Below are 144,179 nucleotides of genomic sequence, written 5' to 3'. Positions count from 1 at the left end.
AAGAAAGTGAGTCAAACGGAACGTTATGGATTATATAGCTTTCTTTTAAACTTTTTTCCTTTTTTTAAAAGCTGGATTTGAGATTTTTTAAACTCTCCTTTGTTTTTTTTATTCTTTTTGAGGATATTTTTTACTGCTTTTCTTTTTTAAGAAGGAAGAAAGAAGAAACAAGATCTTTTGTTTTTTTTAAAAAAATGGCTTCAAAGAGACAAGTAGCTTCTACAGTTCCAAAGGTGGCTTCTTCTCCTGCGATTCTACCAGCTCAACAACCTAAAGCTACACCACCACCTTCTCCTCCTTTGCCAACAATAACGGTACAAGATATGAAAGATATAATAGGAAATGCTGTATCTCAAATTAGAGGGGAAATGAAGGAGCTTTTGGAGCAGAACAATACTATTCTGAGGCAAGACATAGTTATGGCATTAACAGGACTTGCTTCTGTGGTTGAGAAGCTAGACTCTAAAGTGGAAGAGGTCGCAGACAAGGTTGACATTCTGGAAGACAAGTTTGAAGGCATGGAAAAAAAGATGGAAATTTCACAAGATGATATTGTTATGTCTCAGTATAGGGAAATGGAATATGCTTTAAGAATTAGGGGGCTGAAAGAGGACATGCAGCAGGACCTGACAGAGATTGTGGTAAATGACCTTGCTGTTATTTTGAATAGAAATAAAGAAGAGATATTTAGAGAAGTGGAAAAAATTTACAGAATTAACTCCTGGGTCGCAAAACAAAAAAATTTACCAAGAGATGTGGTGATTTATTTTGCAAAGAGATCTCTGCGTAATGAAATCATACAAGCTTTCTATAATAAGAGACTCCAGATTGCTGCTCAAGATGTTATTATTTTAAAGGAGATCCCATCTAAAATTTTAAGAAAGAGAAAAGACTTTGCTTTTTTAGCTAATGAGCTTAAAAAAAGAATGATGCCATTTAGATGGGAGATTCCGATGGGTATTGTCCTGAGCCATGCGGGGACGCGTTATAGACTTAACACAGTTACTAAAGCAAAGGAGTTTTACAGTTCAGTCCTGGGAGCAGGCTCACCATCATCTATGATGCAGAAAGGTTTGGATGATAAAGAGGCGGAACAGCAGTCTGAAGGATTAGGTGTGATGGTTGCTGGAAAGCTACAGGCGGAGTGGTCGCGACAAACAGAGATCAAAGAGCAAAGAATGACCCGTGCAGCACATAGACGTAAAGAAAAGGAACAACAGAAGAAAGAAGTTAAAGAATCTCTTCAAGAAATTGTTTCACTGCCGGTGGGAGGAGCAAGACCCAAGAGTTCTGCAGCACATTCTTCAATGGCAGATCTTCAAGCAGTCTTCTCCAGGCTTCTGGTTAAGGGAGATGGTAAAGCTCCTGACCTGGAATGCTAATGGCCTTAATTCCCCTCAAAAGAGAAAGAAAATCTTTCATTACTTAAAGCAACACAATAATGATATTATTTGTTTGCAGGAAACACATATTACACTTAAAGATCAAAAATATCTAGTTAATGCTTGTTTGGGATCTCATTTTGTATCTTCTGCTCCTGGGAAAAAAGGGGGAGTAGTTATTTATGTTAAGCAAAACCTATCAACCTGTTTGGTAGAATCTGATCTTTAAGGGAGATATGTTATGATTGAAATTGCCTTATATGGCAAGAAAGTACTTATAGTGGGATTGTACACACCAAATCAACAATATAGACTGCTACATCAGAAATTAACTTTGTTGGACTACAGATCTGTTATATTAATGGGAGACTGGAATGGTGTGTTAGATACTCAAAGAGATAAAAAAGGATCTTCTACTTCTTTCAAACAGGCTAAATTACCTAAAGCCTTCTTTGAGTTGAAAGAGGACTGGGAGCTGAGAGATTATTGGTGTGAATGCAATCAGGAGGAGAGAGATTTCACCTTCTTTTCAGATAGACACCAATCTTTTTCAAGAATTGACTTCTTCTTGATTACAACTGATTTATTTTTCAGGGTAAAGAACGTTAAAATTTTTCCTAGGACATTGACGGATCATAGTCCAGTTTGGATGGAGTTGGTCGATGAAAAAGAGGAGAGAAGATCGTGGAGGATGAATGAAAACTTATTCAGACAAGAAAAGAATGTCCAAAAATTAAAGGAGCATTTAAAGGATTATTTTGTTTTAAATATGCATAAGGGAACTTCAATGTCTATGGTATGGGATGCAGGTAAAGCCTTTATGCGAGGGATTTTGATACAAATGAATAATACTCATAGACAGAAGCAGATTCAGAAACGTAAGGAATTGGAAAATGAGATTAAATTAAAAGAAAAAACTTTGATTTTAAATCCTACAGATGAGAAGGTTAAAGAATCTATAAAGTTGCTTAAATCACAATTTAATATGCTGATGGCTGATCAAACTGCAATTAATCTATTGTATATGAAACAAAATACATTTTGTAATGCTAACAAACCAGGGAGATGGTTGGCATATCAATTGAGAAAGAAACAGAGACAGAGAATTATAGATAAAATAAATTATAATGGTAAATTGGTATATCAGAAGGAGTTGATTAAGAAATCTTTTTTAGATTATTATCAAAAATTATATAAGAGTACTAAAGTACAGGTTTTAGATATAGATAATTACTTAAATGAAGCCAACTTCCCTAAATTAACAGAAGATCAGAAACAAGAAATTAATGGTTTGATTACTAATGAGGAAATTGAGATGGTGATTAAAGAATTAAAATTAGGTAAAGCACCGGGTACGGATGGCCTGACATCTATTTATTATAAAACTTTGACACAAGAGATGGTTCAACCTTTAAGAGAACTTTTTAATAATATATTACAGGGTTCAGAGATTCCCCCGTCATGGGGTAGAGCCTTTATATCTTTAATTCCAAAAGAAGATCAAGACCTTACTTTACCAAAGAATTATAGACCTATATCTCTTTTAAATGTAGATTATAAGATTTTTGCGAAAATTTTAGCCAATAGGCTCATGAGGGTTTTGCATCATGTCATACACACAGACCAAACAGGTTTTATAACTGGAAGGTATATGAAGAATAATGTTAGACAAATCATTAATTTATTAGAATATTTAGATAAAAATAATCAAGTTTCCGCAGGATTGATATTTTTAGATGCTGAAAAAGCTTTTGATCAATTGAATTGGCAATTTATGTTAAGACTAATTGAGAAAATGAATTTTGGAGGAAAAATTTTACAAGCTCTTGGTGTTATTTATCAAAAACAAACGGCACAACTTATAGTTAATGGGGGTTTGTCAGAGGTTTTTACAATAGAAAGAGGGACTAGACAGGGATGTCCATTGTCACCACTGCTGTTTGTTTTAACTTTGGAAATATTGCTGATTAAAATCCGAGAATCACAGCAAATAAAAGGAATAGAAGTCCTAAAAAAGAATAAAATAAAGAATATAAATTAAGAGCTTTTGCAGCTGACTTGGTCGTTACCCTATCACAACCTATTCATTCTGTAGTAGAGTTATTACAATTGATACATCAATATGGACGGGTTTCAGGTTTTAAAATTAACAATAATAAGACTAAAATATTACCTAAAAATATGACCAATCTTGATAAGCAGACTTTGGTTAATTTGACAGATTTTGAGGTTGTTGATAAGGTAAAATATTTGGGGGTTACTTTATCTGTCTCTAATGCAAAATTGTATAAAAATAATTATGAAAAGCTGTGGGTCAAGATACAAAGAGATTTGAAAAATTGGGAGAAGTTGCAATTATCTCTTCTGGGAAGAATTGCGGTGATTAAAATGAATGTTCTGCCAAAGTTTCTTTTTCTATTTCAAATGATACCTATCTTAAAGAACGAGGTTAATTTAAATGAATGGCAGAAAGGTATTAACAAATTTATTTGGGCAGGGAAAAAGCCAAGAGTAAAATTTAAAATTATGCAAGATACTCGGGACAGAGGTGGACTCAAGGTACCGAACTTGAAATTGTATTATGATGCTGTGGCTTTAACATTAATTAGTGATTGGGTTAATTTAACAAATGCAGAAATACTCCTCTTGGAGGGTTGGGATTTACTTTTTGGATGGCATGCCTATTTAATTTTTAATAAAAAGATTGATAGGGTTTTTAAATCTCATATCATAAGGATTTCTTTACTTCGGGTTTGGAGGAAATATTATAGAACTGATTCTAAAATTCCATTATGGGCCATGCCATGGCATGCGATAGAGGGGATAAGGAGAGGAGTTAAGATGGATAGTGTTTCTTATGCACAATTACTTAGATGGGATGGTAAAAATTGGCAGTTAAAATCTTTGGAAGATTTAGCACAAGAAAATATTATATATTCATGGTTTCAGTATAGACAAATTGTGGATAGGTGGAAGGTAGATTGCAATGTGGGTTTGCTTAGAGAAGATGAGAATTTTTTTAAACAAGTAAAAGATCAAAGACGAACTCATATTAAGAGAATTTATGGGGTGTTAATAGAATTGGATTCAGAAGCAGAATTAGTTAAAGAATGTATGATTAAATGGGCACAAAATTTTGGTGAACCAGTTTTATTAGATACTTGGGAAACTATTTGGGTGAGAAATGTTAAATTTACACAAGCCCAGAATTTAAGGGAGAATTTTTATAAAATGTTTTACAGATGGCACCTTGATCCACAAAAAATGTCTCGTATGTATCCTGACTTACAGCCTAAATGTTGGAGATGTGGATGTTTGGATGCTACTTATTATCATATTTGGTGGTCGTGTAAAAATATAAAAGCCTTTTGGATTAAGATATGGTGGAATATTCAAAGAATTTTTAGAAGGAGGGTAAAATTTACCCCACAATTGTTTTTGTTAGGTATCGTTATTGATTGTGATATTAAGGAGACTACACTGATGTTAAATTTAATTACAGCCGCAAGGTTGTTAGTAGGGCAATGTTGGAAGAAGGAATCTTTGTCTACTTTGCAAGAGTGGTTTCTTAAAGTTTCTTATTTGGCGGAAATAGCAAAGATTTCGGCTTTTTTGAAGGATCAATCGCAAGAGAAGTATGTTGTGGTATGGAAAAAATGGATAGATTTTATACAACATAAGTTAGATATAAAAAAATATTATTTAGTTTTTTAACAATTTATATTTAAAATGGAATATTTTGGGGGTTTTTTCCTTCCTTTTTTTTGTTCTTCTTTTTTCCCTTTTTTCATTCTTTTCTTTTTTAAACATTTATCTTTTGTATTCATGTTTCTTTTATATATATACTATTGTTAATCATTTTATAATTTTTCTAATTAATGTATTTAGATTTTTAACTAATGTTAGATTTATTTATGGTTTAGATCTTTTTTTAAGATTTTTTGATGAAATTCTAATTAAGCCTATATCCAGCTCTGAGAAGGTCGGGGGAGGGAATGGGAGGGTTGGGGAGGTTGGGGGGAAGATTGTTTTGTTTTTTTTTGTAAAATTGTCAAAAATTTAATAAAAATTATCTTTGAAAAAAAAAGTAACAAATTGAAGTCCCACCCCCATAAAGTAGTCATAAATCATATTCTCCAATTAGCCAGGAGCGCGGGCTCTCTCCCCAGCTCCTCAGCCCGCCAAAACATTATCAGTTTGTGTCCTTAAGTTCCCACAGAGCTGCATTGTTATTTTGGCTAGCTGAGCTCAAGTATTCACCCAATCCCCCCTTCCACACTTAATTTCTAAACAGAAGAAAAAGCATGTTAAAAGCAAAGTAAAAATGGCTGCAATTTGCATCAGTTGTCAGAGAAGGAACATCCAATGTTATAGCATTGACAGTAGGTTTTAACAGATGGCTGGCTATTATTTCTTTTTCTGATTTTGTTTACCAACTTTTTAAAAAAAATAATAAGCAATTTTGTATTTTATCTGCATTTCCTCATGATTCTTGGAGTGCCTAAAATTAGGGGACTAGGCATGGAATATATTTTTTTTAAAAAAATCAAGGATTTGCAAGCCCTCAACAGCAATTTGTACGTGCCAAATGTTTTGCTACCTGAAAATATATATATACCAGCTAATCTCCAAATTCACATAATAAAGGGTGTCAGAGAAGCAAAGACTAATGCAGACTAAAGCTATTAACACCATGGAAATCAAATGTGCCTGAACCAAGGACATGTTTTAAGGACATGTGACCTTTGAAGAAGAAAAGGAACATAGTTGTCATTGTAGTTGTTTTCTGAATTTACTTTGATCCCTTCAATTTAAGCTGCCTTAAAATGCTAATCTCTCAGCAAGCAGTTCTGGCATCCAAGAACCTTCAGACTTAAGAATATATAAACAAAATCTCAAATGTGAAATTTACAAAACCAATAATCGGTGAAGCTTGAATCATACCCACATGTTACCATGAGTATTACATAGCCATGTGGGGCTCATGGAATAAGCAGGCAGGGGAGGAGTGGGGAGAATCTCACTGAAATGTTTACTTGGTTTCTTAATCAAATTCCCAGATCACATGTTGGCATGTATGCTTTTTTATTTTCCCAACCTGATCCACTTCTTACTTGTTAGGGGATGCTCTGATATTCTGCTTATTTGACACACGGGATGAGTTTGGATGATATTTGTGAGTTTCATTATTTAAAATATGACTCTTCTGCTCATCCTTTTTGTTTCTAAAATCCTTTTGGGATGATGTACCTCATTGAAATGAATTCTTCAGGGAGGAAAAGAGTAGTTAATGTGCCCATCAAGTGCATTTTTTGTACTTATAGTAACTTTAAAGAAGCAGGCAAAAGCAAGAATAAGCCTGATAAGAACAAGTAATGAACTCTTGCTAACAATATAACTGATGTTATTGGTTTTGTCTTGCCTATTACTGGATATGCAATTTCAGAAAGTATGTGAGGTAAAATCATACCATAATGTTCTTATAACTAGAAAGGAAGGGATTTTAACATACATTAGATCAAAGTTAAAATTCAGAGTTGCCTTTTACTGCCTATCTTCAGAAGACTCCAATAGAGATTTATTTTGAGTGAAATTTATTTAGTTGAATCTCAAAATATGCTTTAGAAATTGAATTGTTAAATAGAACAATTCAAACAGAATGATCTAGATAAGCAATACATGTACATAAAATTTTTTTGCATAGTTGATTCAGTTATCAGAATGAAATTGATTCACTTTAGTAATTTGGCTCAAACATCAGAGAAAAAGTCAAAACTGACATCTTTTTCCAGATTTTGTTGGTTGTACAAGACTAACAGTTCCCATTGTTTTGTGCATCTGGCTAGAATAGTCCATTGACTCTTGCACTTTGAAATCTGCACCTATTCTGCAGACACAAAGATTTTTATAAGGAACACTGTACATTTGTTGGCAGGAGAGGGAAATATGGGGACCAAAAGGTGACCTCTGGGAACTAGACTTCCATAACAACTCAAACTCATACTTTCACTATATATCCAAATGCTATAAAATTCAAATCCAAAGACAATCAGGTGCCTTTTTGTAGAGCTGAAAGCTTCTATTCTCAGGTCATGCATGAGTCTGTGGGTAAGAGAATCTTTTAACATTGACAATCAGTGGAGTGACAAAATTTGCTGTCAAATTGCCCTCATATCCATATGCTGACAATGCTGTAATCTTGCCTCCCTTCCTGCCACTAGCATGAATGCGTTACTGCCAATCTGAAATCCTAGAAATCAGCCATGCAAAATCGTAAGGTGTTTGTATTGATCAAGTGGCACATTAACCATCCTCATGCTGGGAAGATCAATAATTATCAAATTGACCAGCTCAAGGCTTTCAAATATCTTGGCATCTTCAGTACTTCCTTGCACCTTCATCCTCCAAGATTCTCTCTTCAAACCTTTTGTTGTCAGCCCGAGCAGCCCCTAATAAAACGATTAAATATTCAATCCATAAGGACAACAGCTATGTTCCTGCAGCTATTATTTTTTAAAGCCATAGTATTAAGTGTTTTGCTGTATGGCAAAAAAAAAAATATGATTCTTCCAGTTGAAGCACTGGCTTAAACAAATTTGGGGAAGCAGAATAGAATAGAATATAGAATGAGAACAGAATATGAGAATAATAACTTTATTGTCACTTTGAATGTACACTAATCGGCATACATTAAAATGAAATTTCATTGCATTCAGCTCTCAAAAGGTCACCACCTCCGATATACACTATATAAATACGACAAAAATAAATAAATAAATACAGAATTATGCATATACCCACATATATTATATGACACAGAGAAACAACAGTCTAGTTCAGGTTATGTATACATGTGCATGGCGAGAAAAATGAATCTAAAGAGTTTACCAGATGGATGAAATAGGGAACAAAGCTATTACAGAATCGGGTAGTCCTGCTAGAAATACTTCTAAACCTCCTCCCAGAGGGGAACAACAGAAACAGACCGCAAAGTGGGTGTGTGGGGTCTCTAACAATGCTTTGAACTCTAAGCACATAGTGCTTATTAGCAGCATCCTGAATACCAGGAAGCCAGCTTCCTACCAATCTTCTCGGCTGTCCTTACCAATCTCTGTATGGATTTTCTATCTGAGGCACTGCTGCCACCAAACCAGACAGGGATGCAGTTCGTTAAAATGCTTTCAATCGTGCCTCTGTAAAAAGTGGCCAGGACAGAAGGAGAAAGATGTGCTCTTTGACAGAAGGAGAAAGATGTGCTCTTTGAAATGCAGACACTGGTTTGCACGCTTTTCTGAGGGTGACATGTGGAGAGACCAATTCAGATTGTTAGTTATCTACACCCCCAGATACTTGATAGTGTTGACCACCTCTACAGCTGCATCCTTGACACTGAGAGGAGTATGACTATGCCGGCTCTTTCTAAAATCTACAATGATCTCCTTTGTTTTATCAACATTTACAATTAGGTTACTTTTATTGCACCAGTCCACCAGAGTCTTCACCTCTTCCCTATAAGCATCTGGATAGGGACCTTGGAAGTCCTCTAATCAAGCCCCCTGCTCAAGCAGAAGAACCTATGCCATTTTGGACAAGCCTCTTCTTAAAAACCTCTAGTGATGGAGTGCCCATGATTTCTGAAGGCAAGGTTAATTGTCCTCACTGTTAGAAACGTTCTGTTTAATTCCAGGTTGCTTCTCCCCTTGATTACTTTTCATCCATTGTTTCTTGTCCTGCCCTCTGGTGCTTTGGAAAATAATTTGACCCCCCTCTTCTTGAGGGCAGCCCCTCAAATACTGGAATACTGCTATCATGTCACCCCTAATTCTTCTTATATTTAGACTAGCCAGACCCAGGTCCTGCAGCCGTTCTTCATATGTTTTTGTCTCCAGGCCTTTACTAAGTAAATCATTAGTATCCAATCTGGGTCAGTCAGTGTGAGCAGAGGTTTAATCTTCTGAGCTTTCGGACTCGTTCTGGTGCCCATCTTCAGGGAACTTCTCTCTCACGAGAATGTCCTGCAAGAGAAACTCTGCTGGAGAGAAGTTCCCCGAGGATGGACCCCAGCACGAGTCCGAAAACTTGGAAGACTAAACCTCTGGTCCTGGTGACCGATCCAGATTGGATCCTTCAACATTATCCTGGGACAGGTATATTTGCCTTCATTCATAAATAAAACTATTTCTAGACTAATTCTAAATTGTTCAGAAACTGCTTTTCTTGAAAGAAATAAATAATGGATGACTTGGCTCTTTGTGGACTTATTCTCTTTCCCCCACCCCCTCCCTAGGCTGTACCCATGCTAGGCTTGGATAAAGTCTGATAGAACTCAAGCAGAGAATTTTAGACCTTGATTTACAAAGAGACAGAACTAACATTTCTCCTCTTAATGGTATTCCTTACTATTGATGTATCTGCTCAGACTCTGAAATGGAGAAAGTAGTGCAAATGCTTCTAAAATGTCCTATCTACCATTTTTGCAGGACAGAATTAATTTCCCTTCTAATTAGAAATGATTGAAACCACCCTCAAATGGCAATAGTGCACTACCTATTAAACAACCAGGAACAGGAATTTATGACATGGTAGCCAAATTTTATAACATCACTGGTCAATCAAACATTTCTGGACCCGATTGCTTTTTCTAGACATATCTTGGATGGCCACGAACAGAGGTTTTGTTTGTTTGTTTTAACTGCATTTAGTGTGATGCCTTTTTAAATTTTGTATGTTTGCTCTATAATCATATTTTAATAAACTAAAGAGATTTATTTTTTAACACTACTTCTCAGGCTGCAAATTATTGGATAGCATCAACCTCTTTTCCTAGTCTTTTTAAACTTTAGCTTAACCAAGTACAGAGAGCTAGAGACAGAAGAACTATGGTCAAACTTTCAACTCAGAAATTTAGGGCATAAGCACAGGTGCTAATTTCACACATTGCATTAAACTACAGGTGGTTTTAACCAGAGTTGTCAGAATAACCCATCATGAATCATGATTTATTAGCCACTATTTCTGGATTAACATATCATGCTAAATGAATCCAGCTGTTTTTTTTTTTTTTTTGGCTGTAGAAATGCTGTACAATAGATTTAAAAACATGGCTTTTAGGCTGGGTCATCACTGATTTTAATTATTAAATCAATTAAAAATATTATGTCCCTTGTACTTTGTGCTAGAAACTTTCATTAAACCAAGTTATACCAGGAATGTTTTGCTTTCATTGCAAAAAAGAAGCACAAAAATCAGTTTCTGGAGAGGCAGCAAAAGGATCTGATTTTCATCTTTGGTGAATAATGCACTTTTTTTCATCTCTTTATGTGTATGTATGGGTATAAACAGACTTCTGGTAGAGATCGAGAAACTACCTAACAAATGTCCCTTAATGGTTACTTGGCATGCTTGCAGGAAAATGTTCACAAAAGGCAATTAGTAAGATTGTGCAAAAGGTCAGTTTGGAGATTAGATTTGCAAGCAATTTGATTGAATTTCTGAATTGATTTTCCAATCCTGAATCAGAAAATCAAATCAAATGGTTGAATTAGATGCCTCCACATTAATCTGAATGTTTCATATATTCAGAAATAGAAAACAAAATTGTTTTCAAAATCAATTCAAATCAAGAAACCACTGTTTTTCTGAAACAAAATAACTCAATAAATATTTAGCCTGATGAACATATAACAATTGCCTCAACAGATGGAAGCAGTTACAGACTTTGTTTGGACTTAGAATTAAACAAGTTAAACTGGGTAGGCGACCTTCAGGGTAATATAGGGTTGTAGGCTACACTAGGAAATGGTGTAGAAAAGCCAGAGGGAAACCTCTTCTGCACTGTTGCCATTGTAGCGTCACCCCCTCAGAGGCCACCAAAGTCCAGGCCCTCCCAGCCCCACTCCCCTCTGTCGCGCTCTGCGGCTACCCTCTCAAGGTGTTAATAAAGTGTCTTTTCCAGTGGGAGCTCACGTGAAGTGAGGAGGTGGCAGATTCTCATCATCAAGGAACAAAGATGACCAGCCCGTAGCCCTGATAGTCAATGCATGGCAGTGTTTAACAGCCCCAGGCAGTCTTAGCAACAATAGTCAATGATTTTACAGTGACCGTTTGGAAACAAGGGGGTGGAGGAAACCCCGGCTCCAGGCAGCAATGGAAACACAAATGAGGTAGTCAGCGCTCTGCAGTAACAGCTTGTCCCACAAGGGCAACTCCCCACACTGTCTATAACAGGCATGTCAAACTCGCGACGTCACGTGACGTTGCACAACGTATCAGAGCTTTTTCGCCATTGCCGGCAATGGGGTGGGCGAAACTGGCCCAGGGGCCGGCAGCTCGACACCCTGGTCTATAACTTGCACAAGTAGCAGTAATTAAAGTTTGGATGGCTGCTGGTCTCCAAAGCAACAGTGACCAGCTTCTCCTTCTCTTCTGTCGTCGCTCGCAGTCTCAGGTCTCATCGATGTCAAAACCCCTCCCCCCTTTCCTTTATTGTTAAAATCTGAATTTAGCAACCCCAGCAACTTTCTCTCTCCTCACTCTCTCTTTCTTGCTTCCGCTTCAGGATATCCCCCCTGTGAAAGAAAGCAAAAAAAAATTGCACCTTTTCACACTCTCTCACTTTCTCCTTCCCACTCCTTCAAAGAAAGGGATCAGTTAAAACCTCAAATCCCTCTTCGGCTTCACCTGGTCTCTCCCTGACAACAGCAACAGCCACCGCCCCCACCCCGCTTTTCTTCCTTTTTCTTTCCTTCTGCCTGATCCACGCCAGACACGCCCCAAACCGGTAGCAGCTGTCCGAGCTTCCCTCTCCTCAGGAAGGCTCCCGAAAAGCCTTTCAACTAGCCCTGCTACACCATGAAAATTGTTTTTATGCGTCCATGAATTCTCCAGAAGCTGAGCTTAAATGAGGAAAGCTTCATCTACCACTTTGCCTAAATTTCCAGTTGATTTAACTAAAGTCCAATGTCTAACTTCCTTTCTGATTCTGTAATTGGTTTATTTGCAAATACCAGGAAACAAGAAGAGACAAGAAGCTCTCAAGTTTTTACCACTTAGTAAGTCCTTAACACAGAGATGTCAAACTGCTGACCTGTGGGTTGGATGTGTCATGCCAAAACCACACCCACCCCATTGCAGGCAATGGAAAAAAAGTTGCGATACATCATGGCACGTCACGTGACATTGTGAGTTTGACACCCCTGCCTTAACATAATCCTAACTATTAGTAAGGAGGAAAGTTCTTGCCTTGTCTTTATTTTATACATGCATTTAATCTGACAACTGTGGGATAAATTTTGGACACCAGCCACAGTCTACAATCTTGCCATTTGTATTTTGCTGTGCCTCAATGTGTGCAGTGTGTGATTTACAAATGAAGACTAGCAAGGTTTATAATGATCATCCCTTGCCCATTTGATGTAACAGACCTCTATTTTTATATATGTTGCATCCCTTGTGTATATGTCTCTATGTGCCCTGGTTGAATTTGTACACGATTCTAAATACATCCTTAGCTTTAGAAGGATCAGCCATGGAAGACTCTGGATCATATTCTTTCACCACCTCCTTTGACACGAGGAGGTGTTGAAAGCCCTGCTTCTATTTTTGATGAGCTGCAGCTCATCATGACATCCAAAAATGTGCTTTATCTAAACTATTGTTAAAGCAGTCTTGTTTCAAGGAATCATGATGTTGCCTGAGGTTAGGACTCTGATATTGGATAAGTTGATCTCTTGTACCAATCCAGAATTTTAATCATCTTCTATTGAACAGGCCAGAGTGTCCTGTTTTGTATGTATTATTTTATATTGTATATTATATATATATCATTAACCCATAACCCATCGGTGTCTTCAACATTACATTTTGCCAATTAATCTGATGCATCATGTCCCTGGCTGAAAGTTGTTCAAAAAATAGGAACATGGTAAGGGAGAAAGACACAAGTAGGAGGCGAATGAGAGGTGGGGAATGACAACACGTGCACGATGATGTAATTTGTGTTGATGAGATTGCACAAGTGCTACAACTTATGTAACTGCAAGATTATTTCATTGCATGCATGGCATCATTGTGGTTTGCTGCAAATACTATGAGAAACAGACTCCCAGCGCAAGCAATGAGCTGCCTTAGAGTCCACTAATTACCTTGGTCCTTGGATTCCCATCTTGAACTGGTCTTCTCATCCAATCCCTTGGGATCATTCCCTCCTGGAGGAGCATAAGAGAGCAGGATGGCAGAGGGGTGCTACATCTGGCGGAGGTAAGTCTACTCAGAGTGGTCTGGTGCTGGAAATTAAGATTGAGTCATGCTAACAGTGTGCAACTATTGTTAGGCTATGGGTGTGTTGCAACTAGACTGCATTTTAACTCATTAGGAAATGTTCTTAGAAATTCCAATCCTTTCCTGGCTGTGATTATGAACACTGCCTTGCTCCATGAATTGTGGCTACTGATGCTGATTTTCTTTCCTTTGAACCATATGCTTTCTTTTAATCTGGTCTGCCCTAGGAATATGGTGAGGCTTCAGAGACAAAGGGCCAAGTCTTCTATCATCGGTGGTGGAAAAATGTAATGAAGTCTGAAAGTTTTGAAATTATGTGCATTCATTCAGAAGATTTAAAAAATTAATATAGAACTTTTCTTTTGGGACTGAAAAAAGTTGTGGAACTTGATTTACATAAATGATAACTGTGGCAAGATTATTATACGGATAGAAATGGAAAGATCTGACATATCCATAATGGAGGAATGGCTGGTGAAGATGATGGAACTTGCAGAGATGGTCAAACTGACACCCTTGATTAGAGAAAAGACATTATCTAAGTTTACAGTTGACTGGAATGCTTTGTAGACTTTTTATGTGAAATAGAAAAAACATTAACTTATATGCAACTTATGATTTTGGTTATTACAAAAACAGATTATAGAAAAAATAAAAATCATGATATAACCATGGAGTAAGAGATAAATTTATATTTGTAATTGTTGTACAGAAAATTAGAAGTTACTTCTTCATACTTCCTTTTTTTCTTTTCTGCACTTTTGGCTTTGTTCCTTCTCTTTCCTTACTTTTCTTCTTTATTTTATATATTATTTAATATATAATATTAAATATATTAGTTATATTTATTTATAACTTTTTAATAAAGTTATATAAAAAAGAAAACAAGGTCTCAGCCAATGCAGAAAAGCACCATCCTTAATAATTCAGGTTGTTTACTTGTGTTTAAATTATGCCTCCCTGGCTGTGAGCTATCATGGATAGAAGTTCTTAGCCACAAAGGAAAATAAAACACAGCAATGACAAATGAACAGCAATACAATCTGCAATCCCATTCAAACATGGAAAGAAATAAGAAATTGTTCAAATCTTGGCTCAAATTTCAAACACTTGCATAATTTTATTTTTACTCTTATTTATATCCTCTTTCTCTTGGAACTATTCAGAGCTGTTTCCAATAAAAACCAAAAATGCAATTACAATAAAACAATATCTGCAATATAACAAATGCAGCTCCAGCAAAATAAAAGTAGCTACCATAAAAACATTTTTAAACTGCATAGTTTTAATATTGTGAATATTATCTCAAAATATATACCGGTATTTGAGACTTCAAGTTAAATGTTCAGCTGAAAAGGCCTCATTGTTTGTTCCTGTCCTGAACTTTCTTGCTGCTGAAATACACTGATCAAGGAAAATTCCAGCAGAATGTTTAAAACTGGTCAAAATCAGTTCTGAGTAAACTTGCTTCTGTTTAGCCTTTCTCATATAACTGCCTAATAGTTAAGTATTTCCAAGAACAAATAGTCCAGTGTAGGAAAAAAATTGATTTACTGGGAACAAGACATCTACATGCAAGCACACATCCAGGACGCCATCGTCATTTCCTCTGCCCAAATGCCATGTACTACTAAATATGGTGGGCGTTGTAATTCAGAAGCCTTTCAAGCTCTGCATGAGCTGCTCCAATCATTTCCCACTTTGAGCTTGAAGCCAGACTATGGCAACCAAGACATGTTTTGAACTCAAAAGAGTGTTTAGAGTTCGAAACTTGTTGAATTTACATATTTTGCATCCTCAACCTGTAGAGTGCCAGGGCGGAGAAAGTTGCTGCATAAAGATCTCCTGTGCAAAATCTCGTTTTTTTCCAGTGTCCCTCTGTGCAAATCATAAAGGAGGCCAATTGAAACAGAACATGCACACTGATTTCTCCTCACTTCCAAGGGGCCAGGTGGGGTGAGTGTGTGTGTGCTGGCAAAAGGATATCAAATTCAGCGTAACTAAGAGAAATCAAGTGATGCTGATGTGATATTGCCACTGACTGCCAGTAATATAATGGCTAATGTTAATAGCTTAATTAATCAAGTAATTGAGCATAGACAAGGCTGAATTATTCAGCACTCAGTGTAAAACAAGCCAGCACTGATTTTTCCTTCCTTCCTTCTTCTCACCTCACCCCACTCAAAAATAAACCAGAGCTTTATTTATAGACTGCTCATTATGATAAGTGTATAACTTAGTCTGCGCTATCTTTAATCAATCATCTAGAAAATTGAATAAACAATGGTTGAGTACATACCATATCCAAATGGGTCTTGTATACCCCATACACCCTTGCTCTTCAGACAAAAACCAGAAAACCTGCACAGCCACCTGTTTTTTTTCCTTCCCTCCCATCATAAGAAAGCCTTCCTCCTCCTTATATCCCTAAAAACCTGAATGTACAATATAAGAGATGTTTTCTTTTTTCCATCTTTAATCCCTAATTTACTGATTGAGGTTCTTTTTTCTTTGTTAGATTTATATTTTGCTCATCCTGCAGGAATTCAAGGTGACATACATAGCACCTCCTTTTTGTATTTTGCTCCATAAGATAACCCTGAAAGATGGATGGGACTAGAGAGAGTGACTGGCCTGGAAATCACCCATTCAGCTTCTTTAGCTGTAAATAGAGGTAAACCCAAAGGTGCTTTTCAAAAGGCAGCTGGATTGCATTGGGTTTTTTTTCCTTGAAAACATTTTGCTTCTCGTCCAAGAAGCTTCTTCAGCTTTGACTAAGTGGTCATTCTAGGCTTTTTCCTTGAAAATGTTTGCTTCTCATTCAAGGAGCTTCTTCTGTTCTGACTGTTCAGTCAGAAGGGAAGAAGCTTCTTATATGAGAAGCAAAATGTTTTCAAAGAAAAAAACCCCAAGAAAGGCCAATTGCCTTTTGAAAAGCATCTTTGGGACAACCATCACCTGGATGGTTGAGAATCTTCCTAGATATATGGAGGTGAACCTAGGTCTCCTCGCTTCTAGTTCAATATATTAACTATAAGGGCTGAGCTAATGGTTTCATCCAGGATAATAACTGAGAACTACTTTATGGTGCTTGTTGGGAATAATTTGCCCAAAAATGTCTTCTGCAGAGCCATTCTATCTGATACCATTTCTCTCAGGGAAGGAAATGTCATGTGAGCTTTCTTTTTAAAAATGTCACCATCCTCAATGCATTCTGAAGTGGTACAGTCAAGTGAAAGGATGATATATAAGAATGGCTGTGTATTTAAATGGGCATTACAAAAGAGCCTTACAGAGAAATAAATTTTACAGAAAGTAATTAACAGTCCTAAGAGTCAGCTGGCAATAGCTGGACTACCATATATTGTACATATAATTCAACATACAAAATGAAGCTTGGTAGATAGCACCTAATTATGCCTCTTTATTTATTTGTTTCTCCCTCTTGTATTTAATTACTGCTGCCTTATGCAGAAACTGAAGCAGATGTTGAGGTCTTGTAAATTGGCTTTTGACAGGCATGAGAAAAATGGCTGTAAGCTTGGCTGTAATTTAAGTGGAAATGTTTCGATTGCCCAGCTGTACTAGCCTGGGGAACGTGAGGCCTCAGGCCTCACTTGTGACCACTTCTCAGATATTTGATAAAAAACAAACAATGTAAGGATCTGCCATGCTAAGCAATGACCAAGAATACATCACACACATGTGCTGGCAAACATCAAGTAATATGAGATTTAGTACTAATACTACATAGTCATTGCTTAATACTTAACTTACTTGTGTAATATATTGGCAAAGATGCTCACAGTTATGCAGTCCGATATGTACTGCAGTAAGGCGTGCTGGATTGAGTGTCAGCAGCCTTGAACTGGTCCTTCACATCTCTTTACTTCAATATCACAAGTAGTTGTCATGTACTTTTTGTTATCTGCCTACCTGCCTACCTACCTGTCTGTCTGTCTATATCAGTGGTTCTCAACCTGTGGGTCGGGACCCCATTTGGGGTCGAACGACCATTTCACGGGGGTCGCCAAACAACACAATCTGCCATTTTTTCCCCCTTTTCCTTAGCTGTGCTACTCCCTTTTATTCTATTGGCTTTTGAAAGCCAATAGAATAGACTCTCTTGAATAGAGTCTAATTCTATTGGCTTTCAAAAGCCAATAGGAATTGTCCAGGCTGTCTCTGCCCTGCTGCATTCTGCAAACGGTGCTGCACCAGTTGAGTAGTCCTCAACTTACAACCGGTTGAGTAGTCCTCGACTTACGACCGGTTGGGGGTCACGGCATTAAAAAGGTTGAGAACCACTGTTCTATATCTATCCTTCTCCTTCTCTTTTTCCTTCTCCTTCTCGTTCTTTCTCTTCTTCTTCTCCTTCTCCTTCTCCTTCTCCTTCTCCTTCTCCTTCTCCTTCTCCTTCTCCTTCTCCTTCTCCTTCTCCTTCTTCTTCTTCTTCTTCTTCTTCTTCTTCTTCTTCTTCTTCTCATCATCATCATCATCATCATTATTAGTATCATTATTACTATCTATCATCTATCTATCCTACTGCGTAGTTGTTTGAAGGTCGCTCAGGAAATGCATAAAAAATGGAATGCAGTGATCAGAACCATTTCAGGCAGTTAAAAGAGGTCCAGACCATCCCACCCTCCCAAATGGTAGTCATCCAATATGAGCCAGTTCTCTAAACAAGCAATGGTTTTCATATGCATTGGATTAATACTAGGAGGACTAGGAGGCATGAGAAGAATATCAAACTGGGACTGGCAAACCCTTTTCAGAAGATATAAAACTGGATGGAAACTGTAGGACTTCAAAGCTACCACACAGAACAGGATAACAGGCACTGTGGGACTTCTTGATTGTGCAGGAACTAAAACATAACCTATTCAACTAGATTTTGAGTTGGTTATGCATAGGATAATTGGCAATTAAAATGACCTAGGAAAGAAGAAAACTATAAGAAAAGAAATAATGAAAGAAATAAGAGTGATGAGAAATGATTGTTTACAATTTGATGCACCTCCAAAAACAAGTAAAGAGCAATGGTAGATGTATTGGAGGTAGAAGTATTTCTGAAATTGTCTGAGAGAGGGAATTTACTGATTAGTGAAGCATTATATATATAACAATATATAACAGTGTATCTAAGTGAGGAAATATATAATAGAGATCAGCAAATCCTAGCAAACCACCTACATCCAATTAGAAAGAGAGTTAAAGAACTTGTGCTACACTGGAACATCAAGTTCTCTTTTTTGAGTTTGGAAAGATATTTCCTGTATAATAAAAGGGAAAAATACAACTCCACTGGTTGTGCAAAACTAATGGCATGGTTCTAGATCACGGGTGTCAAACTCGCTGCATCATGTGATGTGTCATGACGTGTCATGACTTTTTTTGCATTGCCAGAGCTCCATATGATGCAACCGGCCCATGGGCCGGCAGTTTGACAACGCTGTTCTAGATCTTAGTTGATATATGGAAAAGCTATATTTCTGTCAGCACTTTTTGAAAAAAGTGACCTGAATTTGCCTATTCTTTTTAAATGATCCCATTAATAAATATTCCTCCAAATTTTTTCTTGAGTCTTTTCAGATATGTAACTATGCTTCTTTTTAGATCAGCACTCACTTGAGCTCCAAGAATCATTAAAAAAACTTAGAATAATGACACAATAAAAGCATGGACTGAACATTGTGACCTGTTGTAGGTGGCAATCAAATAAACATCTCAGTGCTGATCATCTGTTAATATTCAGTGTATTTCTGATGCTCAGTAATGAGTACCCTTGCTATTGCAGCAGAAAGCAGCATCGGCCACCTCCAAGAAGGAGGCCACCTCAGACCAACGAAAACCCAAAATATGCCTGACAAACATACAAATTATGGGGCAGTAGGGGAGCGGGGTAACCCACCCCAAAAACTATTCAACAAAGAAGGACCATGCTCTGTCCCAACTAATTAGAATGGAAAGCTAAAAAAAGAAACGGAATGGCATGATTGGAACACTGAAAACAGGAGCATTCCACACCATTCATTTTGTTGCAGTTCTCATGATGGACTCACATGGAATGATCTGATGCTTTGTATCAGACTGGTCTCGCGTTTTTCTGGTGGACGATTGGTGGAGAGAAGGAGGAGAAGGTTTCTTTTGGATAAGGAGGAGGAACAGGCTGCCTGGAAGATCTTTGACTGGAAGAATTGTGTTTCATTATGTAAGACAATGTATAATTAATTAGAAAGCTGAACTGTGGTTGGATTTCGAGCAAGTACACTTTGCATTTTTTATGGATGTGTCCAAGCTATCAAACATGACATTCTGCCTAATGCCAACTCTGCTTAGGCTGATTTCTTGTATCTGTAGAAGGTATTTGGCAGAATGGGAGAAAGAAAAGGAGCATTATTTTTGTGTTAGTAAGGGAAGTGGAGAAAGATCTGCCAAAAGGGATTACTTATTTGAACAGTTTCATATTGTGCATAGAAAACCGCATTAATTTCCAGAGGGGAAAGAAAATGAAGCAGAAAAATTACTTCCATTAAGAATACAAGATTGGTGGTGGAAGGCTTTTTTTTTTCTTTACTAGCTTTGCCTTGTATTACCAGAGCCTAAAGGGAGCATCACATATGTTGCATGCTTTTTTGTGCAGAATTGCTACAATAGCCCACAGAGTTTAGCTATGCAAAAGATGGCATGGTTTCCTGAAACCAGACTTCTTTACCCAACCTTGAAGATGTGCATCCAATGTTGTAGCCAGATTTGCATCTACTTTTGCTCTTTATTCCAATGAATTCATTCCTGGTGAAAGCAATTTTTGAATGAATACTGGTAATTCTTCAACTTACAACCACAATTGAGCCCAAAATTTCCATGGCTAAGCAAGGTAATTGTTAAGTGAGCTTCGCCCCATTTTATGACCTTTCTTGTCACAGTTGTTAAGTGAATCACTGTAGTGCTTAAGTTAGTTACATGGTTGTTAAGTGAATCTGGCTTCCCTATTGACTTTGCTTGTCAGAAGGTCACAAAATATGATCCCGGGACACTGCAACTATCATAAATTCATGGCATTTGCCAAGCATCCAGGTTTTGATCACATGACCATGGGGATGTTGCAGCAGTTATATGTGTAGAAAACAAGTCCTAAGTCACTTTTTTCAGTGCTGTTGTAACTTAGAATGGTCACTAAACAAATGGCTGTCAGTCAAGGACTACCTATATCCTTTCTGACCTGCAGATAAAGCAGCTTGCTCTTAAGGGAGAGCGCACAATGCTTATAAGAACACAAAACAAATGTTTCTAGTTTCAACCAAACTTCAGCTAACCAAATCTCTGATTTGTAGCTGATATCCCTGGAAATTTACAAAGAGAGCATAAAGGCAATACCTTTGGATTTGTTTCTCTCCAGCTTGCAATGTTTGGAGGTCTAAATCCTTTCTCCTTTCTTGGAGGAAGCTAACTCCTACTCAGAAATGCATGCCTCAGTGGCTTGTTCACTGCTTCTCAAAAGAGTCTTCTTTCAGAGACGAAAAGCTGTAGGAGTCCAAGCACAGAAGCACCCTTTTACCATTGTCAGGCATGAATGCTGCAAGGGAGGCTTTAAGAGGAATAGTGAAAAATTATTCAATAGTAGCAAAAGTAAAGGAATGACCATGAGTGCATGGAACGCTTCTCTAGAAATTCTCTCTAACCCAAATGCCTCCAAATATGTCGTAAATGCAATTTCCAGAATTCTCAGCCAGTGTGAACGTTTGTCTGAGTTCCCTAAGTTGTAGATTTCTTCAAGCCTGACAAGGTTGCACTGAAAGATGCTTTAAGTAGCTTTCCTTTAGCCATAAAGAATCATTGTGGTTTAGCAGATCACTGGACTCTAACCTTCCTACGTAATAGTGTCCTTTTTTTGCCACAATTGGAATAGAACAGCGGTCCCCAACCCCAAGTCTGTGGACCAGCACTGAGCTGTGGCATGCCAGAAACCAGGCCACACAAACAAGCAAAGCCCCACCCACAGGATGCAGGCAGTACGCGAAACCACGCCCACTCCGGTCCGCAGAAAAACCTCTCTCCATGGAACCAATCCCTGCTGCCCAAAAGGTTGGGGGCTGCTGGAAAAGAAGATCTTGGAATCCAAGATCTGGCATAGTGGAGAAACCTAGGCCATATAAGAAGCATGAAAACAGGTTGCTTTCATGCCACAGCATTGCCTAAGTAAGTCCAGGGCTTTTTTTGTCATAGAACACCGAGAATGGAGTTCTGGCACCTTTTTTGGATGGAACCTTGTAGGGTAGGCAAGGCAGGTTGTATGACATGTGTGAGTTCCAGCACCTTTTTTTTTTTTTTTTTTTTTTTTACAAAAAAAGCACTGAGTAAGCCTATTTGCAAAAAGAAGGGTTTTCTACTGGCAGTCCTTCAGTTCATCCAGTTACTGTACATTGACTAGATTGGCTCTCTGGTGCTTCTTACAGAAATCCTTCTTAGTCTTGTCTAAAGATATTAGAGACTGAAACCTGGTCCCATTACTGCAAGCATAGCATGCTTGCTGGCCTGACTAAGCCCTCACTGGAGGGCTTAGAGCCAAAAGCAGTTAGAAGAGGTGAGCAGGAGCAAAGGGACAGTCAAGAAATTCCACGTGCTTCTGAGATGAAGGCTCTCCTGTCTTTCTTTCTCTTGCTTACAATGCATAGATTTACAGATGGAGAAGAATTACCATTACCATTAATGAATCAGGGACTTTCCTCAAGCTGGTAAAATAGCGTAATAATTTCTTAGATAAATTCATCATCGAATTAGCATTGTGCTTAATCAGCATCTGTCCACAGTCCTCTTTTGAGTTTGATGATATTATATTCTTTCTGTGACACCATTTGGATTTCACCACTTAGTGTATTTATTCATCTTTCAGAACGGCATGTTGAGATAGATGAAAGTTAACAGCAAAGGGTGTTTGGAATGGAATATTCTTTATACCTGAAGTCTAAAACTGAGGCAGCATTCAAACTGTAGCAAATACACACATGCATATGTAATATCTGTCCCTGTTCCCCAAAATAGGGAATTTTATCTTTTTTTGAAGAGTCCTAAAGTAGGCGTGAGTTTAAATGGACTCCAGAAGATGGTAGAGGACAGGAAGACCTGGAGGAACTTTGTCCATGGGGTTGCGATGGGTTGGACATGACTTTGCAACTAACAACAACAAAATCATATCTTTCTTATTTTCCTGCTCTCTGAATTTGCTGGAGGGTTGTTGGCAGGGCTAATGGGAAAACTGAGTTATCTGATTGACAGTTGTTACTTAGGGCAAAGGTGCGACACACAAGCCCCTCCAGATGTTTCTGAATAACTTCTAGCACCCTCCAGCAGTGTTTGAAAGGTCACAGGATTTCCATTTCTGCCTTAGGCTCATATTAAAACAAAAAGTCCCTGTGCCTGGAACATTGAGGAAAGCTAAGATGAATGTAAAGTTTATAAGCCATTAAAGATACCAATGCTGAATTTCTATGTGTTTACAATTATGATTAGTGCTTAAAAGCTCTTGGTTTTTTTAATGTCAAATTTTCTAATTTCCTCTCTCCCCACCAATAGAATTGGAGAATTGACTATATGTGCTATAGTAAAGTAATGGCAAGTATGGCAGGATGCATTGAAGCTACTTTGTCTAATCCCAAATGCAAACTCGCACATGTGATGCGATACCCAGAAAAATATGGCATACTCCATTTAATCCTCCAGGGAAAGAAAATGAAGTTCAGGCAGAAGAAGAACATCATGGCTTCAAAATCTAAGGGACTGGATTGGACAAAACTTAGCAGTACTTTTTCATGCAGCTGCTGATAAAAACAGGATCACCAACATGATCGTCAACACCTGATAACGGATATGGCACAAGAAGAAGAAGAAATGCAAACTAGATATTTGAGTAACCTGGTCCTAGATATCCATCTTGGATGAACAATAATTTTGTTTCATAACATGTACAATTATTTCATTTCACCTTAATAGCTAACATTAGCTTACTCTGAATTTAGAGAAAACATGAATTCCAAGGAAGATCAGAATTAATCAGTGTAGTCCAGCGGTTCTCAACCTTTGTGTGACGGCGACCCCCGTCACACGGACGTGCCGCCCCATGCATGGCGCCGCCCCCATGCACAGCGCCGCCCCCATGCGCAGCGTGCATGCACGGCGCCGCCCCCTGAGGGGGAAAAATGTTGGATCGCGTTGTTTGGCGACCCCCGTAAAATGGTCATTCAACCCCAAATGGGGTCGTGATCCATAGGTTGAGAACCGCTGGTGTAGTCTGTCATTAAAGCAGGGAGGAGTGGAGGAATCTTACCTAAGTGAAAACCCTCTTCATATTTGTCTTTCTGGTGGTGTTGGGTGATGTACTTGATGATGTTGTGCTGGAATGAAAAATATATTGTTGGTTGTGTAAATTGCCACATTTCCCTCTTTATTACTGCCATTAAGGTATATATGTTTTCCCTTTGTTTTATATTGGGAGAAAAGACCTATTTTTATACACCTCCATTTCATCTGAGGACTGAAATAGAAGGGATTATCCCCGAGTTGTCCTGAGTTAGGATGAACTATTTTTGAAGCTCCAGATCCGGTCCCTAAAATAGGCCAGAGAGGTTCTTCATAGCATTAGGCAAAATATTACCTAATCTTTTTTAAAAAAAATATATTTTATTGGTTTTATAGTTTTAAAAAAAGTGTTTAAGACACACCGTGGTGTTTGGGTAAACAAAGATTCCAATATAAAATCACACAATAACAGCTCAACTTAATACATTCGCTATCATCTCTCTATTTCCCTCAAGTAACATAGTAAATTTAATAGATTTCATTTCTATCCTAAATTTCTATTACTACTAAACCTGTTTATTAAAACTTTAAATCAATTTCAATTACCATAATCAGATAGTATTTTATATCAACATATTATCACTTCAAATACCTCTTGCAAATATATTCAAGTTCTTAATCCCTCTCATCCCTTTTTTATCATCAATCTTATTTATTTCTTCTTCCAATAATAACTAGTTTAGCTAAAAAAAACTATATTATCATATCTTATCATATTATTATACACAAACATCTCTTAAGTAATTAAACATTACACATGTATATAGTTATAGTTTTCTTACTTCTAAATCTAAATCATTATCCTTAACCTTTCAGCCAATAAGTCCATTTTTGTTACTTATAGTAGTCTTTGACTTAATTCATTTCCATTCATTAAAGAAACCAAATTCTATCAAATTAATTATCATACCATATCAAAACGTATTATTATACACAAAAATCTCCTAATTAATTAAGCATTTCAAAATTCCAGTCTAAATCAATCTATTATTCCAAGGAATGCATTCTTAGTCTCTATAAAGCCAAGTTTCTTTTTTCACTCCACATTTAACTTTCATATTTCCATATCAAATTTCCATAAAACAAAAAAGTCATCAAACTAAATTAAACACACATAAATATAATTATAGATTTCTTACTTCTAAATCTAAATCATTATCCTTAAAACAATCCATAGAACCAACATTGCCTTTTAATCCATTAAACAGTTTTTACTAATTTAAACATGCATGAATATAATTACATTTTTCCGTTCTAGATCATTATCCTTAAAGCAATCCATGAAGTCAACATAGCCTTTTACTCCATTAAAGATTTTTAATTTGTTTTTCAATCTAATTCTGGGTTTCTTTCTATGCCACACAGGCTTCCATAAAAACACTTCTCTTTCAACCAATAAGTCCATTCTCAGTGCTTGTAATAATCTTTGAGCAAATGTACGTCCGTTTCTCTGCAGTAAACATCTTTTTTCTCTTTCAATCAATAGATCCTGCCTTCTGCTTCTTTTAAACCACACTTACATTCACATTTTCTCTATACTTGTCAGGCACAAACAACCAGATCCACACACAAAGACTTCAATTAACTACTTTATTGCTCATGTCAATTTCATAGGAATCTTCCCAGAATGGGCCAGACTTAATGAGATCCAACAACATTCTAGTATGTGTGTGTGTGTGGGGGGGGGATTGGACTTTGCCCTCTTATGCCTATGTAACAATTCCAGACTAAATCCCTGCTTGACTCCTCCCCTGGTGGGCCAGTCTCTCTCTGACAATACTTTACTGAACATGTGAAGATAATGTAACTATCATGGTTGCTATGCATTGACTTTCCTTTTGAGATCGGTGTATATGAGGATTAGAAAAGGACCAGTCACCAACTCCAACTTCCTCCACTGGTTCCATTGTCAAGAATTGAAAGCAAACCATGATTATAATAAATCAACAAATTTCTTAAGATCTTGATATGGATAGGGCACATTAAAAGTTAGAAAAATCGACATCTCTGACAATTTGAGTCATCCAAAGAAATGGAAGACTTTAATTTTATCTCCCAAGTTTAGCCTTTTGCCCATAGTTTTAGCTGCTGGAACATGATTTAAACACCATCCATACATCATGCGACTCTCTTCTAATCAAATAGTTAAGTACAGCTATTATCCTTGGTTCTGCAAGTAACTGCAAGCATAAATGTTTTTGGTTTATTTTTTTTTTTTTTTTTTTTTTTTTTTTTTATTAAAAGTTTTATAAATTTTACAAAAAAAAACAAGAACAATACAGAACAAAAAACAACATATACAAAAGAAAAAAAAATTAAACAATACATATAAAAAAAACCCCCACCCCACACCCCTCCCAAAAACCCTCCCTTCCCCCCCCCTGAGCTTCCCAGAGCAGAATATAGGCTTAAGAAATAATAAAAAAAAAAAATAAAAATTAAATTAAAAACTTTATATTTATATATATAAAAAAGATATCTATAATATATATAAAAATAAAACTTATGAAAAAGCTATATAATATTTTTGTATACCCAATCTAAATTGTATAAATTTTATCCATTTGTCCCAGATAGCAAAAAACTTCTCTTGCGTTTGTTGCTTTAAGAAAGCCGAAATCTTTGCCATTTCTGCCAGATAAGCTACTTTAAAAAACCATTCCTGCAATGTAGGCAAAGATTCCTTCTTCCAATATTGTCCAATTAACAGCCTCGCGGCTGTGATCAAGTTTAACATCAATACAACCTCCTTTGTATCACAATCTGTAACAATACCTAACAAAAATAATTGCGGAGTAAATTTTACCCTCCTTCTAAAAATTCTCTGGATATTCCACCATATTTTGATCCAAAATGCTTTTATCTCTCTACATGACCACCAAATATGATAATAGGAAGCCTCCTTATAACCACATCTCCAACATTTAGGTTGCACGTCAGGGTACATGTAAGACATTTTTTGTGGATCAAGGTGCCATCTATAAAACATTTTATAAAAATTCTCCCTTAGATTCTGTGCTTGAGTAAATTTGACATTTCTCACCCAAATAGTTTCCCAGGTGTCCAATGAAACTGGCTCACCAAAGTTCTGCGCCCATCTAATCATACAATCTTTAATTAGTTCCGTTTCTGAGTCCAATTCAACTAAAACCCCATAAATTCTCTTAATGTGGGTTTGTCTTTGATCCCTCAGTTGCTTAATAAGATTTTCATCTTCTCTAAGAAAACCCACCTTACAATCCATCTTCCATCTATCTAGTAGTTGCCTATATTGGAACCAAGAATAAGTAAAATTTTCTTGTGCTAATTCTTCCCGTGATTTTAATTGCCAGTTTTGTCCATCCCATTTAAGTAACTGTCTGTAAGACACCATATCCATTTTAACCCCTCTTTTTATTCCTTCTATCGCATGCCAAGGTATAGCCCATAATGGTACTTTAAAATCACTTTTATAATATTTTCTCCAAATCCTAAGTAAAGAAATTCTTAAAATATGAGATTTAAAAGCCCAATCTATTTTTTTATTAAATATTAAATAGGCATGCCACCCATAAAGTAAATCCCATCCCTCTAGATAAAGTATCTCAGAATTTGTCAAATTTACCCAGTCACTAATTAATGTTAAAACCACCGCATCATAATATAATTTCAAATTTGGTACCTTGAGTCCGCCCCTCTCACGGAAGTCTTGCATAATTTTGAACTTAACCCTTGGTTTTTTCCCTGCCCAAATAAATTTATTGAGACCCTTCTGCCACTCATTTAAATTAATCTCATTTTTCAAAATTGGTAACATTTGAAACAAAAAAAGAAACTTGGGTAGAATATTCATTTTTATCACTGCAATTCTTCCCATGAGGGATAATTGCAGCTTTTCCCAATTCTTCAAGTCTTTCTGTACCCCGACCCACAACCTTTCATAATTATTTTTAAATAGTTTTGCATTAGAAACAGACAGCATCACCCCCAAATATTTTACCTTATTAACAATCTCAAAACCCGTCGAGTTAACCAAAATCTGCTTCTCCTGACTCAACAAATTTTTAGGTAAAATTTTAGTCTTATTTACATTAATCTTAAAACCCGAGACCAAACCATAATGGTGAATCAACTGTAATAAGTTTACTACAGAATAATCAGGTTGCGACAAAGTAACAACCAAGTCATCCGCAAAAGCTCTCAACTTATATTCTTTTTTATTAACATATATTCCTTTAATTTCCTGAGACTCTCGAATTTTAATCAATAATATTTCCAATGTTAAAACAAACAACAATGGCGATAAAGGACACCCCTGTCTAGTACCTTTCTCTATTGTGAAAACCTCCGACAAACCTCCATTAACAATAAGTTGTGCTGTTTGTTTTTGATATATTACCTTAAGGGCTTGTAATATGTTTTCACCAAAATTCATTTCTTCCATTACTCTTAGCATAAAATGCCAATTCAGTTGGTCAAATGCTTTTTCAGCATCTAAAAATATGAGCCCTGCAGGAACTTGGTTGTTCTTATCTAAGTATTCTAATAAGTTAATAATTTGTCTAACATTGTTTTTCATATACCTTCCTGTTATAAACCCTGATTGATCTTTATGCACAAGATGATGCACCACCCTCATAAGCCTATTTACCAAAATTTTTACAAATATCTTATAATCCACGTTTAAAAGAGATATAGGCCTATAGTTTTTTGGTAAAGTAAGATCTTGATCCTCCTTTGGAATCAATGATATAAAAGCACTACGCCATGAAGGAGGAATCTCTAAACCCTGTAAGATACCATTAAAAAGATCATTTAATGGTTGAATCATCTCCTCCATTAAAGCTTTATAATAAACAGCTGTTAACCCATCCGTACCCGGTGCTTTCCCTAATTTCAATTGTTGAATTGCTGAGGCGATTTCCTCCTTAGTAATTAAACCATTAATTTCATATTTCTGATCCTCAGTCAGTTTAGGAAAACTTGCCTCAGCTAAATATTTATTTATATCTAACAGTTGTACATTAGTAGATTTGTATAGGTTTTGATAATAATCCAAAAAAGATTTTTTAATTAATTCCTTCTGAGAAACTAGTTTACCCTTATAATTTATTTTCTCTATTATTCTCAGTCTCTGTTTCTTTCTTAATTGATAAGCCAACCATCTCCCCGGCTTATTAGCATTACAAAATGTATTTTGTTTCATAAATAATAAATTGGTTGCAGCTTGATCTGCTATCAACATATTAAATTGTGACCTTAATAACTTTACAGATTCTTTAGTACTTTCATCAGAAGGATTTAGAATCAAAGCCCTTTCTTTTAGTTTAATTTCATCTTCAAGTTCTCTACGTTTCTGAGTCTGATTTCGCTTATAAAAATTATTCATTTTTATCAAAACACCGCGCATAAATGCTTTACCTGCATCCCATACCATTGACATTGAAGTCCCCTTATACATATTCAAAGCAAAATAGTCCTTTAAACACTCCTTTAGTTTTTGAACATTCTTCTCTTGTCTAAACAAATTTTCATTAACTCTCCAGGATCTTCTTTCCTCTTTCTCTTGAATCAACTCCATCCAAACTGGACTATGATCCGTCAGTGATCTAGGAAAAATCTTTACATTCTTTACTTTATTATACAAATCCGTGGTAATCAAGAAAAAGTCAATTCTTGAAAAAGATTGGTGTCTATCAGAAAAAAAAGTAAAGTCTCTCTCCTCTTGATTACGTTCCCGCCAGTAATCCCTTAATTCCCAGTCTTCTTTCATGTCAAAAAAGGCTTTAGGTAGCCTTGCTTGTTTAAGAAAAGGAGAGGAACCTTTCTTATCCCTTAGTGTATCTAAGACACCATTGGTTTATTATTATTGAAATCATTACCATATATTAATGCCACTCTACAGAGTAATACAACCCCTGGTTATATAACCAAAACAGTACTATCAAGAGAAAAAAAGAAGGATCAGCAGGCTTGGAAGAATCTGATGGTTGGTAAAATGAAAAAAACAACCCTCTAAAAATATCTTATCAGTGGGCAGATGTCTGCATTAAAAAAAATCTAATTAAGATTGAGCATGCTTAATACATGCTGAATATTGATTGACTATCAAAAATGGAAAACTCTAGGAAAGGAATGCAATGTGGACACAGGGTCAACTCTTTTCTTTTTTTGTCATTTCATTCACAAAGCTTCATTTTAATTTGTGCACATGTATATAATTTCCATTAATATGAGTGTTAAATTTATATTATTATTTTTTGTATTTCTTGCTGTGGCTTCTAGTTCTTAGAAATTAATCAATACAAGAAAAGTAATTGAATGCTTACTTCTTTTAACCATCTATGGTTAAATTGACAATTGAAATTGAAAATTGACAACTGCGTGGTAGACCAAAATTCAACAGGAATCAGTACTCAAAAAATGTTCTGTCAGAAGCCAGCACAAACAAAGGACCAATCAGGAACCAGCACCACAAAAATGACCAACCAGAATTGGTACAAAGAACCAATCAGAGATCAGCCCTTACCAACTTGCACCAATCTGAAATCAGCTCAGCTAAAGACCAATCAGACGTCAGATCACCTGGCTATAAGGGCAGGAACCCAGTCAGTTCCTGCTCAGTTCCCTTTGGTTCATATAGTAGACCATCTTGCCTCTGAAGATGCCAGCCATAGTTGCCAGTAAAATGTCAAAAAATCTGCTTTTCTCTGCACAAAACCCTGAAATTCAACATTCTCAAGAGATACTGTCCGTAAAAATCTGTACCAATACAAGACAGAACTTCTTATTACATCCTCTGTCTCCAAAATGGAGAAAACTTTTTTTATCCAGGTTTCAACTTCATGTTTCTTTGCTTTTTTGCCATTGTTTCTGTATATTGTGATTTATAGCTCCACCTTTTCAAATACTCATTACTAATCTAAGAATAGGTGGAGATCCCTGCTGAGTATATTAGAAACCAAACTATTATTTTGTAAGAATGAGAAATTCAAGTTGTTCTTCACATTAAATATATAAAAAATTTGACCTAAAGCATAGGCATTTGTCTACTTCGGAAAGCTTATAAAGATTTAATAAGTCATTATTGTTGTTATTTTACTACAGGGCCTTGTCATCCTTTACAAAGCAGAGATCAATAACTTATCTTCATCTGCAGAGCTGTACCTTGCTAGTCCATAGATTCTCATAAAATTTAGTTGCACTAACATCCACACTCCTAGTCTCACCTTGAAGGCCAGGTTTCCTAAATCTCAGGCCCGCCCCTCCTCACCAATCAACATGCTGGCTGGGAACAATGGGAATTGTGGTTCACTACCTTTGGAACTATATGGAGGAGGCTATAATAGGAAGTTGAGAGGGAAACTGTCCATCTGCACATTTAGCATGGGTATTATGAGATGGGGGAGAAGACCAAGTTTGAGCAAGAAGCTACCTGTTACTTGTGAAGCTCTTGTGCCCCCAAATCTAACCTGCCTGTGTTTGTTCTGTCTCTTGTTAGTTCTGCCTTCATGCTGAGATTCTGATTGCATGCAGTGGCAGAAAGACACATTTGCTGAGTTGGATTCTAGGGTTAATTAAGGCTGACAAGAAGATTAGCATTTTCTCTCCTTCTGGGCTTTAATATGGCTGAAGCTTACTTCTTTTCTAATGGTGCTTTTAACCTGTAAAAGTCTGAGTAACTATAGCTTTAGTAAACTGACTGGTACTTTTGTGAAGAGGTCTTTGGAAGAATATGTTTGGGGCAATATTCCCTTAGAAATCTCCTCCCTTCTATATTACTGCAGGGGCTCTTGATGCTCTCTGAGCTTGCTTGTTTCCTTGCAAACTTTTCATTACCCAAACTAAGTAACATCATCAGTGCTAGTAAGGAGTGCTGTTTGCTGTCAGTTTATATTCTGGTATCTTGCCTGTCTGTGGGTGGGGGTGGTTTACTAATGGCTGGGCTGTTGATCCAGCTGTTTACTAATGGCTCTTTGGCAGCTTCTTGATTGGGGCATTGCTTGCTTGATTGTTGGTCTGAAGTTGACCTTGGAGCTAATCTATGCTGATCTGAGTACTGATTACTGGTGGAGAAGTGATGGAGTCTTTTTCTCTTTGGGGCAGGTTGATTGTCTCTTTGGCATAGTCTATAGAATTGTTAATGTCTATGTGTCTATTGGTGGCTGATTTGTCAGAGTGCCAGACTTCTAGAAATTCCCTGGCATTTTTGAATTTGGCCTGGTCTAGGATTGTCACATTTTCCCAACTATGGTTAAATCTGTCTTTATGTTGTGAAATTAAAGAATTTTCATCATGGCTTTTGACTGCTGGTTGATGTTCGTGGATGCGTTCTGCCAGTCTTCTGCCTGTTTGTCCTACACAGTGATTGTTGCAGTCCTTACATTGTATGTTATAGATGTTTTTTCTTCTTCTGGGGTTGTTGGGTTTTTTGGTTTGCTTAGGATGTTTTGAAGGGCTTTAGTTGGCTTGTGTACTATGCTGATTCCATGTTGTTGTGCAGGTCTATTTGCCGTTGCTTGGCAATGTAATTCTTTTTAGGGTCTCTGTTGGTTGTGCTGCATTGAGTTGAGTGGTCAGGGACTTTTTGATAGAGTTGCATGGATATCCATTTTGTTGGAATGTGTTATATAGATGTTCCATTTCCTTTTTCTGCTGTTCTGGGTTGCTGCAGTGTGTTTGGGCTTGTTTAAATAAAGTCCTTACACAGCTTTTCTTGTGGGAGGCTGGGTTGTTTACTACAGGTGTTTTGAATTCTGATTATTGTTATCCATAAGACTGGTCAAACTTATCTGAAAAGTACCAGGTTACCTATTACAGGTAAGTAGGGTGTGTGTGTGTGTGTGTGTGTGTGCCTTCGAGTCAGTGCTGACTTCTGAGAATTGTCTAGAAAATCCCTACTATTTTAAATTTCTTGATGCAAAAATGACAGACTGGCACATTCCTGAAATCATGGATATGACACTGAGGCTGGAACTGTGACCAGGTAAAGAATCCAGTCAGAAGAACTTCTCCAGATAAGGGAAAGCTGAAGAGATTGCCCACATGACTCCAGATAGCTGATAGCTGCTTCTTATAAGAAAGCCTTTAAGATCCAAAGGGACTCTGTAGTCATCTAACAAATGGTTCTAGTACAACTTGCTACAGTCAAGTTGTTGTGGTCAATTCGCCACAGCCAACTTGCTACAGGACAACTTACCATGGCCAACTCACTGTTGGACAATTCAACACTATATCAATTGTTTCATTCTGTTACTTTTATTATTGGTGACAATGCATTCATCAAAATTATTATAACTCTTGTATTTCTGGACTGACTTTCTTTATTTTATTGTTATTGGCCATGGTTCCATTAAAATAATTTAACCTTTGTATTTGTTGAATTGTCCTGCTGAGAGTTGTTCCATGGAAAGTTGGCCATGGTGAATTGTCCTATTCCACTCACAAATACAGTGCCAGAAGCCAAAGAAGGAAGATCAAGCTTGCAGCCTTAACAAAGCCTTTAATGGACACTGGGTTTAACTTACTCCACTTTCTAAATCACTTTGGATTGTAACTATTTAAAAGCCAAAGGAGATCTTCAAAGTAGCAGTTTAATTGGACCACTGATGAGTGTCCCTAGAGCCCGCAATATGATTAGCAAAGAAGGAAAAGGGAAAGTTACAAGAATTTAAAAATTAACCTACAACAAAAAGCAAGTAGAGTTTGGATTATAAAAGTTTTTAAATGGGAAAGGGACCTGTAGTTTTTTATGGACTTTGTTTACTCCAAGTTTCTTTGAATTAAATTAACAGTATGCATCTCCATGGGAAAGACTTGTATTTGGGTTTTTTGAGGAAAATGACTGATGCACCTTGTTAAATAAAAAAGACAAAGTATTGTTGTAAAAGAGCAGAGACCATGTTGAGAGTAGAAACACAGAGAGCTTAAGGGACTGTTGTGAAAATATGGAGGTTACTGAATTCTGAAAAAGGAGGACAAAAAGTTTACTCTTCTATGATGTTTCTTCATTTTGGACTATGAATTAAAATAGAGAAAGATGGCTACTACTATAAAAGCAGCTAAAGAAGGAAGGAAGGATCATTGACTGACTAATCTGCTGGCTTAACATCTGTAATTTTACAGAGCTGTCTGAAGAAATGGGAAAAACTATTAGAACCTTAACAGCTGCTAAGCGCCTAAGACCAAGACTAGAATTCATAGTCTCCCAGTTTCTAGGCTGGTGCTTTAACTATTACACCAAAGCGGCTCTGTTTGTTTACTCAATGATATTATTAAAGTAAAGAAAACCTACAGGATGTTCTTTGTCTCAAGGTCATGACACCGATTGGATATAACATATTTAACCCAATCCCATCAAGAAAAAAGCTGCTAATCAACCCTAGATGTCTATGGAGATTCTCAATCAACCAGGTCATGGCTGTCCCAAAGAGGTTTTTTTCAAAAGGCAACTGGACATCGTTTTTCCTTGAAGATGTTTCACCTCTCATCCAAGAAGCACCTTTTGAAAAAAGTACCTTGGGGATAATCAACCCTAGAGTGAACAGTTAGCTTAACCCTAACCTCAGTCCTAATTTTATATGGATTCAAATCAATATTCACTAAAATGAATGATTTTAGTTAATACTGATTTGAATGCAACAGAACCCAAGACTTCAGTGTATTTTCGAAGCAAACCCTATTTTGTACATAATGAAATAAACAAAAGCCTAGTTGTAACTCATAACTTCTTCCTTTAATTGATATATAAGAAGCTGGGGATGCATAGCCCATTGCAGGGATAATTCTCCAATGGAAGATGGGAAGATGGGACCACACACTTTTTGGCCCCTTCATCATTGCATTCAAAAACACCAGATTCTACATGTCAAAATTTGTTTTTTAAAAAGACAGTTTTTTAAAAAATAAATTCTTTGACATGTTATGGAACAAGAACTGGTAGAATAAAACGTAGAAGAAAACATCTACCAGAACTAAAACAGCTCTGACCCAGAAGATACATCACAGTTTTTAAAATATCCTGATTCAAAGAAGATAGTAGACCAAGATACAGTTTGCTATTTATTGATTCAGAAAGTTGTTTTGCTAAGCTGAGGAGATGGGTTTAATCTAGTGGGCATATCTCTTGCATGATTTTTGACCCAGACTAACATGGTTTTCTTTTGCTTGACACATTCTAGATGGGCTGGAATGGCAATTGCCTGCCCTAATCCAGAAGGGCAGCAAACGGATGTACTATTAGTCAGTCTTGAAAGCATCCATTTGGCTGGAGCTGGCATCTGTCTCATTGGCAAATAGCATTTTAGAATTTTAACCAAAGGAATGATTGCAAGAAAGACAAGAGAAGAGAAGGAAATGATAGGAATACAAGACTAGAAGTAACAGAGAAAATAGTTCTCCATTGCAGCTTTCAGGAAAATTCTAGATGGCTCTGTGCCTAAACTGTCCATCCATCAGTCTGGCATCCTCAAGTGGAGGTTTTATTACCATATTACAGTGATGAAGAACTTGTGAATTTTGCCTTTTACTGTTGTCAGTCTAGTGTAATTCAGCCCCATGGAAGAGTTCAGCACAGTGTTGTCTCATCCTAGGATGAATTTGTTTTCTCATGGCAAATACAAGCCTTTTGTGACTGACTGACTGACTGACTGACGATCAGAATTTACTTAGCTTCAAGTTACAATGATGTCCAGGAAAAATGCAGAAAGATGACAAGGAGACCATGAAATAATGTACAGGGCTAAGGAGAGCTCTTAAGGCCATGGTGTAAAGCTAAAAAAAAAAAAGATTATGAAATTCTCCAATAGTTCTAAAATCTATAGCAGGGATATAGACAATCAGGCAATTGAATAAGCTAAATACTTTAAGTATGCAGAGTTTTTTCAATCACCCAAAGGAAAACTGCCTAGCTAAATCTCATTTCTTCTTTTGTCCAACAGAGCTCAACAATGATTCTAATATTCTGCTAGATTCTGGGAGAAAATTATATTGCATCAGTAATTTAAGGTGTTTGCAGCCAAAACAATAACTCAGTGCCTTATTTGAGAACAAATAAGCTCCTTTTTCAGCTTCAGTACCTATGAAAAAGTATGACAAAGCTCCCAAGAACAAAAGCTGAAAACTGGCAATAACATTACTATAAACTGTACATTTGCAGGCTGTGCCCTGAACACCTGTTAAATCCTGGTCTAGATGAGCCAAAGAGACAATTCAAGGACAGATTGGGAATGTAGGATTAGAAGTGAGCCAAAATTCGAATTTCATATCTATTTGAGAAAGTCCAAGATGCTATTCTGTGAAGACTTACCTACATTAAATAAGGAGTCTTTTCAATCTAACAAATGTTATTAAGCCACATAAGCTTTTGTGAATGACAGTGCACTTCATTAGATGCCATGGAGTGCTAACTTGATTTAAGATTTAAATTAGATTGAGTTGGTAAGGAAGGGGAGGGAGTTAGGGTGATTATGCAGATTCAGTGTGAGACATGTTATAACAATTTAGTTGTAATGTGTTAAAGTCCCATTGTGTTTGCTAAAACCTTCTGAGATAGCTCTGCATTTTTGAAGTATGTAAGGTCAGCAATTGAACAGTTATGCCAATGAATGTTTTTGTCCAAATCCCAGGAGACCGAAACGTTCTGTGGTTACTTAATATTTTTGTTTTAGTCATGATGCCAAGTGTTTCCATTAATTCTTTTTCACAAAGTCAAACTCTTTTGTCCTACATAGAACTCCTTTCTGGAAGATCATGACATATATAATATTGGAGGAAGAGCACGTGAAGATACCTCCACTATTGTATAAATTGATTGAGACCTAAGATTGTAATGTTGATGTAAATGTGGGAGACAAAGTAGACCTAATTTTGGCCTAGTGGTTAAGGCACCAGGCTAGAAACCAGGAGACCATGAGTTTTAGTCCTGCCTTAGGCAAATGCCAGCAGGGTGACCTTGGCACTATTCATTTTCCTTCAGCCCAGCTCATTTCACAAGGTTGTTGCTGTAGGAAACTAAGAGGAGGAAGGAGGAGGAAGTATCTTTGCCACCTTGAGTTATTTATAAAAATAATACAGATGGGATAAAAATAAATAAAAATGAAGTTGGACTTGTGACAGGGCATGCCACTCATTTCAAGACAATTTTCTGTTATTTCTGATTGCTTTGTGAGATTCTGCTTTATACACTGATGATTGTCCATATGCAAGTATGGGCTAGTCACCTGAGAACTACAATGTCCTTGGTCAAAATGAATTATAGCTTATTAATAATATACTTGAGTGGTTTGAGCTGTGAACTGTAGATGACTATCTGTAAGGGAATGCATGGATAACCTTGAAGAAAGGGGACTTTCAGACTTGCCTTAATGAAACCTTACAATAAAGTAGGCTTAGCTCATCTAGTCATGTATTCCTATCTGATTTACTAAGGAGGGCTGACATCAATCTTGCAGGTCTTTAAGTACAAACTTCCAGTTCTCCACTTTTAACTGCTTTGCTCCATTAGGGTGCATCCTTCTTTAGTTTTTTCCTTTGGCGGTTAAGGGACTGTGGGCTCCTATCCCTCTTGTCTGATTGTTTCCTATCTCTTCTCCCCTTTCTTCAAGGTCACCCATGCACTCCATTACTTGGCTGCTGGTGTTCTCTTGTTCTGTTATTGTGATCTATCTTTTAATAAATCCTCCCTGGGGATTGATTTGGCTTTATTGATTTGTCTATTGATCTTACTAGGTGGATAGTTCAACCTTCAGAATGCCTGGTTTAATTCCATCAGTTGAGCATCTTTATCAAGTGGGTCAGAATAAATGTAGTAAACATTAGATTATCTAGCATAGAGCCTGGCTATAGACAATAGACTTGATGGTAAGTTCTGGGTAGAAACTGGTAGGAAACATGTAGGTATGCAGGGCAATTTGTAGATTTCCTATTTAATGTGATGTTTATATGTTCAGTTTTATTGCAGGTAGACTGAGGCTGATGGGAGTAGAAGTTTTGAGATCTTGATGAAATTTGAAAAGAGATTCTTTTCTATATATCCAAATGATGATGTTCTCCCACATCACCCCAATTTAAATCCTACATTGGTTTAACATTTTATACATCTGATGAAGTGAGCTGCAATGCATAAAAATCCATTCCTTTTAATAGCAATAGCAATAGCACTTAGACTTACATACCAATTTACAGTGCTTTTACGGCAGGGGTCCCCAATCCCTGGTCCATGGACTGGTACTGGACCGCAGCATGCCAGCAACTGGTCCGCACAAACAAGCAAAGCCCCATCCATGGGATGCAGGCAGCACACAAAACCATACACACTCTAGTCCATGGAAAAACCTTTCTCCACCGAACTTGTCCCTGGTGCCCAAAAGGTTGGGGACCTCTGCTTTACAGCCCTCTCTAAGCAGTCTTCAGAGTCAGCATATTGCCCCCAACAATCTGGGTCTCATTTTACTGACCTCAGAAGGATACATTGAGCCAGTCAAGATCGAACTGCTGGGAGTTGGGAGAGTTAGCCTGCAATACTGCATTCTAACCACTGCACCGCTAGACTAAAATATGTTAGTTTGAAAAAATGCTACCAGATTCCTTCTGATTTTTGGCTACCATAGATTAACACCACTCCCCCCTTATAATGTTCCTTATAAGAAGTTATCTATATTAAATATCATTGGGTCTTCTCCAGAGCATATTTTCATGTCCTCTCAACCCTCAGCATTTGAAACATACAGAGGTGCCTGTACAATGCAGGTTTTATGTTGATATTCAGTTAAAGTTATTCTCGTGCCTAAGATCAAAAATGCTTGAGTAGCTGAATGAATTCCACATTTATTAATTTTTAACAGACAGAACCCCAAAGGTCACATGTATGGTAGCTCTAGGAGGGTTGGAATAATGCATACACTTCTCAGACTTGTATTACATATAATTTATGGATGTATGAACAATTTTCCAACTTAGTGTACTCTAGATGTGATGGACTATAGCTCATATTATTGCCTTTGACACTGCCAAATGCTATTTCCATAATCCTCAGCAAGCATGAACAATGAGTCAATTTGCTTCAAGCAACCCCTCTTCCCCACCCAGCCCATTTCTGCAACTAGGAGCCAGCTACAGAGGGAGGAAACAGCTTGAATCTGGGGTACTGTGAAGTAAGTAAGGGAGAGCAGATGAGGTTTCAAGCCAGGTTTCTTCTCCTGAACCACAGGTTCTTTTACTTGAGAAGTAAATATATCTCAGACTCAACATACTGTATTAGCAATAAACATTGCAGATCCGACCCCTAATTCTCAGCATTGCATGCCCTTTTGTAGTGTCTTCCTAAGTTGGCTAAGTTCAGGCTCTGCCATCTGTGATCTCAACAGCAGCTTGCACAGCCATGCTCCTGGGAGACTGCATCTCTACTTAGTGCAGATCCCATGTCTATTCAGATGCCAGGGATGTGGCATTTCCACTTGGCTCTGTCAGTTTGTAATGTGTAAGTGTTGCTTTCTGTTGAGTGTAATTAAGAAGCATGGTGCCTTTATAAACATTAGTCATGTCATTTATAATGTGGCAGGAGGTGGCCTGCCTATTTTGACTTGCTCTTTGCCCATATTATAGACTCAAAAAATGAGAGCTTAGAGAAGATGACTGACAGTGACCTATCTCTATTGTTTCAGTATTTTGTCAGTTAACATCTTTCAGTGACAGCAACGATGGCAAATAGTCTGGTCTCTCATAGCTCCAGCTGGCTCCCCCCCCCCAGTCCTTTGCTATAAACAATTACTCTTATTAGGAAGAAGAAAAAGCTTTATCACGCTGTTTTTTTTCTCCCTTCCTTTTCTTTAAATTATCTACAGCAGAGGTCCAGAAACCCGCTGAATCTTCCTTGCAAAGTTTTTCTTTGTAGTTCTCCCATTTGCTGATATTGGCCCAAAATGTCCAAATCATCAGTGCAATGAAGGTGGAAAATAAAGTCATTGTTTTTAGACTGAGGAAAGTTGGGGCGATATGATTCACATACATTTTTTCCTCCATAGAAATGCTGTTCTGATCAGAAATGCAATGTGACATTATCTCTTACTACTGTACTAAACTAAATTTCTTCACCAAAGAGCAGAGCTATTTTAGCAATGCCAGATTCAAGACCCGATGCTCTGGGAAAACATATGCCTGTTTTATTCAGAGTTTAAATCTAGTTAAGTTACCATCTAAAAACTGTATTAGAAATCTCACCTCAGCTTTATATTAGCTCTAGATCCAACTAATGTGAGGCTGATATTGTTGAGAGCTAAGAGTTCAGGCAGCCCCTTCCTATTGACATTTTATACACATTTTACAGTTTTCAAATCGTGTTTTCTAAATGAGTATTTTTATTACCCTTCTAGGAAAAGCAGGAGGGGATGTAAACAAAAATGTTGATCTTAACCTTCCTGTGGAAAAAAAATAGGCTTCAGAAGGTCAATGAGGCTCAAATAGATGCTTTGTTTTGGTTATGAATATTTATTTAGCTGTACTTATAAGCCATGTAGTCTAGACAATTAAGGCATTAAAGTATATAAAATCCCCGCATGAAACAAGTAAGAAAAAAAAAAAGAAAGAAAACTGCTGGCATCCATTAAGAGCAACAATCTGTGAATTAAATAGCCTCTAAAAGTCTTTGTCTTCTGAACAACAGAAGGGAATAGAGTTAATCTAAATTACACCTGAGTCAGTGTTGTACAAAATCGAAATGCTGCGTTCCACTTAAAAACATTTTCCTCCAGTTTTGATATTTAAATTCCTGTTTGGCTGCAGGAAATTAAAAAATTGAATTCAGAAACAGAAGGAAATATAGCTCCCAAGCAGATACTTATGATGACTATATTTTTCTACTCTGGATTTTTTAATCACCAGATTCACTTTTTGTCAGCTATTTTCTGAGATTACCTGCAGTTTCTTGCTGCCATTGGCTCTGCGCTTTCAAGATTAGTCACCCAAACTCATTTGACATTATGACGACCCCAGTAAATGTAAGGAATAGCCTCTCACATTATCTCCTCCCTAGTTGACAAGGTTTGAGAGAACTGGAGCATGCAGGGACATGCTGTTTATGCTCTGCAGATTGGTTTGTCTTATCTCATTTCATTAGCTGCTCCCCTCAGGGGTTCAGGTGAGCAGCTCTTTTCCTTGGTCTCTCTAGTTCCCTTTTAAATATAGGGATAAAGAGCCTTAAAAAAGCTGCTAACCACACAGTTTCAGAAAGATAATTTTCCTGCCTAGTGATGGGACTTCCAGAAACAGGTCTCATCCTCTTGATTGAAGTTCTCTAGATGTTGGGTGTAGGTTTTTTGTCCCTATTGATACTTTCTTGAAGGGGAGAAGCTTTTTACCCCCAGTGAAAAATGACTGACAACAAATAGGGGCTATAACAGTGGAAGAAGCAAAGGAGAGATTGTCAGTCATGAGGGAAAAACAGAATAAAAGATAAGATAAAACTCTTTTAATTCCAGCTACAGCTATATGGAAGCTTCCTACACACATACTCCCAAAGATTTGAGGATGGAAACAGGGGCAAGGGGTATTGTACTCCTTCTTTGTGTGTTCAGTATATCTGAAGAAGAAAACAAGTGTGAAAGAACATTCACATTTCACTCACAGTCTTGTCCAGTGGATGCATTCTTTTTAAATTAGAAGCCAGATCTTCTCTAGCTCACCATAGTCCAAAATATCTTCCAGATAACCCTCAGTAGAGCAATGTTAATACTGCATGAAAACATTGAGACCTTGCTGTTTCTTCAAACAATTCCCAGCATCCTTCATCATTGACCTTGCTAGTTAGGGCCTTGATTCACCAATCTCTGGATGACCACAGGTCCCCACTACTGGTGTAAAGATTCTATTGCACCCTTCAGTTTAACCATGTTAATTTTTCATTTTGTGTTGCCTTATCCTGCTTGTGTTACCTGATCCCTCTTTCTCTAAACATTTTGGCCATTTGCTCAGCCTCTAAGGAGCAATAAAATTAAGGACTAGGGAAAATATTCTATCTTTGATCATAGAGCCAGTGTATAACCAACATCCACAATTGGGGAGACCAAATCCATCTTGACCATTTTCCCCATTATTTCTGGGGGGGGGGGAATTGAAACTTTTCTTCACTAGGATTGAAATTAGGTCATATTTTCTCTGCCACATTTTTGCTTTTTGTGCTTTTTAAAACCCCAAAGTCAGTGCTTAAATGAAGTTTTGTTTGTTTTATTGCCATTGGTTTTCTGAAGAATATATCCTATGTGATGTATTAGGTTGAAATTAATTTTTGTTTTCAAGTGTTTGTTTCTTTAGGGCAATGAATCCACAATAGATTTGCAACAGGAGTACCTTTGCAGTTCTCTAAGAATTCTGGGCTCTTTAACAGGCCAATCCAGCTGCCTCATCCAGATATCATTATGATTTTCCAGGTGTATAACTTTTCTAAGCTTAACCAAAAACTTTTGTTCCTCCCCCTACAAATGAAATTCAATCCAGAAAGGAAAAGATGGCATGACTAACCAATATTTTTTTAATTGGTAGCAGTCCCCAATCTTTTTTTTAGTGGTGGGCATGTCTAGAATGCTATGGTGGACCAAAGGGGGGAAAAAAAGCGAGAAGGCAGATCACTAAACTTGCTTCTTGGTATCACCAACTTAGCCCTGAGTATTATGTTCAGCATTTTTCAAAGAACTCCTAGTGACACATAGCTAAAGTGTACTTTTTGTGGGGTTGCTGCTGGTGATAATAATTTTTTCAATGCTGTCTCTCGACTTTTAAAGAGGCCTTATGATTTTGGCTATGCTGTTGGAAAGCCATTCATTCATGCTCCAACACTGGAAGTTTTTAATAAGAGACTAGACAACCATTTATTTGAAATGGTATATAGTTTCCTTCCTGAACAGGGGTTTGACTAGAAGACCTCCAAGGTCCCTTCCCTTCCAATTCTGTTATGAGCCCTGGTGGCGCAGTGGTTAGAATGCAGTACTGCAGTCTACTTCTGCTGACTGCCTGCTGACTGCAGTTTGGCAGTTTGATTCTCACCAGCTCAAGGTTGACTCAGCCTTCCATCCTTCTGAGGTTGGTAAAATGAGGACCCAGATTGTTGGGAGCAATGTGCTGACTCTATAAACCACTTAGAGAGGGATGTAAAGCACTGTGAAGCAGTATATAAGTCTAAGTGCTATTGCTAAGTGCTATCTATTATTCTGTTATCTATTCTGTTACCTGTTATTCTGTTATTCTCCATTTCCACTGTGACCACATCATTGTTCGGACTGTCTCTTTCAAGGTAATGCTCAAGTGACAGACACAGAAACTTTCCAAATACGGTTGTTCAGAGGCAGATGCACACATGATCAAAACTGATTTTTGAGAAGGCCCCAACATATTAGATTAAAATCTCTCACCCTCTTCTGGCATGAGTGAACAGTGTATTTCTAGCCCATCAGGAGACACAGTCTTTGGAATGAAACCTACAACCCTGTTCTCAAATTTTCTGCAATCCTGGATCATTAAATAAAAGTTCACTAAGTGTAAAGATGACTCAATTAAATAACCCTTTCAGTCATCTGTAAGAACATGGGAGTGCAGCTCTTAAAGCAAATAAGACAAGGAACATTGGATATGCTTTCTCATCACCTCCATTTTAAAGGCCTTTTAAAATTAACTTTTATTCCAAAATTCATTCTACTAAATATTTACTAGGTGAATTATGTTATGTATCCCATGCCATAATAAGAACTCTTCTTATCAATTTAGACCATGCACTTAGTACTGTGGCATAGAGATGAGTGAATTGCAGTGCAATTAAGTTCTATTTTTAAATACTAATTCTTCTGACCCAGGTCGCCTAAGCAGAGGCCGGAATGGGACTTTTAGTCGTCTTTCAAAGATTACACAGAATTCTAATGTAGAGTTCTCATTTCCCCTAGAGGTCTTCATCCAAGTCCTAACAGATATGGTTCTGCTTAACCTCTGGACCAAACAAGGTCAGTCAGGTGCTGCCACCTGCTGAAATCTGTGTGTCATAAGCACCCTAATATAAACAATGGTAAGCAGAATATTGCAATTTAATATGGAAACATTGAATGTCCCTTATCTAAATCAGTTATGAAGATGTTGAAGATGTCTAAGACAGAACCTTGAGGTACCCTACTGATTGCTTCCCTCCAAATAGATGTAGTTCCATTGAGGAATACCACTGAGTGTGGTTGGTCAGCCAGTGGTAAATTCATCTTGTGATGGTGCTGTCTGTTAAGTCCTTCGAGCGTGGGTGAATGATGAAGACTCATTGTGCAGTTAACAGCTCTTTATTCGTTTAACAGCAACACCCCAACAACACAAACGGCATGCAGGCCTCTCTCTTATCTGACCAGAGACCCGGACAGAATGGCAACAAGTAGCGGAGCGTTTTCGTACCCTGCGCATGCGCGCAAGGCTGGCGCCGCTCTGTCTGGTCCCAGGCAGCTTTTGGAATGCCCGGGACCAATGCAACGTCCCAAGCCTGCTTTTGCAGGCTCAGGACACAACACTGTCTATACCACATTGTTCTATCTTATCAAGAAGTAGGCTGTGGTCTGCTTTGTCAAATGCCTTACTGAAGTCTAAGAAAACTATGTCTACAGAATTTCCCCTAACTACTAATTTAGTCACTTTGTCAAAGAAGGCAATAAGGTTTATCCGGCATGATCTGTTTTTGACAAACCCTTGCTGGCTTCTATTAATTATCTTTTTTTCATTTCTAGTGTTAACAGATATATTATTGATTATCTTTTCCAGGATCTTCCCAAGTATTGATGTCAGGCTGATTGGTCTGTAGTTTCCTGGATCCACTTTTCCCCCTTTTTGTAGGTTGGAACCACATCAGCTCTTTTCCAGTCTTCTGGTAGTTCCCGACTGCTCCAGGATCTTTGAAAGATAGTTTAGTGGTTTCAATATCATGTCTATCAGCTCTGTCAGAACTCTGGGAGTTCAAAAGGTCCTGGTGATTTGAACTTGTCTAAAGTAAATAGGTGTTCTCTTACCATTGTTTTCTTTTTCTTTTTCTGGGGAAAGATCATAAATTGGACTTTTATAATCTTATTTTTTAGAGTTTCCCAAACATCTAGAGTGATTTTTTTCCTTTAGGATTGTAATCAATGGAATCCTTCCTAAACTCTTAGTTTGTTGAAGTCAGCTGTCTTAAAATCTAAGACAGTAGTTTGACTTTGTTCAATTACTTGTCCGGTATTATGTTGAATTCCAGTATGACATGGTCATTCTCCCTAAATATCATTTCATCTCTGGTAGGAAGAATTAAGTCCAGTATAGCTGATGCTCTAGTTCCCTCCTCTTTGGACTTTTTATTTGGCTGGCTGAGAGGTTACGTATTTGATCTAGTGCAGGGGTGTCAAACTCACAATGTCACATGACATGTCACGACGCATCATGACTTTTTTGCCATTGTCGGCAATGGGGTGATGCGGTTTCGCTATGATGCATCCAGCCCGTGGGCCGGCAGTTTGACACCTCTGATCTAATAGAAACTCTGGTCTGCTGGGTAGTGACAATTCCTGTCATTAAAAAATACAGCAATAGGATGATGTGATGATGTGGCTCCTTCAGAATCTGAGATGGACAACAAGCAAGCTAAGTTTGGCTATTGTGAAGATATTGAAAAATAAGGACTGACCCTGAATATAAAGCTAGCAGGCCCACAGAATCAATGTCCACATCTCACTAGTGCAGTGGTTCTCAACCTTTTTAATGCCGCAACCCCCAACCGGTCGTAAGTCGAGGACTACTCAACTGGTCATAAGTCGAGGACTATTCAACTGGTGCATCACTGTTTGCAGAATGGGACTTTTGGCGGGCTCAGCAGATGGACAATTCCTATTGGCTTTTGAAAGCCAATAGAATTAGATTCTATTCAAGAGAGTCTATTCTATTGGCTTTCAAAAGCCAATAGAATAAAAGGGAGTAGCACAGCTAAGGAAAAGGGGGGAAAAATGGCGGACTGCGTTGTTTGGCGACCTCCGTGAAATGGTCATTCGACCCCAAATGGGGTCCCGACCCACAGGTTGAGAACCACTGCATTAGTGTGAGGACCTCTCAACCTACTGTGCCTGCACAATTCAGGCAGACTGACAAGCAATCCTTTAAGCACTTTGGTTCCAACACTATCAAAACACTTTGAACTGAGCATTGAAAGAGATCAAGAATGAGTATAGCTCCATTTGAAATACTAATTGTGCTTGGCTACAGTTAGCAGACCTGTAACTCAGCTTTTTGTACTTCCTATATAATCCTCCAAAGAAGTCTGTGGGTTGCATATTAGAAGAGTAAAAGTAAATGTGACAAAAAGGTCTCTATACAGCAGGAGAGCTATGCCATGCAATGTCTGTAAACTAGGTGACAATTGAGGGATACTTTCAGGACTTTGACTCTGCAATTATGTAATGTGTTATCTGTAAGTGAGCTAGAGGAATGCATCCCAATTGCCAAGGAAAAACTGCAGAAAAAGCCTTCACGGGAGAAATGACCCATGACTTCAAACTATTTACAAGGAGGTTTAGACATCAGGGATATAGGATGTTAATGAATAGTAGAAATAGATATCATTAGTTGGTCTATCCACTACTGTCAAGGTAGCAGCAGCAGCTATTGTTTTAAAAGAATGCAGGTAATTGTTTTAAATAGTGTCTACTGATGAGAATAACATATGATTTGATCCTAAAATCTTATTTGCACAAGTCTGTCAAGGGCACAATGGTCTCCAAAAATGAAGCTGTGTGAAGATAGCTCCATCATGTGGTCAATGAATCACTATATGGGCCCAGTGACTTTCACAGTCACATAAAGAGAAACAAAGCAGGGATTGCATGTGCCTGTCTGCGAATACTTAAATATACACAGCAAACTTTATGGTGTTTTTACACAAATGGCCAGTATAGCACAATTATCTCTTGCATGTTGACTCTATACCTGAGGAAGGAATGAATAGCTAGACATGTTACCTCCATCATCTTCCCTCTCATCACTCTCTATATGTAGAATATAACTGTTTTCTTCAGGCTCTCTTTCAATTTTCCAAATTCTGGAAATCCATGATTATAACTTGGAGATAAACTGTGATAGAAAAAAAAGTGATCCCTTTTCATTTGCAGAAGGTACCAAGAATGATTATGAGATGAAATAAGTACACTGGTCCCCATTTTCTCTGCTCATGCTTAAAGATTAAGATGCTTCCATCTGCCATTGATATCTTTCTTCACTGGAAGTAATCTAGAACTATCTTTACTTCTGCTGACCTGAAATGGTGAACAAGGAGTTAAAATGCCTCACTCTATGTCAGCTGTCCCCAACCTTTATGGCTTGGTGGCCTGGCAGGGGTGGGTGGGGAAAAGAAGAGATAGTTCCCTGTGAGTGACGGGTAGGAGCTTTGTGTGCAAGGGCAAGTGACTGCTGCTAGATGAGGGGAGCTTCACGCTTGAGGGCAGTGGTTGTTGCTGGAGCAAGGGGAGCTTCACATAAGGAAATCTTCATGTGCTTCCATGTGCTTATCCGCTGCTTGTGTGGCCTAGTTCCAAACAGGCTGCGGCTCAGTAATGGGCCACAACCTGGGGGTTGGGGACTGCTGCTCTATGCTGTCCAGGCTCTAAAGCAACTGCCGTCCTCCATCTCTCGACAGAAAAGAGAAAGGAAAAAAAATGAGAGAAAAATGCAATAGCCTGACAATTTGTACACCTCCTTGTCCTGCACCAAAAGAAAGGGAAAAACTCTTGATCAGTTTCATATATGCCTTCATTTGGGCTCTTCAGAGGGCTGGTGGATGAAGTGAGGCAAGAGTTTTTTCCTAAGGGGGAAAGGGAGTCCCAACCAACCAACTAAACAGCCACCAATCAATTAAGTCAACCAAGTTGGATTGAAAATGAATCAGATCAATTCTCCAACACTATTGATGTCCTGGAAGCACAGATGCCCTGGGGCTATTTTCAAATTGGCAGATTCCTTACTGGATGTTACATGTAACAGGAATGGCTGAATAGGGCTTATATCAGTCCTGCGTCCATTAATGTCACTTAAGAAAAACTGTAATAATATGTGAAAGAAGCTTGTGAGGCCAGAAGAATAAGTCTCATTAGCTGCAATAAACGAGAGATATGTCTTCCTGAAGTGACAGTTCTGGCCCACCATAAAAATAAACAGAACTACTCTTCTCTGATCTAATAAAACAGCAAACCTAGTTCAAAATGTGATCTGATGAATAAGGTGAATTGTTAAAAGCACTGCAAACTATTCTTTCTTAAAATTAGGATTATCTGCATGGTAATTAACCACTTACTATTATTCTTGCAATTAGATTAGCCTATAATTCTTAAAAATGAAGACTTTTGTTTTTATCCCTTTTTAAAAAATGCTATTGGGGTACAGTGGCCAGGGATGAGTTCTCATAGACAGGAAGTATAAACAAATGGTTAGGAGATTATCACATGTCATAGACTGTAGATTTCTTCAATGCAAGAACCTTCCAAGGTGGCTTTAAACCGACTAAACAGCATGGCCATCAGACAGATTTCTGAGAGCTGAAATTCATGCAGCTGGATGGTGCCCAATCTTCTACTTCAAGGAGGGAGATGTGCCAAGGCATTTGTCTCCCCAAAACCTTTTGGAACAGTCATATCTTAGCAGCTTTTCTAAACACACTTGTGCTGACTTGACCTGGAATGGAGCACTAGTACCAAAGAGAGGGGCAGCTACAAAAAAAGGCATACTGTAGTCTAAACCTAGGTAGCTATCATTCCAGATTTACACAAACTGGAATTTGGAATCATGGAGATTTGAAGTTTCAGTTTTCACCAAGTGTACATTTCTGTTGGCCTGCTCTGGGGTCTGCCTCTGATTAAGCATCTTATCCATCTGGGTTTCATCACAACTCTTTGAAAGCTAAAATGAGGGCTGGCTCATTCCCAGAGCTCACAGGTTTATCCAGTGCTTTTTTTCTAAAAAAGGTGCCGGAACTCACACATGTCATACAACCTGCCTTGCCTACCCTACAAGGTACCATCCAAAAAAGGTGCCGGAATTCCGTTCTGGGCATTCTATGAGAAAAAAAGCCCTGGGTTTATCTATTCTCAAAGAGACTGGGAGTTTCATTTGACTTTGGCTTGATTTCAATTTATGATAATATCTAACTTATCACATTATTATCATTACTAATAATGTCTTAAACTTCTTTCAAAACTGAGATACAGTGTGATGTAGTAGTGGTTAGGATGTGGACTAGGAATCAGAAAATCTGGTTTTCATTTATCTTGGCCCAGAAGCTCTCTGATTGACTTTGGGCTAATCACTGTCTCTAAGTCCAACTTATCTCACAGGGTTATTAGTGTGTGTGTGGGGAAATCTCTGAATGAATAGCAGAATACAGTTTCATAAATAAACAAATCTAAAGACTTTAGCTCCCTCTATATACCTCTGATACAATTAATCCTCTCTAGTTCATTGCAGTATCAAACAGATTCACTGGTATTTTTCCCAAACATGCATCAGGAATCTGCCTTCCTATAATTTAAATTATTTCATGTCAGGCATTCTAAGATGACAACCAAATTTTGATTTCTTGTGTATAATGCAAGGGTGCCCTTGAAGGGATATGTGTGTAAAAAAAGTGAAGGTGGTGTCCTTGACTGCTAGATCCAATCCTCAGTCCTTGTTAACATTAAGATGGCATGTGCAATGCATGTAGAAAAGGGAAAAGGCTTTGGCTAAAAGGTCACACCCACCATATTGTCTTTTTTGACCACTCTACAGTTACCTCGGATTTGATGCCATGAATGTTGAAGAGTCATAAAAGAAATTATGGGGGAATCCAAGAAGAGCAAAAACAAAGATACCTATAAATGACTACGTCCTAGAAGATCAGAATTATGAGAATTATATGAGAGATTCTTGTAATAAGCATTTTCCCTTAAATGGAGAACTCCATAATGGAGTTCTCAATTTCAGCTTGAGCCTGGAAAGGTGAAGATCGTTAGAGTTTGTTCAATAGCCTGCATAGTTATTTCCAAGAACTGACAAGATAAAATGCTATCTTTTGGTATGTCTAATAAATAGATTATTGTCAGCCTCTTCCTTTGAGTAAATCTGCATTTTACAGATGCTTTGTGAGGAAACAAATATCATACAGACAATGCCCCTATGCCAGTGATGGCGAACCTTTTAGAGACTGAGTGCCCAAACTGCAACCCAAAACCCACTTATGCATCATTGAGTGCTGGGTGGGTGTGGCCCATTGGGTGGGTGTGGCCCATTGGGTGGGCATGGCTGCAGTGGTAATGGCAGACTGGGTGGGACTAAAATGTTCAATCAATCAATTCCAACTTTGCAAGAACTTTTTTTTTCCCCGCGAGAAGTTGAAATTGACTGATTGGACCTTTTTTTTTTTTTTTTGCACATGGCGGTGGAGGCCTAAAGCAAAAAGGTTATAAAACCCAACTGAAGGCCTAGGACTGGGGCGATGGCACGTGTGTCCACAGAGAGGGCTCTGAGTGCCACCTCTGGCACCCGTGCCATAGGTTCGCTACCACTGCCCTATGCTAAAGATAATTAAATAGAGAACAAATCTGACAATAGGTGGCACTGGAAAGCCTTTTACTGCAGAGTTTTGCTAGTGATTCCCAAATCTGAAAGGTTGCTTTCAGAACATCAACCAAACTGAAAACCTCCATGGGAGCATTTGGAACAGAAAAGTTGTTGGAGATAAAATGAATTAGGACTTGAAACTGCTCCAAATCCTCCCTCCTCAGGCAATTATTTTTCTTTTCATACAGGAGCATGCATTATATTTTAATACATAAAGAAATGTGTTGCCATTTCTTATTTTAAGTGAGTGGGTTTGTTATAAATCAAGATTATTGTAAGATGGGCAACATGGAGCGTTGGCCCCCAAAGCCTTTTTCCTGATTGCATTAGCCCTCTGCAATTCAGATCTTTGACAGACAACTATTCCTTGGCAGAGAAAGGCTTGGCTGAGTTGAGTCTCAGAAGGAGAAAATGGAAAAGTAAATGACAGAGAGAAATGAGGGCGATTCAAAAAGAAGAAAGGCATGTCAGAAAAAAACAAGATTGTAGAGGGAGTTACCAACTTTTGCTTGCTTTATGCCTTCTATATTTAAGGAAATATGACTCTTGACAAAGAAAAGATTTCCATCCCTGGCTAGTTTGAGTGCAGTTTTGAATGCTATTCTTGTTGTAACTATTCCCCTGGTGAAGAGATTTTTCTTCAGGATTGAGACATTGGAATAAATATATGAAAGAGTCCCAATATGGTATCTGTCATATAAAAACATCTAAAACTTAGAATTACATATTTTAAATGTTTTTATGAAATTCAACTATAAACTGCCTGAAGTCGTGGGAAATGGATGGTACATAAAAATGTTTTAAATAAACAAGAGCAGATCTATCTGAACTGAGACAAAATAGCAGAATCACATGCCAGACTTTGTTGGCAAGGTAACGTTTAGATCAGTGGTTCTTAACCTGGGCGATATTGCCCCCCAGGGGGTGATTTCGTTTTTCAAGGGGGTGAAGGAACAAAAAGGGGGCGATATGGGGACGATGGAGTGAGAAGTTTTGGGGACACTTTTGAGATATTTTCGTACAGTGAATCGCTGTATATCTGTCGTACAAAAACATCAGATGATCGCTATTAGTGGATTGAATTGTGTTTTCAAATGTTCCTCCAGCTAGCTTCAGTACAGACCACCGTACATATGTGAATATGCATCGCTTATCTTTATGTATGTTGCGCAGCAGCCTCTATCCATACAGTGGCACGCCATTGGCCAGAATATGGGAGATATGGGGAAAAGACTGGAAATAAATTATTTGCATCGATATGTCTTGCTGACAATTTTAAAGAAAACAAAAAAAGTGTTTGTATAAATTGAAGAAGTATTTCCTATATTGTGATTGAGATGTTATGTTGGGGGAGGGGGGCGATGACAACTTCCTCATTGGCTCAAGGGGGCGATTCGTTCAAAAAAGGTTAAGAACCACTGGTTTAGATGATAAATCCATATAGTAATAGAATGTCAGAGATGTAATAATAATAATAATAATAATAATAGTAGTAGTAGTAGTAGTAGTAGTAATAGTAGTAGTAGTAGTAGTAGTAGTAGTAGTAAAGTTGGAAGGGACCTTGGAGGTCATCTAGTCCAACCCCCTGCTCAGGCAGGAAACCCTACACCATTTCGGACAAATGGATGTCCAGTCTCTACTTAAAAACTTCCAGTGTTGGAGCATTTACTGCTTCTGGAGGCAGGCTGTTCCACTGATTAATTGTTCTCACTGTCAGGAAGTTTCTCCTTAGTTCTAAGGTTGCTTCTCTCCTGTAAGGGATAAGGAAGACCAATTATCTGCTCACTGTAAGAATATTCCAAAGATGCTTTTACACAAGAAAACTGGACTTTCTTGTTTTTCTTTTAAGACGTTTTGCTTCTCATCCAAGAAGCTTCTTAAGCTCTGACTGGATGGTGGGGAATGGAAAGAGTTATACTCTTTGCAGACAGCTGGTCATTTGCATTATTTTAGAGAGTCATTCCCCTTTCTGGATTACTGCCTTGTTGTGGCGAAGGGGCTTGCGTAACTCAATGAAGCTATAAGCTATGCCGTGCAGGGCCACCCAAGATGGACAGGTCATAGCAGAGAGTTCTGACAAAATGTGATCCACTGGAGAAGGAAATGGCAAACCACTCCAGTATCTTTGCCATGAAAACCCCATGGACAGTACTAAAAGGAAAAAAGTTATGACACTGGAAGATGAACCCCTCAGGTCGGAAGGTGTCCAATATGCTACTGGGGAAGAGCAGAGGGCTAGTACTAGTAGCGCCAGAAAGAATGAAGCGACTGGGCCAAAGCCGAAAGGACGCTCAGCTGTGGATATATCTGGTGGTGAAAGGAAAGTCCGATGCTGTAAAGATTTTTTCTCCATAGGAACCTGGAATGTAAGATCCATGAATCAAGGCAAGCTAGACGTAGTCAAAAAAGAGATGACAAGACTGAACATTGACATCTTAGGAATCAGCGAACTAAAATGGACAGGAATGGGTGAATTTAACTCAGATGACCATCAGGTATACTACTGTGGGCAAGAATCCCTCAGAAGAAATGGAGTAGCCTTCATAGTCAATAAAAGAATAGGAAAAGCAATACTGGGATACAATCCCCAAAATGACAGAATGATCTCAATTCGAATCCAAGGCAAACCATTCAATATCACAATAATCCAAATCTATGCCCCAACCACTGGTGCTGAAGAGGATGAAATTGACCGGTTCTATGAAGCCCTACAGCACCTTATAGAATTAACACCAAAAATGATGTCCTTATCATCATGGGGGATTGGAATGCTAAGGTAGGAAGCCAAAAGATAACCGGAATAACAGGCAAGTTTGGCCTTGGAGTACAAAATGAAGCAGGGCACAGGCTAATAGAATTTTGTCAAGAGAATACGATGGTCATAACAAACACTCTTTTCCAACAAACCCGGCTCTACACATGGACATCACCAGACGGTCAACATAGAAATCAGATTGACTATGTGCTCTGCAGCCAAAGATGGAGAAGCTCTATATAGTCAGTAAAAACAAGACCAGGAGCTGACTGTGGCTCAGATCATGAGCTTCTCGTTGCAAAATTTAGGCTTAAATTGAAAAAAGTAGGGAAAAGCACTAGGCCACTCAGGTATGAACTAAATCATATTCCTGATGAATATACAGTAGAGGTGACAAATAGATTTAAGGAATTAGATCTGATAGACAGAGTGCCTGAAGAACTATGGATGGAAGTTCGCAACATTGTACAAGAGGTAGCAACTAAAACCATCCCAAAGAAAAAGAAATGCAAGAAAGCAAAATGGCTGTCTGAGGAAGCTTTGCAAATAGCTGAGGAAAGAAGGGAAGCGAAAGGCAAAGGAGAAAGAGAAAGATACACCCAATTGAATGCAGAATTCCAGAGAATAGCTAGAAGAGATAAGAATGCCTTCTTAAATGAACAGTGCAAAGAAATAGAAGAAAACAACAGAATAGGGAGGACCAGAGATCTCTTCAAGAAAATTGGAGATATGAAGGGAACGTTTCATGCAAAGATGGGCATGATAAAGGACCAAAATGGCAGGGACCTAACAGAGGCAGAAGAGATTAAGAAGAGATGGCAAAACTACACAGAAGAACTATACAAGAATGAGCTTAACATCCCAGATAACCACAATGAGATGGTCACTGACCTCGAACCAGACATCCTAGAATGTGAAGTGAAATGGGCCTTAGAAAATCTGAGCAACAACAAAGCTAGTGGAGGTGACAGTATTCCAGCTGAGCTATTCAAAATCTTAAAAGACGATGCAGTAAAAGTGCTACACTCAATTTGCCAGCAAATTTGGAAAACTCAACAGTGGCCACAGGATTGGAAAAGGTCAGTTTACATTCCAATTCCAAAGAAAGGCAATGCCAAAGAATGTTCAAACTATCGCACCATTGCACTCATTTCACATGCTAGTAAAGTTATGCTTAAAATCCTACAAGCTAGACTCCAGCAGTATGTGGATCGAGAACTACCAGAAGTACAGGCAGGATTTCGAAGAGGCAGAGGAACTAGAGATCAAATTGCCAACATACGCTGGATCATGGAGAAAGCTAGGGAGTTCCAGAAAAACATCTACTTCTGCTTCATTGACTATGCTAAAGCCTTTGATTGTGTGGATCACAACAAATTGTGGCAAGTTCTTAAAGAGATGGGAGTACCAGACCATCTTATTTGTCTCTTGAGAAACCTATATGCGGGTCAAGAAGCAACAGTGAGAACTGGACACGGAACCACTGATTGGTTCAAAATTGGAAAAGGAGTCCGGCAAGGCTGTATACTGTCGCCCTGCCTATTTAACTTATATGCAGAGCACATCATGAGAAAGGCAGGGCTAGATGAATCAAAAGTTGGAATTAAGATTGCCGGGAGAAATATCAACAACCTAAGATATGCAGATGATACCACTCTAATGGCAGAAAGTGAAGAGGAACTAAAGAGCCTCTTGATGCGGGTGAAGAAGGAGAGTGCAAAAGTTGGCTTGAAACTCAACATTAAGAAAACCAAAATCATGGCATCCGGCCCTCTCAATTCCTGGCAAATAGATGGGGAAGAAATGGAGGTAGTGACAGATTTTATTTTTCTGGGCTCCAAGATCACCTCAGATGGGGACTGCAGCCAAGAAATTAAAAGACGCTTGCTCCTGGGGAGGAAAGCTATGGCAAATCTAAACAGCATACTAAAAAGCAGAGACATCACCCTGCCAACAAAAGTGCGTATAGTCCAGGCCATGGTTTTCCCAGTTGCAATGTATGGCTGTGAAAGTTGGACCATAAGAAAGGCTGAGCGGAAAAGAATTGAGGCCTTTGAACTATGGTGCTGGAGAAAACTCCTGCAAGTCCCTTGGACTGCAAGGCATTCAAACAGTCAGTCCTAGAAGAGATCAACCCCGACTGCTCTTTAGAAGGCCAGATCCTGAAGCTGAAACTTAAATACTTTGGCCACCTAATGAGAAGGAAGGAGTCACTGGAGAAGGGCCTAATGCTGGGAAAGATTGAGGGCAATAGAAGAAGGGGACGACAGAGAATGAGATGGCTGGATGGAGTCATTGAAGCAGTAGGTGTGAACTTAAATGGACTCCAGAAGATGGTAGAGGACAGGAAGACCTGGAGGAACATTGTCCATGGGGTCGCGATGGGTCGGACACGACTTCGCAATTAACAACAACAACAAAGAGAGTCATTAAAGCTATATGGAGGCTTATCTGAGTTTAACGACTAGCTAAAAGAATGCAAATGAACAACTGTCTGTAGGAATATAAATCTTTCCATTCCCCACCATCCAGTCAGAGCTGAAGAAGCTTCTTGGATAAGAAGCAAAATATTTTCAAAGAAAAACAAGAAAGTCCAGTTGCCTCGTGTAAAAGCATTTTTGGGATAACTATGACCTGGATGACTGAGAATCTCCATAGACACTGTAAGAATAAATGAGCATCCACAGATGGCTAGCCTTTATATAACTTAAAGGGAAGCCCATCATTTCTCTAGATGATTGATCCTATTGTCAAATTGCTCCTATTTTTAGGAATGAATCTGTTCACCAGAAAGCCATAAATATTATACACTGTATTTACTCTAAGACTAACATGGTGAATACCAATTAAATTTAGGCATTTGTATGGGTATGAAGAGTGTTGAGTTGGCAGGAAATTTTAAGTACTGCAAAAAGATGAAGCCTACCTAGGAATCAAATCCTCATAAGCCTGTAAATGGTAAGATAGATCTGGTAGTCCTAACCTTACAGTTATCAATCAATCTTCTTGAAAGGACTCTATTAAACAAGTCTCTGGGGTAGCATTGTATGAGCCATAGGGCCCTTCTCTGAATTTGGAAGGGAACCTCCAACCTTGGAGATGAAACAGACATCAGACTCTCCTTCAAAATCTTCGCTACACTTCAGTGCAGAACTTTCTGACTGTAGAGAAGCTCCAAAGATGGTGGACAGAGGAGTCACTCAGTATAAAAGCCTTCAGATCCTTTAGATCATCACTATATGAAGAACAAACACAAATTAAAACAATAAATCAGGAAAGACAATGCACCCTGCTTCTTTTTATTACTGCCCCCTCGTTGACAGGGCATTTGGAATCAGCAAAGCACTCTATTGTCAGACACATTATTTTAGATACACACTCCAAGCTTTGAAAATAGCATTTCCCCCCCCCCCCATACCATTACTACCTCTTCTGCTTTCTTTTAAAGGCTTTCAGTCATAATTTTTTTAAATCTAAAGTTAATGGAAGATGAACCCTGTGGTTTCTGAGAGTACACGTGACCAAAATCTGAAAGGGTACAATTTTTCTGTTCCCAATATACATTATAAACTATGAATTATGAATGATAAAGAATCACAATATGAAATAGCATTTAAAGACATATTTTTGCTAGTTGGGTTCTTTTTTTAGTGTTTTTAACTGAAATACACAAAACAGAATATTTTGTTAATGAAAACAACTGAGTCTATTAAATATTCAAAATTCTCATTTTTTTAGTTTAATGTATTTTACTGGAAGTTTTGACAATGTGCAAGTGATTCTAGAGGGTCTAAATGAAATAAATATTTCCAGGATATACATTGTTCTTACTTCAGAAAAGTAAAGAATAGGAAGAGCATATACAGTAATGAATATGTAAATGAAAGCAATGGTTGTTCTTCCTCCTTGCTTTAACCAGACCCATCCTTCTTTTCCCACATTATTCCTTTCCTCCTTGTACCCCTGGTTTTCAAAATCATTGTTATTTGAACTATATTTGACATGCAAGACATTTATGCCCTTTGTAGATTAGGTCAAAAAAAAAAAGAATTATCAGGAATATTGATCCTAGAATATTCTGATAGTATGGTTGTCAGAGAATAGAGCCCCAGGATTAATTTAATATTGGAGAAAGAAAATTCTCCAGTGAAACCAGTATTTCTTCCCTGTGCCCCCATGCATTTCTTCTTGGATAGGAATAGTCTTAACAAAATGGCAGGATGTAGAGGAAAGATTTTTTTCCCCACAGAGTTTGGCTATTGAGAAATTCCTCTTCATCTTCTTCCACATGTGTGACATGGCAGAGTCAACTGTTTTTACACGGAACGTCATTCAACAGTGAAATGCAAGAATTTCCAATCCATCTTTGCTTCATCATTCACATACATTCAGTGCCAAGGAAAACCTGCTGGCTTAAGAGAAGACACAGTAGATAACTGTATGGGGTGCAGAGTGTTGCTCTATGTTCTGTCCATTTGCTGTTGACTGCTCAAACACTGGGATCCATATGTTCCTCTTGGGTAGAACTTTGGCCAACCAAAGGCTCTGACAGATGGGCAGGATAGTGGAAGATGAGGTATCACATGGTGGGTTCTGATTCCTAGAAGGGAAAAACAAAACCCAGTTACATATATATGACTGAAGGTAATTCTCAATAATTTTCACATTTTGTTTTAATGGTCTCATTTTTCAGACTTTTTTCCTAGCTCATATATTTATTAATGTGTGATATAGGCATTCTGAATTATAATTTAGCACCTCTTTACAGCTTTAGTTTTGTTTTATCACCCTTATATCTGCAATGGAGTCCCACATTAACATCCAGTTATTATTTTTTCACTTTTAGACATTGATATTCAGAAATACTCTTTTCATCCTGGCTTATGCATAGAATAGAAAAACTACTTCCTGGGGATGTCTTCTCAGTTTCTGTGTTAATGAAACAATATTACAGTATTGTCATCATCATCATCATCATCATCATCATCATCATCACCATCATTACCGCCAACCAATTATTTATTTTTTAACAGTAGATTTGCTTTAATTTAATAGCATTTTATGATTGTCTAGGAATTGACATTCACCAATTAATTTAATTAACAAATGAACTGAAAGAAATGCCAACATATGACATATGCCTATCATTTTCTATGTTTTCGGTGATGTGAGACCTCTGCTTACTGCTAAAAGCTATGTAAAGGCGATAACGAATGAATGAAAGAATGAATAGCTCTCTGTCTGATATAAGTTATTTCATGCTATGAGGCAGCCTGAGTTTTTTTCAAATATCACTTTTGGAGTGCTCTGTTAAATAAGGAAAGGGTTAATCATAATTTAATAAAGCATTTCACTTGCAAACTTTTTCAAGTGAAGCAGAATTTACAGAACTTTCTAATCAGAATTAGGGAGAATGGACAAACAGTTCCCTCTAGGATGATCAATTTTATATATCTCTTTGGGGCCAGGAGTGTCGTGTAGTTGTGTCCAGTGGTGGGATTCAGCCAGTTCGCATCACTTTGGCAGAACCAGTAACTAATTTTTTTGTTGCCCAGGCCCAGAATGGACTTCCAGAAGCAGCATCCACACAGAGAACCGGTTGTTCACATATTTGAATCCCACCACTGGTTGTGTCCCTCAACAAACAGCATCAGAGTTTGTAATAAAAACCTCGTATAATAAAGAGGAATAGCTTATGAAAAATGGAACTACTCCACAAATGCTGTGCACCAGTTGTGATTTGGAGCAAATCTAAAAAAAAAATCATAGAGAAAATGAAACAAGAACAAAAAGTGGAAAAATAAAAAAATCATTTTTTCAAAGTTCAGATTTGAAACTACTCTTTATAAATAAATAAATATAAACAGATTCTGTCTCTGCCTCAGTGAACTACCAAATGTACAGGTATGAAAAACCAAATATATAGGTATAATATAGGGGGTATCTTGCTCAATAGTAGTAACTCTGAGAGGGATTTCGAAGTCCTAGTGGACAATCACTTAAATATGAGCCAGCAGTGTGCTGCAGCAGCCAAAAAAGCCAATACAGTGCTGGGCTGCATTAACAGAGGGATAGAATCAAGATCACGTGAAGTATTAATACCACTTTACAATGCCTTGGTAAGGCCACACTTGGAATACTGCGTCTAGTTTTGGTCACCACGATGTAAAAAAGATGCTGAGACTCTAGAAAGAATACAGAGAAGAGCAACAAAGATGATTAGGGGACTGGAGGCTAAAACATATAAGGAACGGTTGCTGGAATTGGGTACGTCTAGTTTAACAAAGAGAAGGATGAGGGGTGACATGATAGCAGTGTTCCAATATCTCAGGGGCTGCCACAAAGAAGAGGGGGTCAAGCTATTCTCCAAAGCACCTGAAGGCAGGACAAGAAGCAACGGATGGAAACTAATCAAGGAGAGAAGTAACCTAGAACTAAGCAGAAACTTCCTGACAGTTAGAACAATTAACCAATGGAACAACCTGCCTCCAGAAGCGGTGAATGCTCCAACACTGGAAGTTTTTAAGAAGAGACTGGACAGCCATTTGTCCGAAATGGTGTAGGCTTTCCTGCCTGAGCATGGGGTTGGACTAGATAACTTCCAAGGTCCCTTCCAACTTTTATTATTATTATTAGAATATCCAGAAGAATAACAAAAACTGATGACCATTATCCATTTTTAATGATGGGTTATTTTCAAAAGTTTCACATGGAGCAAGTGGGTTTATTGCTATGCCTGCTTAGAGATATGAAAAGAAACAACTATAAATCAATCTGATCAAATAATTCAGTCTGTAGCTAAGCCACATATTAGCTGTTTATTGTTTGAAAAAAATCTTTAAAGATTTCTTTAAATGAAAACTTATTTCACTGAAATGTCATGTTCTCACAAAATACTTTTCTTCCTTTGCACCTAGCTTTTTAAGGAGATCATTAGGGCAAACATGTTCTTTTGCTAAAAGCAACGTGAGATACTTTCCAGCACTTGATCTCTGGCACAGAGATTTTTTTTCCTCCCTTTTGCAATCAGTTTCTATTTCATACCTTGGAAATTTTCAAAAACCACAGAGGGCTTTTCATTAAAATGAATCATGAATGTGAATCTTTAGTTGAGTTTTAAGTAAGGTCTCTTTCAGGGCTCGTATGCAACAGATATATTGGAAAAGTTTATATCTGTACTCTCTGAATGTTTTAAAAGCATTTAGGCATACTCACTTCTGTATTTTTGCCTGAGAGATACTTACACAGAAGGATCATGTAAATTTAACATCTTTATAAAGTACCTGTGCATATGATTGTCATGATTTGCACAGACAACATTTTGGAAACTACACAGTTGTGCTTATTCTGCATTGATATATTTTACCATTAGTCTTACTTCCTCATAATTTGGTTACCCCCCCCTCCACTCCCCACCCCCAAATGTCTCCAACATCTACACAGAGATTAGTTGGAGAACTCTAGTTATATTTCCACTAGTAGGTTTGGCTCACACTGTGGTAGCCAGCAGTAGGATCTTCTCATTAAGTTATGGAAATTTCTCTCCAAGCCTACTTGCCTGATTCCTCACAGTCTTCTTTCAGAAAAGAACCCATCCAGGCTGTTGTTGAGATGAAAATTACTACTCCAGGCCCAGGCATTACATTTTCCTATTACATTTTCCTATTATTTATTTCATTTTTCTCTACTTAAAATGAACTCAGTTTTAATAAAGCAAAGTTTTACATTTAGGCAGGAAAAATCAAAGCTATAAGTACAGATTAGGTGAGACCGGGCTCAAAAACAGTAACTGTGAGAGGTACCTTGGAGCCCTAGTGGACAATCACTTGACTATGAGCCAGCAATGTGCAGCAGCAGCCAAAAAAGCTAATACAATCCTGGGTTGTATAAACAGAGGCATAGAATCAAGATCACACAAAGTATTAGTACCGCTTTATAAAACCTTAGTGCAGGGGTGTCAAATTGCTGGCCCACAGGCCGGACACATGATAGCAAAACCATACCCACCCCATTGCCGGCAATGGCAAAAAAGTTGTGATACGTCGTGACATGTGATATGACATTGCGAATTTGACACCCCTGCCCTAGTGAGACCACACCTGGAATACTGCAACCAATTTTGGTCACCATACTACAAAAAAGACGTTGAGACCTTGGAAAAAGTTCAGAGAAGAACATCTAAGATGATCCAAGGCCTGGAGACTAAAACATATGAAGACCAGCTGTGGGTTTGGCTAGTCTAAAGAAAAGAAGAAATAGGGGTGACATGATAGCAGTATTCCAGTATTTGAGAGGCTGCCACAAAGAAGAGGGGGTCAAATTATTCTCCAAAGCACCAGAGGGCAGGGCAAGAAACAATGATTGGAAACTGATCAAAGAGAGAAGCAACCGGGAATTAAGGAGCAAGTTCCTAACAGTGAGGACAATTAACTAGTGGAACAGCTTGCCTCCAGAAATCATGGATGCTCCATCACTGAAGGTTTTTAAGAAGAGACTGGACAGTCACTTGTCTGAGATGGTATAGGTTCTCCTGCTTGAGTGGGGGGCTGGACTAGAAGACCTCCAAGGTCACCTCCAGCTCTCTTCTATTCTAAGAGAAGATTCTATTCTAAGAGAAGATTTCTAGTTATTATTTTGCTGGTTTAATTTCAGACTCCTTCCTCCCCTTTTTGTGTAAACTACTATGGCTCCTTTGGGAAATATAGTATGTTAATAAACCTTAACAGTCTATCTCTGCTTTTATTAAGCCATTAAACATGATTGATAATACTAATGACAGAACTCTTTCCATCTTCAGAATGAGAATCCTTTCCCTACTAAAATCAATTTAAGACATGCTTATTCACTATAGGACTTTATATCTGAGCCTCGTTCTCAGCTTTTGTGGTACATCATTGTCTCTTGACAGCAGATCTAGTGTCTCTAATTTTTTCCCCTTCTGTTCAATCATGTCTGATTCTCAGAGATTACCTGGACAATTCTCTGCAGTTTTCTTGGCAAGGTTTTTCAGAAATGGTTTGCCATTGCTTCTTTCCTAGGGCTGAGAGAGAGTGACTGGACAAAGGTCATCCATCTGGCTTTATATCTATATCTCTATACCTATATCACAGACATATATTATGAAATAATATCACATGAAATACTCAGCTAACATTGAAGCTGATACAGCAGGGATGTCAAACTCAATTTCATTGAGGGCCGCATCAGCATTGCGGTTGCCCTTGGGGGGCCAGGTGGGTGCAGCCTACTGGGTGGGTGTGGATGGAGTGGGTGTAGCCTACTGGGTGGGCATGGCCAGCTCATCAAGGGTGCCTGTGGGGCTGGGCAGGAGTGGGACAGATTTGAGGGTCTCTGGCAGAAGGGGGTGGGACTGGGGCAAATGCCAAGGCATGGTCCATTTCTTCATTCCTCACAAAGGGTGACACCTCCCCAGCATGCACCTAGGGGGCGGGGTCGATGTGGCAGGGGCTGGTTCCTCACTGTTTCTAGACGGCCTTGTGGAGCTACGACTGAATGTGTTTCAGCATAGATGGCCACCACAAAATTGTACATTGGCTCCAGGGCCAAGGCAGTGGGGGACATTCCCTCACTGTTTCCAGGATGTCTTCATGGGCCACATGAAACCACTTCGTGGGCTGCATCCGGCCCCCAGGCCTTTTGTTTGACATGTCTGTGATACAGGAACAAAACAGTCAAATTGCAGGAATCACTTGAGATTCGGTGTTTAGCTTCAGTTGGCTTCTTTTTCACATCAGGTTTAAATTGTACATTGTTGTGAGTTTGAGCACTATCCTTGTGCTATTGATGGGGTTCCCTGATGTGAAGCAGAATAAATCAATGCTCTTTCTCTTCAGGCAAACAGCTTGAATCAAAGTCAAAACAGAGGGCTATCCAAAGCTGGATGTAAACTAAACTCTCAAGAAGTTCCTTTTGAGCCTTGGACCTTTTGAAATGTGAAGAATATTTCCCAAAAGAAAACTAATGATCTGGGGAACAGACCTAAGCCGGACTCAGGAATGAGAGTTACAAGCTTGTCAAGCAGCTGGTCATGTTCAAAAGTTCCACTTTTGTTCATGATGGTCTCATTTTTTTTATGCAAAAGCTATCCCTCAGCCATTACTGCTATCCTGTTGCTTTTACATCTCTGTGATGAATGTGGTCAAAAGGTTGCTACTGACTGTGACATGGATATGATGAGGTCAAGTGCACTTGTACAAAAATCTAACTTTCAAGGCTGAAATGGTGGTAAATTATTTACTACATTTGCTATTTTTTTAAACGAGCTGCCAGAAAGTATATCCCTCAAAAACAGCTGCTGATAGCAGTACAGTCTTAAGTCTCCCTTCCCCACAATGGCAGGGATTTTATTTGCATGAGATCTCGTGCAAAGCTATAACTGCCTCGTGTGGAACCAGCACAACAATTGTATCTGGCTTTTAGCAGCAAGGTGACCTCTGCTTTTTAAGTCCTGTGACACTGTCAATAAAACTGAAACAGAACAGAAACAGCATGTTACCAGCGGAAGAGTGTTGTGGGATGGTATGCAGAGGTGATTCTGACCTTATTTTGTTAAACCCTGCCCAGGTTTTCCAGGCTTTCAGCAAATAACATCTTGATTAAATTTTGAATAACTGAATTTTCAGGTGTAACTCAGGCTCCACCATTGTTATGAATAAGATCCAGAAGCAATTCGTAGCTTGCATTATTGGGATTCTTTGCAGAGATTGAATGCTAATTGTATTTTGGATTTGCTAAAAGGAGATTGCACCAAAATGTGGCAGATAAGATAAAATAAGATAACATAGCCTTTATTGTCTTTTTTTCCCCCCTGAGCACACTGGCCCACATTATGAAATTCTGTTGCCTGCTCTCAAAAGGAAGTATATATCTACCCACACACATACATAACACACATATACATGCTATATACATGCATATACATACACATTTTTTTTAAAAAAAGTAGCTAATGAAACATTCTGAGATGGCTTTTAAGCAGCCTAGCAAGACCACATGAGTTGGTGAAAGGACTGAAGAAGAACACTGATAGTCCAAAAAGTGCTTTTCCAAAAGGCAACTGGGTTTTCTTGGGTTTTTCCTCAAAAACATTTCATTTCTCATCCAAGAAGCTTCTTCGATTCAGAACTGAAGAAGCTTTCTTGGATGAGAAGCAAAATGCCTTCAAGTTAAAAACCAAGAGAACCCAGTTGCCTTTTGGAAAAGCACCCTTGGGACAACCATGACCTGGATGATTGAAACTCTCCATACACAAAAACACTGATATTGTGCAACAACAACCGTAAAAGAAGTAGGAAGCAGAAATGTCTAGAAACTAGAAATGTCAAAGAAGAGTTTCCTTATCATAGCAATGCATCTGATCCAAACAAACATGCAGACCTACTCTTTCTGAAAGGAGACTTCAAGGGATGGGGAATATATCAAAAGAGAAAGCAGGATGGTCACTCAGTTACAAGCCATCTTGTTCTATAGTATCCTGAATAAAATAAAGAAAATAACAAAAATTAACTTTGACAATGTGACATTGTGATATTCTTTCAGTACTTCTCATTCAACAGAAAAAGAATAGAAAATTTGGGGAGACGTAGTTCCTTGTCAAACAGCTAATTATTTATCATTTGCTTTCCCAAACCCTTATTTCCAAGATTTATTAGTCTGGATTTCTGAGATCCTTTTTAGGGATGAACTGTTATATCTTCGTTCTTTGGGCATTGAATGAGGCAAAGTGTTGAAACAGCAACAAGTTTATTAACTCAGAACAGAAGCAGCCCTAAAGGCTGCTGCATAGCTATGTATACAGTTAGCTTCTAGATGGCAACCAATAGGTTTAAAGTAACAGTTTCCCACCCCAAACCTCGTTATCAGCTTGGAGTCAGCCAATCTGGCTTTCAGTAATAGCAACTGTTAAACAATACAGCAATGTAGGTCAGACATTAAGGAAGTGATTTAAAACAGTTATGGCCAGTACATTACAAACGGTATTTACTATGTGGTAGAAGAAAGAAGGGACATTTGAAATTTGAAATGAAAAAAAAAAATCAGAAAGATTGATCCCCCTCACTTGCAAAACTGTCATATTTCTAATTAGGGAAATAATGAAATAGTAAGATTTGGTGCATTCTAAATTATAAATCATTCATGCTCTTACAGATGTCCTCCCACGCCATCCCTTAACAACAGAGGGGAAGAACCTTCTATCTAAATTTGCTGTTTGCATTATAGAGCATTTTCTCTTCTAATGTAGAATATCTGACCTTCTTTTCATATGATCAGTGTTTTTTCATATTTTAGTTCTTTCATCATGAGTCAGAAGGGAACTGAAAATTCATTGGCTTTGTCTGAGTCACATTTTTGAATATTGTACTTTCTGGAAATGAAAAATAAAAGAACTCAGTTCTGGAAGGGGAGAAAATGCTGTTAAATACAGATAGTCAGAGTAGCCCTTGAATTTGATGGTAGTTGAATTAAACAAAATGGATATTCAAAAATTATTTATCAATTTCTGTTGAGGACAAAATAACATTACACTAATGTCTAAAACATTTTACATTCATGCAAATTCTCAGGCCTTCTAAAAGCCCATTTGGCTTCAGATACAACTGGTTCATCATTCCTTCCTTATAAGACACCTTCTACGCACACTTTAAGACATGCATTAATACCATCTATATAATATTTACTGCTTGTCAAAAATGTGTGTGTATCCTGAGCATAAATATAGTATAAACAACCAATAGTAGATAATAAAATATAAGTCATGTTGTAAACTTAAAATACGAGCTCAGTGTAAATGGATACTTATATCTTATAAGAAACCAGAAGCTACAGGTGATCTGCACCCAGGTGGAACCAAGGGAATCTTTGCTACAGAAGAATAAATGGATGCAGGTAGTTCCCGAGTTAAGAATGTTTGACTTTCAGATAACCCCTACTTATGAAAAAGCTGCCTATTACCAAAAAATTTCAGATGGCGTTCTTTTTCCTTAAGCTGATGAACCACTGAAGCCATATAATGTTTTTATGTACTGTTAAAGCCACACATTTTTCAGGAAGGCCGAAATCTTTGCCATTTCCACCAAATAAGAAACTTTAAAAAGCCACTCTTGCAAAGTAGGCAAAGATTCCTTCTTCCAACATTGTGCTACTAACAACCTTGCAGCTGTAATTAAGTTTAACATCAATGTAATATCTTTAGTATCACAATCAGTAACAATACCTAATAAAAACAATTGTGGGGTAAATTTTACCCTTCTTCTAAAAATTCTTTGAATATTCCACCATATCTTAATCCCAAAAACTTTTATATTTTTACACGACCACCAGATATGATAGTATGTAGCATCCAAACATCCGCATCTCCAACATTTAGGCTGTAGATCGGGATACATACGAGACATTCACAAGAGAAGTATGTTGTGGTATGGAGGAAATGGATAGACTTTATACAACATAAGATGGATATTAAAAAATATTATTTAGCTTTTTAATAATTTATATTGAAAAGTTAACTTTCTTGAAAAGCCAATTTTTTTTCTTTCTTATTTTTTTTCTTCTTTCCCTTTTTCTATTTTTTTTCTTTTTTTGTTTTTGTACTTATCTTTTTTTATATATATTTTACTCTTAATTATTTTATAATTTGTTTAAGTAATGTATCTAGATTTACTTATATTTTATATTTTTCTTAAGACTTTTTGAAGAAATTTTAATTAAGCCTATATCCAGCTCTGGGATAGTCGGGGGAGAGAGGGTGAGGGTTGGGGAGGGATGGGGAAAATTGTTTTGTTTTTGTTATTGTAAAATCTTAAAAATTTTCAATAAAAAAAAAGCCACACATTTTTAATGTACAGCTTATTTTCAGCAGTTCATTGTTGAAAGTACGAATTCCAACTTACCTACAAATTTGAGCTAAAGGCAGAATTAGGAATAAAAGTCATTCTTATCTCATGTCTGTCTATGTCTGACCTGAAACAGGGAATTGTTGATGTATGTTGTTTGTTTTTGGTTGAACTAAATCCTTTTTGACTGAGGACTTTCAATCGATTTGTCACATTATCTTAAGTTGTTTAATTTAGGATGGTATACTTCTCTAAACTTCTATAAACCCTCCACTATCAGATCTTGTGTCTGTTGGTCTTGCAAAGTTATGGTCTAGTACTTAATATGCCCTAAAGCCAATGTTTTCAAAGTAGCTAACTTATTTTGTTTATAATTTTTCTTTTGAGCCAAATAAAGAAAAACAAGGATCATCATACTGTTGCCCATATGGAGACAGTAATTAATAAATATATTACAGAGAGACTAATGTGGCCTGTCAGATATAAGGACCTGGAAAAAAATGGAAGATTACTGCATTCTAAAATGTGACTTCCCAGATACTCACCTGAGGGACCCTAGATTTTCCCCAGAAGAAAAATCTAAACTGTGTCCTTCTGTTCTCAGTGGATTTTGTAAGAGTTATGTCACAGTGACCACTCTTACTGGCCTGTCTGCAGTTTAAGGAAAAGGCCCAGAGCTGAAAAGGTTAAAATAAGAATGGGAGAAAGTGGGATGGAGGGGAGAGAATGAGGGAGAACATTTGTCAGTGATATAGAATAATAGTAGTTTTAGGATATATTTGCTCATATAACCTTCAGGCTATTATTACTGTACTTCAGCTGCCCAATGACAAACTTGGTTCCATGAGCTCTGGTCTATGTCATTCAGTTCCAGACTCAAGATGAACAAGTGAGGAAAATCAAAATTACAGATCAGAGCAGAACCGGTAATATAGTTATATCTGTAGGAAAAGTGAGCTTATTACTCCTCATTTCTGACAGGCCAAAGCAGCAATCTAAATATTGCCTTCAGGGTCAGTCTGAACATATAAGCCTCAGACCCTGTCCTGTATAATCTAGTTGGGTAGGGGGATTAAAAGTGTGCAGCCTGAATAAGAGGAAAGGGGTTTTGCCCTCCAATTGCTATGCATCAACTATCTTTTTCTGAGAACATTTTGCAGCTCCACTACTGGAGAAAAATCACAAAATACAAAGACCTGCAAATAGCAGCAGAATGACCATGGTAGAGGAAAGCAAAGATCACCATTTATTGTAACCAATAGTGATATGCACGTTGGGTGTATCTCCAAAACATCTGGAACAACACTTGAACACCATTGGCATTGAAAAAAAATCAAAATCAATCAATTGCTAAAGGCAGCTTTACTTGTAGGAGCTTACATCCTACAATGACATTTTTAACATCCTCAGAAAATGACATCTGCTTATCCTAGGTCCTCGGGAAGAGCTTGATAATGTGGATAAAAATGCCAGATCCTGTCTAAACTCCTGGCTGACTGTGCAACCAACCATCATCATCATCATCACCATCATCATCATCATCATCATCATCATCCAAACACTTATAGCAAGACTTGGGACTGGATATCAAGTCCTGGGTGGAGTAGTTAGAGAAACTGGGTATGTTTAGTTTGGAGAAGTAAAACTAACCATTTTTACTTTTCCAAACGAAGAGTTTAGTTTGGGGAAGAGAGAGCATGTTTCATATATCAAAAAAGCCATACTCTCTGTTGTCTTGAAAGGGATGACCAGAACCAAGGGGTTGAACCTGTGGGGAAGTAGATTCAGGTTATATATGATAGCTGTCAACCAGTGGAAAAAGCTGCCTCTTGAAATGTATGTTCCTTCACTGTAGGTTTTCAAAAATATGTGGAACAGCTTATGAAATGCTTTAGCAGATCCTGCATTGTTCAAGAAATTGAACTAGATGACTCCCAACTTTATAATTCAATGAAAACAATAGATGTGAAATTGGAGGACATGAAGCTTTGAAAATTAAGTCAAATTACAGACTTGGTTTGCTGCTAAAAATGCAAATTATCATACTCAACTTCATACTACTTCAACTTCATTTTGTTTCTGAAAATTAAATATGAATATGCCTTTGGAATAAAAAAAATTTCCCATTTCCATTGTTATTTCTTTAGAAATTTCTATGGTTATTTCAATATTATCCATGTAAATCCTAGAATAACTGTTATGTCCCGAGCCTTGCAAACGGGCTCGGGGCGTTTGCAGGCAGTCCCGGGCAGGTGCAAGCTGCCCGGGACCAGACAGGCTGTCGCCAGCGCCGTGTGCATGCGCGGGTGCTGGCGCAGGAAAAGTAACACATTGACCCTGGAATTGCCTATATAAGAGGCTGGGAGCTTTTGGGTGTTGCTGAAGCCTTCACCTGTAAGTTGAACACAGAATAAAAGGAAACTTGAGAACTACAACTGCTTCTCGTGTCTGCTTTTCGCCAAGGACTCAACACTGGCGATGAAGGTGGGATGCCTTACATCGTCTGGAAAGGAAGAGGTGTAAGCTTACCCAAGTGAGTCCTGAGCAGCGGAACGGAGTTGACTCGGCAGCTACCCACCAATCCAGTGCGCATTCAGGGGTAGGCTGGCTGATAGACCCGTCTCCTGAAGATGGCAAAAATCGGACGGCTTTCGGAGTTCGACGTCTCACATCCAGAGCGGTGGGAGTCCTACGTAGCCAGGCTGGAAAACTACCTCAAGGTGAACCAAGTGAGGGAAGATAGCTTGAAGGCTGCCACCCTGCTGTGTGTCTGTGGTCAAGACGCCTTCGAAATCGCGGAGAACCTCGCAGCACCTGTCCCATTAGAGTCTGTCAACTACGCAGATCTAAAGAAGCTACTGAAGGAGCACTTCCAGCCTAAGATGTCCGTCATCGCATGGCGCCACACTTTCGAGCAGAGGGATCAACGATCCGGAGAATCGGCCAAAGAATACATCGCCGCATTAAGAAAGGCCGCCAAGCACTGCGAGTTCAAGGACCTCGAAGAACGACTGAGGGATCGATTTGTGTGCGGGCTAAGGCATCGAGAGCTACAACAGAGGCTTTTCGCCAAAGAGGACTTGTCTTTCCAAGATGCCTTGAGAGAGGTCACCGCAGAAGAAGCAGCAGGCGGCGCCATCAAGAACATGCGGCCGATCAGGAACAGTCCAGATGTTGCATCCGTGCACCAAGAAGAAGTCCGAGGGAACTCCGAGGAGGATCCGGACGAGGAAGTCGACCGTCTTCACCCCACGAAGGAAGAGAACCAAAAAGAAAGCTCTTCAGCTTCCCTCAAGTGCATCGGCTGTGGAGGTCGCCACAGGAGAGCCGACTGCAAGTTCCGCGCCGTGACTTGCCAGGCGTGCGGGAAACAAGGACATATTGCAGCTGTGTGCCTGGGCCGACGAAAGGTACAACCTCAGGAAGAACTGCACCTGAAAGGTACCAGGGTCCCTAGCCAGAATAGGGTAGGTTTTTGCGCTTCGCGAAGAAGCATCTTTAGGACAGGCACACACAAGCCCATTAAGAAAAAGCTGTCACTCAAGGTGAAGCTACAAGGGGTTCCATTAACCATGGAACTAGACACGGGGTCTGCACTTTCAATCACCTCCTTGCCTACTTTTAGGAAGATTTGTTCCGGCAGTGGAACTCAGGCCAAGTTAAGGCCTTCTGACATTGTGCTAACAGATTTTCAGAATTCGAGAGTGTGTGTTAAGGGGGAGGCCACCCTTACCGTACAGTATAAGAATTTTGAAGGTCCACTAGACCTATTAGTAGTAGGGGGTGAACGAACGAGTCTCATAGGACTTGATTGGTTTGAAGCCTTGGGGATTCACGTCACGGGGCTCAACAGCTTACAAACACTCGACCTACAGGAAGTCTGCAAAGAATTTGCAGATGTCTTCAGCCCCCAGCTGGGCACATTCAAGGGACCCCGTGTCCTTAAAACTAGACCCCACTGTCACTCCCAGTAGAATTAAAGCAAGAAGGGTCCCTTTTGCTTTAAAGAGTAAAATTGACACTGAATTAGACAAACTGATTCAACAGGGAATCCTAGAACCGGTTGATTCCAGTCCTTGGGAGACCCCCATTGTCACGCCTCTAAAGGCAAATGGGGACATTCGCATTTGTGCTGACTACAAATGCACTCTGAATAAGGCATTGCAGCAACATGCCTATCCTGTTCCTGTGGTCAGTCATATTCTGGCCTCCCTCAAGGGGGGCGCGTTTTTGCAAAGCTTGACCTAGCTCAAGCGTATCAACAGCTGCCTGTTGATGATGATGCTGCTATAGCTCAGACTATTGTGACCCACAGAGGGGCCTTTAAGGTAAAAAGGCTACAGTTCGGAGTGAATGTCACTCCTGGGATTTTCCAAAGCGTAATGGAAAACACACTACGGGGCATACCGGGGGTTTGCCCCTACTTTGATGATGTCTTAATTGCAGGGGACTCCACACACATTCTAGCTGAAAGGCTAAGGGCTGTTCTGTTAAGGTTCAGGAAAACAGGCCTCAAGCTCAAAAAAGACAAATGCAAAATTGGGGTGCCTTCTACTGAATTTCTGGGGTTCAAAATTGATGCTGCTGGGATTCATCCTGCTGAATCCAAACTAACTGCCATTTTAGAAGCACCTAGGCCAAAGTCTACTTCAGGCCTTTCTGGGCCTCCTGAATTTCTACAATTCCTTTCTTCCACATAAAGCTAATGCAGCTGAGCCTCTTCACAGGCTGTTAGACAAACAAGCAGTGTGGCAGTGGTCACCAACACATGAGGCTAGTTTCAATGAGGTCAAGGCCTTATTCACTTCTAACAGTGTACTTGCACACTTCAATGAGTCCCTTCCTGTGTGCATCACTTGTGATGCTTCCCCTTACGGGGTAGGAGCCGTCCTGAGCCACCTCAGGTCTGATGGAACTCAGGTTCCTGTTGCATATTACTCCCGAACATTGTCTTCTGCCGAGCGCAACTACGCTCAGATAGACAGGGAGGCCTTGGCTGTTGTTGCTGGAATTAAAAAATTCCATGATTTTTTATATGGCAGGCATTTCACGGTCTTCACTGACCATAAGCCTCTGCTGGGACTGTTTACCACACGTAAACAAACGCCCCAAATCATTTCCCCTAGAATGCTCAGGTGGTCTATTTTTCTGTCTGCATATGATTTTTCATTACTCCACAAGCCTGGGAAAGAGATGGGCCATGCTGATGGCCTCAGTAGACTGCCCCTGCCGGTAGTAGAAGCTGACCCTGCGCCAGCTGTCAACATTCTTTCCATCCAAGCCTTGCCCGAGTCCCCTCTGAATGCCAGGGATGTCGCCGCTGAAACAGGCACAGATCACACACTTTCACGTGTCCTTTCTTGGGTTTTGTCTGGATGGTCAGAGCACTGCCCTAGTCCTGAGTTTCAGAGTTTCTGGTCCAAAAGGAACGCGTTTTCCACTTCTCAGGGTTGTCTGCTTTGGGGAAACAGAGTTGTCATTCCCGCCTCAATGAGGACTAGGACCTTAGATTCCCTCCATGAGGGTCATCCTGGCATTGTTCGCATGAAGGCCCTTGCGCGCAGCCACTTGTGATGGCCTGGGTTAGATAAGGACATTGAGGCTAAGGTACATGCATGCCACCTGTGCCAGCGCTCTCGCCCAGAGATGTCCCAAGCTCCTGTGCATAGATGGGAGGATACACAGTCCCCATGGTCTAGGGTGCACATTGACTACACTGGGCCCTTTCAGGGCCAGTTCTTCTTGGTCCTCGTTGACAGTCATTCAAAATGGCTTGAGGTTGTACCTGTTTCATCCACCACCGCTGCAAAGACTATTCAAGTACTGAGGGGGATTTTTGCTGCACACGGGCTCCCAGATGTCATCGTGTCTGACAACGGCCCTCAATTTACTTCCTCCGAATTCCAAGCTTTCTTACAGGCTAACATGATTCGTCATGCCACGTCTGCACCCTTCCACCCGTCCACCAACTGTATGGCTGAACGCATGGTCCGCATCACAAAGGACGCCTTGAAAAGACTCACCTATGGGGACTGGCATCACAGGTTGGCTGACTTTCTCCTTTCTTACCGAACCACACCGTCCACTTCTACAGGGAGAAGCCCAGCTGAACTTCGCTGGGGGCGCAAACTTACTACGAAGCTTGACCGGTTGCACCCGGACAGACTGCCTTCATCTTCCTCACATCCTAGGGCACCCAGACAACTACTTGTGGGTGCCCCGGTTTGGGCTCGCAATTACGGGCCTGGTCATACATGGGTCCCCGCTTCTATTTCCAGGGTCACAGGTCCTCTATCCTACGAGGTAGCCCTGGACAACGATCGTGTCCTGCGTCGGCACATCGACCAACTCCGCCCTAGGCGGGATCTTCCAGATGAGACTCCTGGGCCTTTTCCAGGGGGGGAGGGGGACCCTTTAGAGCAAAGGGAGGGGCACGAGCTGCTGCCCACCTCCAATGATGGAGCCACAAATGGCCCATTCCATGATTCTGCGAGAGCCCCAAACAGGAATTCTAAGAGCCTACCCAACTACCAGGCACTCACGCCTACTCCAGCCAGGGAGTCACCCCGGGGGTACAATCACTATTCACCTGCACAGCACAGTACTCCAGTCAGGGAGGATACCCGGGAGCATCCCAATAAATCATACCCCGCAAGAGAGCTGGCACATAAGTCCCAGAGTTGGCCTGACCTTACCCCAAGTCCTACAGGGGGTCAACCTTACAGGGAGGTGGTCGAGGAACCAAGTCCCGACCGCAACACCTCTAGCCCAAATCAGGGAGCAACTGAGTTTTGGGAAGGTACAGAAACCCACACGAGCCCGGACACAGAACAGGGTTTGGGGAATGGACAGCCTCCTGACAGGTCTTGGACGGACCTAGGAGGTCCTACAGAGACGCCCAGCAGTGGCTATCACTTCAAGGGGCCCGAGGGCCTACAGCTAGGCAGGTCAACCAGGTCACAAAGTGACAGAAGCCCTGGCTTGACGAGCCCGGTGGGCGAGCAAGCAGGCCAGGCATTGGGGCACAGTCCTTGGAAGGCACCAAGGCAAGATAAGGAGAACAGGCTCACATCTCCCTTCAGTCAGGGAACACCTGTCAGAAACCCAGAGCTGAGAAGGTCACAGAGAGCAAGGAAATCTCCTAAGTACTTAGAGGATTACATAACATTGCTGGCTAAACAAAAGCCAGTAAACAGTAGGAGCACTGGGGAGTAGAACATTGCATTAAGAAATGATTGTATGGTGGTAGTAGTTTTAGCCCGGGGGTAAGGGGTGTTATGTCCCGAGCCTTGCAAACGGGCTCGGGGCGTTTGCAGGCAGTCCCGGGCAGGTGCAAGCTGCCCGGGACCAGACAGGCTGTCACCAGCGCCGTGCGCATGCGCGGGTGCTGGCGCGGGAAAAGTAACACATTGACCCGGGAATTGCCTATATAAGAGGCTGGGAGCTTTTGGGCGTTGCTGAAGCCTTCACCTGTAAGTTGAACACAGAATAAAAGGAAACTTGAGAACTACAACTGCTTCTCGTGTCTGCTTTTCGCCAAGGACTCAACAATAACCATTTATGGATTGCTAAAAAACAACTCTCAAGAAGTATGAAGCCTTCACAAAGAGGGCAGAAGAAAAAAAATGATTGGTATAAAATGGATTCATGACAATTTATATGTGTAAATGTACATTTTTGAAGTGATTGTGAATCATGAAATAGAAACATGTTATACCTTGTTGTTCAGCAAACTGCCCAATGATTCATGAGACTGTTGCTTCGTAGGCCACCCAGATGTTAAGTTTGGTTAGCTATCTTCAAGAATCTAGATTAAAATAGGATATCCCTTCAAAGACACATGGTCTTCAAACAAATGCTTTTCCTATTTGATGGAGGCCTATTCTCTGTAAAGGAGAAGAAGAAGTCTCCCTCCTAATCCATGATGGGGAGCATAATTGATTATGGTAATTTTTAGCACTGGATCAGGGAATAATGATTGGCATACTTATGACATCCATTGTTTATTATATTCATTCCATTCATTAGGCTTCCTTGTGAGAATGCACAGCTTATGTGAACTTAAAAGCCCTCCAAAACTAACATGCCCTTTTGACTTCTAACATTTGACAAAATTTGCAAGCAAAATTCTTGTTGCAGGGATAAAGCCAGCCAAGTTTCAGACAAAATAGTTTTGGTCTTAGGCTTCTTTCTATGCTACTTCTGTTTTGTTTTAAAGAAAAGTGCCTATAATTTTAGGGAGGGAGTGGCAAAACTTCATGGCATCAGTAGTTTCTTGCATGGCAATAAAGTTTAATGTCAGACATTGAATTAGAAGAATATTTACACAAAATGATTCTTTATGGTTTTAGGGTGTCATTTTACAAATCTTTAATTATTGGTATGATTTGCTGGAATAAATGAACACGATTATTTTTTTAAAAAATAATGTTATCTAATTTGAATCAATGTTGAGGCAAGAGACATGGGAAAGGAGACAATATTTCCTACATAACTAAACCACAATACCCCCCCCCAAAAAAAAACTTCAAAAACTGTATCCCAGATAACAGAAATGATATATTAACCTATAGAACAGGCAGAGAAAATGTGGTTCATAGCCAAAATATACCCAGGCATTTTCTTCTGCATGTATCAGTTCCTTTTTACAAAATGCAATTGTTTATTTATTTATTTTTAAAAAAGACAATTTGGCATGCTGCAAAGTGCCAGCCTTCAGCACTGTCTTTATTTAGAAGAATGCCTCTTGATTCCATGAACTCCCTGAAGCAAACCCAGCTATTTGCCTTCTAGTAACTGTTTAGTCACCTCCAACATGGCAGCCATTTTATGTATGGTTAGAGCTGGGGTTAATCGCAAACACTCCCCCCTAACAATAACTGACATTTTGTGAAATAACAAAATTCATGCTCTCAAAACTCCAAATATTGTAACCAAACTGAAAACTCAAATGAGTATTTGAGGAAGAAATAGAAGACTTAAACATTTCCCATCAATTCTGAAATTTAAAGATGTCTCTGAATCTCTTCCGGGAAAGAACTTTTCCAAAGTTTACTTACCAAAAAGGAACAGTTGTATATGAGAAGCAGTGAACCCATTCTCCCATGCTTGTATGGACTCCTAAAATACACAAGCCTGACATACCTCTCTGTCCAATTATATCATTACCAGGGATCCCTATCTAGAACATTTTGAAAGAATTGACAAAAAAGCTTGGCCACCTCACACTGGGAAGCAAATATTCCATCAACTCCCCCCTACAGTGCCTTCAAAGAATCAACGATATGACAATAAATGAAGATGAAATCATGGTCTCATTTTATGCCATAGTCCTTTTTTTAGTTCCATAGACCTAGAATTAGCTAGCCCAATACACGAAGAATGACCCACCCAGACTCAAAGATTTTATCAACCTCTGCCTAACCACATACTTTCAATTTGATGGAGAAACCTTTCAACAAATCAAAGGTGTACACCGACAACAGCTATATAATGTGCAAAAGAGACAACCAACAAGCCAAAAAGGGAGCAAAAAGGTCAAAACACCTGCCCACCAGCAATCAACACCCAGATAAGAATAAATTAACACTAAGATTAACATCAGACTAATAATCAAAAAGCAAACTTTACTCAAATATTAACAGACTAATAATCAAAAAGACAAACTATAAACAGGCCACCCCCCACTCCAGCACCAAGACTACTCCCACCAATACCGACAGGACACATCACTAGAGTATAAGTTGACAACAAACCCTTCTCCCAACTGTTATGGAGAAAGTTAGTGATCCAGGTCATGGTTGTTCCAAAGGTGTTTTTTTTCAAGAGGCAACTAGACTTTCTTTGTTTTTTTCTTGAAGACATTTTGCTTCTCATCCAAGAGAACTGAAGAAACTTCTGGGATGAGAAACGAAATGTCTTCAAGGGAAAACAAAAAAAGTCCAGTTGCCTCTTTTTTTTTTTTTTTTTAAATCACCTTTGGGACCTTCTCCCTATTAGCACTGATGATGTCACCTAGCTTAGGCAATGAAATGTCTGCAAGAAAACAATCAAGCTGAGAGAGCACCAAAGACCCCTCATTTAAACCATGAGCTACAAACATTCTCCTTTATTGAAAAGAGCTTTTCATTAATTTCTGAAAAGCACTGCCAATGAAAAAGCCCCAGAGAGGAGCTTTGCTCAAGATATTTCCCTCAGGATTTAATGGAAATGAGGAAACAGAAATGACTGTACAGTATACCTCCCAGCTACATAAAAATGGAGCAACACCTGACTCTTCCAATGAAAATCTCTCCAAAATTCTCTTCTTCTTTGAAATAATTCCTAAAGCAAATCCTCTTTCATATACAACTGAACAGCATTTAGCTAAAAAAAAAAAAGTAAATAATTTTTCTTCCTTGAATTTAAATAATCTGTGCTAATAAACAGTATGATTCTAATGAGGTATTTATTGAACTAAGATGCTCTAGAAAGTGAACTAGAATAATGCAGATCAAAGATCAAAATCTTTAACAATAGCAGGGACTGTTATCAAAGGCATTAAGAATCTACATTCCCATAAAGTTCTGGCAATGACAGGAATGATCAATCCAGTCTTGCATTGGACACTATTGCTTCCAGTCCTCTATATCATCTGGCTGTTTCTCTGGACATTATATAGGGATAAAGTGTAAAAATTTGAGGGAAGGGGAATAGAAGATGATGTGGAATTTGAATTCCTTTGTTTTTATTGAATGGCAAGGAAAGATTTCAAAAAGCATAGACCAGTGATGGCAAACCTTTTAGAAACCAAGTACTCAACTGCAATCTCAAACCCATTTATTTATCACAAAGTGCAGGGCTGCATCAGTATTGTGTGCCCTCAGAGGGAGCAGGGGGCATGGCCCAGTAGGTGGGCATGGTTTTGGTGGTCACAGCAGACATGGGCATGGCTGGGGTGGGCCATCTCGATGTTGCTTGTGGGGGGACACCGGTGGGGGACGGGCAGGGTTGGGGGAGATCCAGGGGGTCTCTGGTGAAGGGGAGGTGGGTAGGAAGCTCGTCCTATGGGATGAGGCAGGGGGCAGGGCAGGCATGCCATTGCTGCAGGGCAAGGCAAGGCGAGGCAGGGGCCGGGGTGGCTGCTGCCTGACACCATCGGTCCCTGGACACAGAGGCCAGCAAGCGCATGGGAGCTGATGGTGGTCATAGCAGCCACAGCCTGCCAGCTCCTCGATCAGTGCCAATACCATGCCAGTCCTCCAACAGTAGGCGGAGCAAGGGAGGGGGGAGGCACGTGATGCAGATCGCTAGATGCGCCCACTCCATCCCATCTGTTTTTGTTTGTGGTTGGAGAGCAGGTCACTGCTGGTCTTCTCCTTGGCCCCCTCACAGATCTTGCCCTTGGCCTGCATGTGGAGTCTGTTCTCCTTGCGCACCCAACGCACCTTGGGCCTGCCTTGGGCCGCCACCGCCAGCAGCTCACACAGGTCCATTAGGCTGCCATCACCGCCTGGAGCAGCAGCCCTGCCGAGCACAAATGAGGCGAAGTGGCTGGATAGCAAGCTTGAGTAGAGGTGGTAGAGCATGCCCATGCCCAACAAGCCAAAGATCACCCCGAGCGGGGAAAGCTGTATCCCCATTGGTGCCATGGCCCCCAGTCCCACTAGGATTGTGTGCCTCCCCCCATTTTTGCTGGTCATGAGTGGCCATGATGCTGATGGGGATCTGGCTTTCCCTGTTTGGGGTGGCCTTTGGCTTGCTGGGAATGGGCGTGGGCATGTTCTACCACCTCTACTTGAGCTTGCTGGCTTCTTCATCTCCTTTGTGCTGGGTGGGGCTGCTGCTCTGGGTGGTGGTGGCCTAATGGATCTGCACAATCTGCTGGAGGTTGCAGCGCACGTGCCATAGGTTCGCCACCACTGGCATAGATTATAGGGAAGCTTTTTTTCCTGAAATCTCCACTCTTAAAACCAAAATAGCATTAGCCCTTAGACTTATATACCACTTCACAGTGATTCACAGCCCTCTCAAAGTGGTTTACAGAGTCAGTGTATTACCCCCAACAATCTGGGTGCTCATTTTACTGACCTCGGAATGATGGAAGTCTGAGCCAATCTTGAGCCGGTGAGAATCAAACTCCCAGCAGCCAACAGTCAGCAGAAGTAGCTGCAATACTGTATTCTAACCAGTGTGCCACCACGGCTTAGAAATGACAGGATTTCTGCTCTAGACTGTTGGATTTTTGGTACAGGTCCATATTTCAATACTAAAACACTGTATAAGAGTAATCCCTAAAGCTAGCAGAGGCACAAAAAGAACCCAGTTAGTTGTACTTACATCCATCTATAATGACACATTTTATTTTAGTCCATAATTGAGCCATTCTGAATGCAGCATACTTCCCATTTCTATCAGCTATAAGTATGCTTGAGTTCATTCCATATCTATATAATAAAAGCCCAGCTGCTCTTTGTTTGGATATGTACCGCTTTAGTTCTCTTTTTGTAAAATGGATCTGTGAAAGAAAGATAACAGCATTGTGTCCAAATTGTCGGAGACATTATTTTTAAGAGAAAAATACAACAAAATGTTAGCTAGATGTTTACCCTTGACATGTGAAGTTTTTTATATGTCAAAGATAATTCGCTGCAGTGGTGAATGGTTGAACCATTCTGTAAAGACCAGCCAGCTCTATGGTAACCTGAATCTGGTGCCTGGAGCAAAAGATTGAGCATAGATGTCCCTTCCACAATGTTTCAGGTTTTCCCTTATCACAGCTTCTTTTAGATAAAAACAATACACCGAATAACTGGCTAAAGCAAAGCAAGCATCCCAACACAGCCAGGTTTTGTGCTGCAAATGTTTTTAGGACTGATTATTGTGTAAAGCAACATTCTGGACCCATTCTGACAGTTAGAACCCAAAGCATCTGCAGAAGATGAGAAGTATATTTTGGCCTCTCTATTTAAGATCAAGCAGCAGAATCAACTTTTTCTTGACATTTCCTGAAATCTAAAAAGTGCTAGCTGCCAACTGGAAAGCTTCTATACAGTGAAGTTGTAATATTCTGATCAAGTAGTATCTGTTTGAAGGATCTGAAATTCCTAAATGTTTCTGGGAAGTGACATGCAGCATTTCTCTTTTTCTGGACTTTTAGAAAGGCAATCTGTCTAGAATCAAAATAAACAGAACTGCCTATGTTGTTCTCAGATGCTTATTTAATTAGGAGACTAAGACTTGAAATACTTCACTTTCTCTTTTTAATTAATCACTTTAGGAGGTTTCCTCTTTTTTAAAAAAATAACTTACAAAATAGTTTTGAAAATGGACTGAAAAAAAAACCAGAATGAATTTTATGAGAGATATGCATTTTTTCCGCTTATGAAATAAAAGGCCAAGATTTTGAAACATAGCTAACAAGAAACTGAGCTAGTAGTTTCAGGCAGCTGTGAAAAAAGTTGTGTGAGAAAATATAAAACTTGGAAAACAATTGTTCCACTTTATTCTGCCCTGGGCAGAATAATTTGGGCCAGTGTTTCTCAACCTTGGCAGCTTTCAATTTGGTGGACCACAACTCCCAGAATTCCCCATCCAACAACAGCCTGGGGGCCATACTGTAAGAAGGATAGAGAAAAAATAGAACAGATTCAGAGTATCTATAAAGGAATGTCAGAGGACTATGTAGAGACCTGAAGAAACTGGGAGTGATCAGGCTCAAAGAGAGAATACTCACAGAGGATATAATAACTTTTTTTTTCATATACAAAAGGAGGCCAAGTTCTTTTATCTGTTATTTCAACATGTAGGATAAGGACTCATTGTTTTCAGTTACAGAAAGGGAAGTTCTTACTGAATACTCCTAGTGGAAGGAGTGGTTAAATAAGGGAACCAGTCACCCATTACCGTGGTGGAATTCTCTTCACTGGAAGTGTTTCTGGAGGGGCTGGATAGTAATTGATTGGAATGCTTTAATCTGAGTTCTGCACTGGGTTGAGGTGAGGAGAAAGTCAGATGGTCTAGAAAACAACTAGCAAATAGGAAAGCCTGGTGGTGCTGGAGGCTTTAATTGCTCCTGGTGGAGCAATTAAAGGAGGCTAGCCAGGGAACCATAAAGTTTGTGACAGCTCTTGAGCAACAACTGTGGAAAAAAAGAGCACGGCCCCAGAACTGGAAAAAGTTGGTTTATTTCCCAATTCCTAGAGAGGGAGATTTAAAGGAACATACGGCCATCTAGCTAATATAGATATGTAAGAGAAACAGCAAGAGAATATTAAAAATAGCTTCACTTTTTACAGACAATTTCAAAACTTTTGATAATATTTATCGTTCAGGGCTTTGGAAGTCTCTCAAAGCAGTAGATAACCACAACATCTGAGTTTTTTTTAGAAGAAATATATACAATAACCAGAAAGCCACAGTGACCCACAGGGTAGGGAAACCAATTTCCCTACCTTGTCACTACCCTTGCATGGAGGCTGTAGGGACCTGGAATGGGGGGGGGGGGGACAACAGAATTTGAATGAACTATGGCAAGACCGAATGGCTTGGGGTGTGTGGAACCTCAGATCTGGGTTTTTGTCATCCTTAATTCTGGATGGGATTGCATTAGGGACTCAGACCCACTTTGTAACTTAGGGGGTTCTCCTGGAATCATGTCTCCTGCTCAAAGAGCAGGTGGCAGATGTAATTGGGAGAGCTTTTGCACAGCTCTGATTTGTTCATTAGATGCAACCTTTCCTGCATCATTGACTCCCTGCGCTCAGTTACTCAAGTTCTAGTCACCTCTTGTCTGGACTATTGCAGTGCGCTCTACATAGAGCTACCCTTGAAATCCATTCAGAAGCTTCAACTGGTGCAAAGTGTAGCAGTGAGACCAGTCTTTGGGGCCCCTAACATGACCCATATTACACCTCTGCTCCATGAAATTCAGTGGCTACTGGTCTGCTTCTGAGTGCAGTTCAAGGTGTTGGTTATGACCTTTAAACCCTTAATGACATAGGTCCAGGTTACCTGATGAACTATTTTGTCCAGTGGTGGGATTCAAATATGTGAACAACCGGTTCTCTGTGTGGATGCCACTTTCAGAAGTCCATTCTGGGCCTGGGCAACAAAAAATTAACTACTGGTTCTACCAAAATGGTGCGAACTGGCTGAATCCCACCACTGACTTTATCCCACTAGGACAAGTCTGGCCTACTTATGCCAGCAGATTGGTCCAACTACAGATCCCATTGGTCAAAGAACTCTGACTTCTGGGAATCCAGAAGAAGATCCTTTTCTGCCACAGTGCCTGCCCTTTGGAATATACTCCTTTCTAGGTAGGTTCTGCCTCCACCATCCTATCCTTCCACAGGAGCCTGAAGATCTGGCTCTGCCAGTTGGCCTGGGGACCAAATGAAGGTAGAGGCGGATTGAAGGCAGATTTCCCCTCCCTCCTCTTTTGCTCTTTGCTCTCCACCCTTCCATCTTTTTGCTATCGTATTGCTGTATTCTTGTTTTCATCTTCATTGTTTATTTTATTATCCCATTATTTTATTTTTGTTTTGTTTTTGATAATCTAATAACACAAGAATGGTTTACCATTGGAAAAGGAGTCAGATAGGACTGCTATACTTGTATAACTTGTTCAATTTCTACACTGAATATATCATTTCGGCTTTTGGTCCAGAAGAGGAAAAATCAGTGAAAACAATATCAAAATCTGAGATCGGTAGACACCACTACATTGGTTGCAGAAACTGAGAGTGACTTAACAGCAATTATTCTAAAAACGAAAACAAGCAAAACTAGGAGAGTGAAAAGGCAGAGCTTTCCTTGAATGTTAAAAAATACTGGTGGAAAAAGTGAGCAATTTAAGACGAGAAAGGAGACAATAGAAATAGTGGATAATTACCAGATTAAACTGGAGGAACAATACTGGAGGAAATCATGTAGAAGATGGCAGAATTTCTGAGATGCAGCCCTCATGGACAGCTTACTTCTTTGGTCAGCTTGCCTGGCAATGGGAGGTGTTCTAGGTTTAGGCAATTTACAACTGCCCAAGGACAAATCTAGCTGAACAGGTTGGAGTTTATAGGTCACGCTGCTTTCCCCAAGGCTGCCAAAGGGTTGCAATTCCTTCTGACCCGGGGGCCATTAAACAGGATGCAGAAGTTTCCTTCTGCCTCTAATGCAAATCTCAATACTTATTTAGCCTTTCAGAGAGTATTACCTTTTTATGGTCTCTTTGATTAGAGGCTTTGCCCTCCCATTCATCGTATGTGTCTCTAGATGTTTGTTTTCATATAGGTTTGTCATCAGATGGCAGGACTTGTCTCTCATCTCATGTGATAGAGAAGTTTCTCTGGCATCTGGCCTTATTCGCCGACATTTGAGCAACCTCTGATAAGCTGTCCGGAAGTCCCTATTCAGTGCAGCATACAAAATGGGGTTCAGAGCCGAGTTGGCATAACCCAGCCATAGGACAACAGTCATTAGTCGGTCACATACTGCACCCATCACACCTCGGTATGTGAACACAGTAAAATAGGGAAACCAGCATACAATGAAGGCGCTCATCACAGCTGCAAGGGTCACAGTGGCTTTGTGTTCTTTCACTGTGGGCAATATAGTTTTGTCAGTCTTGCAGCAAGTGCTGTGGTTGATCCTCTTAGCTTGTTCCCTGGCTATTTTAAATATCCGGTAGTAGGTAGTGCACATGATAATTAAGGGGAAGTAGAAAGTTAGCAAGCCATCCACCAAAACGTATGAAGTATTGACCTCCAGTTTGCACTCTTGCTTCCCATTCATTTGGATCTGGTTCTGGATAGTCATGTCTTTGGTATTCCATCCCAAACTGATGGGTAAGAAAGAAACCATAAGGGACACTACCCAGATCAGGATCAAAGCTACAATGACTCGTAAAGGAGTGACCACAGTGCTGTAGTGGAGGGGTGCCGTAATAGCATAATAGCGATCGAGACTAATGACGAATAGATTGAGAATGGAAGCGGTGCATAGCATGACATCCAAACTAACATAGACATTGCAGAAAGTAACGTTCAGGAGCCATTCATGGGAGGAAATCTCATAAATGGCTGAAAAGGGTAAAACCAGTAGGCCTAGTAGTAGGTCTGTAAAGGCCAGTGAGACAATGAAACAATTAGTTAGGCTGCGAAGCCGTCGATTGAGATAGACAGCCAAACATACCATCACATTACCACACACAGTCACAACAATGAGAACTGTGAGAACAGCTCCAATCAGCACCTTTTCCAAAAGGCAGAGAGAACCATCTGTAACGTTTGTGGAATTCATGCTGACTTCACAAAGTAGTATCACTTTTCGTCCATGCAGATTCCTGTGACAGCTGTCACACAAATACTTAGGAAGGATGCTAGTCCAACTATCTTCTTTCACCCATCTCACAATTGGTTCCCAGGTTCTAATCAATGAGATAGTATCAGGAAGACAGCTGGCTCTGAGCAATTGGGTAACAATCAGATGCCTTCTCCCATTACGTAGCTATGAGTACAGTGAAATAAACTGGATCCTGTTCATTTTTCCCCAGAGGAATCTTTGCTTGGTTAATAATTACAAAAAAAAAAAAAAAGGGCTAGAACATTCATTAATAATGTTCTTAAAAATGCATGACAATTTTTGGGAGAATAGTAGTTGATCATTATTTATCAGTCCATGATGGGGAAATGAAATCTCCACATTTAGCAGCAGTATACATCTGAGATCAAGTTACACAGAAGGACTGTCATTTTTACACACTGATTTGTAGATTTCCTGGAAGTATTTGTTTGGCTTCTATTTAATCTGGTTGCAGTAAAGCGCCTTTCTTTCTTCAGTTTCCTTTGGTTTGGGCTGCAGCCTCTTGTTTTTCATCACTCTTCATCACTCATTTCTTCTTTTCAGTGAGGTGGTTAATGTATGTTGCTTGAAGTTTTAGCAACCAAATATTGCTTCATACATCACATCAAAGAAGAGCTGGAAAAGTCCTGGAATTTTTTTTTTTTTTTAGTAATGTTTCTATTTAAAATTCTTCCAAGGTAAGTAGGAGCAGTTGAAGAGTAGGAGGACATATTTCATGCCTTTCCTTGGTAGAACCTGAAAGGAAGAATTAAGAATTAAGTCCTGTATAAAAGACATAAATCTGCCATATAATAGGTAGTTACATCTGTACAGAGGTGTAAATGTATATACATGTATATAATAATGTACCAAAACTATCTGCTGAGTCTGGCAGAATTCTTTCTTTTTCAGGATATTAAGAGAAACATATTTTTAAGCAGAGAAATTTAGGCGCCTCAGAGATGATTTAACTAAGTATGCCAGAGACTGAACACATGCGAAGTAGAAGATCTTTCCTAAATGACCTAAGATAGGCATTTATTTTATGGATATCTGGATAATTATTTACAGGAATTTCAATTGTTCCCTTAAAAACCCAAGCCACAACAGAACTACTATCATTACTACTACTACTACTACTATTACTACTACTACTTCTACTACTACTACTACACATAAATGCACAAACTAATAGTTTACCCAGGTATCACTGTATGGTTTGAGAGACACTATATCACTGCAATTACTAAAAAGACCTAGCATGGAGCTGGTGAGGTTAAAGGCAACAGTTAACTCATCACTGGAAAGAAACAGGAGAAGAGATGGAAAAAACAGAATTCAAGGTTTTCATTATTAAGCATGTGAAAATATAAATGCTTCTTTTTAGTCAGGACCAAATTTGCAGGGTAGGTAGATACTTATGAAGGAAAAAAAAGATGACAGTCTTCACAGAATCAGTGCAAAGATCTTGTACTTCTGGCTTAATATTTCTGTTTTTCTCTAGTGGGGAATGAAATTTCCAGAAACACTAGATTATTGGAAACAGATGTAGGCTGCCAAATTTCATAGAAGACACACACACATACACACACACAAACCTACAATAGGTTTCTTCCTAAATTCCATAGAAATCTGTGTTTTTGAGCTATAGTCCTTTAAGTTGAATGAAGTTCATATGAAAACTACACGTTTATGAAAAGTGTATATGACATTTCACAGAAATCATTGTTAGGGTTTGAAGCAGCATGCTTTTAAAACCATACATTTACACATATATGACTTTTTTGCTTTTTCCCCCTGACTGAATATGTTGCAACATGAAATAGAAAGTATCTTATCATGAAAAATATTCATAATTCAACAGGAAGTTGCAAGGAATAATGAACAACCTTTCTGATTATTGTGGAATTTGATGGCAAGGACAAGACATTATCTTGGTAGTAGTGCCATTAAAAAAAAAAAAAAGCAACAAAGCCAACCACTTATCTAGAAAACTCACAAACATTCCCATGGAATTACTATAATGAAAGACAGAAGACAAAAACTCCTTTTAGATGTTCTTATATCTGGAACAATGAATGCTCAAATAATCTTGTTCTCTGCAGGCATTGTATGTTCACTGTGGCTTTTTGCAGGGAAAAAGCCTACAATGTGCTGTATATAGGTAGGATTCCACATGAGCCAAGAAACCGATAATGCATAATACAGTGTTCTGACTTGACAGAAGCCGTAGATTTTTTACCCCTGCAGATGATCAAGCTGAATTTGTGAAGACTGCACGGAGCCAATATCACAAGAACACCAGTGATGGATGGAATTATCTGAAGTGCTCTTATTTTAAGCACTCCTGTTAGAATAATGTCTGAATTGGCCTAATGAGATGAAGAAAGCATTAGAACTAAGCTTATCTTTTCCAAGATCTTCTCTTCCAAGAGATATTTGGGCTTGCCTGTAGGCCCATGTTAGCCAATAAATACCCTACTCCCTTCTAATCTCCCCACTAGAATGGTTTACATAAATTGGGTCAGTTTTTCTCCATTTTTGTGGTGCAGCTCTCATGGTGCAATAACCTGCAGCATGTTAGGGTTCTGACGTCTACCTTTAAGAAATAGGAATTCAAAGATAAATGTGAAAAAAAGGAGAGGGAGGGAGAGAGGGAGGGAGGGAGAGAGAGAGAGAGAGAGAGAGAGAGAGAGAGAGAGAGAGAGAGAGAGAGAGAGAGAACTACGAGGGCAATTTGGAAATAAACCTCTGTTTGAGCATGTGTGAGAAATAGGCTGGGATAGCAACGCCCGTCCTATGGTGCATGCGCAGTAGTTCAGTAGGCAGTGAGAAGTGGAAGGAGAAGGTTGTGTTGCAGTTGACTTGTCCACTAGATCAATTTAAAATGAAACAGTTTTTTAAATGAAATGCGTCGTACCTCTTCGATGATGACAATGTGCTTCACGATGCTTCATTCCCAGGTGGGATATTTTTTTGCAGAAGGAATTTCAAACCTTGTAAGACGTTATGACAAGTGCCTCAATTTGAATGGCGATTAGGTCAAAAAGTAATGTAATGTAGTTTTCTAATGTGTATTATACAAGTTTTGTATCCGTGAGTGTCTCTCATTGATAACCAAACGGAGGTTTATTTCCAAATTGCCCTTTTATCATCAGAAGAATGGAGCAAATTTTATGTTGAGTTATTAAATCAACACAAGAATTGATAAGAACCATCTTAGAAATATATATTTATTATTATAATAAATCCCAGGAAGGAAGGATGGAAGATTTTTTTTAACTCTCTTCCTCTGACCTCAGTTACCTCAGCAATGTGGATGGAATAACTTGTGCTAAGAAGGGATTGAAAAAAAATTTCATTGAGGTTTAATGGCTGGCCAATGAGCTAAGTCAATCCTTTTCAAATGAGCTGTACCTTTGCAATGCATTTTTATACTGATGTATATTTTCCATCCCTGTGGATTGGTTGCTGTATCAGCATATTTGTTGATAAGATGTTATAGATTAGAGAATCGAGGACATGTTATCATTGTGTTGCCTTGCTTTACTGTCTGACTGTAACCTTGAAGAACATTTCTTACTCTTCAACAGTACTGTTCAGGGCTTTGGTTCAAGGTTCTAGGTCTCCATTCCATCCCTATCTCCTTCTGTTCTTCCTTTTTCATTTCTCCAAGGCTCAGTATGCAGTCAGTGTTGCCCTGTTACTAGTACCATTGCTACTACATATGATCTATGTAAAAATCCTTCCTTCCTTCCTTCCTTCCTTCCTTCCTTCCTTCCTTCCTTCCTTCCTTCCTTCCTTCCTTCCTTCCTTCCTCCCTCCCTCCCTCCCTCCCTCCCTCCCTCCCTCATTTTAAAGAGATAATATTTATATAGCTACAATATTAGTCCAAAATTAATGGTTAACCCCACTCCATGTTTCAGAAGCCTTCAGAACTCGTCTACAAACAATTAATTTGTTTCAGTATCTACCAAAGCTAGAAACATTTTGACATGCATCATTTAGGTTGCTATTAGTGATTGCTATAGTTAATATAAGATCTCAAAGCTAGTTTTCTTGTTTGACAGAGTGAGATTCCCCCCCCCCCGAAAAATAAGGATCAATTGACAGCTTCACATAAAACAGGTTTTAAGGTTGCTAAACCTTATACTTAGTTTAACAAATGATAATGGTATAACCCAAGCAAATACGTCTCATTATGGTTTATATAAAGGCTAAGAATGCCTGGCTGGCTATAGTGCCCAAATATTTTTTTTAGCTTAAACTAATCTGGATTTCTGCAAACACAGCCACTCTAATGGCAGCTTCCCTGAGATGTTTAAATAAAACAACGCTTTGTTTAGCTCTTGAGCAGGTAAGGTGAGGGGAAATCATGCAGCAGAAAGCAGGGTTGGTGGAGAAGCTTCCCAAATAGGAGGTGTTGTCATTTCTTTGGTTGGCTTGCCTGTCTGTCCTGCTTCTGAGTTGTAGTAAAGCTGGCTCCTGCTCTTTTGCCCTTCTAATTGGGCTGCTGGCCATGTTGTCAAAGTCAAGAAATATCACCATTTGAATCGATCAATTAATTAATTAATTCCATGTAAGGAATATCAAATCCCAAATGGCCTGGAAGCATTGTATCTTCCAAATTGTTCTTGTCCTCATCTCCTCCCAACTTCACTAATTTGGAAAAAGCCAGGTGAAAACTAACACACAACCAAAACTAGGACATTGTATGTGACACGGAAATACAAAAATAATTGCATTATAAGAGCTGAAAGTTACTTTCTTTTTGTGCCTTCAAGTCAGTGCTGATTCCTGGCAACTGCCTAAACATGTCCCTGCATTTTTTATGGCAAGATATCAGAAGTGGTTTGCCTTTGTCTCCTTCCTAGCGCTGAGTGACAGTAACTGGCCCAAGGTCACCTAGTTGATTTGATACCTAAGACTCACGGTTTACTGGTTTTTATAGCCTGTTGCTTAATCACTACATCAAACTGACACCAAACTGAAAGCCAGTTTGCTGTTGCAGAAATGTTCCTTTATTAAAATATAATAGTATCCGATCCAATCAAATATTCTAGAAATCTTCCAAGACTGTTTGCGTGATAAAAACAGTTGAAATTGGCATCATAAACTGCAGGTGAAAGTTGAGAAATTTTGCCTTTCCTTTTCAGAATACAATTAAATTCCAGTCTAACTCAGAAACTGATCTTTCTGTGCTGTTTGTCCAAGCCTCTAATAACAACATGAATGTGCGATAAAAAGGCTGAATTTTCTTTCTCTCTTTCTCATTCTCTCCTTTCTTTCTCTCTCTCTCTCCTTTCTTTCTCTATCTTCTTTCTCTCTGTCTCTCTGTTTCTGTCTATCTCTCTCTCTCTCTTTCAGCCACCCATCTTATGTCGAACTCTGAGTAGCTCCCAATCAACAATTAAAACAGCTTCAATAAATACAAGTCTATTAAAAACTATAAATGTTAAAAACCTGGCAACAAAATGCTTTCTTTTTGGCATTTCAGAGGAGAAAGTACCCTGCTGGTTTTGAATTATAATTAATGTATTGTGTTAGGAGGCTGTCAAATATATTGTTAAGGACAGACTGTATTTGAAAATCAAGGTTCCATCCTCTTTTGGCAGAGGTAAAGAGATGCCTCTCTTGATTGACACTTAGGCATGAAATTTTTCAAGCAAAAAGATGGTAGTGAATGGCAACTTGGAGTATTTATTGTTTTCTTTCACCATTAATTTTTATAAAGTTAGCCACATTGCTTGAGGGTAAGGCCACAGAAGTAGTTTGCAAGTTTTTTTTCTTCTGCTGAGTGTGTGTGTGTGTGTGTGTGTGTGTGTGTGTGTGTGTGTGTATGTGTTGTTGACCCGGACTGTGGGGGTCAGGTAGAGATCGTGAGCAGCAAACTGCCCCTCCAAAGCCTGCATGCCTCTTCTCTCTACATGATCTTATCCATTCACATTGCCATGGTGATGTGGGAAACTACCCCAGGCTAGTACATGACCTCACCTGGTTCACATGATATCAGTTAGCTTACATCAACAGGATGCTGCAGAAAACTGCCTTCTGGCTGGTGCCTCCTGGCTGGTATATTCTTAAGTATTGGTAAGAGTTTCACCAATAAAAATGCTGTTGCTATGCTGTTGCCATGTTACCTTATGCTACTTGGAAAACTGTATAAAAATCAATAAACACTGAGAGGGAGAAGTTCTTCTTTGCACCCTGCAATGACTGGTCTCTGATTCCATCACCGGACTTAGGGGACAGTATGAATTGTGAATACGTACAGATAGCCCCACTATCTCTGGCCACTTGCAGAACCATGAATGAAAGGTCATAAAAGGACAGCAAAGGAAATACCCAATATCCTAACCCACCCAGGAATATATGGTGTCTTAGGGAAACACCTAAACCACCCAAAAGGGAACACATGACGTCTTGGGGGAACACCCAAAAGGGAACATTTTTAGCTACTTCTGCTTTCTTCCTTCTTATCTGCAGTGTGCCAGCCTTAAAGGGCGAAGTCTTTATCTTACGTGTGTCAGCTTTGCTGGGTGAATTGCCTTTGTAATCAAAGAAGGTATAAAAATAAGGCTTTTCTGATATTTGGGGCTTTTTCTCTTTTTAGAGAAGCCCGTCTTTGTTCAGCTGAATAAAAACGTAAAGCTTACAGAATAACTTCTGGTTTCCTGCATTTTTTTATCAAGCAAAACCTCAGAACCTGCACAGCAGTGTGTTCTTCAAGTCACTATTGATTTCTAACAACTGCTTGGACTAGTCCTTGCGGTTTTCTTGGCAAGATTTTGGAAGTAGTTTGCCACTACCTATTTCCCAGGGCTGAAAGAGAGTGACTGGCCAAAGATCACACATCTGACTTTCATGCCTAAAGTGGGACTAGACATCATCATCACTTGGTTTCTACCTTGATGTCTTGATCATTATACCAAAATGGCTCACCTGCTTTTTTTTAGCTTATCTATTATCTAATGCACATATCATCTAATTACTATGATGTAGACTTGACTTTGAATTGGAAAGCAAAAGACTAAGTACCATTTTTCCAATGTTCAGCTGAAGTGCTATTCATCCATCCTTGAATGGGCAGAAAACTGTGAATTTGCTGTCCCTCTAGCCCAGTGTTTCTCAACCTTGACAATTGTAAGGCATGTGGACTTCAATTCCCAGAATTCCACAGCCAGCAATGCTGGCTGTGGAATTCTGGGAGTTGAAGTCCACATGCCTTAAAATTGTCAAGGTTGAGAAATACTGCTCTAGCCGATGTCCTTCCTACCTTTTTGGCCTCTCTACCCACTCACTACAGGAACTTGACTTTTCTTCTGCATAATAGGTGATAAAGCCTAAGAGATTTTATATCTCTTGAAGCTGTATTTCAAAGGTGTTAGAGTAAGAGGGTGGGGAGATACATTTAGAGTTGTACAAACTCAAAAGATTGATTACATTTATATCACTCATGGGTTGGGAGTGAGATGAAGGCAATTCCATGGGGACCCTGATGAAAAAAAAGGTTGCCAGGGCATGTTTGTGCCATACCTATAGAAAAGCAAGGAAAGTCCTAATTCTTGAGACACTGGAATGATATATAATTTCAACAGCCATGCTCATCAAACCCTACATTTAGCATATTCACTCAGAGATCCTGTCCCTCTTGGACTGAAACTGAATATATTGCATCATATTTGTATTCTAAAAATGATCTTCCTCATCCTCCTCTTAGTCCAAGAAGGAGAATGAAAAATAGTAATCTTTTTTTTCTGACAATGACATAATTTCCTAAATCCAGATTGGCCATTCTGAAGTGAAAACATTCTCTTTTTTTTCATTGTATTAAATGTTTAAAGAAGCAAATTTCCAGGAATGGGGGGAAGAAATGTTCTTGCCATCCAGGAAACTCTGTCAGGTTTCCTGCTCAGTTGAGTAAGTTGTTTTTCTCCTTCTTCAGAAAAACTACAAACTTTGCTATTTTTAGAGCTTTGTCTGTAATAATTTGAGGAACCAGATGATCCTTATATGCACCAATGGCATATGCATCCTGAAAGAACTCAAAAAAGTCAAGATGATGCCTACAGTTGTGATCGAATCCACCCATTTTCATGCTTGGGCATAGCCACCAACTTGACTTTTTTTGATATCCCTATATGAATGTTCTTGACCAACAGTTCAACATTGCAAAGCTCTTCATATACAATATGTACAACTTGTATATATATATATATATAATAGATGAACATAGTTCATAAAAATAGCATGCAGAACTTGTGTAGGCCAATAAATGCTTTTCCATGTTGCATTGGGAAAAAGGAAAAGACTGTTTTTTGAGCAATTTTTTTTCAAAGATTGTAGCCTAAAATATCTTGAAATTATCTTTCGTATAGGGAGATTATATTCTTTTTACAAAACTATTATATACCTTTTATAAATGAGTGATTATCTAGTGAGACCTGTAAGGTAAATTGAAATATTTTGAAGATGTACCAGTAGAGATCCTATTTTACAAACCATTTAGGAGTGTCTAAAGAAATAGAGGAGTTAATAATGCAATATCCATTAGATTAGTTTGCTGATCTATTATATCACTAAACCAAATAAAAATGTATTTATAAAAATAAATGGAATGAACTGTGCAATAATCAGGTTATCTTTGGATGAAGCTTTTGCACCAGTTCAAAACAGGCTCCAGACCTGGCTGATTAGATGCTATTCGCTTGTGTTGAGAGCCAATTACATTTTTCTCCTCCCTTTACTCTTTTATTCGATACAAGTACAAATCTGGAATTGTCAAATGTAGACAGCTCATTCTCCAGTTGGCAGGAAATGTCCTACCTTCTTGCCTCTTGGTTCAAACAAATCCCTCAGTTTAAAGTAGTGATTTGGGGAAAAAAATAAAGCAAAGCAAAAATAATCAGGCAAATATTTTGGACACTAGCTAATCCCATGCCAGGGAGAGGGCAAAACAGACAATAGACCTATTTTCATTTGCATCGAACCATGGTACAAACTGTCACATACCTGTGAGATGGTTGGCATATAAATTTAATAAATAAAATAACTGTTCCTATGATATTCATCTCACCCTCACCCAATACTATAGATGACTGTAAGTTACCCTTAGCTGTTCCAGTATTAAAGCAACTTTCTTCCTTAAGCAGTCAATAGACAGGTACAGTTTTACCAATGCACAATCTGATCTGCTTAGCAAGCATTAGTGTCCTATCAGGAGACATCCAAGGAGTGGGATCTGTCTGGCATGTCACCTCCTCTCTTCTGAGCCAAACTCTTATGGATCAGCGCAAGTAAACCAGCTAACCAGTGGTGATATTGATAGTAAGGTTTTAGTGAAGCAGGTATGGGTGCAGGTGTTATTCTCTGCCCTGTCCTGATCTGTCAGCACTTGTTTGGGATGCTTTTGCATGTAGGTTTTTGCACATAGATGAGGTGTGCTAAATCTGTAATCAGAAAAGCTCAAGCTGTCCTAAAAGATGGTGTGAAGCAGCAGAAAGCAAACCAGTTTGAACAATATCCTTAGCCTGTCATTTGTTTGGGTTATCAGCTATTTGTGCTGATCCAGGCAGTTAAAAAGCTTCCCCTTCCTCTCGGATTGCTACCTCTCCAGTTTGGGCAGCTGATCCCTGGACTAGGAGATTTGGCCAGGGACATAAGAGTCAAGTTCTGACAGATAGTTAGGCCCACAGGTCTAGACATTTGTCATGATCATTACCAATGACTAGTGATGACTAGTGACACGGGGAATGGGCAGCCTTCTTTACCTTGGAAATGAGCACTTTCCTTCACCAACTGCAAGCCAGATAGAGGCAATTGGGATTTATGCTGGTTTTCTATTGGTTTACAAATGGAGAAGAACATTTTAACAGAGCCATGGAAAAGAACTCAATTTTACCCTTGCAAGCGTCCTCTGGGCCATTGTACTTGAGAAAGTTGCAAGAATCTGCAAATAAATATTGCAGTCTGGATTAATTCTGCAGCTGCATTTAAAAATGCAACTTGAAAGAGGTTCTGTATTACTTAGGAATTCTTTCTCTTTCCATTTGCTAGAGCAGCGTGCAACCAACCTTAATGAATTTGGAAATTTGGTTGCAAAGCTGCCAATATCATATATGTCAGACCCAGCGTGAGACCTACCTGCGTGTGGAAGATGCACGGTACCCGAATCTCCGTACAGCGCTCTAAGCAGCCCTGTGGGAGCCGAGCACCGGCGACGTGAATGAACTGCTGCCGGCGCTTACACAGTGACGAACGGCCCATATGACTAATTACCATGCCGACGGAGAGGACGGGATAGACCGGCATTATGCAAGATGGACATATAAATATAGGACGCTGGGTCTGACAAGTGGTGGTTGCTGGGAAGGGGGCGGGGTGGAGACGCGGTACAGGTGGGGGCTGTAATCTACGGGGATAATCAGGGTGATTGGGGCGTACACAGTGGGTGTGGTGATCGGGTTATTTAGGACGCAGGGCAGGGGTGTGTCCCAGAGCTGGTTTTGTTTTCAACGGAGAAATAAACCTTTGCTGACTACCGCAACGTACCTGGTGGATCGTTTGTTTCGCGCGCCGGCAGGACGTTCTTATAGTAAACCAGCTCTCACACTTCTCGCCCTTCGCGCGGACGGCTGGTGCTGCGGAGCTATGGCCGAGGGTACACAGGAGGTGGACCCGATTATTGGCGAGGAGCCTACAGAGGCCGACGAGCAGTTGGAGAGCCCGGACGCTGGAGTTGAGGGGGAGGAGCAGCCGGCGGTGCGCCCGAAAGAGAGGGGACGTGGCCCTGCGGCTGTGGATCCAGGAACCAGACGGCGCAAGCCTACGCTAGCAGAAGGCGAATGGTGGCTCGGTTCAGCCACAGGTCTCCCAGAGGATGGTAGGGGGCGGCGGCTGGCACCCAGTTTCGCCGGCTGGAGGGAACGCCGAATGACCGGGGATGACGAAGAGGACTGGAGCTGCTCCACAGCTCCAGGGCAATATACGTTAGAGGTCCTTAGGGAACAGTTCGGGGAGCGTATCTACCCAACTACCATACGCAGCCCTGTTAAGGATAGCACCCCGTATGTGCCCCGCTTTCAAATGGCAAGCCCGGAGTTTAAATTACCGCCAGGGGGTCGTTTCACACTACGGGACCCGATGGCAAGGCAAACCGGAACCGAGCGGCCACGGTATGGACTGGACATACGGGGGGTGCGGCCTTCACCAGAGGGTCCGGACGGGGATGGGGCGGACTCCCTGGGAGCGGGATCCCGTCCTATGGCGCATCCAGGGATGGGCCCATATGGCGGTCAGGTGCCGGTTCCATGGCCTCAGCAGGTGATGTGGAATCCTCCACCCATTTCCCTCACGTTCGATGGGGATCCGGACCGTCTGGCGGTATTCCTTAGCCATGTACTGAACCATCTGGACCGTTATACAACCCTGTATTCGTCCAACTGGGCAATGGTGGTAGCTGTCACGGCGAGTTTGCAAGGAGAGGCCGCTGCTTGGGCCGCAGACCTATATAGCGACCAAGCCAGGGAGCTGGCCGATGTAGGCCTTTTCCTCGATGCACTGAAAACGAGGTTTGAGGACCCAACACGCCAACTACGGGCTGAGGCCCAGTTAGTGGGATTGCAGCAAAAGGGTAGACCAGTACAGGAATACATTCGCGAGTTCCAAAAGGTGGCAGGGAAACTCAGGTCATGGCCAGACAGCTTGCTAATCCACCACTTCCGCACTGGCCTGGATACCACCATCCGTCAAGCATGTATAGTCAGGGAGGTGGTGGGGCGTCTAGCCGACTGGTATAGGGCAGCGGTAGAGTTGGATGTCGGGTTGAGGGATCATCCCGGAAGGCGGGAGGATAGGCCCCGCCGAAGTCAGGATCAGCCCGTGAGTGGTACCACGCAGACCCTACCGGGAACGGTACGTTCGAGGCCTACCTTCAGATGCTTCCGCTGTAACCGGCCGGGTCATCGAGCCGCGGAGTGTGGAATACCCAAGCTAACAGGTACACCTACGGCGATTGGGACACCGGGGATCACGCCGAAGAGACCAGCAGAGAAATCACGGGTTGCCTACCAACTGGGACAGTCGCAGGTCCAGCAGAAACCCGATGAGGCGTCCCCTATATTGCAGGAGTACGAGGAGGAAGAGCCGGTGGAGGATCCAATGGTGAGTGAACCCATAGTCCCCTTCACCATCCCGATTACATTAACAAGCCCGGTTACGGGTGAGTCGATGCCCCTTTCGGCATTACTGGACACAGGGTGCACAAGGTGCCTAATCAGTAAGGGAGTGGTGCAACAGATGCGTATCAGAGTGGCCCGGCTAAAATCCCCGATTCGTTTTGAACAAGTGGATGGCTCTCTGTTGGGGGGGGGTTCCGACTACATTGGTGACGGAACCTGTTAGAATGGATATAGGGGGTCATTGGGAACTTATACGCTTCATAGTTGTTCCCACTATGTCCGAGTCTGTCATTCTGGGGTTAGCGTGGATGGATAAGTGGACACCAACGATCTGGTGGGCGGAGGGATCCAGACACCTAAGGCTAGCAGTGGGTCCTCAACCGCGGCCGCCGGATGACCAGACTAGGGGTAAGGAGTTAAACTCCTCAAAACCGGTACAGGAGAAGGGCGAGGTTCGATATCCACGGGTATATGAAGACCTCGCGGCTGTGTTCAGCGAACGAGAGTGTGACTGTTTGCCGCCTCACCGACGGACAGATTGTGCAATCGAACTCGCTCCTGGGGCCAAGCTGCCTAAACCCAGAATGTACCCTATGACGTTTGCAGAATTGCAAGAATTGAGAAAGTACATTGATAAGAACTTGGCTAGGGGCTTTATAGAGCCAGCACGTTCGAGGATAGCAGCCCCAGTCATATTCCAGGGGAAAAAGGACGGGGGATTGCGATTGTGTGTAGACTTCCGTGGCCTGAACGCTGTGTGCATAGACCAGGTTTATCCCCTGCCACTTATGAAAGACCTACTTACCCATTTGGCAGCTGGGAAAATCTTTACAAAACTAGACCTCCGTGAGGCATACTATAGGGTACGCATCAAGGAAGAGGACGAGTGGAAAACAGCGTTCAACTGTCCCCTGGGTAGCTACCAATTCAAGGTGATGCCTTTCGGATTACAAGGAGCGCCGGCTGTATTTATGCAACTGATCAACGAAGTGTTGCATGACCATCTATATAGAGGTGTCCTTGTATATCTGGATGACATACTGATCTACTCACAGACGTTGGAAGAGCATGTGCAATTAATACGGACAGTACTGCGAAAATTACTGGATGCCAATTTATACTGTAAATTGTCGAAGTGCGAGTTTCACAAGACTCGGATTGATTATTTAGGGTTCAGAGTCTCCGCTACAGGGATAGAAATGGATCCTAGTAAAGTTCGCAGTGTTTTAGAATGGCAGGCCCCAAGGACCCGGCGTCAACTGCAGAGATTCTTGGGGTTTGCCAATTTCTACCGACAGTTCATCCCCTCGTTCGCCGACGTGGCCCTACCATTAACCCAACTGTTACGCACCAAACCCACGACTGGCAAACCTCACCCTAAACAAGCATTAGATTGGACTGTGGACTGTCAACAGGCCTTTGAGTCGCTAAAACGACTATTTGCAAAGGAACCAGTGTTATTACACCCCGACCCGAGTAGACCATATGTGATGCAAGCCGATGCCAGTGATGTGGCCGTCGGAGCACTTTTGATGCAACGTAACGGACAGGGCGACTTGCAACCGTGCGCATACACCTCCAAAAAATTTACCGACCCAGAGCGACGGTGGGCGGTGTGGGAGAAGGAGGCATTCGCAATAAAATGGGCATTATCCACCTGGCGCCACTTATTGGAAGGTGCACAGCACCCCTTCGAGGTGTGGACGGACCACCGGAACCTAATGGTCCTCCAGACACCGAGGAAATTGGCGCCAAAACACGTTCGATGGGCACAGTATTTTCAGCGTTTCAGATTTAGCCTGAAGGTAGTACCCGGAGGGAAGAACTTCTTAGCAGATGCGCTCTCACGACTACCACAATATGATAGTAAAAAGGAACAGGTGATTCAAACTATTATGCCAATATGTAGTATGGTTCCCGCGCAGACGGAGGGATGTGCAAAAGTGGTAACGTTGGAGGAGGAATTGCAGTCAGTATTGTTGACCGATCCCTGGTTGCAGGCGAATCCCGGATTGTTAACCCATCGTGATGGATTGGCCTGGTATCGGAATAGGTTATACATCCCCTCGGAATTGCGTCATCGGGTATTTCACCAATGTCACGACTCCAAGGTGGCAGGTCATTTTGGATTTGTAAAGACGCTCCACCTGGCGAGACGCCGGTTCTGGTGGCCTAGCCTACGGAAGGATATTGAGCGGTATGTCAAGGAATGCCATATTTGTGCACAAGCTAAAGTGGTACCGAAGAGACCGATGGGACTGTTACAATCGGTGTCTAACCCAGTTCGGCCCTGGCAGGACATCGGGATGGATTTCCTCGTTGAGTTACCAAACGTCAGGGGTTACACGGTCATATGGACGGTTGTTGATTTGTTCTCGAAACAAGCACACTTTGTCCCCTGCAAGGGGTTGCCGTCTGCGAGGAAGTTAGCAAAACTGTTCGTGCAACATATTTATCGATTACATGGGGCGCCCCGTCGAATTATTTCCGACCGGGGCGTCCAGTTCACAGCCCAGTTCTGGCGTCAATTCCTTGCGAGCATTGGAACCACACAAGGACTGAGTTCCGCATACCATCCTTGTACCAATGGGGCGGCGGAACGGGCTAACGCAGCGATTTCACGATATCTGCGATCGTATGTATCTTACCAGCAGTCGGATTGGATAGATTTCGTGCCGTTCGCAGAGTTAGCGTATAACAACGCAGTACATAAAAGCACCGGGTTGACCCCATTTCAAGTAGTTTACGGCTACGACCCAGTTACGCTGCCTGGGGGCGAGGCGCCGGGAGACGTGAACCTACAGCCTGGAGACTGGATGGCCCGTGCAGGCCAGGTGTGGGGTACAGTAAAAAAGGCCTTACAGCAAGCGGAAAGGATAGCGAAAGAGCAGGCTGACAAGGGTCGTAGACTACCAATGCAACTAAGAGTGGGTGATCGGGTGTACCTATCAACCAAATATATTAAGTTACAGGTACCATGCAAGAAGCTAGCGCCAAAATATATTGGGCCCTTCCGCATAGTACGCATCATCAACCCTGTTACGGTGCAGCTTCAGTTGCCGGAATTGCTTGGTAAGATACACCCAGTGTTCCATGTGAGTTTGTTGAAGCCGGTAGAGGGGGACACCCACAACAAACCTCCCCCAGGACCCATTGCCCCGGGAAGGTATGAGGTACAAGACATACTAGATTCTCGGTGGCGGAGGGGCACCCTGTATTACCTGGTGTTATGGAAGGGATACCCCTTATCTGAGGCATCCTGGGTACGGGAGGAGGATGTTTTCGCCCCTGCCCTCACCCGTCGATATCACAGGATGTGGCCACACAAGCTAAGGGGCTAGGGGATGGGTGATACGCCCACGATGGCTAGATAATGGATGTAATTGTTCATGTTCCATTTCAGGGGGCTCTATGGTAAGGGGGAGCCGAATGTCAGACCCAGCGTGAGACCTACCTGCGTGTGGAAGATGCACGGTATCCGAATCTCCGTACAGCGCTCTAAGCAGCCCTGTGGGAGCCGAGCACCGGCGACGTGAATGAACTGCTGCCGGCGCTTACACAGTGACGAACGGCCCATATGACTAATTACCATGCCGACGGAGAGGACGGGATAGACCGGCATTATGCAAGATGGACATATAAATATAGGACGCTGGGTCTGACAAGTGGTGGTTGCTGGGAAGGGGGCGGGGTGGAGACGCGGTACAGGTGGGGGCTGTAATCTACGGGGATAATCAGGGTGATTGGGGCGTACACAGTGGGTGTGGTGATCGGGTTATTTAGGACGCAGGGCAGGGGTGTGTCCCAGAGCTGGTTTTGTTTTCAACGGAGAAATAAACCTTTGTTGACTACCGCAACGTACCTGGTGGATCGTTTGTTTCGCGCGCCGGCAGGACGTTCTTATAATATCATGACCCCCTTCAGATGCTTTTAAGTGCAATGAAGTGATGGCACTAAGTAGTTTGAGTGTTTCCCTTTTAAAAATAAACCATATTCTCTTGCACATTTTCCTTGTACAGCAGCATGTTTGTGGGTGGAAAAGAGCTGAGTTGAAAATGTATTTATTTATTTTCATGGGAGTTTGAGATTAAGATTGTTTTTGTTTCTCCAGAAACTGCAGGAAGATGAGAGGTTGGGATAATTCTGGAATGGCATAGTGAATTGATCAATTGGAGGTATGGGGCACCAATTGGCAGATGGCATATTCGTCTTTCCTGAACATCTGCAATGAAAATCACTTGAGGTAATTTTCAAACTGTTTTAGGCTGATTTTAGTGAAAGAAACAGTAATGTGGAAGAACCCAGAGTAAAACTTCTTGTGACCCATTCATAATGTTCTGCACTGGATGGAATGCAATTAGATTACATGTATAAATTAACAGACCTATTAACTGGTGAAGTGATTGAAAGTAAGCCAAATGAATGGAGTGGATTATTTATATTTAATCCTACTTAAACTCATTAATGAAATGTACTAGAGATGATGAGTTATTGTTTGTTAAATGAATACATTCATTACATTCATTTAAGCGGCTTGCTGCTGATGGATAATTAAGTGAAAGTATTATGATGAATGGAAAGCATTGAGACTAATTTGAATGGGCATTGAAGAAAAAAAATAGGAAATCTATTAAGACCATTAGGAAATTTAACAATTAATACTTTGGTGGGAAATCAAGCTACAAAAAATAAAACAAGCAATGCTATCGGTAAAAATGCATTTCTTGTGAATATCAAAAAAGAAAGGAAATGAAAGAGGTGGAAATCTTCTACATATAGTTCCAGAAACTTCTGATTGGAATTTAAATCACATAATGATAGGATTCAAGAGAAAATTTCAGAAGAAAATTCAGCAGAAAAATTAATGTAGTAAGGAGTTCTCCACTCTTCAGGAAACCCCACTTTTGGGGATGAATTCATGAAAAACAAGAATGATCAGTTACAGAATCAGTTAGAATCATGGGAGAGATGTTAGATGATTGATTTACAAAAACAAAAAACCTACAATCATATTTTGGAATGTTCCTGTTAGAAATGGAGTAATAGAAATGAAGATGAAGATGTCTAGGACATTTGAACTAGACTGTTGTCTCTAGAAGGTTATATAAATACAAGAAATGGAAGACACAAGAAATAGTAGTATTTCTTTATGCCTATTGCCTAAGAACTCATTTGCAATCATCTTGTGAAATGGCCACACGTTATAAACTTTTATTAATCTCCCAAAACATTTCACAAAATTTGGGATGATTTCTTTTAATCACACAAGAGTTGGAGGCTATTAGGTGCCCAATGGTGTCTGAAAAGTTTGTTGATTATTGATTTTATTTTATTTTTTTCCCTATTACTTACAACCAAAGGGAAGCTTGATCAAGAACAGAACCATCTTGAAAGAGAATGAAGAGATGAAAGGGCTTTCCATCATGATATCTCCTGCCAGCCATAGCCAAGGTGGTACTGCCCAAATGTACCTTCATCCTATGAGTAGAGTTTCTATTGGATTAGTGTGACAAGAATAACTGAAGAACATCAGATAATGTTGGAGGAGCTGAATATCAGATATTAGCAAAGCGAAGAAGTCTCAACATTTTGGCAAATCTACTTAGCTTCTTTTAAAAATGTAAATTGGGTACTATTTAAACTACTCATATTCATTAACAAAGAAAGGCATGATTTCCATTTGAATAATATATCTTGATTGTCATATAAATGGAAATTCTGCAGTATTTTATTTCTTAGATTACTCATATAAGCATTTTTCTCCATCTGTTGGCCTTTACATCAAAAGTCCCATCAGCTCAGGGACTAGGGGAACTGAATGCCAAAATGTCTAAAAGGCATAGCACAAAAAAGATTAGCCTCATATATTCTTTAACGATTTGTTTGTAGCATACGTTGGAGAAGACAGAATGGTGTTAGCCCCATTCTCTTCTATTGTGATTTGTTCCAAACACTGATAAGTGCTATCAGAGTTGGAGCATTAGGATTTGCGGAAACCATTAGGACAGTGGTTCTCAACCTGTGGGTCGGGACCCCATTTGGAATCGAACGACCATTTCACGGGGGTCACCAAACAACGCAGTCTGCCATTTTTTCCCCCTTTTCCTTAGCTGTGCTACTCCCTTTTATTCTATTGGCTTTTGAAAGCCAATAGAATAGATTCTCTTGAATAAAGTCTAATTCTATTGGCTTTCAAAAGCCAATAGGAATTGTCCAGGCTGTCTCTGCCCTGCTGAGCCCGCCAAAAGTCCCATTCTGCAAATGCTGCTGTACCAGTTGAGTAGTCCTCGACTTACGACCGGTTGATTAGTCCTTGACTTATGACCGGTTGGGGGTCACAGCATTAAAAAGGTTGAGAACCACTGCATTAGGATAAAAGAAGTTGGACTATCTAAGCCTTTCAGACCAAAAAAGGCAGAGGTGGGTTTGGTTATATGATGCTTTGGACAGATGGCGGGCCAAAGGATTCAGTGCCCAATCATAATTCCGCTTCAACTTCAGTACCCATCTTTTGTCACTTGTGAGCTCTCTTTTTAACAGTGAGAATTGCTTGCCTTTAGAAGTTGTGGGTGCTCTGTCACTGGAGACTTTTAAGAAGAGTCTGGACAGCCATTTGTCTGGAATGATATAGGGTCTCCTGCTTGCACAGGCAGTTGGATGAGAAGGTCCCTTCCAACTCTGCTATTCTGTTATCTAACTTTCCTGCAATCTCTTGAATCCAGCTACTGTAATCTATTTTATGAATGGTAGAGAAACAATGGCTCTAAGGTACTTTTTGTTTTCCTGTGAATCAAAGGAAGTAACAGATTTTTCTTTTTCTCAGTTAGAGCTGACTTCCCACTTCATGTTTTTTAACTTCCTGCTCAAGTCTCTACAGATTGCTATCATTGGAGAATCATTGTGGCTTCCCATGGTCTCAACCTCAGCTTTGCTTTTGGCTCCCTATCAAAAGATACTTTTTTCCTCCTTGGAGCCCTTTCTGAGGGCCATGTGTGTTTTCCTTAAGCATTCTGTCTGAGAACTGTGCTATGCTATTTGGCCTTGTACATATGCATGGCTCTTAAAACAGTGGCTGGATACACCATATTCATGAATCTTCTTCTCGTAGTGGTAGCTAAAGACTATTATGGGTGTATATTGGTTTGGCCACTGGGAAAAAGAAATGATTTGGGGCACTATAGCATATAGTGGCATATTTATTTCCCAAATGATTTAAGAGGCTTGTTTCAATCATTCTTTTTAAAAATATTTTTGCTTTTTGTCGAAAGATGAAAATTGATGTTTTCAATAAAAGGCAGTAGGTGTTATTATCTATATTGTCTTTGGATTTCTCAATCAGTTTTGTAAGAATGACAAAATAAATTCTTCTTCCTGAGGCCTGTTTATTTCTAGACCAGAAGCAATGATTTGTGGTTTTAACCACTGAACCGAGTAATTGGGAAAAAAGTGAAATATTTTTTTCTGAAATAATTTTCTTTTAGGAACTTTTGGCTCGAAGTTTTTAATTCCTTTTGTTTTCTGCTGGACTCAGCAATCTCTACATTTTCTGAAAATGACCAGAAGCTTAGAGAAACCTGGGGTAGGATTGGCACAGTGAAGCTGCTGGAGTTGTACTGAATCATGCAGAGAAAAACATGGATTGAGTGCTAAGAGAAGCAAGAATTTTCTATTAAATTCAGGCCTATGAATGTATAAAAATCTCTGACTGAATCTCCCAAAGTAGAGGTACAGATATCTGCTGATTCAGATAGACCAAAATCAAAATCAAAATCACAAATTTTCTGGAGGAATATTTAATCTAAACAGCGGGGACAGTGAATTATTTGATACAGAACATCCCTGTCCCTGGTAATCTAAAAACTATAGGGCTATCAGTGCATGTAACATAGATGTGTGTGTGTGGACAAGAATACCAACCTTGCTGTTAAGCAAAATCAAGCTTTCAATAACGAGTGCCACATAAAGTGCACTAACCAAATAGGTGATAAGACAATAGGGGAACCCAGGCACCACACAGGTTGTGTAGAAAGTAAACACAGGGCCGGTCATAAAGGACTCAAATGTCTATACATCAATGCACAGAGTATGAACAGCAAACAGGGTGAACTAGAAATTCAGGTTAATGAGGGCAGATATGATATTGTTGCCATCACAGAAACATGGTGGGATAAAACCCACAAATGGAACACACAGCTAGAGGGATTTAAATTATTTAAAAGAAACAGACCAAATAAAAGAGGAGGTGGAGTTGCTCTCTATATAAGAAATAACTACATCTCTACAGAAATAGAGCACAACAATGATGAAAACTGTCTTGAATGCATTTGGGTCAATATAAAAGGGAGACAAAATGACATTGCCATTTTGGTGTATACTATAGGCCACCCAACCAAATAGAGGAAATAGATGAACTTTTTGCTAGTCAGCTAACTAAGGTATGTAGGAAGCAAATCACAATAGTAATGGGGGACTTTAACTACCCTGACATCAACTGGGAGACAAACTCTACACCAAGTGGAAGATCAAACAGATTCCTGACAAACCTAGCAGACAACTTTGTCTCCCAAAAAGTAGAGAAGGGAACTAGGGGATTAGCCATTTTGGATCTAATTCTCACTAACAGAGATGAAATGATAGAAGGTGTTGAAGCCACAGGAACCTTGGGAGGTAGTGATCATGCAATATTAGAATTCAACATTATGGAAGCAAAAGCAATAGAACATAGTCAAACAAGAGTCTTGGACTTCAAGAGAGCTAATTTCAAAAAACTTAGAGAGGGCTTGGGAAGGATTCCATGGATGAGAATCCTCCAGGGGAAAACAACTCAAGAAGCTTGGGAAATTCTGAAAAGTGAGATAATAGAAGCCCAGTCTAGCACAATACCAATAAAGAGGAAAAATAACAGCTCTCAAAAGAAATCAGCATGGCTGCATAAAGAACTCTCTGATAAATTGAAAGATAAAAAGGACAAGAATAGAAAGTGGGAAAAGGGGCACATAACTAAATCAGAATATCAACAAATAGCCCGAGCTTGCAAAGATGAAGTGAGGAAAGCTAAGGCTCATAATGAACTAAGGCTTGCGACCAAAGTCAAAAATAACAAAAAAAGCTTCTTTCAACATGTAAAAAACAAGAAAAAAGTGAAGGAAATGATTGGTCCATTAGTGGGTGAAAGTGGCAAGAAGGTGACAAGCAATAGGGAGAAAGCAGAACTATTTAACTCATTTTTTGCATCTGTCTTTATACAAAGGGAAAAAACAGACCAACCTATCAAAAATAGTGCCATAAAAAACAGTATAGAAACACAAGTTAAGATAGGCAAGAAAATGATAAGTGAGTACCTGTTCAGCCTAGACCAGTTCAAATCACCAGGACTAGATGGATTACACCCCAAGGTTCTCAAGGAACTGGCAGATGTGATCTCAGAAACACTGAACTATATTTTTCAAAGATCTTGGAGCACTGGGGAACTACCAGAGGATTGGAAAAGAGCTGATGTAGTTCCCATCTTCAAAAAAAGGAAAAAAAATAGATCCAGGAAATTACAGACCTATCAGCCTGACCTCAATACCTGGGAAGATTCTGGAAAAGATAATCAAACAATGAATCAGCGAACACCTAGAAGCAAACAAAATCACTACTAAAAGCCAACATGGGTTTGTCAAAATCAGATCATGCCAGACAAATCTGTTATGTCCTGAGCCTGTGGAAGCAGGCTTGGGGCATTACAATGGTCCTGGGCAGGTGCAAGCTGCCTGCGACCAGACTGGCTGTCGCCAGCGTGCATGCGCGGGTGCTGGCGCGCCAAATGTTGCAGATTGGCCTGGGAATGGCCTATAAAAGAGACCGGGAGATTTGGGCGTTGTCGGCGTCTTGTAACCAGTATGCTGAACAGAAATAAAGAAGTTCCTGAGAACTACAACTGCTTCTCATGTCACTGCCATTTCGCGAAGGACGCAACACTGGCGACGAGGGTGGGATTGCCTTACATCGACCGAAGACAGGTGTAAGCTTACCCGAGAGAGTCCTGAGCCGTAGGAACGGCGTTGACTCGGCAGCTACCCACCAATCCAGCGAGCATCGGGGGTAGGCTGGCTGATAGACCCTTCCTTTTCTACAAAAATGGCAAAAGTTGGAAGACTTTCAGAATTCGACGTCTCGCATCCGGAAAGATGGGAGTCCTACGTAGCCAGGGTGGAAAACTATCTTAAAGTCAACCAAGTAAGAGAAGATAGTTTGAAAGCCGCCACCCTGCTGTGCATTTGCGGTCAAGACGCATTCGAAATCACTGAAAACATAGCAGCAGCTGTACCTCTAGAATCTGTTAACTACTCAGATCTCAAAAAACTACTCAAGGAACACTTCCAGCCGAAGCTGTCCGTCATCGCTTGGCGCCACACCTTCGAACAGAGGGATCAGCGACCCGGAGAATCAGCCAAAAATACATTGCTGCGCTGAGAAAAGCCGCTAAACACTGCGAGTTCAAGGATCTAGAAGAACGGCTGAGAGACAGATTTGTATGCGGACTGAGGCATAGAGAATTACAGCAGAGACTTTTTGCTAAAGAAGACTTATCATTCCAAGATGCCTTGAGAGAGGTTACTGCAGAAGAGGTGGCGGGCGGCGCCATCAAGAACATGAGGCCGATCAGAAGCACTCCAGAGACTGCGTCCGTGCATCAGGAAGGAGCCCAAAGGAACGCAGAGGAGGATCCTGACGATGAAGTAGACCGTCTCTACCCCACAAAAGAAGGGAAACAGAAAGGAAACTCTTCAGCTCTCCCCAAGTGCCTCGGTTGTGGAGGTCGCCACAAGAGGACCGACTGTAGATTCCGCTCCGCTATCTGTAGGGCATGCGGAAAGCAGGGACACATTGCAGCTGTGTGTCTGGGCCATCAGAAGGTACAACCTCAGGAAGAATTGCGCCTGAAAGGTACCAGGGTTCCCAGCCAAAACAGGGTGGGGTTCTGCACTTCGCGAAGAAGCATTTACAAGACAGGCACACACAAGCCCATCAAGAAAAAGCTGTCACTTAAAGTGAAGCTACAAGGGGTTCCATTGGCTATGGAATTGGATACGGGTCTGCACTTTCGATCATTTCCATGCACACGTTTAGGAAGATTTGTTCTGGCAGCGGATTTCAGGCCAAGCTGAGGCCTTCCGACATTGTGTTAACAGACTTTCAAAACTCCAGAGTGTGTGTTAAGGGGGAGGCCACTCTTAACATACAGTAAAAGGATTTTGAAGGTCCACTAGATGTAGTAGTAGTAGGGGGGGAACGAACAAGTCTCATAGGACTCGATTGGTTTGAGGCCTTGGGAATACACGTCACAGAGCTCAATAGTTTGCAAACACTTGACCTACAAGAAGTCTGCAAAGAATTTGCAGATGTTTTTAGCCCCCAGCTGGGAACGTACAAAGGACCCCCTGTGTCACTGAAGTTAGACCCCACTGTCACCCCTATTAGAATCAAAGCAAGAAGGGTTCCTTTTGCTTTAAAGGGTAAAATTGACACTGAATTAGACAAATTGATTCAGCAAGGAGTCTTAGAACCTGTCGACTCCAGTCCTTGGGAGACCCCCATTGTCACGCCTCTTAAGGCAAATGGGGACATTCGCATCTGTGCAGATTACAAATGCACTCTAAATAAGGCATTGCAGCAACATGCCTATCCTGTTCCTGTGGTCAGTCATATCTTGGCCTCCCTCAAGGGGGGGGCGCGTTTTTGCAAAGCTTGACCTAGCTCAGGCGTATCAACAGCTGCCTGTTGATGCTGCTGCTGCTGTAGCTCAGACCATTGTGACCCATAGGGGGGCATTCAAGGTAAAGAGGTTACAATTTGGAGTAAATGTCGCTCCTGGAATTTTCCAAAGCGTAATGGAAAACACAATACGGGGTATACCAGGGGTTTGCCCCTATTTTGATGATGTCTTAATTGCAGGGGACTCTACACACAACTTAGCTGAGAGATTAAGGACTGTTCTGCTAAGGTTCAGGAAAACGGGCCTCAAACTTAAGAAGGACAAATGTAAAATTGGGGTGCCTTCTACAGATTTTCTGGGATTCAAAATCGATGCTACCGGTATTCACCCTGCTGAATCCAAACTGGAAGCCATTATGCATACCCCTAGGCCAAAGTCCAAGGCCGAACTATAGGCTTTTCTGGGCCTTCTGAATTTCTATAACTCCTTCCTCCCAAACAAGGCTAGTGTAGCCGAGCCTCTTCACAGGCTCTTGGACAAACAGGCAGTGTGGCAGTGGTCACAAAAACACGAAGCAAGTTTCAATGAGGTCAAGGCCTTATTCACTTCTAACAGTGTGCTTGCACATTTCAATGAATCCCTTCCTGTGTGCATCGCTTGTGATGCTTCTCCTTATGGGGTGGGAGCCGTACTAAGCCACCCCAGATCAGATGGAACTCAGGTCCCTGTTGCATATTACTCCAGAACCTTGTCTTCTGCTGAGCGAAATTATGCTCAAATAGACAGGGAGGCTTTAGCTGTTGTTGCTGGAATCAAAAAATTCCATGATTTTTTATATGGCAGGCATTTCACGGTCTTCACTGACTATAAGCCTTTGTTGGGACTGTTTACCACACATAAACAAACTCCCCAGATCATCTCCCCCAGAATGCTGAGATGGTCTATCTTTCTGTCTGCCTATGATTTCTCCTTACTTCACAAACCTGGGAAGGAAATGGGCCATGCTGATGGCCTCAGTAGATTACCCCTGCCGGTAGTAGAAGCTGACCCTGCACCAACTATCAATATCCTCTCCATTCAGGCCTTGCCTGAGTCTCCTTTAGATGGCAGGGATGTGGCTGCTGTATCAGCCACAGATCTCACACTTGCACGTGTCCTTTCTTGGGTTTTATCCGGATGGCCAGAGAGCTGTCCTGGCACTGAGTTTCAGAGGTTCTGGTCCAAAAGGAACGAATTGTCCACTTTCCAGGGTTGTCTGCTTTGGGGAAGCAGAGTTGTCATTCCTACCTCAATGAGGACTAGGTTCCCTCCACGAGGGTCATCCTGGCATTGTACGCATGAAGGCGCTTGCGCGCAGCCATTTGTGGTGGCCTGGGTTAGATAGAGACATTGAAGCTAAGATGCATGCATGCCACCTTTGTCAACGCTCGCGCCCTGAAATGCCCCAAGCTCCTGTACATAGATGGGAGGAAACACAGTCTCCATGGTCTAGGGTGCACATTGACTATGCTGGGCCCTTTCAGGGTCAATTCTTCTTGGTCCTAGTTGATAGCCATTCAAAATTGCTTGAGGTTGTACCTGTCTCTTCCACCACCACTGCAAAGACTATTCAAGTACTGAGGGGGATTTTTGCTGCACACGGGCTTCCAGACGTCCTCGTGTCTGACAATGGCCCTCAATTCACTTCTTCCGAATTCCAAGCTTTCTTACAGGCTAACATGATTCGTCATGCCACCTCTGCCCTTCCACCCGTCCACCAACGGTATGGCTGAACGCATGGTTCGCATCACCAAGGACGCCTTGAAGAAAATTACCTATGGAGACTGGCATCACAGGTTGGCTGACTTCCTCCTTTCTTATCGCACTACACCGTCCACTTCTACCGGGAGGAGCCCAGCTGAACTTCGTTGGGGGCGCAAACTGACCACCAAGCTTGACCGGTTGCATCCGGACAGACTTCCTTCCACACTCACACACCCCAGGGCACCTAGACAACTGCTTGTGGGTGCCCCGGTCTGGACTCGTAACTATGGGCCTGGCCATTCATGGGTCCCCGTAGGACAGGTCCTCTGTCCTACGAGGTGTCCCTGGACAACGTTCGTGTCCTGCGTCGACACATTGACCAGCTCCGCACTAGATGGGACCTTCCCACTGAGACTCCTGGGTCTTTTCCAGGGGGGGAGGGGGACCCTTTAGGGCAAAGGGAAGAATACGGGCTGCTGCCCATCATTAACGAGGAAGCTACAGACAGCTCATTCCAAAGTTCCGCGAATGCTCCAAACAGGAATTCACGGAGCCCAACTAGAACTCAGGCACCAGTGCCTACTTCAGCCAAGGAGTCACCCCGGGCGCATAATCACTACTCACCCGCATCACTCAGTACTCCAGTCAGGGAGGATATCCGGGAGCATCCAAACAAACCACACCCTGCAAGAGAGCTGGCACACATTCCCTCTAGTTGGCCCGACACTACCCCTGTCCCTAGAAGGGGGCAAGCACACAGGGAGGTGGTCGAGGAACCAAATCCCGACTACAACACCTCTGACTTCACTCAGGGGACAACTGAGTTTTGGGACAGCACTGAAAACCCCACAAGCCCGGGGACAGAACGGGAACAAGGGGAAAGACAACCTCCTGACAGGTCTTGGACGGACCTGGGAGGTTCTACAGAATCGCCCAACAGTGACAGTCACTTAAGAGGGTCAGAGAGCCTGCAGCTAGGCAGGACAACCAGGTCAAACAGAGAAAGAAGCCCTGGCCTGACGAGCCCGGTGGGCAAACAAGCAGGCCAGGCATTGGAGCACAGTCCTTGGGAATCACCAGGGTGTAACAGGGGGGACAGGTATGCATCACCCCTCAGTCAAGGGGTACTAGGCAGGTACCCAGAAGTCAGGAGGTCACAGAGAGCCAGAAGATCTCCTAAGTATTTAGAAGATTTTGTAACTCTACTGGCAAAACAGAGTTAACAGAGAACATTCCTGTACACATAGGAAAATAGAACACTGGGAATGATAGAAGCAGAGGAAATAACTGGCACTAGGTAGTATGGGCACTATGCTCGCATTAGGTTGTATGTTATTATTGTATAATCATAATCTTAGCCGGGGGGAAGGGGTATTATGTCCTGAGCCTGTGGAAGCAGGCTCGGGGCATTGCAATGGTCCTGGGCAGGTGCAAGCTGCCTGGGACCAGACTGGCTGTCGCCAGCACTTGCGCGCATGTGCGGGTGCTGGTGCGCCAAATGTTGCAGATTGGCCTGGGAATGGCCTATAAAAGAGGCCGGGAGATTTGGGCGTTGTCGGCGTCTTGTAACCAGTATGCTGAACAGAAATAAAGAACTTCCTGAGAACTACAACTGCTTCTCGTGTCATTGCCATTTCACGAAGGATGCAACAAAATCTTATTGCATTCTTTGACCAATTGACAAAATTAGTGGATCAGAGGAATGCTGTGGATATAATTTACTTGGATTTCAGTAAGGCATTTGATAAAGTAGATCACAACCTACTACTCGGTAAGATAGAAAAATGTGGGGTAGACAGCATCACCACCAGATGGATCCGTAGCTGGCTGAACGGCCATACTCAGCATGTGGTCCTCAATGGAACTGCATCTATATGGAGGGAAGTGTGTAGTGGGTGCCCCAGGTCCCTGTTCTAAGCCCAGTGCTCTTCAATATCTTCATCAACAATTTGGACGAGGGGATAGATGGGGAACTTATCAAATTTGTGGATGATACCAAGCTGGCAGGAATACCCAACACTCCAGAAGACAGGCTTAGGATACAGGAGGACCTGGACAGACTTGAACACTGGGCGCTATCTAACAAAATGAAATTCAATGGTGAAAAAAGTAAGGTTCTACATTTAGGCAAGAAAAACCAAATGTACAGGTATAGTATAGGTGGTACCTTGCTCAATAGTATTAACTGTGAGAGAGATCTTGGAGTCCTAGAGGACAATCACTTAAATATGAGCTAGCAGTGTGCTGCAGCTGCCAAAAAAGCTAACTCAGTGCTGAGCTGCATTAACAGAGGGACAGAATCAAGATCACGTGAAGTATTAATACTACTTTACAATGCCTTGGTAAGGCCACACTTGGAATACTGCATCCAGTTTTGGTCACCACAATGTAAAAAAGATGTTGAGACTCTAGAAAGAGAACAGAGAAGAGCAACAAAGATGATTAGGGGACTGGAGGCCAAAGCATATAAGGAAAGGCTGCTGGAATTGGATATGTCTAATTTAATGAAGAGAAGGATGAGGGGGGACATGATAGCAGTGTTCCAATATCTCAGGGGCTGCCAGAAAGAAGAGGGAGTCAAGCTATTCTCCAAAGCGCCTGAAGGCAGGACAAGCAACAGATGGAAACTAATCAAGGAGAGAAGCAACATACAACTAAGGAGAAACTTCTTGACAGTTAGAACAATTAACCAACGGAACAACCTGCCTCCAGGAGCGGTGAATGCTCCAACACTGGAAGTCTTTAAGAAGAGACTGGACAGCCATTTGTCTGAAATGGTATAGGGTTTCCTGCCTGAACAGGAGGTTGGACTAGATGACCTCCAAGGTCCCTTCTACCATTATTATTATTATGGATCATCACACAGTCAGCCAGATGTTTAGACTGGATTTGTCATTTTGTCTACCTATCGAGTCCTTACCAGGGACCTGGGATGATGATGATGATGATTAATATTTCACTTATTGATATTGGGCAAAATAGAATACTCCTAGGGCAATCAGAGGCGTGATGGATTCATAGGAAGATGGAAGTCCTATTTGTTCTAACTGCATATGCCAAATTTTGGACCAAAATTATACCAGTCCTAGGGATGGCATAATTATCTTTCATTGAGACTATAGAAAGGAAAGGAAATATTTTGAACCATCTTCTAGGGCTAGACCTAGCCACAGTTAGCCTTCAGGCATTTTGTCCCACCAAGAAACCTCTTTTTTGCTTTGGCAAAAACAAAAAAGGGGGAAAAAAGGAAAAGAATAAGAGTTTTTATATCAAATATGTTTTTTTTAAATTATAATAGATGAGTACTAGCACTGATGATGTTACCTAGTTTGGATAATGAAATGTCTGCAAGAAAACAAACAACCTCAGAGAGCACCAAGGACCCCTCGTGTCAACCCTGAGCTACAAATATTCTCATTTATTATAATAGATGTAAAAAAATGAAGACATTTTGCAAAGAAAAAAAGCTGAAAACTTAAATTGATTAAATGCAAGGTACAAAATTAAGAGAAAAAAAATGCTTTAAATGTATGAGGCAGCTGAGACAAAATAGATGTCATAAAACTCCAGAGGAGTCAAATATTGGTAGCCAAAGTTAGAAAAGGCAGTCATAAATCATATGAAGATTTTCTGATTTTTTTTCTCCTCAGTAACAAGGATAGACTGTTATTGAGGATAGAATATTATGTATCCAAACTATAAGGATGTTCTGTATATAATGGGCAAGCAAAAGCAGTCTAGCACTCAGCAGAGTGAGGTGCTTGTTTTAGGGGAATGTAGTGTGAGGCATCATACCAGCCTTTTAACTATCTTCTTATTATAACTCAAATTCAATAGAAGACACTATTTTGTCACTAGTATTGTAAGATTCAGTGTCCAATCGGTCAGATTAATACATGAAATAGAAAATAAGATCTCCTATATTTGGTTTTTTTTTTTTTCTTAGATTGATGTCTTGCCTCTCCACCAAATGCCTTGAGTAGGAGAATGTAAGAAAACAGACTATATAATTCTGGACATTCTTTGTATTTGGATTAAGGAGAATGTGGGTGGAAAACTCACAAAGGCTTTTACCTGTGCAGAAAGACTTGTAAAATCCTGAAGTTATATGGGAGATTGTATCAAATGTAATTTCTGCCCCCACCCCTAAAAAAAATGAATAAATAAAACTGGAAAAAAAGTCAAAAGAAGGCAATCAAAATAATGAGAGGTTCCGAATAACTTTTCTAGAATAAAAGGCTCAAATATTCCTGGTTTTTAGCTTAAGGGGGCAGGGAAGCAAATGAAGGGGGTCTTGACTTTATGAAATCTAACATGGAATGGAGATATGGGTAAGGAGATATTTTTTTTCATTGAATCAAAATATTAGAAACATGGGCCAGCCAACAAAGCTGATTAGAGATGAAAGAAAATAGTCTTCACACAGAATGTTATTTTGCTACCACATGATATGATGGTCATTAACTTGGATGGCTTTAAAAGGTGTTTGATAAATCCATGAGAGGCAGGACTGTCAAAGGAATGGGTTTTGAAGATTCAATGTTATTTTCAGGTTGGGGGGAAAATGCCTGAAATTGCACATTTAGTTGCAACAAACAATGGTAAAGAGCACCATGTTTGGTTGACCAATGTGAAATAGAAAATGCTGGACTGAAATGACTCTTAGGTTGGTTCAGCAATGTTGTTCTTATAGAGTTGCCCCTCTTTTTTTTTTTTTTGCCAACCTTGTAAATGGTCTAAATGAGTATCCTAATCTTAACTCAGCAGGTTCATAATGCAGCTAACTATGCACAGAACTTCATCTTAAGCATTTACCAATCCAGTATTAATTCATCCTTGAAACATGGGCTATTTCTCTCCAAAATACCAGCCTACATTTTTGAAGCATTATAATAATTGCACTAGTCTTGAATTGATACCAAATAATTTGACAGAAGTTATAATTGTGCTATATTGTACCCACACTCCTGGCTGCCAAGTTGCTACATAGCTCCTACAGTATTTGTCTTTTAGGTTGAATAATAGTGACTTTTTCTTAAAATTTAAGTGTAAATATCCCACAGTTAGACCATGTATATCCTTATACAGACATCATTACAGTACTAATTATTTGAATTATGTTCTTTGAAGAGGTGGAGAGTAAGGAGGAGGAGAAGGAAATATATATATATATATATATATATATTCAGAACGAAATGATTTTAGTTTTCAATTATCAAAACAAGTTGATGTTACAACTTGGCAAAAGAATATGCCTTCTGTCCAGCATTTCTCTCTAGAGAATATTAACACTGTATTTTCTTCTAAGCGGCTGAGGCATGTGTAAGGTGTTATAATTCTTCTGTTTGTAACCATCCAGAGGTGTTAACATCATTGTGGAGAAGCAGCTTTGCTGTGACAGACAGGAAACAGGAACTCTTGTGTGCAAACATACTGTGGGTTACAGTTTCTTGTTATAGTTTAGTATTAGCCAAGGAGACTTAAAATTCCGTATTTGTCTTTTGTCTATTCAAGGCAGGCCTTTCTATAATCTTGTATTTGTGCCTTCTTCTAATTTGTTTCTATGGAATTTTCTGAAGAAAGACAGAATTTTCAACCTGTCAAGGACTTATAGTAGCCTCATTCAGGCATTCTAAATTTAAATTTACCTACATTCATACATAGCATTTGGGATGAGCTCTGTAACTGCATTCATCTGTTCACAATCCTTTGCACAATCATAAATTCTGATGATCTGGGATTCTCAGTTGTGTACAGCACTGGAATTATATTCCTTCAGATGTATCTGGATTACAGGTTTTTTTTCCAGTTCTGCCAATTCAAGTTGGAAAATGAATGGCTTGAGTGGATGGTTGCCCTCGTAGTTCCCCTCAGAGTTCAGTTACCAAACTTCCCAAAATAGTTGTACTGGAGTGCCGGGTATTGTAACTTTTAGCATAGTCTGGGAAGAATATTCTCAAGTCTTCCTGGAATCATTCAAGATTTGTAAATAGCATTTCCTGCAATAGTGCACCCTGAGTCTTGATAATTGCAACATTTTCATGAGTAAGAGGATATGTTGCACTTCTTTGCTGCTAGCCTTCAGTTACCACAGTCAGCAAGAAGTGATATAATGAATCCGCCTGTTGCTTGCCAAGTGTTCACCCACAATAAATGCATCCATACTAACTGATTTCTCATTAAACTATGAGTTTAAAAACATCAAAATGTCATGTTTTCATACATACCTGTACTCAAAGATAATTTCAAGGATTTTACAAACACATCCAGAAATACATTTTCTTGAAAGTCAGGCTGCTTTAAACATACTTGGATTGAATGGCCAAGAGGTGTGTGAACGATGAGCAAAGCTTGTGTGTTGTAAAGTTCTGATATTTTTGTTGCCCAGGAAATAAAAGTCAGATCTCTTCAAACAGATCAAACTCCTCAAGCATTCCTAAACAAGAACATTGTTGGTAAAATACTTTTCGTTTCTGAAAGCAGCATTTGTATGGCATAGAAGGTCTCCTAAGCTACACCATTTACTCTGAATTAGTATCTGAGAGATAGATAGATGGTGTATAAATTTAATAAATAAATCCTAAAGTGTCCACAAAGGGATTGGTTTGGAGATCTTCGGAGGTGGCAGAGCATCAAAGACCACTGTTCTATTAACTGTCTGCACAATCTAATTTGAAATGTAATTTACTGAATTTATCTGTTTCTCTATTTCAGCCTGGCAAAAAGTACTGCCTAATGTCTTGATAAGCAAGTGAATGAACAATGTTTGAAAATTACCAGCCTGATTTTTTCAGTTACCAATCCCAGATAAGAAAAGGGAGTCTGTTAAGTCATTGTATGCCCATGAATAACATGCTGGAGATAGGTAGCATGTTGGCAGTGAAGGAACTTTTCAGATTCATGCATGTCTGTTCTTTCTGTAGGTCTCTGTCTATTTAATTCATGCAGACATTCTTTGGAGTCTAACCTTGCCCTCCCTGTTATTCTGCTGAAGACTGTTTTTTCTCCTGCTGCTATTGGTTACCTGTTCCTTTGGTCCAGCTGATGCTTGGTCATTGCCAAAACAGCAGACTTTGGGATTCCATGGACCATGGACAAGATGAACATTTCCAGATTGTGGACTAATGACTGTGTCAGCAATGCTAGTAATCACTATTGTAAAAAATATCATGAGCCCCGAGGCACTTTAAAAAGTTAAAGGCCTGTAATCTACTTCACTGAGAGGCACCTGCCACAAAAATCTTTTTGCCTCGATAAAAAGAACACACCATTGTAAATCTACAATGTTTGTTTTTCAGTTATCACAACTCTTTGTTATTTTTGATTCAATGGACTAACACAGTTTTCTTCTGGCAGCTAGTGTTCTGGATTGTCACCATTTTTTGTATGTTTAAACTGACAATTTCCTCAATAATCCAGGATGCAGAGGTCTCCTCTTCTCCAGCCTGCATTTGACACACACAGCATCTCCAGGATACAATCACTCTACACATCTCTTCTGTCACTGAAATTGAGTGACTTGTTTATTTTTGTCTTCACTCCCAACATTATTTTCATATGCACTGATTCTAAAATTATGTTTAACTGCCTTCATTCGCTAATGTACATAAACATGTACATATACCTTTCACCCACACGTTATCTTCTTCTTTTAAAGCCATCCAGCTACTGTCAATCTGCTAACCAGTCAAATGGTTGTCCAATCTATTTTTTAAAATATTCACTGAGAACTTCCACTCATTACTTCTTGTCCTGCCTTCTGGTGCTTTGGAGAATACGTCAATCCCCATTTCTCTGTGAGAGGCCTTCAAGTAATAAAGCAGCATTATCACTTCTTATGCTCTTGATGTTATCCCCCTGTTGATGCAGCCCCTGACTGCATTGGCTGTTTTGGCAGCTACAGTACATTGCTGTACTGTATACTTAAGTGGTGGACACTTAAATCTCTCTCACAGTTACGACTGTTGAGCAAGGTATCATCAATTCTGTACCTATGCATCTGTTTTTTTTCCCTATCTAAGTGCAGAACCTTACTTTTCTCATCACTGAACTGCATCTTGTTGGATAGGGCCCAATACTCAAATCTGTCGCGATCCTTCTGAATTTTGAGTTTATCTTCCAAAGTATTAGCAATTCCCCCCAGCTCGGTGTCACCTGCAAATTTAATGAGTTCCCCCTTAATCTCCTCATCTAGATCATTTAAGAAGATGTTGAAGAGCACAGGGGCCAGAACTTTGAAGTATCCCACTGTATGCTTTCCTCCATGTTCCATTAAGGACTACATGCTTGAGTTGGTCAGCCAGTTGTGAATCCATCTGGTGGTGATATTGTCTATCTCACATTTTCCTATCTTATCAAGAAGTCTACTGTAGACTTCTGCAGTCTACTTTGTCAAATGCCTTACTGAAGCCCAAATATACTATGTCCATAGCATTTCACTGGTCCTCGAATTTAGTCACTTTATTAAAGAAGGATTTGACAAGATTTGTCTAGCATAATCTGTTTTTAATAAACCCCTGCTGGCTTGTTCATTTCTAGGTGCTCACAAATCCACTGCTTGATTATCTTTCTCAGAATTTTACCAGGTATTAATGTCAACCTGATTGGCATTGGCATCAGCTATGCTTCTTACGTTAATGTACAAATTGATCTCTTCTCCCTCATTTCTCCCATTTCCCTTCACATAACATAATACAATTTGAGGCTAATTTGTTAATAACCAGGCAGGTAATCTGCTGCTTCATCATATAATTTATATAGATGTGCAAACTCTCACTGCATCAGCATGTTCCTTTGCATTTTTCCCATGTCCTTCCAACCGCAGTAAAAATTGGAAAGTCTATTTTGAAATGGGCGACATGAAATACAAAAGGACTTTGTTCTTGACAAGCATGGCACCACTGTATCAGCCTGAACTTTTCCCACATCTCCACATCAACCCAAATGGGTTGCCACTATTTAAGAAATGAAGAGATCATTCATCAGGAGATGTTCAACAATGATTTCAATAACAGATACAGTTGGAAAATGCTATCCCTATTATCTCCCATGGCTCTTAAAACTGGGTGCATTGGGGTATAAAAGCAGTTTACCATGGATTTCAATGTGTGTATTTCCTTGGAGAGATCAGCCAAAATAGACTATTGTAGCACAGACAGGAAGGGATGTCATTGGCTACCTCAAACTTTTGTATCAAAATGCACGTATTTGAAAACGATATGTTCAAATGCATACAGACTGCATGTTAGAGAAAATGATATTCTGTACATTAGGGAGATTTTCTACAAAATCTACATTGTGGAAAAAAGTTGCACCCAGTATTCCATGTATCAGAAAAGTTGAAAACTATAACAAATGTGGAGTTTCTAATAGTCTCTCTCTTTTTTTTTTACTTGCAAACATTTGGGAGAATGGAATCAGAATAGATTTTTTTTCTCTGTCTCTAATATATAAATGATTTCCCCCTACTATCAATCAACTTTGAGTAGGATTATATGATTTTTCAATGCAGTGATTAGTGTGTGCATTTCCTTTGTAAATGAGCATGATTCCAGGCTGTGATAACCAATGGGAATGATAAAGAAGCTGCACTTGGCAACCAGTGCTTGGTAGTTCCAGCTGAAATAACTTCTCATTTAGATAATCCTACTTTTCATCATCCCTCATCTACAGCCAGCCCAAATATTTATATTTCAACAATGCCAACTTCTCACAAATATATTTAAACTCTACATCTTTGACATCAGCTTAGAATTAAAAATTAAGATAACATAGCAAGATGATGGTAAAAACATATCACAATTACATAATAAAATTATAAACGATCTAGAAATGCTATCAAAATTATTTCTTCTCACTGCAACAAGCAGTGATTTATGAGTTTATGGCAGAAGAGAAATTAGCAAACATTTCTAAAAAAAAGCATGCTCGACAGTAAGAAGTATATTTTTGGATACTTTTGAAACGATGGAATAAATGTATTTGAATTCATTTCTGAAGCTGTCCCTTCCACCATATGATATTAGGAAATTCATCTATTTTCACGTCAATTCTCCTCACTTTAGAGGGAAATCTGAGATTGGAAATTTGTTTTGAATGTCACAACTGATTGGAGCTTGCAAGCTGTCAAAGGAACAATCCATGTCTGTTTATCCCAAGCTTTCTTTTAGCAGAGTAATTTACAGCAAGAAGAGTCATTTTGTTGTGCATATTGTTAAATAATTGGGAATCAGAAATTCTTGCAAGTCTGTTGCAAATCATCCAGAGATCTATTGATGATAGCCCCAGATCTCTTTATTGCATACCCTTACTCAAAATTAAAGCAAAGAGATTCAGAATATGTTAGCTAACCATTACTGCCATTACTACCATTACTACCACCAAAATTTTAGTTCTCAAGATTGTTGTTCTACGCAAAGATTGGGCCATTTGTTGGTATCATTACATCAAAGCTGTCAAATTTATGAAGTGCACTGTCTCCTCTTACTTTCCTCCTAGTTTTCAAAGTGTCTTCTCATTATTCACCTACTTTCTGCTATGAAAGGAAAATGGCAATAGAAAATATGGATGCAACCATAATGCTGATCCTAACAGATCCATTATTCTTTCTGTTGGATCAGCATTATGGCCAAGTTCAAAGAAACATCGCCAGGAAATTCTTTTAACCTGTATCTTCATTGCTGCTAACTTATAATAACTGCTATAACAGACAGTGTGCTTCCCAATAATCCACAGCAAAGTAGTCTGTGAGCTCTTCTTAGGAACCCAACATATTTCCTTTAATTTGTAATATGTATCTGCAGATGTACAGTTGGTGCTCTTCCAAAGAATATTAGTGGCTTAGAAATTCCTTACAGCAAGACTTATTATGTGCAAGAGGAAGGGGCTTCTAAACAGATGGTTCCTTTAATAATTAAAACAAAGTGCTAAATTTTATCTTGTTCCCTCCATTCTTTCCATTTGGATGGGGGAAAAAAATACTTTTCTACTGCCTAAACTGTGACTTCTGACTTTGGGAATCTTGCTTGGTCAAAAGTTTGCTCACCAGGATAGATGGGCTATAATCCCATTGAGTTTGAGAAAATCAAAAGAAAGTATCTGAAAGGTTCTGCTCAATTATTTACCCACAAAGTGACAAGCTAAATGCAGGAGTCAGTCAAAGAAATTAACTTTCTGCCTTGCTTCCCTATTTTTTTTTTAAAAAAAGGCATGCATCAATTGGAGATGGGAAAAAGGTATCACATTACCTGTGCAGACAAGAGAAGGAGGGACAAAAAACCATCTGGAAGTGATAGTCAGGAGGGTTACTCTCTCTCTCTTTCTCTCTCTCTCTCTCTTTCTCTCTCTTTGGCGGCGCCCTTTCTAAGTTCTGTCTCTTTCAGCTGCTAAATTTCTCCCGGCAAAGAAGGAAATTCACAAGGCTAATATCAAGAGTGATAGCTGCCTCCAATTCTATTCCTACTTCCCACCCACTTCTCCCCCACCCCCACGTATCAAAGCAGCCAATGAGTTGGCTGGCTGATTTTTGCATATGTGAGTCAAGGAAGGAGTGGGCAGAATAAGAATTTTCAAGGGCTGCATTCTCTGCTGCCTTTCCAAGAAAGTGATGTCTGCACGATTTGCCAGAATTCGCCAGAAAAATCTGCCTAAAATCCCAGAACAATATATATTCACGGGAGCAGCGTCCTGTAAAGTATTTACACAACGTGCATAGATAACAAACAGCAAAAAGCCACCTAGTTTGCCCAAAGGCAGGGCCCTGTGTTGCCAGACAGTAATGGACATAATGGAGTTTCTTTGCTTGACAAATATAGCAGGTTGTGGTAAGGATAATATAAAGGAAAAGGCTCCTGTTACCGGGCTCCTATGAATAATTCATCCAAGTGATGGTCAAATAAAACAGATTTCTGAAACAACTAACAGCATTGGTATTGGGCAATGGAAACAGTGATGTGTAAGACACGTGGGCAAGCTGTTTCACGTTTGCATGCAAAATATTACTTAAAAGGAAAAAACAAAGTGAACTTTTCTCCCTAATTCTAAGCTGAATTATTTCTGTTAGAAAATAAATTAAAGCTGCAAAGATGTGGCCCAGAAGCCTCATCTGATGTGCAGGCATACCACTTTCCTGCTTGCATCCAGAGATTTACTAATAGGAGTCAATGGGTTAAAAGAAAGTGAACTTTTCTCATTAGGTCTAAGTTAAATTATTTCTGTCGGAAAGGAAATTAGGGTATATTTTATTTTACTCATCACATTTCTACACCAATCATCTCACCTAAGTAATTCTTACGTGGCCCATAAAATCTCATCTGTCTCTCTGAAAACCAGCTAATGGCAAACAGAGTGCAGCCACACTATTTCTCCCTTGATCTGCCCTGTGACATGGTGGATTCATCAGAATTCCCAGCTTTCCTCCAGGTATGATCTGTCAAAAAGTACAATGTGGCATACTAATGTATATTTTAACAATTCCTATAAAAAGCAGGTTTTTAAAAACAGAAGTGAAATGACCCACCACTACTACTGGATTCAATATTCCCATTTAAGTCTGAATCTGTGCAGCGCCCTCATGCGGGCTGGAGCAGAACTACACCCTCTTGTCTCTGAAATTGTGGCAGGCTGTGGATTGACTCCATTCATCCAGGAAGACCAATAAGTCCTTTTGGATAGGAAGAAGCCTAACGGAGTTTTCTGTGCCAGCACATACTGACGTGACCCAGAAGTTCCTCCTGGGCTTTCATGCATTCTTGTCTGCTTTTGGTTTTGGCTGGTCCCATGGTTGCTGGTACTCAACTCTTGGCTTTTCTCATGCTACTGAACGAACTCTGACACCTAAGGGAAATGTTTATTTTCATACAGTGATCGAAGTTCCAAACTGTGACAGAAATGGCTAATATAATAATAATAAAAATAATAACAAACCAGTCTTTCCCAGTCTGGTGTTCTTCAGATATTTGTGATTGTAATTTGAAGAACTCCCAAATTCTGTCTGGTGTTTTGGATGTTGTAGTCTTTTACATCACAGAAAGCCAGTTTGGGGAAGGCTGAAATTTGTTCTTACTTCATGCAGTGCCAGGCACTGTTTGCAGATAAGGCTGATTATCAATGTCTCTAGGCTATGTTTTTCATAGCATAGATATTAACTGGTGATAACTCTTATTACATTGCCAGGGAATGGAATGTATTAGTAAATTGGTAAAGCCTATTCATAAGGTCCAAAGGTTTATTCCCAGTGGCTGTTACTTGATCTTCATGTTTGAGTGAGCTATTGAGTTCTTTTTCTGCTTTTAGCCCTTTTGCTTTATTTCCCATGACTTCCCTAGCATTATTAATGTTTTGGCAGTGATGAGCTTTAAAGCTCTGAATGGTTCAAGATTAAAATAGTTGCAGGACTGTCTTCACTCACCCTATGAGCCTGCTCCATTACAGGAGTTTTTCTTCTGTGTCCCAACAATTCCTGAGGTTGGAATCAAGTTCAGGCATAAGCTTCACAATCTGAAGGGTTAGTTTTTTTGTTTTTTGTTTTCACTTGTTAAGATTTTATTATACAAATAGTCCTTGACTTACGACCACCACTGAGTCCAAAATTTCTGTTGTTAAGCAAAACAGTTGTTAAATGACTTTTGTCCTATTTTGTGACTTTTTTGCTACAGTTATTCAGTGAATCGCTACAAGTGTTAAGTTAGTCACATGGTTCTTAAGTGAATTTGGCTTCCCTACGACTTTTGTTTGTCAGAAGGTCACAAAAGATTATCACATGGCCCTGCAACTGTCATAAATATGAGCCAGTTGCCAAGGATCTGAATTTTAATCATGTGACAACAACAACAACAATAATAAAGTTGGAAGGGACCTTGGAGGTCATCTAGTCCAACCCCCTGCTCAACCCTATACCATTTTAGACAAATGGCTGCCCAGTCTCTTCTTAAAAACTTCCAGTGTTAGAGCATTCACAACTTCTGGAGGATAGAGATGCTACAATTGCCATAAGTGTGAAAAACGGTCATAAGTCATTTTTTTAGTGCCGTTGTGACTTCAAACAGTCACTAAACGAACTGTTGTAAGTGGAAAACTACTTGTAATTTCCTATTTTTTTTTAAAAAAAAACTATTCATCAACTATGCCTTTCTGCACAGCATCCATGACCCTCATTAACTGATTCTGGTTTGCTTTGCTTCTGCATGCATTCACTCCTTCTGTTCAAAGACGCCCTTCCCCACCCCAACATGGGTTTGTTGTGCATCTTGGCATCCATATAATAGTGTTGCTAATTTCAAAAACATTTTAAAAAATTAAGTTGCTGTCTTAAGATTTAAATTTTTAAATTGCTATTCAAATGTTTTACAATTCCGTTGGTTATTGGAATACAGTTATTTTATTCTATATGTGTGTTTGTTTATATGTTTGCATGCTTAGTTATAACAAGTTAATTTCTCTGAAACAAGCAGAGATAAAAAGATGGTCACTTTTTTCATAGTATGGCACTGAGTCTAGAACTGATTCCAAGACAGTAGCACTATGGTGGCGCATTAATTTTGATGTAATGAAGAAGGAAAAGCCTTTCTTCACTACAATTACTGCCTATGGTTATAATTTTTGTTGACTGTCTGGTTTTATGTTTTGCCTTGTGGCGAATTCTAATTCTAGAGGGACTTGGTGTTATTTATATTGTAAATTGTTGAGTTGTTCCAGATGCAGGAGTAAACAAGTTTAATAAACAAACAATTCAGGATGGGATTTTATCTGATATGGGGGGGCATGGTTTCCTCGTGACACGTCCGGCCTGCAGGCTGGCAGTTTGACAACCGTATTTTAGAGAGTTGTTGAGGCCACCTGGAGATTTATCTATGTCATCAGGGTCACATGAGTAATGCAAATGGGTGTGGAGCTTTCTTGAAATTGTTGAAAGGACTGTGTTGTAGACTGGAGATAGATGATGTTGTATTCCTCCCTCTCTGTTGAGAGAGGGCTGTTGAGTTTTGATATAGATGGCCTCTTCTCTGAGATTCTGCTCTGATCTGCTGGTTGCCATGCCTTGGATGTCAGACAATATATGTTGAAAAGCAAGTACACAGAACATAGGTCCATGAGTGCACTATTCATATACCGGTAGTACATGATGGTGTTGCATTTGTTTCTCTGGATACCAGGAATTTGTCTCTCCAAACTTGGGGAAGGGAGACTAAAGTGGGTTCCCCATTTTTCAGAATGCTCAGCTTTGAGCAGGATTGCTGAGAAATTTTGAAATCTGTAGGAATGAAGAAGGAGTAAGTCAGCCACAATAGGGTATTTTTCCTACTGCAGCTTTGTACTTCACATTATCCCTCTGCATCCCTTGGACCAGTGATGATAGTTTCAATAACACAAAGTTCAATTAGCTGTCCTACTGGATTTTGCCCATGCTATTAATCACCTCCCCTTGGATTTCCCTCAAAAGGTAGCTAGAAGCTGCTATTACATACAAATATGGGAAACTATTTCAAAACTGGCAAACCATTTCTGTCCCTGAGGCTTTCTACAGCTCTTGTTGGATTTTTTAAGTAATGTAGTGTTTATGAAAGGATTTTCTCTAATAGCTTTCTCAGAATCACTATTCAACCTTATTCACATCGTTCATTATACTTTCTGGTAGTCCAAACTAATTGTGTGGTTAAAGGAAATTGAATCATGAGGGCTCCCAACATACAAATAAATCAGGGATCCAGATGAAGGCTCTGTTTCTAGCCCAGCTACAGCAAAGTGGCTCTCAGTATTGCAGAAAGTTTTATATAAATGAATTTTAGCATTAGAAATGCCTGTTTGACTTCTTTTTTAAAACCATAAGCCTCAGCTTGACCTTTTGAATGTAAACTTTAATTTCTTTCAGTAAAAATAATCCTTGCTTAAGTGATTCTGCCTTTAAGCTCCAAATCTCCTTAAGCCTCGGAGTGCCAGGTTTTGGTTGCCCGGTGAGCCACATGTCTGGAGCTGCTATTGTGGCATTTTTGTGCGAAGAACATCTGCATGCCTAAATTCCCACTACTGTATAGTCAGATTGCTTAGTTTATCCCAATATAGCCAAGGTCGTTATAACAGGAAACCTCACCCTCTTCCTCTCTTTCATGACCACATCTGTGCTTCAAAAATGTAATGCAGAACCACAATGGAGTCTTTGACTCCATCCATGAGAAACATTTTATTTGAGACTTGAGCAAACTGGCCAGGCAATGGGATTCTTGCTTTCAAGAATAAATGCTGTAGGGCAATTTCCCATCTACTGACTGATAGACTCTTCTAAAGTCACCTTGTCGTAGCTGAGCCATATAAAGCCTGCCTCTGTTACCATTGCTGTATTGACTGTTGCTACTTTGGTGGAATGATAATTGAGCAATATGTGATTACCAGGGGAATCTGGTATGACAAAAATATTTTTACTAGTGAGGATCATACACAGATAGTCCTTGACTTATGAACACAACCGAGCCCAAGATTTTTGTTGCTAAGCAAGACAGTTAAATGAGTTTTGCCCCATTGTATGACCTTCTTGACCTATTTGTTAAGTGAATCATTGCAGGTGTTAAGTTAGTAACACAGCTGCAAGTGAATCTGGCTTTCCCATTGAATTTGCTCATCAGAAGAGTACAAAAGGGGATCACATGATCCTGGGACACTGAAACCATTATAAATACATGCAAGTTGCTAAGCATCCAAATTTTGATCACATGACCACAGGGATGCAATCATGTGAAAAACGATCATGTGAAAAACGGTCATAAATCACTTTTTTTCAGGGCCCTTGTAACTTTGAATGGCCACTAAACAAACAGATAAATTTGAGGACTACCTATAGGTCAGACTCAGTCCTCATATCTGTATGCTACTATGACTTATAATTGGCTTGTAAGTATTTGAACTTCATAAACAAATAATTATTGGCAAGTGAAAAAGCTGCAGGTTTGTGCCACGTTTTGGTACTAAACATTGGTCAGTTTTTTATCCCTCTGTCTGGTCCCAGATGGCCATAATTCAAGACTAAACCTGATTTACTGGATAGCAACTACCTTGGCTGGCGTTTTTGGGCATCTGCCTAGCAGACACTTTCTTTCCTTTCCTTTTTCATTTTAAATACTTAAAATAAACCTGCAGTGGGCAAATGTGGCCAAAGCTCCTGTTGGGGAAGTGAAGGGTGAACTACTTCTACTCTTTTGATATTCCTCTCCCACACATCTCCACCCTATTCTTGTCCTGGTAAAATTAACACAGAGGTACATGTAATGAGCAGCGAATGTATACTATATGTTCATTTCTCTGCAGCCACATATTTAACATTTCATCTTTTTGACACATTATAATTATATTTGGTGTCTTCTGGGGAATCTGAACAGGCACCTTTTATCTTATGGATTCCTCTTGCCTATTTAAATTCTTGAGTTCCTGGAATCCTAGATTGTATAGGAGCTACCACATATATGCCCTTATTGAGCAAAGTATACTCCATAATGTACATTTACTGGAAATAAAAACAAGCAGCCACATAAAACCTAAATAATACTAATACTACTACTAATAATAAAGTTGGAGGTCATCTAGTCCAACCCCCTGCTCAGGCAGGAATCCCGATACCATTTCAGACAAATGGCTGTCCAGTTTCTTCTTAAAAACTTCCAGAGTTGGAGCATTCACCGCTTCTGGAGGCAGGTTATTCCACTGGTTAATTGTTCTAACTGTCAGGAAATTTCTCCTTAGTTCTAGGTTACTTCTCTCCTTGATTAGTTTCCATCTGTTGCTTCTTGTCCTGCCTTCAGGCGCTTTGGAGAATAGCTTGACTCCCTCTTCTTTGTGGCAGCCCCTGAGATATTGGAACACTGCTATCATATCCCCCCTCGTCCTTCTCTTCATTAGACTAGACATACCCAATTCCAGCAACCGTTCCTTATATGTTTTAGCCTCCAGTCCCCTGATCATCTTTGTTGCTCTTCTCTGTTCTCTTTCTAGAGTCTCAATATCTTTTTGAGACTTTTGTCAAAATGAACCAATAATGGAATTTATTTATTTTTAATAATATTTTATTGATTTTCTAATTTTACAATTAAACATTTAAAAAGCAATGTAGTGACTGGGTAATCAATGATTCCATAACATACATAAATCTTTAGCAGAAATCTCAAGTTACAACATCAGATATTTCCTCTCTTTATCCGTTAATATCTACTATCTCATATTGAATTAATATAATTCTTATTGTTATCAACTAAGTAAAACCATCTTTGTTACATTTATCAATAATTTTGAACATATACATATCTTAATTGTGTTTACATTCAATCTTATATACATCAATGTCCTGCTGTAGCTTTTTCCCCAGGCTTTAATTTCCCCTCAATATTCAACTTAACATTTGGAATGTTATAGTTTCTAAGTTTTAGGTAACTAGAGTTTCCCTTATCTCAACTTCTACATTTTCCCCTTTTTATAACAAAATCTAATATTTTAAATATACATCTTATCTATTTGCATATAATCTTATTCTATTTTAAAAATTCCCTTTTTTCACCATATTAAACCAAAAATCTATTAATCTTATTACACATGTTACCTATTCAGTTATAATACCACTTTATTTTCTAAAAAAATCATCTATATTTGACCATCTTCAACCTTCTAATCAATAGTATAAAATCCCCCCTATTAAATCAAAACCCTTGTTTCTTTCAGCCTTACTCTGGCTTTTTTTCCTTTGCCAACTAACCATCCATGTCAGTACTTTTAATTCATCAAACAGTTCTCCCTCTATTATTGTGTGTATTATTTGAGTTAAGAAAAACCATTTAATTACAATTTTTTGGAAGCACTAGCTTTCTTTGATTGCCTCCCCATTATTCCAGTTTCCCACAGTTGTCCTAATAAGTTTATCTTCCATTCAGTCTGTTCTTCTTCCTTTTCCTCAAGTTTCTTTTGATTTATGAAAAAAATCTTTTCTATTTTCAATGTTATCACTCTCTTTTCTAATTTCCCCATTGGCTGGATCTGTTGGTCAGTCAGGTCCTCTGTCTTCCATTTCTTCTGTTGCTTTCTGCATTGTTGGGTCTTTGGTTGTAGTCAAAATCCCTTCCCTCTTTCCTCATAGGGGGAGAAATACTTTGGGCAGCTTTTGCAGGAAAAATATTTAAAGTCTTAAAGAGAAGATCAGATCCCACCCAGTTTCATCCGCATTGCTTTAAAGGTGCTTGGTTGTAGTTTTGACTTTGGCTGTCAGCAGCTTAATGACAAGCCTTATTGCTATGGCTGGTCTTTTCCCTGCCAGTTTGGAGAGCTGCCCTGGACCGAGCGGAAGGGCTGCCACCCTTCTGCAATCAAGCGGGGGTCCTTTCCTTGCTCGTTGCCTCTACAGGGTGACTTTCGACCCTTTCCAGGGTCCCCCAGCGGGATAAAACCGGACTCTGAAGACAGAGCTTGCCTTCCATGCGTCCGCCAACATTGCGATGGTAAACCGAAACCAATAAGGAATTTATGTGCTGTGGCTTCTTAGAGACATTCAGGCCAAGCCTATACAATATGTTTATGCCGAAGCCAGCTGAAATCAAGATCAGTGAGGTTTATTGCCAAGTAATATGTACAGTCCTTAAAACGCCAATGGGCTAGATGGAATAAGTTTCTTACTGGTTCTGTGATTTTGTACTCTTTGTTGTACAATGCATTCAGCTGCTGAATTTTGTTCTGGTTCACTGTTGCTGACCAGAATACAGCAGCCAGTAATATTTTAAATTACAGATTTGAAGCCAATTTCAGAATTGGAGCAATCTATGCGAAAGACAATACAGTAAGATTATAGCATCTTGCCTCTTATATAAAGCCTATCATTCTTAATTTCCCCCAGACTGTAGTTGTAATTGCTCAGTGAAATCACTGTGGTTGACTTGTTTTAATTGTTTGTCTGGAACTGATAGGCTGATAACGAGGGCTGCTTTGTTGTTCCTGCACGGTGTCATCTGGCTTGCAGATCTGCCCTGGAACATTAAGTTAGGTTGGGTAAAGTTACATAGAAAAATGATTCCAACTTCAGGTAAGAACACAGAACAAAATGTTTCTCCAATCTGGCAATCTGGGGTTCCCCAGGATGGTTAACCACAGAATAGCAGACATGCAGGCTACGAATATAACAGACTTTCACCTCTAAACCTATAGTAAGTGATAGACTGCCCCAGAAAGCAGAGGTTTTGATTGGCTTCTGAGCTTAAGAGTTGCTCTGCAATTGGTAGTATCCTCTATGAAGTGGACATTTCTGATTTAAAATTGCTACATCAATGTTGCCAGTTATCTCAGCTTGTTCTGTCAATACATTCCAGAAGTAATTGTTACAGGAAAACATATTTTCTTTAGCCCCTGAATCAGCTGTCAGGCTGTAGGTGGCTTACTCAGCTTAATTAAAAAGCTCTATCTGCTTCTTTGTGCAAAAGATGTTGTAAGATGTGACCCTGGGCAGATTAATAGAGCAAAGGTGGGGGTAATAGAGGCAAAAGTGGGGGGGGGAGGGTAATAGAGAAAGTGAGACACCAACAGGAAATAAGGTTGATGGGAAAGTAGGGTGGCAGCTGGGCTGTGTTTGGGACCCAGGAGTTTTTACCCCAACTCTTAACTGTTGCCTATTATTGCTTACAGCTTGGGAAATCCAAAGTGCAATTCTGTTTGGATCATCCTTTACTCATTGCTACAATGGCAGCTTTGAGACTGCGGGAGCAGGACCGTCATTTGAAAAGTGCAACAACATAAATAACCTCTTCAAAAAAAAAAAAAAAATGACCAGAATTAGTCAGCTTATTGTCAGCCTCTTTCCTCCAAGGAGGAAGGGGTTGATTTGTTTTTGTTTTGTTTCCGAGTTTAAGAATTTTATAATGCTGTTCTTGTAACAGCAACAAGGCCGAGTTCAAAGGTGAAAGACTGTTGTTCTTAAACCTCCTTTCCCAGAAGCCCTTTGGGTCTAGCCCCAAACTTTGCCTCATCATTCATTCATTCATTCATTCATTCATTCATTCATTCATCATTTTATATAGCTGCCTATCTCAAAAACAGTGCAATATAATATTAAAAACAATGGTATGAAAACAATAAACAACTTAAAATATTAATGTAATCAAAAAGCAAGGAGAGAGCAATAGATATTAACAAATGTGGAGGCAACTCAACAACTTGACTCTCCCTTGGGGATCTCAGGCCTGATTACGGAACAAACATGGCTTGTTCTTGTTGCCTATCTCCCAGTGGGAAGGTTCTCTTCCAATTATGTCTGTATGTGTGAGAGAGGGCCTAAAGCCCATTAGTAATTGTGTAAAAGGTCAAAATATCACAATAGAAGGGAAAGAGACCCTATCATACTGTCTCCTGCAGCGATGAGGCATTTGGTTAGAGAAATCAGTTCTTCGTCCTCTTGAAAGAGATCAGCCTCACAAAGGATAGGCAGAATACTTTATTTAAAAAAAGGAAAATAGCAAAGTTTAAAATTCTTTTTTTGAACTTTATATGATCATGTGTAAGACATGAGTGATGGAAGAGAAAAAAAAAATGTCAGCATCTTAAAGGAACCTCCAATTGACAAATGTCCTGGAAAAGATAAAATTTGGATAGACCATAGTATGATGCAAATTTGCTCCTAGTTTAAAGGAAACACTGTTATAAATAAGTGCCAATTTGCATACAAGGTACAAGGACTGAGCTTGTGTTGAGATAATAGACACCAAAGACCGTAAAATATTAATTAGTAGACACACAAAAACATGGCAGATTCTCTACTGCATTTCACAATTGTCAGCATAGAGATCTGTGCTAATTCTGTGCTAATTCTGCTACCTGTGCTAATTCTGCTACCTGGAAAATCTTTCTTCCTTCTAATTCCAGCTTATATTTGAGTCTGAGGGAAGGTGGAAAATCTGAATGGTTTGCAGCATCTCTACCTTTGCTTGTTTTTTTTAAAAAGGGCAAAGCATTTTCCTCTCTAAGAGAAAAAAGATGAGTGGGGGTGGGAATGGGTGTTGGAAGGCTCTGCATGTTGCATATGCGCCATCCCCATGTTCTTTAGCTGGAGGAGATGTATGTTCAAATGTCTGAGCTTGCAGCTTCCCAGCTGGCACGAGGCGCTGTCAGGCAGGCTGCTCAATCTCTACAACAATTATTTTTTTCTTTGCTGTTGATCTCTTCTGGTAGATTCAAAACAATATGTGTTTATTGATATTAGATGCCAGCAACAAGCCAAATACTCAGAATTCCCAAATAATCAAAATTTGCATCATGGATAAATAAAATTGCATAGCTCCAGGAGATATCTCCTTCCTATTTCATCTACTGTGCTTGTGTGAACTTATTTAGTTATTTGCTAAAAGTTTATTGGTTTCAATCTAGATGATATGCTTTGGCTCAAAAATGTCTGTCAGAAATTATGAATTGTTTGAATCCAGCTTGTAAAGAGTGCATATGAAATAGGAGTGTATAGGCCAGTGATGGCGAACTTTTTAGAGAGTGAGTGCCCAAACTGCAACCCAAAACCCACCTACGTATCGTCGAGTGACAGGTGGGTGTGGCCCATTGACTGGGTGTGGCCAATTGGGTGGGCTTGGCCAATTGGGTGGGCATGGCTGCAGTGGTAACGGCAGACTGGGTGGGACTAAAAAGTTCAATCAATCAATACCAACTTTGCAAGATCTTTTTTTTTCCCGTGAGAAGTTGAAATTGACTGAACTTTTTTTGGGGGGGGGGCACATGGTGGCGGAGGCCTAAAGCAAAAAGGTTTTATAAAACCCAGCTGAAGGCCTAGGACTGTGGCGACAGCACGCGTGCCCACAGAGAGGGCTCTGAGTGCTGCCTCTGGCACCTGTGCCATAGGTTCGCCACCACTGGTATAGGCTGATAATAATGTTTGCCCCAGCAAATGTTGATAATGGAAGAACTAGGGATAATTTTTTTTTAAAAAAGTGTGTAACGAAGTGAATGAATGCCATCGAACAAGACAAGAGACAACAGAAAAAGGAATAAGGCCATTCAGACACCCAGGACTGGATGAGAAAAGTGATTGGTTAGCATAAGCTTAGAAAAAGCTCTGTGTCATGTGTCTGATTAACGAAACACTCCAAAGAACTTTCAGGCTTTTTTTTAACCTAAAAAGCCTTTATTAGTATTATAGAGATGTCAGCACAGCATGGTGGATGCTAAGAACTGAATTTCCCTTCCTTTGCACATAACATTCCAGGCATTTCCCCTCCCCTATTTTGGGGTCATGATTCACATCTTCCAATTAACTTGGATGGCAAAGATTTACTTCCATTTCTTTTTCCCTGGCTTTCATTATATTCTCCTCCCCTTTCACTGTCACCTGATTTAACTTTAAAAATACCAGACAATTCTGCATATATTGTCAAAGCAAGAATATTCAATATTAGCAGCGTTGACACTTGGTTTATTTGAAGTACCTGCTTTAAGCTTAAGTTATACATGTGCAGAAATGGCAAAGAAAAAAACCTAAAAGCACAATTGATTTGATTGATTACAATGAAGAGTGATAATTAGGGAAGACCTAATGTATTTATGTGTCTAACCCATTTATCTATAGCAATATTTCTAGCAAAGCCAGCCTGAAGCTGTTTACAACAAACAAATAAATAGGGATAATAAAAAAGCTCTGTGTATGGGCCAGATTATTGTTTGGTAATATCAAGTGTGGATCTTGAGGGAAAAAATAAATATAAAAGAAAATGAAAGTGAAAGAAACCTGCAAGTTTTATTTTACGTGAAGTATTTACATGAAGTATTAGTACTGCTTTAAAAATCCTTTGTAAGACCACACCTGGAATACTGCATCCAGTTTTGGTCACCACATTACAAAAAAGATGTTGAGATTTTGGAAAAGGTGCAGAGAAGAGCAACTAAGATGATTAAAAGCCTGGAGACAAAGATATGTGAAGAATGGTTGCAGGACCATACTGTAAAGAAAAGAAGGACTAGGGGTGACATGATAGCAGTATTCCAGTATTTGAAGAGCTGCCACAAAGAAGAGGGGGTCAATTTATTTTCCAAAGCACCAGAAGGCAAGACAAGAAACGATGGATGGAACCTAATCAAAAGGAAAAAGACAATCTGGAATTAAGGAGAAGCTTTCTAACTGTGAGAATAACTAACCAGTGGAACATCCAAAAATGCTTTTTCAAGAGGCAACTGGACTTAGTTGATTCAATCAAAGGTGTCCCAAAGCCACTTTGGGACAATCATACCTGGATGACTGAGAATCTCTATAGACAACCAGTGGAACAGCTTGCCTTCAGAAGACTGGACACTTGTCTGAAATGAGGGGTTGAGCAGGGGGTTGGACTAGAAGACCTTCAAGGTCCCTTTCAGCTCTATTCTGATTGAAGTATAATGACTGCAAGAAGAGAAAATATGAATCTTGCATGAAAAAATATTAGAAGATAGATTAAGTTCCCAACAAAAATGAACAGAAAGTGGAAATAAGTAATGATGATGTTGAAGCTGTTTAGAATGGAGGAAAAAGATGGCTTACAACATTTTACTATTTCCCTGCCTTTTGCACAAAGTTATTTGCCCTGAAGAAGAACAATGTGATGGGGATGTGTATGCATGATTTTTTTGACTGATGTAATGTAAGAAAGGGCATAAATCTACAATGATTCAGCAGCATGGGTTATCAATTAGCTCTAGGGCCAAACACTTATTTTTTTGTTTGAAATCCAGTAAAGATCAGCCACAAGATCTCAGTGGCAGTCTCAACTGCATGGATTAACCCCAAAACTATGTTCTCATCAGACTGCTTCTGACTGTCAACAGCTGTGACACATTGCCCCCACTTGTCTCCAGTCTTGCCTTGTGGACTTCTCTCTCTGTCCATCAAGGCGGGAGTCCTTTCCAACTTTTCTGCCATCCATCCAGCAGTAGGACCAGTTGCCAACTGCCACTTCTTTCTCCCTAATTGCCTTCAGCTCTAAAGGATAAATTCCATTGTGTTGCATACTGATCACCCCAGGAATTACTGGGTTCTGTTTATGGATTCAGAATGATAGTTAGGGTGGTGCTGTATTATATAAACACCTATTTTTAAAAGTGAGGATGTACATATTTTTCCAAGGTAACAATAAGGAAAAAATGTGTTGTTAGTGGAGATGAGTCTGAATTATACAGATGTTTTCTCATCCTACTTTCCTAGGTTTTGTAGAAGGGATCCCAGTGCCAAAGTAATTATATGGTTTTAATTGTGCAAGCTTGATCTCTTGTCTAACTATGGTGACTTGGTGTAAATATTGGGAGAAAATATGTTGGGCCTCAGAAGGTGAACTTCCTAACCACTTCTGCATGTACACTTTACAGATTTTCCAAGCTTAGAAAATGCCCAGACCTCTATTCATTGGGAGTTTTGACCAATCAAATTAAATGTATTGCTTCTCATAACTGAATGTGCATCCTCTTTCTGCCTTATCATTTCGCAATCAAGGAAGAACAGCTGTACCAAAAGTCATGGAACTACAGTGAAAATCTTTCCCCTCCCTGCCCAAACTAAATCTGTATAGAATTGCATCTATAGACTCAACAATGCAGATAAATGCTTCCACTTCTTAAATGACAGGCAATGAAAAGAAGCGCAATTCAAATTTTAGCTCATGGGATGGAGATTGCATTAGACAGCTGCCAATTTCCAAGGTTTGACCTGATTGAATCCAGCGGGTTGGAGCTAAAGATAATATGAGATGAAACAATAGGCAATTGGAAGGCTAATTGTTTCTGGATAAATCATTCTCCCACATAATATGCCCTAGATTTAACAGTCTTTCAATCTGTAGCTATGCTCATCAAATTAAAAAAAATGGCTATGTGTGATCCAAAATAAGCATCTGATTAATAATTTAATGGTGTTAAGCCATTTGTTATAAAATATATTTTCTTATTCCCTGGCAGCTGGAGAAATGTCATTAAGGAGAAAAATGCCCATATTTGGGGGGAAGAGGATACAGGGATGCAGTGATATATGACCAGTGAAATTACATTCCCTCTGAGATATAGTATATTCAGGCCAAAACCCTGATCCATCTTAAGTGGGTTTACAACCCAATCATCTTATGTTGATCTTTGTCAGTCACTATTCCTCCAATATCAGCTTCATAATGGTTTGTATTTGGTTTACATTTATTATAAACCTCTTTGACACTGCTGAAAATGAGTACCAGAATGTAAACACTTTTAATAAATGTATAATTATTAATGCCTACCTTGTTTATTTTATTTAGTTTCCATAATTAAATGACAACTTCTTATTTCTTCTCTAAGTTATTTAGCTTCTGATACTGTATAGCACTGTTCTTTAAACATTTTTCTCTCAGGACCCCTTCTCACTTTTAAAAATTATGCAGGACCCCAAAAGAGTTTTTGTTTATATGGGTTATATTTTTTGATATTTACTATATTAAAAATTAAAATTTTGCATTTGCTGCCACTGCTGTTTTTCATGATTGTTTGATATTTTATTATTTTTCAACGCAGGCTGGCAAATCATTTTGTGTGCTTGTACCACACTTTGAGAAATGCAGCTGAATAATACACCCAATGCACAATGCAACTCTAATTTATAATTTATACTCTCCTTAGTGGCCCACAAACAGCTAGAGCAGTGTTTCTTAACCTTGACAATTTTAAGGCATGTGGACTTCAACTCCCAGAATTCCACAGCCAGCATTGCTGGCTGTGGAATTCTGGGAGTTAAAGTCCACATGCCTTAAAATTGTCAAGGTTGAGAAACAATGAGCTAGAGAGAAACTGAGAAGCTACATACCCAAGGACAGCTGAGTCCTTTATGATAACTAGGTGTTTCTCCCCAGGAAAAGTTATGGAAAATTGGATGAGTAGTCTTTTGCTGTGGAGGGACACTGTGTTAAGTTGATCTTTCTGTAAGAAGTGACAAATAAGTGCGGAGGACAGATGACCAGCATTCGGTACAAACTATGCCAGCGTTTCTCAATCTTGGCAGCTTGAAGATATATGGTCTGGGGAATTCTGGAAGTTGAGATCCATGCATCTTTAAATTGTCAAGGCTGAAAAACACTGGCTTGCACACTTTGGAAGAAGGATGCATTTTCAGCTATGAGAAATTGCAATGCACCTTGAGCAGGTAACACACATTTTCCAGTAAGCTACAGTAGCTTTTAAACTTTAGACTTTCTACAACTCCCAAGGCCACAAATCTTAGCCGCTTTTTATAGGCTGGAGGAAGAATGTGTTTGGTACATATTCTTATTCTTACGTTTGGTACATATTCTTATTCCAAAAATAATGGAAATACTTTAAAAATAATTTAAAAACAACGACAACTGGGAAAACAAAATCCTGCAGCAAATAGCATCAATCATGGTGTATCCTAGTGTGCCAATGATGACTCAGGTACTGTTATTTGGCTTGTTTACTAGTGCTTCCATTATCACCCAAATGCACCTTGGGTGTCATTTAAGCAGCCATCCCTACAAGAAATTGGATTTGCTCCTGAGATTCAGCCCTAATGGGATTTAACTTCCCTCTGGAATTTCCAGGTTTGAATTTTTATTTTTGCTATGACATTTCATGGATATTATTTTTAAAAAAACACTACTTGACATTAAACACACTTTTTTTTTACTGCAGGCAAGTTGTGTTTGTTCCCATCTTAAGAGTGCAACAGAGGACAGAACTTTATGGAAGTTGCATTGTTTCCCCTTTATTTTGAAAGGTGACCAGCACTGAAATCTGTGTGTTTTCAAGAGGGAAGGGGAGAGAGGAAAGAGGTAGGCACTCTCTTCCTGTAGCCAAGGATTCATATGGCAGAGAGAAGAAAACAAATAAGAATGAAGTGACCAGGATAAGAGCACAGAACAAAACAGCAAGCAAAGAATGACAAGAAGGAGAAAGCTTTGTGAACAGAGAGCATGTAATTGATGGACTTATGTTCACACTTCTCCAAGTCAGAAGGACTATCTTGGAATTACCGTAGCTGCAGTAGGAAGTCAGTGGAAATTGCAAAGAAATAAAGGCACATCCATCCTGATTTCTCTAAATATTTTCTACCCCAAATTGTGAAATAATCAGTGGTGAGGTCAGTGAAGCAAACTGGTCATTTGCTTTTTGTATCCCAGTGCTTCTCCACTCCAGTTTTTCTCTGTAATTTATTTCTCAACAGGCTAAGAAAAAAAGATTCCTGCTATACTAATGCTTTTGTTTTTAAATAAGTACTTTCTGCAGGATTTAACATTAGACTATGTGGAAACAGAGCATGGTAATGAAACTTGAATATCCATGTTCCAAATAAGTGAGTGGAAATCAGTGACTGAGATTGAGTAGTTACTGAACCCGGAAATATGTATTGACATACTGAACATTTGGTATTCTTACGACCTTGTCTATAAATGGTTATGTTCCATTAAGAGCTACAATAAATACAGATAAGGTTAGGACTAGTTCTTCGGCTCCACTATTGTCTCATTTCTGAAACTTGTTCTCTAAGGTTGCGAGGAGTTTATTTATGGGTATATGTATGTATGTAACTATAAGCATTATATCAACCACCTGGGCAATTGTATGGAAATTACTACATAAGAGTCAATTGACTGTGCTGCAAAACAACATAAACCTTTTCCATATGAACAGAAAAAGAGCACAAGTTGGGTTCAGTTCAGTGATATGTTGATTCTATTTCCTATGATTGTGCAAAGCTTGGTTCAGAGTTTTGAGCTGAAGGAAATCTGAATTTCACAAAGGAAGGTTTTTATATATGATGAAGGGGAGACAAAGTTGTTTAGCTTTGTCTTGTGTACTAGTTGCACCCATTCTTGGCCTGGAGACTTCAGCTCACTGTCACTCATGCCTTGGTCACTACCTGACTGGATTACCATAATGTGCTTTACATGGGCTGCCCTTGAGGAACACTTGGAAGCTTCAGCTGGTTGCACAATTTGGACTGTTCTAAAGATTACCTGTGTGATAGCAGTGCTGTGCAAACTACATTGGCTTTCAAGGGCAAATTAAAATTATTGGTTATCAGCCTTAAAGTCATGCATGGCATAGGGCCAGGTTACTTGTAGGACTGCCTCCAAGTGTTTCTACCTGTTTCACCAGATCTAGTTGGGTAAATCCCCTCTGCTAAACAGTGTCATCTTGTGGGTCTTGAAGAGACATGCCTTTTCTGTTACAGTGCTCACCCTACAGTGCTCACCCTATTATTAAGACCTGGCTTTTTCTCCAAATATTATAGCCAGGATGTTAGAGGAACCCAAGATATATATATGTTGTTTTATGAGTTTGTTATATGGTGCCTTGGTTTTCTTTTGTATTGGATTATTATATGCTATGTTTGGTTGGGTATGTGTTTTCTTTTTATACTGTTTTTCTTATAAATTGTTCTCTGGACAGAGAACAATGATATTAGAACCATAACTTTTCTAATAATTAAATTTATAGAGCCACCAACTCAACTGATTCTAAGTAACAGAATAAATTGCAACCATTAAAAAAAAGAACAATAGAATAGCCATACCAGAATAAAGAGAACAGAAATCAAAAAGAATAAGATGAGACCATTTTATTCTGGTGATCAAAGCATCCATCATATTAACTAGATCCCAGGGAAACAGCCAGGTTTCAAGGGTCACTTAAGGGATCAAGGTAGACTTCTTAACTTCTAGAAGAATACCATTCCAGAAGTCACAAAAGAGATAGTATGGTCACATGACATTGTTTTAAGGAAAAGTCACTGAGAGTATTACAGCATATGCTAGAAGTAAAGTCAAAGAATGAAGATGCTCAACTAACATATATATTCGCTAAAGTGAAGGCAATGTGTTCAACCAGCCACATCAGTTTTTCATAATTGTAGGGAACATGAAGACAAGCCAGACTTTGCCTGTTGGAAAGGGTTCTTGCTGCTATGGCTTCTGCTGAGAACTGAATCTCAGAATTCCATGGTGGAATTGTTTTGCATTCTTATTGAAAATTTCAGCAATATCTAAACTGTTACACCTTGTCCATTCTTCTCCCAGAGTATTTAACTGTTGCTATCTGCCATCGATTATAGTTCGTATGTCTGTATTTCTTTTTAAAATCCTATGATTTGTAGTATTATGTCTGTGGAATCAATAATGATTATAAAGCTGTCCTACAAAAAAGTTAGGAGCTTGGGATGTGCAGTTATACTGCTTATTTAAGATGTAAGATCCAAGATGGTAAGTTATTTTTGAAGTAAAACATTTCTTAGTCTGATTGATTCAGAACAGCCGTCTCTTTTATGTGTGGATCTTCTTAATTCTCTCTTATGATATTGAAGATAAAGATATACTTGATTCAATCTTGATTCTTTTTTTCATGGCTCTTATATGAAAAAGGTTGGGCATAGCCCTCCCTCCCAATCTGGCCTACAACTTTGGGATTTTCTGTTGTCTTTCCAAGTCTTAGCCAGGTCCAAACTTGCTTTGTTTTTTCAGGAGCATTCAAGCTATAATAGTTTGTACCACATTAATTAAACATGAAAAAATAATCTTTAGATCAAGGTCAGCTGAAGTATCCATGAACACATTTTTAAATTATGATTTAGATACAGCTTCTTAGACATTTTTTTCCCCAACTTCCTGGTCTTGTTTATAGTCCTGGATTTTGCAGGGCTGATCCAATTTAGCTTTGCAGATCAGCCAACATCAGCTATTTTACTACTGGCTAAGACCCCATTGTATTCATCTTTTACAAATGTTACCTACTTTGGTGCTGCACCCTGTGGTCATAGCACTGGCATGCCAACCAATAGTTACTTGTATTTGTTTATTTGCACATATTTATATATCAACACTCTCTCAACACTCTGGACAGTTTTCAGAGTGAAGCTAATGCCTGCTTCAGTGGGACTAATAATGGGATAAAAAGTCAATGTAAATAAGTACGTTGTTGTTCCAGAGCCGCATTCTAACTAAACAAAGCTAAATAAAACTTCCCGTTAAAAATAATTTCATCAAGAAATTTTACAAAGCAGGTCTTCACAAAAAACAGATTCTAAATATATTCAGATGTTACAATACAAAAACAAGCAATTGGTATTGGATCTACTGCACCAAGAGATGAATTGTTTATAACTTTGCAGCTTGGAAAATACAGAATACAGAATAACAGAGTTGGAAGGGACCTTGGAGGTCATCTAGTCAACCCCCCTGCTCAGGCAGGAAGTCCTATACCATTTCGGACAAATGGTTGTCCAATCTCATCTTAAAAACTTCCAGTGTTGGAGAGTTCACCACTTCTGGGGGCAAGTTGTTCCACTGATTAATTGTTCTATTTAATTGTTCTATTAAATCAGGGAGGAAAATGGAAGGAGGAAAAAATGTAGAGTAAAACGGAAAAGAAAAAGAAAAGTATTGACCTCTGTCTGCTTTTGGCACAATAGAATATAGTAATAACATACAACCTTGACTTTTTACTTTTACATAACAATATATACTAGCCATTTCTATCAAATCTATCGAATCAGCAAAACCCAAAATCAAAGTTTCATTTTTTTGCACCTCAAGCATAAAATCCAAAAGCAGTTTTCAAGTAGAAATAAAATTAGATGTATTCTTTTCTTTAATCAAAGCAGTCAATTTAGCCATCTCTGCTAACTCCATCAACTGTTGCAGCCATTTGTCCATTGTAGGAATCAAAATATCCTTCCATTTTTTGCGCATATTTTTGCTGCCGACAGCCTATATAATATCAAAGTTCCATTTTTTCAAGTTCTTTATCCATATGTTTGAAGTAAAATATGATTTTATCTTTATATTCACTTTAAAAATCTTCTGTATTAAGATATGAATCTTATTCCAATATTTCTTTCCTTTGTCACATGTCCACCATAAATGGTAAAAAGTTCCTTTTTTACATTTACATTTCCAACATTCATTTGAAGTACCTTATACATTCTTGACAATTTTCTGGTGATACCAATGGTACATCATCTTATAATTTTTTTCTTTTAAATTATAACTTAATGTAAATTTTAAACTTTTCATCCACATATTTTCTCATTGTTCCATAGTTAGATTACATCCAAACTTCTTTGCACATTGAATCATACAACACTTTACATACTCATTCTCCAGGTTCAGCTTCAACAGCAATTTATAAACCTTAGCAATAATATGTTCATCACTACCACACAATATAATTTCCAATTCATTTTTTTTTGCAAAATCAAATCCATAGCTTTTAAAATGTAATTTAAATCTTTTCTTCAATTGTAAATATGTAAACCAATGGCAAACATGTCCTTCTAATTTCAATTCCTCTTTAGATTTGAGGATAGGGTCTCCATAACTGAGTGATTCTGTTTCCTGACTTGTTCTACCTTGATGGGTTGACAATATCCAGATAACCAATAGATGGCAACATAAAGATGCAGAAAACTCTAATTTTACAATATTTAGTAGTCAAATGATTTTTTTTAGTGTGGCTATGGCAGGCTTAAATTTGTTACCATATTTATATTGCAAAGGTGTAAAAAGTACAGTATAAACACACATCTGATTATTCAGAAATACATCGTTTTGAGATTGTTAGGGTTACTCTCCAATAAAGAGGTTAAGCATAATCAATGTAGTTGATTCATTAATTTTAAGCCTTTTTCTGAATCCAATTCTTTTGTAGAAATATAGGATATAAATAATTGACTAAAGCATGCAGCAGCACTAAATTTTGCATCTGTGTAAGAAGGAAATACCTTTAAATTTAGTTAATTGGACAAATTGCTAATCAGCATTTTTGCCCTGTTTCTAGTAATGGAATAGGAGTCCCATGAGGGAATACAACCTACAGACTATCTTTTTCTTGTTTTAATTGAGCTCTGATATCTGGTTGGTATCTGCTTTTTATTAGACCTGTGGGATGTGTCTTGGGGCTCCTTAACTTGAAGTACTTTGCATCTGAGAGGCAAGTGATTCTCTAGGGGATGAAGATACACAGCAGTATCTTTTCATAAAGTACTTTATGTCACTTTTTAATAGCTGGAAGCCTCCTCTGGTGTTTTTAGTACTTGACTTCCAACTAACGGAAGTGTCTATAGGCAAGTCCATGTTGCACACTGAAGCCACTCAAAACAAAAGATAAGAGAACTTCCAAATTTCTTCAATACAGATGCAGATATAAAATACATTAGCCTCTTACTCCAAAGTCAACAATAATGCACACTATTTCTACAACCATATACAGTTCTAATTGTCAAATCCCAAAAATAAAATTTCACTTCTATCAATTTCTAGCAAGAAGTCCAATAGTGGTTTCCAAGTAGAAACAAAGTGAGCCAAAGACTTTTCTTCAATCAGAATAATCAGTTTCACCCCTCAAATTAGTTTTCATTCACACTTATGCTAGTATTTTATAATAGTTAGTTCCAGCATTTCCAGGAGGACTAGACATTTCACATTGGGATTTAAAGAAAATGCCTAAAAATTATTAGCTATATTCACTCATTATCTAAATCCAAAACTTTGAACCATTTTTTCCACCTTATTCATCTAAGCCCCTCTGTTTTTTTTCCCCTTTCACCTACAAAATAGGTGACTGGATGCCTAGAGGGAGTAACAGTACATATAAATGTGTCCCAAAGGTGCTTTTCCAAAAGGCAACTGCACTTTCTTGGATTTTTTTTCCTTTCAGAAGCGTTTCACTTCTCAGCCAAGAAGCTTCTTCAGTTCAGAACTTTTGCGTCTTGAATGAGAAGCAAAATGTTTTCAAAGAAAAAAAAAAGCACCCCCATGGGACAACCATGACCTGGATGATTGAGAATCTCCATAGAAAGAATATACAGAAACAACATGGCCTGTTAATCCCAAACTTGTAGAGAAGATATGCTGCAGCTGAAATTTTTGGTGCGTTGCAAACAGAAATGCCCTTGCTATGAAAGATCACTGTGCAGAAATGGAAGTGTAATTATTTTTTTCTCATGTCATTGTCTCAACAAGAAATGTTTCCCTTCTTCTGTTTTTTCCTCTGAAAGAGAAGCAGCTG

General features: G+C 39.6%; 1 protein-coding gene across 3 annotated transcripts; it reads right to left on the bottom strand.

The window, feature by feature from the left end:
• Positions 1-57,079: 57,079 nt before the first annotated feature.
• HRH2 (histamine receptor H2) lies at positions 57,080-121,572 on the bottom strand. 3 transcript variants are annotated; one of them, XR_005555105.1, is made up of 7 exons: positions 121,412-121,572; positions 83,416-85,298; positions 79,542-79,719; positions 67,769-67,900; positions 65,643-65,755; positions 64,772-64,864; positions 57,856-57,970 (listed from the first exon to the last, which is right to left on the bottom strand). XR_005555105.1 is itself a non-coding variant. In XM_039330451.1 (3 exons), exons 2-3 carry the CDS (start codon positions 84,498-84,500, stop codon positions 57,784-57,786), a joined length of 1,272 nt encoding a protein of 423 aa, XP_039186385.1. In that variant the 5' UTR covers positions 84,501-85,298; positions 121,412-121,572; the 3' UTR covers positions 57,080-57,783. The 3 variants fall into 3 exon arrangements, 1 of the variants encoding a protein (XP_039186385.1); XR_005555106.1 differs by lacking the exons at positions 64,772-64,864; positions 65,643-65,755; positions 67,769-67,900 and having other exon boundaries at positions 57,853-57,970; XM_039330451.1 differs by lacking the exons at positions 64,772-64,864; positions 65,643-65,755; positions 67,769-67,900; positions 79,542-79,719 and having other exon boundaries at positions 57,080-57,970.
• Positions 121,573-144,179: the final 22,607 nt, after the last annotated feature.

Source organism: Crotalus tigris, unplaced genomic scaffold (genome assembly GCF_016545835.1).
Source record: "Crotalus tigris isolate CLP2741 ecotype Arizona unplaced genomic scaffold, ASM1654583v1 scf7180000024427.8105951120:4207309, whole genome shotgun sequence".
Classification (NCBI taxonomy): domain Eukaryota; kingdom Metazoa; phylum Chordata; class Lepidosauria; order Squamata; family Viperidae; genus Crotalus; species Crotalus tigris.
The sequence above is the reverse complement of the archived record's forward strand: the minus strand, read 5'-3'. Positions and strand labels throughout refer to the sequence as shown.

What these genes read in the sequence shown, in the direction of transcription:
- HRH2 (XM_039330451.1), bottom strand. Translation starts at nt 84,500, where the DNA reads ATGAATTCCACAAACGTTACAGATGGTTCTCTCTGCCTTTTGGAAAAG. An exon ending in ATCAAAGAGACCATAAAAAG is followed by an intron (nt 57,971 to 83,415) that starts GTAATACTCTCT and finishes TTTCCCTTCTAG; the next exon opens with GAATCAGAACCCACCATGTG.